Source organism: Arvicanthis niloticus, chromosome 12 (assembly GCF_011762505.2).
Source record: "Arvicanthis niloticus isolate mArvNil1 chromosome 12, mArvNil1.pat.X, whole genome shotgun sequence".
NCBI classification, from domain to species: Eukaryota; Metazoa; Chordata; class Mammalia; order Rodentia; family Muridae; genus Arvicanthis; species Arvicanthis niloticus.
In genome coordinates, this window is record NC_047669.1 from 43,164,299 (window position 1) to 43,308,477 (window position 144,179).

At 38.4% G+C, this 144,179-nt stretch overlaps 8 protein-coding genes, 1 non-coding gene and 2 pseudogenes across 14 annotated transcripts in view; 3 read left to right on the top strand and 8 right to left on the bottom strand.

Moving 5' to 3' along the window:
• LOC117718326 (small nucleolar RNA SNORA17) overlaps positions 1 to 111 on the bottom strand; it is a 129-nt gene extending 18 nt beyond the window's left edge. The window contains exon 1 of the small nucleolar RNA XR_004608023.1: positions 1 to 111. This exon is cut by the window's left edge and continues 18 nt beyond it. This is a non-coding gene — a small nucleolar RNA (small nucleolar RNA SNORA17).
• A 27,144-nt stretch (positions 112 to 27,255) lies between these two features.
• Positions 27,256 to 32,350, bottom strand: LOC117718063 (olfactory receptor 5K1). Its single transcript, XM_034515566.2, has 2 exons — positions 32,201 to 32,350; positions 27,256 to 28,881 (listed from the first exon to the last, which is right to left on the bottom strand). Exon 2 carries the CDS (start codon positions 28,869 to 28,871, stop codon positions 27,912 to 27,914), a length of 960 nt encoding a protein of 319 aa, XP_034371457.1. The 5' UTR covers positions 28,872 to 28,881; positions 32,201 to 32,350; the 3' UTR covers positions 27,256 to 27,911.
• Positions 32,351 to 49,172: 16,822 nt separating this feature from the next.
• Positions 49,173 to 52,726, bottom strand: LOC117718108 (olfactory receptor 5K16-like). The gene is made up of 2 exons (XM_034515620.2): positions 52,624 to 52,726; positions 49,173 to 50,235 (listed from the first exon to the last, which is right to left on the bottom strand). The coding sequence occupies exon 2, from the start codon at positions 50,222 to 50,224 to the stop codon at positions 49,310 to 49,312; it is 915 nt and encodes a 304-aa protein (XP_034371511.1). The 5' UTR covers positions 50,225 to 50,235; positions 52,624 to 52,726; the 3' UTR covers positions 49,173 to 49,309.
• A 25,018-nt stretch (positions 52,727 to 77,744) lies between these two features.
• Positions 77,745 to 82,434, bottom strand: LOC117718080 (olfactory receptor 5K1-like). The gene is given in 4 exon segments (XM_076943040.1): positions 77,745 to 79,677; positions 79,679 to 80,592; positions 81,598 to 81,679; positions 82,343 to 82,434. Coding segments are annotated over 2 exon segments (951 nt in total). The 5' UTR covers positions 80,582 to 80,592; positions 81,598 to 81,679; positions 82,343 to 82,434; the 3' UTR covers positions 77,745 to 79,629.
• A 3,652-nt stretch (positions 82,435 to 86,086) lies between these two features.
• LOC117717621 (rho GTPase-activating protein 28 pseudogene) lies at positions 86,087 to 88,383 on the top strand (annotated as a pseudogene).
• Positions 88,384 to 96,537: 8,154 nt separating this feature from the next.
• LOC117718095 (olfactory receptor 5K16-like) lies at positions 96,538 to 102,486 on the bottom strand. Of its 4 annotated transcripts, none has more exons than XM_076943042.1 (3): positions 102,360 to 102,486; positions 101,579 to 101,660; positions 96,538 to 99,150 (listed from the first exon to the last, which is right to left on the bottom strand). In XM_076943042.1, exons 2-3 carry the CDS (start codon positions 101,589 to 101,591, stop codon positions 98,210 to 98,212), a joined length of 954 nt encoding a protein of 317 aa, XP_076799157.1. In that variant the 5' UTR covers positions 101,592 to 101,660; positions 102,360 to 102,486; the 3' UTR covers positions 96,538 to 98,209. The 4 variants fall into 4 exon arrangements, with proteins under 4 accessions (XP_076799157.1, XP_076799160.1, XP_076799156.1 ...); XM_076943045.1 differs by having other exon boundaries at positions 96,538 to 99,378; XM_076943041.1 differs by having other exon boundaries at positions 102,351 to 102,484.
• On the top strand, positions 99,648 to 100,168 carry LOC117717834 (eukaryotic translation initiation factor 1). The gene has a single exon (XM_034515269.2). It carries the CDS (start codon positions 99,663 to 99,665, stop codon positions 99,993 to 99,995), a length of 333 nt encoding a protein of 110 aa, XP_034371160.1. The 5' UTR covers positions 99,648 to 99,662; the 3' UTR covers positions 99,996 to 100,168.
• An 8,637-nt stretch (positions 102,487 to 111,123) lies between the features above and the next one.
• On the bottom strand, positions 111,124 to 114,922 carry LOC117718087 (olfactory receptor 5K16-like). Its single transcript, XM_034515590.3, is given in 3 exon segments — positions 111,124 to 112,348; positions 112,351 to 113,096; positions 114,750 to 114,922. Coding segments are annotated over 2 exon segments (957 nt in total). The 5' UTR covers positions 113,093 to 113,096; positions 114,750 to 114,922; the 3' UTR covers positions 111,124 to 112,133.
• Positions 114,923 to 128,399: 13,477 nt separating this feature from the next.
• LOC117718071 (olfactory receptor 5K16) lies at positions 128,400 to 134,013 on the bottom strand. Of its 2 annotated transcripts, none has more exons than XM_076943047.1 (2): positions 133,850 to 134,013; positions 128,400 to 132,210 (listed from the first exon to the last, which is right to left on the bottom strand). In XM_076943047.1, exon 2 carries the CDS (start codon positions 132,198 to 132,200, stop codon positions 131,247 to 131,249), a length of 954 nt encoding a protein of 317 aa, XP_076799162.1. In that variant the 5' UTR covers positions 132,201 to 132,210; positions 133,850 to 134,013; the 3' UTR covers positions 128,400 to 131,246. The 2 variants fall into 2 exon arrangements, with proteins under 2 accessions (XP_076799162.1, XP_076799161.1); XM_076943046.1 differs by having other exon boundaries at positions 128,401 to 132,213.
• Positions 134,014 to 143,442: 9,429 nt separating this feature from the next.
• LOC117718072 (olfactory receptor 5K17) overlaps positions 143,443 to 144,179 on the bottom strand; it is a 5,322-nt gene continuing 4,585 nt past the window's right edge. For both annotated transcript variants that reach the window (XM_034515575.2, XM_076943048.1), the window contains exon 2: positions 143,443 to 144,179. This exon is cut by the window's right edge. The gene's annotated coding sequence lies outside the window, so the exon portion shown is untranslated.
• LOC117718209 (aminoacyl tRNA synthase complex-interacting multifunctional protein 2 pseudogene) overlaps positions 144,014 to 144,179 on the top strand; it is a 945-nt pseudogene continuing 779 nt past the window's right edge.

Sequence of the window (144,179 nt, forward strand, 5' to 3'; positions counted from 1 at the left end):
ATTCAGAGGTTCACAGGACAGAACACTAAGTGTAGACATTGCCTCTCTCCTCTCTGCCACCTACTGACGCACATGCGACACGGCAGCCACAACAAAGTCTGGGGGGGGGGGGGGCAGGTACAACACTGATTCCTATGCAGACTGTAAAAGTTTGCACTCCACCAGCAATGAAGGAGTGTGGAAGGAGTGTTCCACGTTTTCTACAGCATAGAGCAACGTTGTTAATTTGTTCTATTGATCTTAGCCATTCTGATGCATGTAAGATGATATCTCAAAGTAGTTTTGATTTGCCTTTCCCTACTGATTAAGGAGGTTGGCCATTTCTTTAAGTGCTTTTTAGCTCTTTGTGTTTCTTTTTTTGAGACTTTTCTGTGTATATCTGCACTCCATTTAAAAACTGGGTTGTTTTGTTGATATCTAGTTTTTTTTATTCTTTTCATATTTTAGACATTATCCTTCTATCAGATATATAGTTGGTAAAAATCTTTTCCTACCTGTGGGTTTCTGCCTTATTGGAATGAAGACCTTTGTCATAAAGAAACGCTTTTCAGTGTCATGAGATCCATTTGTTAATCTTCATTAATCTTTATCAATTCATTATTGATCCTAGTGCCTATGTTAACAGTATCCTGTTTAGCAAGTCTTTTCTTATGCCCAAGAGCTCAAGGCTATTCCCCACTTTCTCTTAGGTTCAGTATATCCAGTTTTATGTTAAGGTCTTTGATCTATTAGGAGTTGAGTCTTATGCAGGGTGATGACTATGGATCTATTTGAGTTGTCCTTCATGCACCTATCTTGTTTGACCAGCACCATTTGTTGAAGCTGCTGTCCTTTTTCACCCAATGTATATCTCTGGCTTCTTTACCAATATTCAGATAAATTGAATATTATCTGCCTATATGTGTGAATTTATGTCTGTCTGAGTTTTCAATTAGATTCCACTGATTGATGTGTCAGTTTTTGTGCCAAAACCATGCTGCTTTTATTACTACAGTTATACAATACAGTTTGAAACTGGGACTAGTGATATTTCCCAAAGGTCTTTATTGTTCAAAATTGTTTTAACTGTCCTGAGTATTTTGTGTTTCTACATGAAGCTGAAATTTTTTTTCAAGAATTGTGTTGGAATTTTGATGTGGATTGCATTGAATCTGTAATTGCTTTGGGTAGGATGGCCATTTTACAGTATTAATCCTGCTGACAAATTAGCACATGAGATCTTTTTAATTTTCTGACATCTTTAATTTTTTCCATCAGCGTCCTAAACTATTTTTTTAATCACACAAGAATTTCAATTGCTTGATTAGAGATATCCCAATATATTGTGCATTATATTGTGAAAGGTATGTTTCACTGACTTTTCCACTGTCCATTTGTCATTTGTACATAGAAGGACTACAGATTTTTGTGAGTTAATATTGTATCTAGATACTTTGTTAAATGTTTTTATCTGCTGTAGGAGTTTCCCGATGAATTCCTAAGGTCATTTATGTATAATATCTTATCATCTGCAATAAAGATACTCTGACTTCTTCCTTTTCAATAGGTATAGCCTTGATATCCTTCTGTTGTCTAGCTCCAGTTAAGTTTTAAGTACTATATATGTTGAATAGGTATGAAGAGAGTGAACAATTTTGTCTTGTTTCTGATTTTAGTGGACTTGCTTTGAGTTTCTCTCTATTTAAATTGATGTTGGTATAGGCTTGCTATAAATTGCATTTATTATGTTGAGGCATGTCACTTGTATCCCTAATCTCTCTAAGACTTTTATCATGAAGGGGCAATTGATTTTTCCAAACACCTTTTTTGAATCTAATGAGATGATGATGTCTTTTATGTCTTTTGGTTTGTTCATATGGTGAGTTACATTTATTCACTTACATATGTTGAACCATTTCTTCATCTCTGGATCATGATGGATAATCTTTTTGATGCATTCTTGTATTTATCTGCAAGTATATTATTGAGAATTTTTGTATCTCTATTCAAAAGGGAAATTGAGATGTAATTATCTTTCTTTGTTGGGTCTTTTTGTATCAGAGTAACAGTGGCCTCATAAAACAAACTGATCAGTGTTGCCTCTGTTTCTATTTTGTGGAATAATTTGAGATGTATTGGCATTAATTCTTCTTTGAAGGTCTGGTGAAATTCTGCACTGAAACCATCTAGCTCTTTTCTTCCTTCCTTTCTTTCTTTCTCTTTCTTTATTTGGAGGGTGGGGTGGGGGTAGGGCTATTTTCAGCTACTGCTCTTATTTCACTAGGGATTAATTATAAGTCTGTTTGAATTGCTTATCTGATCATGATTTAACTTTGGTAAGTGGTAGGCATTGAGAAAATTTAGACTTTCCAACTTGGTGGAGTACAAATTTTAAAAGTATGTTCTTATGATTCTCTAAATTTCTTTGATGTCTGTTGTTATGTTTCCCTTTTTCATCTCTATGCTTCCCCTTTTCATCTCTAATTCTCTTAATTTGGATATTCTATCTCTACCTTTTAGTTAATTTGGAAAGGGCTTTCAGTCTCATTAATTTTTTTCAAGGAATCTTTGTTTCATTGATTATTTTTCTTTTTGTTGTTGTTTCTGTGTTATTGATTTCAGTTCTGAGTCTGATTATTTCATTTCTTACTGTCTATTCCTCTTGAGTATGATTTATTCTTTTTTGCATTAGAGCTTTCAGTTGTGTTGTTAAATTGCTAGTATGAAATCTCTCAATTATTTTATTTTTTAATGTAGGCTCTTAGTGGTATGAACTTGCCTCTTAGATTAGCCATTATTATATCCCACAAGTTTGGGTATTTTGTGTATTCATTTTCATTCATTTCTAGAAAGTCTTTAACTTCTTTTTGAACTTCTGTCTTGATCCATTTTTTTATTCAATAGTAAGTTGTTCTTCCATGTGTTTGTAAGGTTTTTATTGTTTCTGTAAAAACTGTATTGTTTAATTTTATTATATTGTATTGATGCAGCTTCAGTCATGGTGATCAGGTGTTAGGTTCATTTGGTTGTTACTTCAGTTAGCTCCAGCATTTCTCTGTTCAGATTTTATCTGAATGGGATGTCCATTGCCAAGAATGTGGTATTAAAATCTCCCATAATCAGTGTGTGAGGGTCAAGGTGTGATTTAATGTGTTACTGTAGTGTTTCTTTCATAAACTTCGGTGCCCTTGTATTTGGTGTAGATGTTAAGAATCGCAATGTCCTCACTGTGGACTTTTCCTTTGATTATGTATGTCCTCTATCTCTTCTGACTATGTTTGTCTAAAGGCTACATTTTTCAGATATAAAAGTCGCTATACCAGCTTGCTTCTTAGGTCCATTTGTTTGAAATATCTTCATTTTCTATTCTTTTATTCCAAAGTGATGTCTATCTTTGATGCTAAAGTGTGTTACTTCCATACAGTGGAAGGATGGAGCCTGATTTTGCATCAATTCCATGAGCCCACATAGTTTTATTGTGGATTTAGATATTGATGAGCTGTGTTTGTTGATTCATGTTATTTTGTTGTTGTGTATGTTTTTCCTCCTTTGTATTTTTGGTCTGGGATTATTTATTTCTTGTGTTTTCTTAGGTGTTGTTAACCTCTTTAGATTAGGGTTTTCCTTCTAGTGCCTTTAGTAGGGATAGATGTTTTTTGTTAGATATTGCTTAAATTTGGTATTGTTATGGATTGACTATTTTGCTTGAAAGTTTTGTTGAGGACAATCATCCATACAATGGGTGGGCATCTGTGGTCTCTTAGTGTCTGTAAAACATCTGTCCAGAACCTTCTGGTTTTTAGTGCCTCCACTGAGAGGGAAGTTCAGTGTGCTTCTAGTCTCTGTATTCTTTTGTATGATTTTCATGTCCTTCTGTATAATATGTGATATATTATAAAGATATGTGCATTTATGTCAAAATAATAGATTGTTGTTTTACATTCCCACATCTTCATCCATTTGGAATGGTACCACCTAGCTCTTTTTTCCATTTATCTCTGTTCTAACTTCCATATGTGGAGGTGTATCTACAGGTCCCTGGACTAACTACCTTAGCCTTATTATGCCCAATGTTGAATTCTGAAGGACTTTGATAACAATCAAGTCTAGAGAGGGTGATGAAATGGCAACAATTGTTTATGCTAAGCCCACAGTGTTTGAGGGAGTCACAGAGCAAGAATGAACAGACAACATACTAACTTCAACACAGTAACTGAACTTGGCCTTTCAAGCTCAAGACTCAGGTATTGCCTGAAGTCACACTAACCTGGTCAAGGTATATCAGGAGTACCATAAAACAATAAATGAAGGTAGCCTAATTAGCAGAAAAAAAATGGCACCATTATCAGCCACTTGTTTACTTGTTCTCATTTTGGAAAAAAAGGAATATTTTTATACTAAAATTACAAACATATAATAAAGGACATATCAATTAGAAATGTATAAAAGAAAAAGTTAAAATATCTATGAGATAAATACCTTTATGGCTACCTAAGACTACTTTTAGCACCCTAAATGAATACGTACAAGATAATTAAAGAAGAGGCCCTCAAGTGGTCAACATTCTGAAAAAGTAATGTGGAATTTTTGGCTCTAATGGGATATTTTTATCATACCTCATCCATCAAGGTACAGAGACTTCTTGAAAGAAGGAGGAGAGAGATTGTGTTAGAGAGAGATGGAGGATGAACTCAAAGAAATGTTTTCTAGAAAAAATGAGCACAAGTGCACATAAAAACTCACAGTGATTTTGATGGAATGCACAAGACTTGCAGGAGTTCAAGGATGAAAAAAAATTTCAGCACAAAAAATAGGAGTTGGACATCAAACCCCACTAGTAGACTAGGGGCTATTGGTTTTGATAGCTACCAAGATGGGAAGACTCAGCTTTCTATAATAAAAGGTGGACACACTATCACTCTTCAGGTTAGTCTCCACTCACAGAAAAAGCTGGGCAACAAAAAACTGGACTCAACAAACAGAAAAACAAAAGAAGTAACTTAATGTTGGGTAGGAAATGTTAGTGTAGAGATGGTAGATATGAAAGAAGTTGGGAAAGTGAATATGATCAAAATTTATTGTATAGAATTCTCCATAAAAATTATGATTTATATCACTAAAATAAGCGTATCGATCATCTATCTATCTATCTATCTATCTATCTATCTGTTTATATATTATCTATCTATCTATGTACATCCCCAGAATGCTTTTTGGGCATCTAGTGAGATGACCATGTGTTTTTTCTTTCAGTTTGTTCATATGGTGAACTATGCTGGTGGATTTTTGTATATTGAATCATTCCTGCATCCCTGAGATGAAGCTTACTTTATTACAGTAGATGATGTCTTTGACGTGTTCTTGGATTCAGTTTGCAAGTATTTTATTGAGTAGTTTTGCATCAATGTTTATGAGGAAAATTGATCTGAAATTCTCTTTCTTTGTTGAGTTTTTGTATGGTTTACATGTCAGGATGATTGTGGCCTCAGAATGAGTTTGGCAGTATTTCTTCCATTTAAATTTTGTGGAGTAGTTTGAGGAGTACTGGAATTAGCTCTTCTTTGAAAGTCTAGTAGAATTCTACACTAAAATCATTGGGGCAAGGGCTGTTTTGATTGGGAAAATTTTAATTACTGCTTCTATTTCCTTAGAAGTTATAGGACTGTTCATATGGTTTACCTGGCTTTGATTTAGCTTTGGCAATTGGTATTTGTCTAGAAAACATCTGTTTCACTTAGATTTTCCAACTTTGTGGAGTATAGGCTTTTGAAGTAATACCTACTGATTCTTGGAATTATTTCAGTGTCCTTTGTTATGTCTCCCTTTTCATGTTTGATTTTATTAATTTGGGTACTATCTCTTTGCCTTTTAGTTAAGTTTGGCTAAGGATTTATCTATCTTGTAATTTTCTCAGATAACCAGCTCTTGGTTTCATTGATTCTTTGTATTGTTCTCTTTGTTTCTAATTGATTGAGCCCTGAGTTTGATTACTTCCTGCCATCTACTCCTCCTGGGTGTGTTTCTTTCTTTTTTTTTCCTAGAGCCTTTAGATATACTTATTTGTTAATATGAGAATTCTCCAGTTTCTTTAGGAGGGCACATAGCGCTATAAACTTTCCTCTTAGCAGTGCTTTCATAGTGTCCCATAAGTTTGGGTAGGTAGTACCCTCATTTTCATTGAATTCTAGAGTGTTTTTAATTTCTTTCTTTCTTCCTTTCTTTCCTGACCCAGTGACTATTGAGTAGAGAGTTGTTCAATTTCCATGAATATTTATGCTTTCTGTTGTTTCTGTTGTTGTTGAAGTGCGTCTTTAATCCATGGTGATCTGATAAGATGCATGGGATTATTTCACTCTTCTTGTATCTGTTGAGGTTTGCTTTATGACAGATTATATGGTCACTTTTGGAGAAGGTGCTGAGAAGGTATATTCTTTTGTGTTTGGGTAAAATGTTCTGTAGATATGTTAGGTCCATTTGAATCATAACCTCTGTTAGTTCTCATTATTTCTCTGTTTAGTTTATGTCTCAAAGACTATCCATTTGTGAGAAGGGGATTTTTAAGTTTCCCATTGTTAATGTGTGAGGTTCAATGTGTGACTTAAGATTTAGTATTTTTTTTTTTTAATGAATGTGGGTCCCCTTGCATTTAGGGCATGGATATTGCTGAAAACCAATGGCTATAGATTGGGTAAATTATAACACTAGATACTATAAAATGACACTAGATGCAGTGTCATTGCATTTAGTGGTTGCGTTACAAGTTTGAATCATTTTAGCAGAGTCCTGAGACAGCAAAAGACATCACCATATGATAGACCAGGAATAACTGTGTGTACATTCCTTACGTTCTTTTCTCTGTGCTTTTATGCAGCAATGTGTAGCTAGAGGTTCTCCATACTGACAACATTTTCTAATCCTAATCACAACCCAAGGACTCTTAACTCTATGCTTTTTTATGCTTTAAATAACCACAGGAACATTACATCCCCAGCAGAGTTTCAGAGTACACAAGCTAAGTGTAAATGATAAGCAGAAAAAGAATATTTGCTTCTAGTAGCCTGATTCTATAATAATGATTGAAAAATGAACGCATAGAAGGTAATTCATACCCATAGAATAAAACAAACCATCTGTGGAGGTAACGATGGAATTATCCAGAGCATTGAAATGCAGTTTCACTGTTTTCTCATAAGCTTTAAAGAAGTAATATAAGGTAGCATATGTATAGTGTAATCTTGGCTCAAAAATGCAGAAATGAAGTTCTTGTATAATAGAGTTGCCAGCAATAGCTCAAGGGAAGTGGGTGGAATGCAACTTGGGCTAAAGAAGCAACAGCACATTGCAAAAGGAAAAACTGTAACTACTCATATGTGTTTGCAATATGCATACATGTAAAATCTATCATAATATAATGCCAGAGAAAGAGGAAGTGTAAGTAGAGCATAATTGGAGGAAAATTGTTATCAAAGTAATTAGTAAAAACTGAAGCTAATCTTATTACTACATGGTAAACTGTAGTGATAAAAATTTAAAGTGAGTTATTAAGATAGTATTAGAAAACCTCTACCTAACACATATAGGAACAGTAAAGAAAGAAATGAAGAATAAGAATATATGTAATATAGAAAAGAAAAGATGAAGGGGCAAGTATAAATCTCTGTATATTAATTATATCAAATGTGAACATATTGAACAAGTTTCATCAAGTTACATTGTTGGATTGGACAACAAATGATTTAGATATATCCAGTGTGTAAGAAGCATAGTTATATAAAAGATACAAGTAGATTAAAGGAAGATCATAGAAAAAAAGATAAACAAACAGGAACAGGCATTGAAAGGAAAGGTGATATTGGTAGCAGACAACTTAATCTCTATAACAAAAATATTATTAGAAATCTATAAGTGTTGTTTTTAGTGTAAATGTAAGTAGTAAATTAATATGGCAGCTATTTTTTAAATCCTAGCTAGTTTCCAGTAACAACACAGAGAGACTGAGACATATTTTCAAGTTTTGCTTCAGTATCTGTGCAGTCTATCTTAACCCCTAAAGTAATCTGGCTACCTCCCTGCCAACATTCCAATCACACTTGCAATCAGGCTTTCTATGAACATAGAAACTCTCAAAACTCATTCTTATTCTTCCTTCTTCCCCTCTGGTTGGCAAGAGTCCCACTCTATTCTTTCTCTGCCCAGCCATTGGGTATTTAGCGTTGATTGACAAGACAAAGAATAAATGGTAAAAATTGTTTACACAAACCTGAGACAGGAGATTCTTGACATAAGCATTACAATGCCATGTCCAAATTGAATCAAGATACGAGGGCAGAGGAGTCAGCATTTGAATAATACAATAATAACCTGTAGAGACTGCACAAAACATGCCCACAGAGACCAAACAGAACTTCTCACAATGATATAAGGTCAGTTAATCAGGTATATATTTGCATCATAAACACATTCATTCAGTTACAAAGAAGCAAAGCATAAAACAGACTATTGGGAAGAGAAAATGGTAGGTGGAACAGAAAATGACTACACCCTTCATTCTATAATGAAATGACTAGGTTAACAAGAAATATTATTTGTAAAATATCAAAACCAAAGTATACAATCAGACATCTATGGAAAGCTTCTCCTAACAACGACAACATATATTGTTCTAACATTTGTAAGGCACATTCTCTGCTGTAGGCCATACCCTTAGCACTAAAAACAATTCTCAGAAAGGTTAAAAGGATAAATACAACTTACATTTTATGTTACATTGGAATTAGAAATAAAAAATTGGAAAACTCACAAATGTGTGAAATTCAAAGAATATGCATCTTAAGTAATCAATGGCTCAAATTGCAGATATGTCTCTGAGTGTTTTGCTTGGAACTCTTTTAATTTGTTTAGTTTCCCTGTTCAGTCTCAGTATTAGGGCCTTTTCCTTGTCTAATTGTATCTAGTTTCATTGTGCTTGGTTGTAGTCTATTTAAGACCTGCTCTGTTTTGAAGGGGAAACAAAGGGTGAATGGATCTGGGGAAGAGGGAAAGTAGGTGGGAGCTGTGAGGATCAGAGGGAGGGGAAACTGTGGTCAGGATGTATTGTATGAGAGAAGAATATTTTCAACAAGAAGAAACGTAATAAAGAAAATACTTCCACATAAGTGGACTTGAATATATATTATAGACAAATATCTGAGATGCAAGTAAAGCTATGCTTACTGGAGGAATTTATTACTGTAAACAATTAAGTTATGCAAAAGAAAAATGAGGTGAAAGAAGAAACATTCCCATTTTCAGAAAAATAAGAGCAAACTAAAATTAAGTCAAGAAGTAGAAAAACATAATAAATATTAAAACAAATTACTGGGACAACAGAAATCAACAGAAAAAAGTAATGAAGTCACAAGTCACTTCCTTGAAAAAAATCAATAAAATTGACAAGTTATTTAATTATTTAATTATTCTATCAAGAAAACTTTGAGAGAAATAGCATTGAATTCAGTCAAGGTGAAGATAAATGATGCCTTTTGGCTGGGGCAGACACCTAGCACGTCTGCTCCTGTGAAGATACCATATCCTGAAACATCTTAGAGCAGTGGTAGAACCACTGCACTCAGAGCAGCTGAGAAACCACTGCACTTGGAGCAGCAGGATTTTAGGATTCCAGAGGAAGTCTGAGTCCCAGGAGCTCTTCCACCCAGAAGCTCAGGATCACAGGATCACAGGATCACAGGATCACAGGATCACAGGATCACAGGATCACAGGATCACAGAGACATCTGAAGTCAGAGGAGCTCTGACACAAGCAAGATAACTGGAAAGACAGTCTCCAGTCAGACACAGTGAGTACACATAGCACTAGAATTAACCGGCGGGCGAAAGGCAAGCACAACAATATAAGCAACAGTAACCAAAGTTACCTGACATTATCAGAACCCAGTTCTCCTACCATATCAAGTCTTGGACACCCCATCACACCGGAAAAGCAGGATTCAGATTTAAAATCACTTCTCATGAGGATGATAGATGACTTTAAGAAGTATATAAATAACTTCCTTAAAGAAGTACAGGATAACACAGCTAAACAGGTAGAAGCCTTTAAAGAGGAAACACAAAAATCCCTTAAAGAATTACAAAAAAACACAACCAAACTGGTGAAGGAATTAAACGAAACCATCCAGGATCTAAAAATGGAAGTAGAAACAATAAAGAAATCTCAAAGGGAGACTACCCTGGAGATAAAAAACCTAGGAAAGAAATCGGGAGTCATTGATGCAAGCATCACCAACAGAATATAAGAGATAGAAGAGAGAATCTCATGTGCAGAAGGTACCATGGAAAACATTGACACAACAGTCAAAGAAAATGCAAAATGCAAAAAGCTCCTAACCCAAACATCCAGGAAATCCAGGACACAGTGAGAAGACCAAACCTAAGGATAATAAGTATAAATGAGAGTGAAGACTCCCAAGTTAAAGGGCCAGTAAATATCTTCAACAAAGTTATAGAGGAAAACTTTCCTAACATGAAGAAAGAGATGCCCATGAACATACAAGAAGCCTACAGAACTCCAAATAGACTAGACCAGAAAAGAAATTCCTCCCATCACGTAATAATCAAAACATCAAATGTACAAAACAAAACAAAACAAAAATACTAAAAGCAGTAAGGGAAAAAGGTGAAGTAACATATACAGGCAGACCTATCAGAATTACACCAGACTTCTCACCAGAGACTATAAAAGCCAGAAGATCCTGGACTGATATCATACAAACCCTAAGAGAACACAAATGCCAGCCCAGACTACTATACCCAACAAAATTCTCAATCACTATAGATGGAGAAACCAAGATATTCCATTACAAAACCAAATTTACACAATATCTTTCCATAAATTCAACCCTACAAAGGATAATAGATGGAAAACTCCAAGACAAGAAGAGAAACTACAACATAGAAAGAGCAAGAAAGTAATCTTCCAACAAATCCAAAAGAAAATAGCTACACAAACATAATTACACCTCTAACAACTAAAATAACAGGAAGAAACAATTGCTTTTCCTTAATATCTCTTAACATCAATGGACTCAATTCCCCAATAAAAAGACATAGACTAACAGGCTGGATACATAAACAGGACCCAGAATTTTGCTACATACAGGAAATGCACCTCAGAGGCAAAGACAGACACTATCTCAGAGTGAAGGGATGGAAAACAGTTTTCCAAGCAAATGGTCTCAAGAAACAAGCTGGAGTAGCCATTCGAGTAACAAATAAAATTGACTTTCAACAAAAGTTATCAAAAAAAAAATCAGTAAGGACACTTCATACTTATCAAAGGAAAAATGTACCAAGATGAACTCTCAATTCTGAACATCTGTGCTCCAAATGCAAATGGGCACCCACCCATTCATAAAAAAAAAAACTTTACTAAAACTAAAAGCACACATTGCACCTCACACAATAATAGTAGGGGATTTCAACACCCCACTCTCAGCAATGAACAGATCATGGAAACGGAAACTAAACAGAGACACAGTGGAATTAACAGAAGTTGTGAACCAAATGGATTTAACAGATATCTATAGAACAATTCATCCTAAAACAGAAGAATATACCTGTTTTTTAGCACCTTATGGTACCCTCTCTAAAATAGACCATATAATTGGTCACAAAACAGGCCTCAACAGATACAAAAATATTGAAATAATCCTTTGCATCCTATCAGATCACCATGGACTAAGGCTGGTCTTCAGTAATAACAAAAATAGTGGAAAGCCCACATACACATGGAAACTGTACAATGCTCTACTCAATGATGACTTGGTCAAGGAAGAAATAAAGAAAGAAATTAAAGACTTTTTTAGAATTTAATGAAAATGAAGGCTCACCATACCCAAACTTATGGGATACAATGAAAGGAGTGCTAAGGAGAAAACTCATAGCTCTAAGTGTCTACAAAAAAGAAACTGGAGAGAGCATACACTAGCAACTTGCCAACATACCTGAAAGCTCTAGAACAAAAAGAAGCAAATACACCCAAGAGGAGTAAAGGGCAGGAAATAATCAAACTCAGGGCTAAAATCAACCAAGTAGAAACAAAAAGAACTATGCAAAGTATCAACAAAACCATGAGCTAGTTCTTTGAGAAAATCAGCAATTAGATAAACCCTTAGCCAGACTAACCAGAGGGCACAGAGACAGTATTTAAATTAATAAAATTAGAACTGAAAAGGGAGACATAACAACAGAAATTGAAGAAATTCAAAAAATCATCAGATCCTACTACAAAAGTTTATACTCAACAAAACTGAAAAATCTGGATGAAATGGACAATTTTATAGACAGATACCAGGTACCAAAATTAAATCAGAAGCAGACAAACCATTCAAACAGTCCCATAACCCCTAAAGAAATAGAAGCAGTCATTAAAAGTATCCCAACCAAAAAAAGTCCGGGACCGGATGGTTTTAGTGCAGAATTCTATCAGACCTTCCAGGAAGACCTAATACCAACTCTCTTCAAACTATTCCACAAAATAGTAACAGTAGGAACACTACCCAATTTTTTTTTATGAAGTCACAATTATGCTCATATCTAAACCACAGAATGACCCAACCAAGAAAGAGAACTTCAGATCAATCTCCTTTATGAATGTCGATGCAAAAATACTCAATAAAATTCTCACAAACCGAATCCAAGAACACATCAAAACAATCATCCATCATGAGCAAGTAGGCTTTATCCCAGGAATATAGGGATGGTTCAACATTTGGAAATCCATCAATGTAATCCACTATATAAAGAAACACAAAGAAAAAAAAACCAGATAATCATCTCACTAGATGTTAAGAAAGTATTTGACAAAATTCAAAATCCCTTCATGTTAAAAGTCTTAGAAAGATCAGGAATTCAAGGCCCATACCTAAACATAGTAAAAGCAATATACAGCAAGCCAGTAGTCAACATCAAACTAAATGGAGAGAAACGAAGCAATCCCACTAAGATCAGGGACTAGACAAGGCTGCCCACTCTCACCCTACCTATTCAATATAGTACTGGAAGTCCTAGCCAGAGCAATTAGACAACAAAAGGAAGTCAAAGGGATACAAATAGGAAAGGAAGAATTCAAAATTTTACTATTTGCAGATGATATGATAATATATTTAAGTGACCCTAAAACTTCCACCAGAGAACTTCTAAACCTGATAAACAACTTCAGCAAGGTGGCTGGATATAAAATCAACTCAAACAAATCAGTAGCCTTCCTCTACTCAAAGGATAAACAGGCTGAGAAAGAAATTAGGGAAATGATACCCTTTACAATAGTCACAAATAATATAAAATATCTTGGAGTGAATCTAACCAAGCAAGTGAAAGATCTGTATGACAAGAACTTCAAGTCTCAGAAGAAAGAAATCGAAAATCTCCCATGCTCATGAATTAGCAGAATTAATATAGTAAAAATGGCCATCTTGCTGAAAGCAATCTATAGATTCAATGCAATCCCCATTAAAATCCCAACTCAATTCTTTACAGAGTTAGAAAGAGAAATTCTCAGATTCATTTGGAATAATACAAAATCCAGGATAGCAAAAATTATTCTCAACAATAAAAGAACTTCTGGAGGAATCACCATCCCTTAACTCAAGCTGTACTACAGAGCAATAGTGATAAAAACTGCATGTTATTGGTAAAAAGACAGGCAAGAAGATCAATGGAATAGAATCGAAGACCCAGAAATGAACCCACACACCTATGGTCACTTGATCTTTGACAAATGAGCTAAAACTGTCCAGTGGAAAAAGGACAGCATTTTCAACAAATGGTGCCAGTTCAACTGGAGGAAAACACGTAGAAGAATGCAAATCAATCCATCCTTATCCCCTGTACAAAGCTCAAGTCCAAGTGGATAAAGGACTTTCATATAAAACCAGATACACTGAAACTAATAGAAGAGAAGGTGGGGAAGACCCTCGAATATCTAGTCACAGGGGAAAAGTTCCTGAACAGAACACCAATGACTTATGCTCTAAGATCAAGAATTGACAAATGAGACCTCATAAAATTGTAAAGTTTCTGTAAGGCAAAGGGCACTGTCAATAGGACTGTAAAACTCAAAGGGGGATTTTCATTCAAGTCTCAGGACAGCGCTCACCCAAAAACTCACGAGATACCGGCTTGCTGCAAACACATGAGGCAGTTTAATATCAGAGCTCTGGCCCAGCCCATATCTCCATATCTCACATAGGAGATAGAGGGACTGACCCTTCGGATCAGGGGTCTAGGGTTTTTATGTGTACAGGGTGGGGAAAGGGGGAATTTTCGCGCAGGTGCACACGATTGGCTGCTTTACATCAGCAGGCTGTATCAGTCGATGGGGCAGAGGGCAGTTCCTGCAGGCAGAAGCTTATCTAATTAGCATAGTATCTAGTTAAACTTTAATTGCAGTTTCTTGGACCTTGAGAAGACCTCAAGGTGGGGGGGGGGAGGGTTTGGAGGAACACTAGATGGCCCATTATTCATTTAGACATACTCCGGGGCACATCCCTATTCTCTATTTAAAGGTATCCTTGCATACCTTTTTTATCTTTATGTCCAGCCATGTCCTTGGATGATTCAATAGGCCTTTGTCTTATAAACTCCACATCTTCTGTGGCTGACTAACTTGGCCCAAACCTGTTGACAGGCATTTTTAACTATTTAGGTTAGGGAAAAGGAATCACAGGGCCCTGCTATTTTTATTAGTTTGGGCCTATTTCAAAATTTTCTTGCAAGGACACAATGGCAACCAATAGATTGGGAAAAAGATCTTTACCAGTCCTGCATCAAATAGAGGACTAATATCCAATATATAAAAAGAACTCAAGAAATTAGACTCCAGACAACCAAATAACCCTATTAAAAATGGGGTACAGAGCTAAACAAAGAATTCTCAACTGAGGAAACTTGAATGGCTGAGAAGCACCTAAAGAAATGTTCAATATTCTTAGTCATCAGGGAAATGCAAATCAAAACAACCCTGAGATACCACCTCACACCAGTCAGAATGGCTAAGATTAAAAACTCAGGTGATAGTAGATGCTGGTGAGGATATGGAGAAAGAGGAACACTCCTCCATTGTTGGTGGGATTGCAAGATGATGCATCCACTCTGGAAATCAGTCTGGCGGTTCCTCAGAAAATTGGACATAGCATTATCTGAGGACCCAGATATACTACTCCTGGGCATATACCCAAGAGATGCTCCAACATGTAACAAGAACATATGCTCCACTATGTTCATAGTAGCCTTATTTATAATAGCTAGAAGCTGGAAAGAACCCAGATGTCCTTCAACAGAGAAATGAATACAGAAAATATGGTACATTTACACAATGGAGTATTACTCAGTTATTAAAAACAATGAATTCGAGAAATTTTAAGGTAAGTGGACAGACCTAGAAAATATCATCCTGAGTGAGGTAACCCAATCACAAAAGAACACACATGGTATTCACTCACTGATAATTGGATATTAGCCCAGAAGCTCGAAATACCCAAGATATCAACTCAGACCACATGAAGCTCATGAAGAAGGAAGACCAAGAGTGGGTGCTTTGGTCCTTCTTGGAAGGAGTAGCAAAATACTCAAGGGAGCAAATATGGAGACAAAGTGTGGGACAGAAACTGAAGGAGGGACTGTCTGCAGAACCATTCTACCTAGATATTAATCCCATGTGCAGTCACCAAAGCTAGACACTGATATGGATGTCAGGAAGTGCATGCTGGCAGGAGTCTTATATAGCTGTCTTTTTATAGGTTTGCCAGAGTCTGACATATTCAGAGGTGGATGCTCACAGCTAATCATTGAACTGATCAAGGGGTTCTCAGTGGAGGAGTTAGAGTGAAGGAGCTGAAGGAGCTGAAGGAGCTGAAGGAGCTGAAGGAGCTGAAGGAGCAGAAGGAGCTGAAGGAGCTGAAGGAGCTGAAGGAGCTGAAGGAGCTGAAAGGGTTTGTTGCCCCATGAGGAGAGCAACAATACCAACCAACCAGAGCTCCCAGAGTCTAAACTACCTGCCCGGGAGTACATAGGGAGAGACCCATGGCTCCAGCTCTATATGTAGGGGAGAATGATCTTTTCGGGCATAGGTGGGAGAGGAGATCCTTGGTCCCATGAAGGCTGGGGGAATTCGAGGTTGGTAAGGGTACATCCTCATAGAAGCAGGAGGAGGGGAGATGGGATAGAGTGTTCCTTTTGGGTGGGGCAATGAGGTAAGGTGATAACATCTGAAATTTAAATAAAATATCCAATAAGAAAGACAAATGCTACCATCAATAATTTAGAATGTAAATGGACAATAACAAATGTTGTGAACAATTGTGTTATAATAAATTAGAGGACATGTAAAGTAGATGAATTTCTACAGAGGTCATAAAGTACTGAAATAGATTCAAGAAGAGAGAAAATATCTGTACACCTTCATAACAAGTGCAATAGGTGAAATGTGTAATTTTAATAATTAAAAAATCTCCCAAACCAAAATAACTATTCCCAAAAGATGTTACCAGTAATCTGTACCAGAGTTTATTGCAAGCATCAATTATTTATAAACTGATTTTAAAGTTGTAGAGCGTAAAACATCTCAACCTATTTAAAGAGGCTAATATTCCACTGTTGTCAAAATTGGGGAATGTTAGAAGAAAAGGAAAACTGTAGATTTCTGTGTTTTAAATACAGATGTAAAAACCACTAGAAAAGTGCTACAACATGTAGAATGCAGTGTATCACACGGCTGTAGGAAAGTACTTCAGTAATGCAATGTGAGGTTGTCACCTCATGAACAGAAAATGATTTGAAAAAGTCACCACCCATTCAAGAAATAAAAAAAAACAAACAAACAAGCTAATAATATGATTGTGTTACATAAACCCTTTAGGTCAATGGAAGATGAAATGTTTTTCTGAATAGATATGTCTACTTTCTACCTCTAATTATAATTAATTATTAATTATTATTAACAATTTATTGTTATGTATGCTCCAAAACACATGGTGAAGTGTGGATGTGGAGGTTAGGGGACAGCTTTGAGGAGCCACTTCTTAGTTTTTTCTTTGGGGAGCCAGGGTCACTCTTGTTCATGCCTGAATATGATAGACAAGATAGCTGGCTAGTAAGCTTTTAGGGGGATTTTCCTCTTATTTCAGAGTGTATGACATTGCATATAGCTTTCTGTGTGTATGCTGGATCCCAACTCAGGTCATTAACCTTGCATAGCAAATGTTTTTAATATCAACCTATCTCCTTAGCTCAACTATGTCCATTTTTGCAACTGTCCTCAACATTGTACTGAGTTAAAAACATCAAGACTGGAAAGAAGTAGGAAAATCCCTTTTAAAATAAGAGTTTTGAATAAGGAAAATTATTAACGAAAGTACCAGTAGAGCAATAAGTAAGTTTGACTGGATTCTGGAATACCACACCACATACAAAAATCAACTTGTGTTTTAAACCTTTCTGTAAGCAATATGAAAATGAACTTAAGAAATGTATTTTAATTTTATATAGCATCAAAAGAACAAAATACTCATGAAACACATACCTAAGTATAAATCAGGAGCTTGTGAGGTGGGTAAGTCAGTAAAGTGGGTGTTATATAAACATGAGGATCTGAGTTTAGACCTTTAGCATGCAAGTAAAAAAAACCAGACACAGTTGCACACCTCTGAATGTCATATACTGTGGGGCAGAAATTTCGAGGGCGGGGGGGAAGGGAGGGAGTCCGGCGACAGAGTCTCAGGGCGGTCAGGCACCAGAGCTTCCCGCGCCGCCAGCGGATGATCCCACATTCACGCAGCTGTCAGTGGGCTGGCCAGCGGCTGCATCGGCAAGGTTCCAGGGTTCCAAAAGCTGGGAATCAGGCGAGAGACCATGGACACGTGGAGTCCGGTTTTCCAAAGCTTTTATTGTTCATGGCATGGTGAATGGATGCAGGTGTTGTGTGCTTCCCCCGCCAAAGGCCAGGGGAGACCAGTCTTATAGGGAAGGGAGAAAGGGGAGGGAATAACTTAATTAGCTACGCCCCTGGCCTTTTGATAATTCATTAATATTTAAATCTCTGGAGGTAGAGACTTGTTAATCATGCCCTCTACCTGTCCTACGTGACTGAAATTAACAGGTTAAATGGAGTTACCTCGTCCAAGGCCCAACAATATACTGGGGTGAGGGTGGGGCAGAGAGGGTGGATCCTGGGAACTGATTAGTCAGCTGGCATACTAAAATCTGTGAATACTATAATCAGTGTGAACGTTTTCTGAAAATATTATGTGGAGAGTACTCGAGGAAGATAGCCAACCAAAGTGTGTTTACACATGCACATACCCATATTCATATACAACATTCAGTATACACACACACACACACACACACACACACACACACACAAACACAGAGAGACAGATACACACACAGGGAGAGAAAGCTAGAGAGAATCACAATTTTGCCAAAATGTGAAATAAATTGCTGAAAGAAATTAAAGGAAATAAAAACAAATAGAAAAGCTTTGTATGTTTATGAGTCAAAATTATTGTTAAAATGACAATATATTCTACACTGATCTGTAGATTCAGGGTAATTCTTATAAAATGTTAAGTTTTCTTCTTTTCAATAATTGGCTTACTGATCATAAATTCCCTAGGGGCTCAGAATAGCTCAAACTACCTTAAATAAGAAAAAAGTTATTATAATCTCTTATTACTATAATATACATAAACAAAATATAGGCCAATGCCCCTAGTAATTAAAGATGCAAAATTTCTCAATAAATTACTTGTAAACTAAACTCAAGAACAAAACAAGACATCACTCACCATGACCAAGCTGACTTTGTTGTAGATCGGCAAGGATGGTTTTACATACGCAAACCAATGTACATACTACATCATCTAAATAAACTCGAGGGAAATAAAGGGATAATATCAATAAATGCAGAAAAGGTTTTAGAAAAGCACAGCATCCCTTTATGCTGAAAGACCTGAAGGAATTAGAAGTAGAGGATATGTAGTGGGCTATTTTTCCCACAAGCTGGGAGGAGCTAAGGTGGGAGGAGTAAGGAGAGGAAGAGGAGGAGAAAAGGAAGGAAGAGGAGAAAGAGAGGAAGAGATGTAGCGCCATGGATGACCACGCATGTACCGAGAGCAGCTTTGGGTAACAACTTATCTAGGTTAGTTAACTGGGAAACATCTATAATTATGTGGGCATATTGTTATTGAGCATTACAATGTATAAAGCCTTTGATTAACATTTAAGCTTTAAAGTCTCATTTCCTACCTGGGCCTGCATGGATGGTGGGATGGTCTGGGTATAGCCCAGCTTTGTGCAGACAGCATGGAAGACTAGCAGAGCCATCTCTCATGCTGGGGTCTCATGGGTGGCAGGGCCAGTGTCTCTGGCTGCCTGAGCAGAGGGCCTGAGCTGAACGGTGGTGATACATCGCCTCCTCTCATGGCTGCAGGCCTAGTCTAGTCAGGAACATGGTGGCTGATTAAGAAAAGCCAGATTGGATGCAGCCGATTTAAATATCTCCCACAACAAGGATATATGTTTAAATATAATAAATGACAAACAAGAACTCTATAACCAGCATTATAAAAAAATGGGGAATAAACAAATTATTTCTCCTAAAATTAGCAACAAGACAAAAGTCCATAGTCTCCACCATTATTCAGTATAATTCTTGGGATCTTAGTCACAAGGCAACGAAATCAAGGGTTATAAGGAGAAAACAAAGCAGAATATCTCTATTTGAAGATTCTATACATAAAAGACTTTAAAGACTCCACCAGAAAACTCTTAGAACTGATGAATGCTTTAAGCAAAGTGGCAGAATATAAAATTAACAACTGATGTTCTCTCTCTTATGTGGATACTAGCTTCTACTTTTTAATATATGTGTATTTGTGGAAGTCAGTGTGAGTACAGGTTGTGAAACTAGTAATATGTCCATGAGAGAGAAAAGCAGGGCAAGGTAACATAACACATGAGATATGGAAGTAGAAAGAGGAGTAATGGAAGCTGGAGGACACGTGGGAATAAGGACCAGGGAGACAGACAACAAAGTGCATGTGGGTAGTGGGAGTCTCCAGCCAGCATGATATGAAATGCCAAGAGGAAGCCTATTACATTTTACGCTAATCAAGAACATAATTTTCAAGGTCATAACTGTGCCTCTGTCCTTTAGTCAATTGTCATGACAAAGTGGAAACAGGCAGTGGTAGATTCTCACTCATTCCCCATGACATGCAGAGAAAATAAGATTCCTTCTGTAAAACTTTTAATATTTTTGTATGTCCGTCTATGTGTGTGCAGAAGGGACATCAGATCTCTTGGAGCTGGAGTTACAGGCATTGGTGAGCCACTTGATGTCAGTGCTGGAATCTGAACTGATAGCTCAGTAAGTGATCTTAGCCACAGACCCGTTTTCTGTGCATCTCCTTTAACATGAAATTAGCAAATTTCAGAGACAAGTGGAAGGAGGAATGGGATGAGGGCATACCAGGAGGAGGATAATGACTGGATTATAAAAAAAAATTAAAGATAAATATTTTTAAAATTCTTTTTAATTTATTTAATTTTTAAAATGTTCCTGAAATACCACCTGCTAAAGACTTAGTTATTGTTTTTACTTCATTTGTTTGTTTCTTCTTTGTACTTATTTATTACTTATTTATTTTTTCTCTCATCTCCAACACAGATTTTCCTCCCTCCTCTCCTCTCCTCTCAGTCTTTCCTCCCACACCCACATCTTTTTTTTCCTCTCAGTCTCTTCCCCTCACCCTTATTTGTTTTCCCCCAGATCCACTCCTCCTCCATTTTCCTTTAAAAAGAGCAGGTCTTCCTGGGATATCAACCAAACACAACATAACAATAAGACTAGACACATACCCTTATATAAAGGATGGATGAGGCAACCCAGAAGGAGGAAAAGGGTCCCTAGCATATAGTTTTGCTCTACCTACCTTTGCTTTGAGAAATGACCATGCTACCAGCCCCCCTTCCTGTCTTCCGTTGAATCCTTGAATAAAAGACACACAGTTGTTTCTTTTCAACTTGTCTTCTTGGCACAATTGCTGGGCTCTACTATCTCCCACCTAGAAAATCATGGGCTTATCATTTTTTATCTTTGTTTCTCCCACCTGCCCTAAACTTCAGTTGCTAAAGTCCTCTGACCACCTTTCTACAGGAGCAGCCCTTGCCCACCACTCTTCCTGAGACCTCACATGATTGCCTGGTTCTCTTCTCTCAAAAGCATGGTGAACTCTGTTCTATTTCCTTGCATCTTATTGCCTGCCTCCAGGGACCCTGAAGTCCCGCCTGGACTCTTGCCCAGCAATTGGCCCATGGCTTTCTTTACTGACAGATCAAGAACCAATTGGGGAACAGGACCTTAGCATAAGAACCACCCCCTACAGGTCCCAAGAGCAAGCAAAAAAGAGACATCCCAATTCCCACTGTTAGGAGTCCCACAAGAACATCTAGATACACCACTATAACATATATGTTGGTTTCATGATTGCTGCTTTAGTCTCTGTGAGCTTTTATTAGCCCTGCTTAGTGTATTTTGTGGGCCCTGTGAAGATTTGGTCTTTAATTGCTGGTGATGTGACAAGACTCCTCAACATTTGGGAGGCTGAATGAGAGGAAGTGAGGTCACTGTGTATAGCCTTGAAAAGGCTATGGGGAATTTTGTCCTCATGTCTTTTTCTGTTACTTTCCTACCATACAAGAAGCTTTTAAAAATATTATATAAGGTATCTATGATGTATTATATCATGGTTAGACTGCAGCAAACTGATTTAAGTGGGAAACAAAATAACTTTTTTTTGATTTTTATTTGTAAGATTTGTTTCTTAATTCTGTACATGTGTGTGTCTATATGTGGTTAGGTACACATGGGTGCAGACACCTATGGAGAACAGAAACTTAGAGGAACCCTGAAACTAGATTTATAGATGGTTGTCAGTCTTCTGACATGAGTGCTGGACATTGAAAGAGCTATAGGTGTTCTTAACCAGTGAGAAACCTCTTAAGTTCTTTTGTGATAGAAACGTGATTATCTTGATCAGAGATGTCTGATTGTAGGACCGTGATAGGATGGCTGGTTTTGGTCGAAGCACTGGCTGGAAAGTCCGGAGACACAACAGGTGTCTATTGCCTGTAAGGGAAGGGCATCTATTCTGAGGTGCTCCCAGAATCCAGGCTCCTAACACTTAGGACATAGGTAGAGGGAGTGACTAACAGGCTTCAGCCTTGAGAGATTTACATATTCATGAGTTATCTAAAGGCCAGGGGGTGTAGCTAATTAAGTTATTCCCTTCCCTTCTCCCCCTCCCTATTTAAGCCAGCTATCCCCTGGCTTTTACAGGGAGAGTGCACCATCCAGACCCAACTACCACACCATGACAATAAAACTTCTGAAATCCCCTTTGGAACTGGACTTCCTCGTATCTATTGGAACCATCGTGTGACCAGCGTGGAGGACTTCCCCACGCTCCCGCCCTTGGCCCGGGGACCCTCCTCATGTACGTGGGACCCGCCTGCCTGCGTGGAACGCCCTGCCTGGGAACTCCCCCGCTGTGCGACTTTGTCCCACATCTGATAACTTATTGTTATCAAGAGAAGCCTAAAAGATGTGCTGACTTAGTATCAAGTCGTTTTAAAGATGAGAACTACATAGGTGGAGACAGCTGGTTGCCAAATACAGAGAAACCATGCTACAAGTTTCCCCCCAACTTTCTAATCTTTCATAGTACCAGACTTGCTATACAGATGGCTGGTGTCTAAAAATCTGCAAATATAGGCCATCTGAGCTTGGGATCGTACATAATATAATACCAACTTGCCCAGCAGGGTATGTTTATGAGTGCAACAGTGGAAGAACTGTTATTAGGGTAGATGACTGCTTTCTGATGGAGTCTGAGGCTCACCATGTTGAAGTGAGTGCATGCTCAGTACTGTGGATCTGGTCAAAGGCCCATGGGTGATTGTAGATAATATGGGTGAATCCATTACTTTTGTTTTTTTTTAATGATTATATGTTCACACTGCATCCTAAATATTTAAATTTATACACATTAGTTTATGTCCTCAACATTGATCGAGAAGTTTTCTTTGCAATAGTTGACAGTAGGTCAAGACTCATTGTACACATAACCTGTTCAGGAAGATCAGGGAAGAGAAAGAGAGAAAGAGCACACAGAGAGAATGAGAAGGAGGAGGAGGAGGAAGAAGAGAAGGAGGGATGAGGGGAGGTTAAAGGAAATGCTGAAAATATGAGTGAGTAGCTGACCAGGGGGACTTCTAGCATTTGAACTCAAGAATAGTACAAATAAACCACTTCTTAGTTTCATTACAAAAGTAAGTGTTTATCTGGGGTTGCCATTTCAAAATGGTTGACCCTTGTTTGGTAGTTGTTTCTGCAGAATAAATGCTCCTTGTCTTTGCATACTATTTGAGTCTGGGGTCTTCCTTTAGACATATTTGAACCTTTACAATACACGGTCATGTACTTATGGTTGGTAATAAATTATTTCTGGCTGTTAAAATGAGCCAATCTAAGCCAGAGTATATTAATTAAAGATTTATTGGAAAACTGCTCTCTAGTGAGTTCACTAGCTCAAGGGAAAGAGGCCAGGGGGATTGCTGTGGGAAGGGAGAGAGAGGGGAGTAGGAAGGGATAGAGAGAAAGAGCACATAGAGAGAATAAGGAGGAAGGAGGAGGAAGAGGAGAAGGAGAAGAAGGAGAAGAAGGAGGAGGAAGAGGAGAAGGAGAAGAAGGAGAAGAAGGAGAAGAGGAGAAGAGAAAGAAGAGGATAATGATGATGAGGAGAGGTGAGGGGAGACTAAAATTTCTGGATTATATACATCTTATTACATATTATTTTCTTCCCATTTGGGACTATGAAGGAAGAGAAGAGGTGGCCATGAGGCAGAATGTGTAGGAGGAGGTCACCAAGGGATTTGCCATGAGGACACATATGGACCAGAACAAGCCTGGGTGAGATTCAAAGTGCAAGTAACACAGGCCCTTTGGCTGGGAAGTTATCTTAGAGGGTTAGAAGAAATGAATATATATCCAGTCATTATGCTTAAAGCTTACTAATAAACTTAATAGATTTTTGTGCCATTTTTGGGGGGAGCTAGAACTGGAACAGATAAGACTTTCATCCTTAAATTAGAGCCTACACTCTTTCATCTCTTGTATTCTACTAGTGAGGCTTCCTTCTGAGGTTCCTTTTGAGTTCCTAAACTTTTCATTTGCAGATTTCCCTTAGATTGGGTTTTCTTCTGAGATCCTGCTAGGTGTGGTCACTGGGAGTTCAGGGTAAAATGTATTTCTAGGTATTAGGAGCTTAGGAATGGAGATGTGTTAGATTGGGATGGGGGCAAGATTGAGAGAGTCACCAGGAAGGAGGAAAGCAGCATAAGTCCATAGAGATCAATTTAGGCCACTGGGAGGGGCCAGAGAGTACGTAAAGAACTCAACAGGTAGTCTTCAGAGCTGGTGTTTTTTTTTTTTTTGTTTGTTTGTTTTTTTGTTTTTTATTTTCTTTTATTGGATATTTTATTTACACTTCAGATGCCATCCCCTTTCCCCATCCCTAACCCTTAGAAAACCCCTATCCCCTATCCCATGCCCCCTTTTCCTTTTTGCACTTATACATTCTTTTTAAAAAAAAATGTTAATCAAAGGCTTTATAAGTTTGGTAATGCTCAATCAGAGGTGTAACCCACTACCCAACCTAGATATATCAACTATCTTTGACTGGAAGAGAAGGAGTAAGGAGAGGAGGAGAAGAAGGAGAGGAGAAGCTAGGTGATGAGAGAGAGAAAGAGGGGAGAGACAGGGAGGCAGATGTTCAGAGCTGGTGTTGTGACTGGGGGATTACATATAGGGAGAGGAGAGAGAGTGAAGAACTGGTGCTTGATTACCAGCTTTCCTAACCTACTTGCTTCTCTGCTTGGATGGCAGGATCCCAGGGAATGTCTGCTGGAGTTGGGGACTGGGAAAGCAGGATATGTAGGAGGAAGGTTGGAGAAGATCTGGATATAGGGGACAAGAGAGGGGTGTTACAGCAAGTGGTCTGCTACAGATAGGAGAGTGAGACTGAGGGATTGAATTTGGAGGGACAGTAGGAGAGGTAAAGAGCTGCAGTTCTGTTACTTGTTTCCCTGGCCCAAGTAGCCTGTGGATGCCTAGGAAATGTCAGCTGGACTTGGATTCTGGGATAAATCAATGACTGAAAGGAGAGAAGTTAGGAAGGGAAGATTGTGTGAATTCTTAAACTTTTTCACTGGAGATGGGAGCACAGTGGGAAGGTGACTGTGTAAGGGTTTGAAAATTGCTGAAGGTGCCAGATTCAGTATGCAAACACAAAGAGCATTTATTTTGCACAAACACCCAGCATTGTGGGAGTTAACCACTCTTTGAAATGGTGACCTCAGACAAAGGCACACAGTATATCCTATAGGGAACTGGGAGGAACTCTCTAGAACAATTAGGTGATCTAAAATTTTATTGGTGGGTACTAGGGAGTCACAGGTGATCAGTGGTCTGCATTCCTATGTCGTGAACATTTAACCATGTGATGAAATAGGGCTGCCTAGCGTAGATGACCCACTCTGAGATAAGATTTCCCTATTTTTGTGGTTATCCCCAGGCTATTCTTCAGGAGAAGGTTTTATGATCCTGTTCTGGATTTTATGGCCTGTTCCTAGAGTTGGTATTTTATGACCTAGTTTCTGGGACTTATTCCTGAAGCTGGTGACTTACAGCCCTTTTTGAAATCAGGCCCGGTCCTCAAAATGGAGACAAATAAGGTTTATATTACTGTAGCAGGAGTTTTTGCTACACTGTTTTGTGCTCCAAGCAGATCTCATGTGTGCACCAACCCAGGAGTTATCTTTGGTTCCATGAATGAAAGCCACATACATATTAGCTTATTTTTAAAATTCTTTGGCTAGCTCAAAGGTTGGGCACTCCTAAACCTTCCCTGCTACCCCAGGTTCAATTGGGGAAGTAGACAGTGGCCGTATATCTTAAATCTCACATGCTGGTTGGCTTTATCTCATTTTTCTTACTATTGAGTTACCTGTGTTCCTTTTGACACTCAACTAGATTTTTATTTCCATATGCCTTTTAATTTAATGCAATTTTACTAATCTTTATCATCTATGCTTTTGACATCATAAGAAAATCATTGCCTGAAGTAATGCCATTGTGCTTTCTCTCTTTTTCTCTGCCAGGTTTCAGGATTTACATCTAATGGGTAACATACTTGTGTTTCTATTTTATACATGGTATGAAATGATGATCTAATTTAAACTGATTTCATTTGGATATTAAGTGGTTCCTACGTCATTTGCTGAAAGACTAGTGTATGCTTATTGTATGTTCTTGGCACCAAAATAAGTTGGTCACTAGTGCGTGGGTTTATTTGTGGATACAGTTCTATGCTTTTGGTATTTTGTGTCTATTTTTATGCAAGCATATTCTATTTTGATCACTGTAGTTTTGTTAGAGATTATGGAAATAAGTAGGACATGCATTGCTCAGATAGACAGGGGATAAGTCCTAAATTGATGTGTTTAATTTCAAATGACCAAGGAAATCCTGAAATATATGAGTATAATTGTAATATACTACATTAGCTTTCCTAGAGCTTTAGAGACAAAGATGATTTTTTCTATTCATGAGTTTAGGGTATTAGAAATGTTTTTATTTGTTTTCCCACTATATGTCTTCCTTGTTGTCTGGGTGTGTTGACTGTTATGCTGTAACAACTGTTTCTGGGCATTTAGCTGTGACCTCAGAGCATCAAAAGAGCAGGTGGAAGGAAAAACTTTGTGTTACTTCATATGTGTTATCTGTGATACAGTGTTAGTAACAAAATTAGTGGCAGTTGTTGTGTTAACAAGATTGAGTGATGTGTTTAATTACACATTCCACATGGCAGGATCTCAACAAATGTGTGTTTGATAATTGGAAAGTGGTTGGTTATTTTACAATGTCACATTAGTATCATAAGATTCTACTTCTACTCTACAATTTTCCATTTTTAACAAAAAGGATTTTAAAAAGATAATCCTTATTCACATTTCATTACCCCAATACTTTCTTTGTGTGTGCATAAAATAGCCATAAAGTACTATTTCCACTGTTAGACCCCCTCTTCATCTCTCATGAAGTGGTAAGAAAATGTTGGCTTAATTACTTGACAAAGCTTCTCAAATTTTGTATAAGGTTTGTCTAGAATTTTGTTTTATTGAAACTATGCCTATATACATGAGAATAAAGAACATTTTAAGGCCAGCCTCTCTTAAAGTTAACATTCTAAATTATTTATTCTGAAAACAACTTTGATATGCACATATAATATTCACTTCTGTGGTGTGCATCCATTTCTATCCTTATTCCATCTTCAACAGAGTAGTACTTACCAAATGCTCTTAGAAGACTTCCTCATTCTTCACCTGCCACAATTTTGTTTCTCTTTCTTTTAAGTACCTTAAGCTGGTGACATTTCACAGGTTCTAATGTACCTTAGCTTACCCTAATGTTCATGCTCTAAGCTATTGAAAAGAGTTGATTGTAAATGCGTATATAATGGTAGTTTATATTTTAGCTGCAAGTGTTTTTGTTGTCTTTTGGATGCTTACCATTCTTAACATTGACAAAGGCCATCAGCCTGGCAGAAAGCTATTTGGATATTTGAATCTCACTTTTCAGTTTTTTCCTATTTTCTGTGACGATCCATTCCAATTTACTATGTTATCCAGACTTCCACCTGGCACACTGCAGTCGAAGAAAGCATTATGTTCTTTAACATTTTTGCACAATGTTTACAAGTATTTCCCCTGTGTAATCTCACGTGATGTTTCTGCTGAATTGAGTTTTTACACTATACAGATGGTTGTTTAAAATTTCTTGAGATTATATTTTTCTGCAGAATTTTCTGTAAGACATTCTTTACTTCTTTATTTCTCAAGCTATAAATAAATGGGTTTAGTAAGGGAACCACTATTGTAAACAAAATAGCAGCTGGTATATCCTTATCACCTTCTTCTAGCAAATTCGGTCTAATGTACATGAAGAAAAGAGATCCATAGAATAGTGAAACAGAGAGAAAGTGGGATGCACAGGTGGAGAAGGCTTTGACCCTTCCCTCTTTGGATTTCATTTGGAAAATTGTAAAAACAATGTAAAGGTAAGATATGAGGACACAACCTATTGTGAAGACTTGAATTGAGCCTGAAAATACAAACAATACAAGCTCGTTGACATAGGGGTCAACACAGGAGAGTCTGTACAAAGGAAGAATATCACAATAAAAGTGGTTGATCTGATTAGATCCACAGAATGCTAGTCTAAATAATAGCCCCACATGTACCATAGAATGCAGGTTTCCAGCTATGTAGGCTCCCATGGTCATCTGAAGGCAGAGCTTCTTGGACATCATGGTGTGGTACTGCAGTGGGTTACATATGGCCACATAGCGATCATAGGCCATAGCTGACAGAAGAAAGCAGTCTGCAGTTTCAACAGTGCATAGAAAATAAAACTGTGCCATGCATTTATACAGAGAGATTATCCTGTCCTTGGAGAAAAAGTTCTCCAACATTTTAGGGGTAATAGCACAGGCACAACAAGAATCTATGAAAGCAAGGTTGCCCAGAAAGATGTACATTGGAGTGTGAAGAGAATGTTCTTTGGAAATCAGAATCACCAGGCACAAATTCCCTACCATGGTAATCAGATAGACGACAAAAAATACAGCAAACAGAAGGGCCTTCATTTCAGGATGATCTGTAAATCCCGTGAGGATAAACTCATGCTTCATGGTATGATTTTCTTCAAGCATTCCTGAGTCTCTGAAAAGAAATTTGGGAAATAAAGTACTATTTTATTGTGTGCTTCAAACATTTTTGAGCTTTCTTTGGTTCAAAGGAGGAGATGCATCTTGAGTAACAACATAGCAAGTCAGCTGGACTTGAGTTGCATTCTCAAGTCAGCATAATTATTACTTCTTTGCAGGGCTAGAGATTGAACCCATTGTGTTTTATGTGTTAGGCAAGTGGAATCATCACCAAAGTACATTCCTTCCCTAAGTTATTCTTTCCACCCCTGTTTATTATACACCATTCTATCAAATTTACAAGAAAAACTTTATATTGGATTCACATAGATTATATTCATTTACTTATAAATAGGACAAAGTATATCTCAGGAAATTACTTTGTAATTTTATAACATAACTTTTAATTTTAACAATATAATTTTATAATATTGCTTCAAACAAATTCAGCGACTGTATTTGTAATAGCTAAGTATGCTGTTTAGAAGATTATCATTGTTACACATTGTTATTGGTAGCAGCCCTATGCATAGTATCCAAAAGGTGGCAAGAATTCTGAAGTACATGGACAAATGAATGAGTAGAATGTGTATATACATAAAATGGAACATTAGTCATTCTTATAAAGAAATAGAAATATCAACATAAGAACACTGGTAAAATTTAATGCTAAATGAAGGAAGGTAGACACAGTGGACACATTCCATAATTTTATTTAAGTGACGTACTTACAGTAGATAAATTCAAAGGTAGAGTAGTAAATTTTGAGGGAACTGGGGACAGAGATACGTGGTTTAGTGAGCATTCATTTTTTGTGTGCGAGAAGAGAGAATACTGCAGATGAGTAGTTGTCACAGCTGTACAAAATAAATGCACTGAACACTGTGAACTACATGGTTACATAGGCTGCAATGGTAAATTATGTTTTGTGTAATGTACTTCAAAACTATTTTTATTTATATGTGCTTAGGAATTTTCTCTCTTTCATAGCTTTTTTCTATTTATACTTTTTTCAAAGAATATACAAAAAATAAAATTCTTCAGACAACAGGGGATATCTGCAAAGTATTTTATTCTGAGCATTGGTATGCACAGTCATACAGGTGACACAGAGAGAAAAGCAAGAGAGAGACTAGACACGGAGTAGCAGCAGACAGAAAGACAATACACAGACACAGACACACACATACACAGAGGTTAGAGGAAGCAGTGAGACACAAAGAGTAGCAAGGGATAGAAAGACACAGACAGACAGAGAGAGGTGAAAGGGAGGGGCGTGGAATAAAGACTGTTTTAGGTCTTTCAGCTTATTTGTAATATCACTTATGCTTGCAATGTTAAAAAATTCAACCTTTATGTGTATAAATAAGTCTGAATGTGATCAGAACAAATTTGAAAAATCCTAAGGTTTAGAATTGATAAATTCCCATGTAGGTGTAAAAATTCATGAAATCTCATGTCTAAATAAATGAATGTTTTCAATAGTTCCTTTTTATATAAAGCTTACAAATTAGCAGGACTGTTGGAAAGTAAATAAATGGCACCAACACTAATGTTTTAATAATTCAGAAACCATTGAGTTCCTTACTAGAAACACATTGCTAGGTACAGTTTTATGTTTAATCATTTTGCCTATTGAAAGGGCAAGATTTTTTGAAAAAGAAGAAATGATAATATTTGAGTTCTGTACAAAATGTAACAGAAATTCAGTTGCATTTCTGCAAATTGGTGGAATACCTGGAAAATTATTGTGTAGTAGAAGGTTGAAATGCTTAAATGTTTACACATTTTGACTATTAGTGATGAACCTATCTAAAACAAACAAAAAATAGAAGTAAAGAATTACATGTAATGACTCTCACTGTGATTTTATTAGTAGTAAGAATAGCATTTTAACTAAGTGATATACAAGATTAGGAAATTCCAGTCACTCATATGATGGTCTATTATACAATCACTGCCAAGAATATTTATTTCAGTAACCATTACTCCAAAAATCAGAAAAAAATGTTAACAAATAAATGTCATACTTCAAGTTCTGCAGTATTCTCCAACCTTAACAAGTCTACAGAAAATCTTTGAGGGACCACTTTCTGCACATCACAGTTCTATGGAGGATGGCCTCACAGCAGAGCCAGAGGCAGCTTGACAGTGGTATTGTCAGTTAGAAGTAATACCTTACAGACACCCTGGTGTGCATCCTAAGCACTGAGGAATACACTGACATAGGGTAGTCATGAAGTCTTCAGACCACTTTCCTCTGTGGGAACAGTTTCTCTTTGAGGTCACCTTACAATTTTTCAAGGGCTTAGAGTTACCACAGCATTTCTTGATTGTATGGTTCTTACACTTATTAAAAATTTACAGCATTAAAAAAAAGACAAAAAAGGGGTTTTGGAATAAAAATTCACAGCATTTTGTATCTTTTTAACATTACAGTCGTTTAAGAATTTTTGGGTATTTACTATGTGATATATGTGTGTGTATATATATATATATATATATATATATATATATATATATATACATATATATTGGTAGTTGTTCCTAAGTGGCATTTCCACAGGAGTAGAGATTTATATAGTTACTGACCTTAGCTGTCCTCTAATCTCTGGGACAGAGGAGAATTTCTGCAGCAGCAGAGAAAGATCTCTTAGTTTTTGGTTTACTGGAAATATTTATTATCAGCTTTAAATCTTAGATTTCTTCAAGAGGAAACCCTCGTAAACAGTACTGAAAAGGAATGTATCACACACCACACACACACACACTATATATATATATATATATATATATATATATATATATAATTTCTCTACTAAACAATTTTTTGTGTGTCAGCTTAAGAGCTTTCTCCAACTTCCAAATTGATACAAATAAAATTTACATTGGCACTTGTCTGAGAATCATAAGCTAGGAAGCTCTCTCAGCTTTCATGGAGAATTTAAAAAGTCTGGTATAAAATTAGTTATTTTCCATGCAACTTTCCTAATAGACACAGAGAGTGTTCCCAACAGAAAAATTAAATGCAATATAGAAAGTCGGAAGTATCATGATGTTATTCTTTTAAAGTAATCTCAAAACATTACAAGTTTGTTCTCATAGTAGTATTAAGTACATCTTTATTTTATTAAATGTGGGGTTCTCTTGAATTGAGAAATGACTCAAATGAACGATGATCACTTACCTAGTATTTAGACAAGATATATATGGGAAAGGTAGTTTCAGTATCTTAAAATTGAGCAGTTCTAGTTGCAGGAAAAGATAACTTTAAATTAGAGAATGTTTCAAGAAGGTAATAGTTCTAGAAAAGTACATTTAAAATGTTTTCTCACCTGGTTTTGTCTGATGAGAATTGTATAGATGTGGCTATTTTCCTGAGGTGGCTTAAGGAGGGTTCAGCAATACGTTTCTGTTCACTTGGCCATTTAGGAGACTATGTGCATGCTGTTGGTAGAGAATTATTCAAATATTCAAAGTAATTCTAAGGAGATTTACTTGGCATTGACATCAGAGCATAGCCTGGGAGACCCAATCTACTAAACTTTGTATGCAGACTAAATTGGAGTAATTACTTATATCCTTTGAGACATAGCAGATAAGACACACTTATTTTAACGCCAATTTAAAAGACTTAGAAAGGAAATAAGCTTATGCTACACCATTTCAACTTAAAAATAGCAAGGGAGAATGAAAAATTCCTGGGTCAGCAGAAATTTCCCAGTGAAAGTTGGAACTGAGTTATGATTGTTATTTCTGTGGGTAGAAAGTCTGATGTGAACAGAGTTTGGACCTTTCTTATAGCTTTTAAATGTCAAAATTCAATTTCAGAATGCTCTCTGAAGTTACAATATCCTTATTACTTTTACTTACTGAGTAAAATAATTGCTAATTTGGAAATTGTTGCAAATTAGATTTGTAATAATTTGGAATATTTTGTAGTAATTTGTGCTATAATTTGCAATAATTTGGAATAATTGCAAATCAGAAGCGGCATCTTGAAAACGTTCTTTCCTCCAAACCTGGCTTCTTCTCCCCAACATTTAGTATGGATTTCTTAGCGATCTCTAATCTCAATTTTTCACCTTTTTGTTGTTGTTGTTAATTACCATAGCAGTGATCTGATAGCCACTATTAGAAATTCCCTGAATAGTCACATTTAATTGTAAAAGTATATTTTGGCTCATAGTTGGGAGGTTTCAGTTCATGACTAGTAAACAGTTTTGATTCGGGCCTATAGTGAGGCAGCACATCACAGCAGTGGTTTATAGTAGAACAAATTACTCATCTTGTGGCCATGGTACAAAAGAGTAATGGAAGCTTGGAGTTTTTGTGCCACTACCATGTGGTTTTATTATTATGGCTTCATAAATATAACTTGAAATCTAGTACATTAATACCTCCAGAATTGTTACATTTGCTTAGGATTGTTTGGTTATCTGTCTTTTGTGTTTCCATATGAAGTGTAGAATTGGTTTCTACAAAGAATGCCATGGGGATTTTGATTGTTATTGTAAATATGTGAATCACCTTTGGGAGAATGACCATTTTCACAATATTAGTTCTACCCATCCATACACACAGGAGGTCTTTCCATCTTCTAGTGCCTTCTTCAATATCTTCATATATTTAAGGTCTTTATTTTAGAAGTCTTTCTCTTCCTTTGTTCAGTTTATTCTTAGATATTTTAATTTTGGGGGGCTATTTTTGACAATAAGAGTTTTTTCATTGTCTCGTTCTTTGTATGTTTATTATCGGTACATAGGAAGTCTACTGATTTCTGTAAGCTGACTTTGTATCCTTCCTCTTTGATTAAAATGTTGATGACTTCTGAAGCTTTTTGGTGGAACTTTTACATCTTTGATGTATAATATGATACTATCTACAAATAGGGATTACTTGACATCTTTTCTTCCCATTTGTGTACCTTATTTTATTTCTCTATCTTGACTTATTGCTGTAGCTAGTTCTTCAAGCACTATGGTGAAAAGTAGTGGGAATAATGGACAGCCCTGTCTCACTTGTGGTATTAATGGAACTGTGTTGAATTTTTCCCATTTATAATGATGTTACATGTGATTTCATCTAGCTCTAACACTAAGTGAAGGCTTGTTAGAATTTTGAGGTGAAGCCTCCTCTATGGAGTGGACCACAGAAACAGACAGTTGTTGTTTGCCCCCTATTCTCCTCTTATTGTTAAAAGATGTGAGCCAATCAATAAAAGGTGTCTCAGAAAACAGCACAATCCTAACTCTCCTATAAATTTAGGCACTTGTTTTTGCTAATTAAAAAAAAAAAAACGTGAGTAGTAATCACATTCAGAACTTCAAATCAAGCACCATGTATTCTACTGTTTAGTCATGCAATTACATAATAATTTCTTTATACTGCTTATTATGTACTATCATGATTATATATTCTATTCTCATAGAGCTCACTTTCTGTTAGAGGAGATCAGAGGTATATAGAGATAACTATGAAAAATAAAAAATAAAATCAGTAAGTGATATGCTGAAGGTCATGTGATAAGAGTAACTAGGACCTATTTTAGAAGAGATGAGAAATTTCTTATGGGAAAAGTTGAGTAGTCAAGCTGAGATGTGAGTTTCAGGAAACCTGATGTGGAGATTTCTGGTTTCTTTGGAGACTCAGTTGTGTCATGTGATGTTTTTCTGCCAACTGTCTTACCAGAGAATGTTTTTTGCTGAAACAGATACACTGGAGGATGTTTTGCTGAGAACAGACACATGGTATTTGTATATAAGTTGCTTAGAAAATGGGCACATGATGTTTTGGTGGCAACACCAGGGAACACATGATGTTTGGAAAGGGTATACATATAACCCAACAGACAATGGATGACGCTGTGTAGCATTGGCTTACCGTGCCACTATTTGCTGGTCTTCACTAATGACATTGTGGTACTGATTTGCTTTGCTGATCATTGTTTGCTGTGACTTTGTAGAAAGAAATACACCAAAGAACTTGTGATGGTATTCTGGAGGCATCTTGCTGCTTCCTTAGACTGGTGTTGACTGGCAGAGCCTTGCAGCTTTTTCTGAATTGAACTGCAGTTGCTGATTCATCATGAATGGTATATGCTAGTGTATCTAGTTACTGCTGTTATTTTGCATGAGGTGAACTTCTAATATCCAGGTTGGATTCACTCCAAAGAACTATTTCTAAACAGGCCTCCATCTTCCTTTGCCCTATTAATCTTTCCTTTCCACTACCTCTGGTTGTTGGTGGGCTAGAAGGTAGGTTAAAGCATTTAAGTACCCCTGTTAAAATAGATTAAAAAAATATAAGCATACAAACTAGTCATGGATGGTTGGGGAAGACCACATTAGGTATAGGGGAAATGTAATGACAATTCTTTAATGTAGAATAAGCTGCCAGTGTTTATGAAACTCAGCAAGACTGGAGAAAATTCTTGGAGTTAAAAACCTGACTTCAGAGGATTTGCAACATAAAACACATAAGCATTTTCTTTTCAACTAATGACAAATCTTCAGAGGATGTATTAACTGCTGTCCAATAAGGGTCCAGGATTCCAAGCTCATGCTCATGCTCGACCAAGCACCCAGTTGCTTCTCACAGCCCATTGCCCCACAAAAATCTAGATGACATGGATGATTTTCTAGACAGATACCAGGTACCAAAGTTGAATCAAGAATAGATAAACTATCTCAACAGTCCCACAACTCCTAAGGAAATAGAAGCAGCCATTAAATGTCTACCACCACCACCACCAACAAAAAGCCCAGGGCCAGATGGTTTTAGTGCAGAATTCTGTTATACCTTCAAGGGAGCCCTAGTACCATTACTTTTCAAACTATTCCATAAAATAGAAACAAAGAGAACACTACCCAATTTGTTCTATAAAGCCATAGTTATGCTGATACCTAAACCACACAAAGACCCAAGAAAGAAAGAGAAATTCAGACCAGTTTTGCTTATGGGTATCAATGAAAACATATTCAATAAAATTCTTAAAAACTGAATCCAAGAATACATTAAAAAGATCATTTATCATGATCAAGTAGGGTTTATTACAGGGATGCAGGGATGGTTCAATATAAGGAAATCCATCACCGTAATCCACTATATCAACAAACTCAAGGAAAAAAAATCACACGATTATCTCATTAGATGCTGAAAACCCCTTCATATTAAAAGTCTGGGAAAGAGCAGGAATTCAAAGTCCATACCTAGGCTTTGAAGCAATAAACATCAAGCCAGCAGCCAACATCAAATTAAATGGGGAGAAACTTGAAACAATCCCAGTAAAATCAGAGACAAGGCTGCCCACTTTCTCCCTACTTATTCAATAGAGTATTCCAAATTCTAACTAGTGCAACTAGACAAAAAAGGAGGTTAAAGGGAAACTAATTGGCAAAGAAGAAGTGAAGGTTTCACTGTTTGCAGATAATATGGAAGCATATATGTGACCCCCAAATTTCTACCAGAGAATACCTATAGTTGATAAACAACTTCAGGAAAGTGGCTGGATATAAAATTAACTCAAACAAATCTGTAGCTTTCTTCTACACAAAAGAGGAATGGGCTGAGAAAAAAATTAGGGAAATGACAGCCTTCACAATAGTCACAAATAATATCAAATATCTTGGTGTGACTCTAACCAAGCAAGTGAAAGATCTGTATGACAAGAACTTCAAGTCTCTAAAGAAAGAAATTGAAGAAGACCTCAAAAGATGGAAAGATCTCCCATGCTTATGGATCAGTAGCACTAACAGTAAAAATGGCCATCTTACCAAAAGCAATCTATAGATTCAATGAAATCCCCATCAAAATACCAACTCAGTTCTTCACAGAGACAGAAAGAGCAATTCTCAACATCACCTGGAATAATGAAAACTCGAGAGTAGCAAAACCAAATCTTAAGAATAAAAGAACTTCCCTAACCCCCCAGCTGTACTACAGAATACTAGTGATAAAAATCCTGAATGGTATTGGTATATAGACAGACAGGTAGATCAATGGAATAGAACTGAAGATCCAGAAATAAACCCACACACATGATCTTTGACAAAGAAGCCAAAAATTATAGAAGCCAAAAGAATCTATTTTCAACAAATGGTCATGGTCTAACTGGCAGTCTGCACATAGAAGAATGCATGTTGATCCATTTTTATCTCCTTGTACAAAGCTGAAGACCCAATGGATCACGGACCTTGACATAAAACCAGGTATGCTGAGTTTAATAGAAGAGAAACTGGAAAGGTTCTTGACCACATAGGCACAGGGGAAACTTTTCTGAGCAGAACACCAATGGCTCAGGTTCTAAGATCAACAACTGACAAATGGAATGGAACCTCATGAAACTGAAAAGCTTCTGTAAAGAAAATGACACTCTCAATAAGATAAAAAGGCAACCAACAGATTGGGAAAAGATCTTTACCAACCCTACATTCCATAGAGGGCTAATATCCAATATATACAAAGAACTCAAGAAGTTAGACTCAAGAAAAACGAATAACCCTATTAAAAATGGGGTATGGAACTTAGCAAAGAATTCTCAATTGAGTAATTTTGAATGGCCAAGAAAGCTAAAGAAATACTTAACATTCTTAGTCATCAGAAAAATGCAAATCAACATGACCCTGTGATTCTACCTTATATCAATTAGAATGGCTAAGTTAAAAAACTCAAGGGACAGCAGACAGAAGGGCTGTGAGAAGCAACTGGGTGCTTGGTCAAGCATGAGCATGAGCTTGGAATCCCAGACAGTTATTGGACAGCAGCAATTTGGCTCTGCTCCAGGCCTGGTTCTTTTCATTTAGCTTCAGCCCTCCACAAGCACTCACACAGAGAGGTCAATCCAGGAACAGGCCTCAGGCCCTAGAGAGATTTACATACTAATGAGGTGCCTGAAGGCCAGAGGGTGGAGCCAATTAAACATTCCTCCCCAGCCTCTCCCCCCTCTCCCTCCCTATTTAACTCAGGTCTGCTCTGGGTTTCAGGGGTGGGGGGTGCATCCATATCCATCCACCATCTGCTATGACATTAAAGCCTGTAAAAACCCATGGACTTTCTCATGTCATTGGGACCGTGGAGGAGGCATTTAATGAGCAACAGCCTTGGCGCCTAACTTCCCTGTGGAGGAACCTTCAGCATTCCCAGCCACCCTACCCACAGAATAATATTTTATTTTATTTATGAGGATGTGGAGAACAAGGAACACTCCTCCACTGCTAGTGGGATTGCAAGCTGGTGCAACTATTTTATAAATTAATCTGGTGGTTCCTCAGAACATTGAAAATAGTTCTACCTGAAGACCCAGCTATACCACTACTAGGCATATATGCCAAAGACATTCTAACATAACAAGGACACATGCTATACTATGTTCATAGTAGCTTAATTATAATAGCCAGAAGCTGAAAACAACACAGATATCCCACAATGGAATAATGGATACAGAAAATGTGGAATATTTACACAATGGAATACTACTGAGCTATTTAAAAACAGCGACTTCACAAATTTTACGGGCAAATGGATGGAACTAAAAAATATCCTGAATGAGGTGACCCAGACCCAAAAGGACATACATGGTATGTACTCACTGATAAGTGGATATTAGCCCCAAAGCTCAGAATATCCATGATACAACTTACAGACTATATGAAGTTTAACAAGAAGGAAAGCCAAAGTGTGGATTCTTTAATCCCACTTAGAAGGGGGAATAAAATAATCACAGAAGGCAGAGGGAGGGAGGGATCTGGGTGAAAGATGAGAGAGGGAGGGGAAAGGGAGGGACAAAATCAGGTATGGGAAGAGACAGAAGTCCAGGGGGGCAGGAGAATGAATAGAAATATATAGCAGTGGGGGTGGGTTGGGGGAACCACCAAAAAGTTCTAGATGCCAGGGATGTGCGAGGCTCCCAGGACCCAGTGGGGATGACATTAGCTGAAATAACCAACAGTGGGGAGATAGAACCTGAACAGAAAAACTCCAGTAGATAGACATGGCTCCCAGTTGAGGGATGGAGCACCCTCTTAGAGGCAAAGTGGAGTGGGGATGATATGGGGATTTACAGAGGGGAGACCTGGAAGGGGGACAGCATTTGATATGTAAATAAATAAAATAAGTAACACAAAAAGAAAAATATAATAGCCCAAAGTGTATAGAACAACACTGAGATGGCATAAAGTAAAACAATAACAAAACCAAATTGAAACGAAGAACTAGAAAAATGCGGTAGCATGTATTAAGGCCATTGAGCTTAGGTTATATAGCCACAGACCATCTAAAAGTAAGAGAAAAAAATGAAGGAAGGAAGGAAGGGAGGGAGGAAGGAAGGGAGGAAGGAAAGAAGAATCAAAGGATGGAAGGAAAGAAAAAAGAAAATCAACTCATCTTAGAGTTCATAGGTTTTAGGATTTATTCTATTTTTATTTATGTGTACATGTGACTCTGTGTATATGTGTACATTTTGTGTAAATGCCTATGAAGGTCAGAAGGGGATGTTGGATACCCTGGTACTGGCATAACCAGTAGTTGTGAGCAGCAAGAACTCTTTACCAATGGACTATCTTCCAGCCCCTATAGTTTGTATTTAAAACCATACTAGTTACTACACAGTTAATCTATACCAACAAACCTTGAAACACATATTAAAGTAAAATGTGTAATGGGAATATGTAACTTTAAAATGTTACTACTATTAACTAATATTTAGTAATGCCTTACTGTATAGAGGTCATTAGGCTAAGAGAACCCATACCTGGGTGACTTTTGTCACATTTGGTCACATACTTATCCACTTAATGATCAGGCCAGTCACTTTAAGTCATAGTAACTATCCTGAGAGAATAACTATGACTGGTTGTCTTTACATGCAACACTTTTGGGGGGAAATATTGCCATGCTTGCTTTTTAAAGATGTATATGAATAAATTATTTAAACTGGAAAAAATGTGTTGTAAGGCTAGAGAAAATAGATGAGAATTAAAAAGATTATAAATGCTTCCAGTATACATATTCAACTGGTAGCAAGCTGTACCAGTGTCGTTGATATGAAATCAAGCAGTCTTCTGAGGGGGGAATGAGGATGATTATAGGAAAGACCAAAAAGAAGTCTCAGAGACAAAGGTTAGAAATTGGGAAGGCTGTCCAGTCAGTACTGGTGCAGTCTTGAGTTTAATTCTTTTAGGCTTTATATACTTTACACTATCATGAAAATAAAGTCACAAGCCAGCAAACACAAAATGGTTGACATACATTTGATGTCTGTACCCATTTGGAGACCTCCCTATTCCTCCCTGTTCATTCCTCCAAGATTTACAGTTCAGCCACTCTCCTTGAGCTTCAAGTGTATCCCCTCTTACAGTTACATATATCAGCTGGCCAGGAAATTTGCCAGTAGACCCTTGCCTGAGTTGACTCTGCTTTCAAAGAAGCAAGCAAAATGGCTTCTGACAGCAAGCCAAAATTCAACTTCCCAGTTGCATGCTATGAGTCAACCATACAAAACATATAAAAATTTTAGGACGTAGATAGTCATTATTTAAATTTCATGATCACACATCATGATTCTAGAAAACACCAAAACATAAAAAGAAATGGGATCTAGAATATCATCCTTAAGAAAACATTTGCTGTTGTGCGCACCTCCCGTGTCCCCTCCGCCCACGAACAAGGACACGAGAGGCAATATTCGGGTATCACCACAGCAAGGCTTTACTCTGTATCAGCAGAAGCAGAAAGGACACGGAAGGGGCAAGGACAGGAAGAGGCCCAGCTTAAATACACCCTAGAGTGACGTATTCACTTCTGATTGGCTGTTCACTCATCACCCAATATTACGCCTCGGGATTGGCCAGTGACTTTGGCGGGCTTTCTGCCTTTGCAGCTGTACAGTTAATTGTTTACTAGTGGGAGGACACGATGCCCGCGCCATCTTGGAATGGCGGATATGGACATGCTCACTACGGCTCCCAACATCTCTCCCTGTTTAAATTATTAATATGAAACAGCATTTTGCCTATTAAGCATAGCACCAATCAAGATTAGAACTTAAGCCCGATCAAGCAAACTCCATCTTGGGGGAATAAGTGATCAAGAGCATACAGCCCGAAGATTCTCCCTTACCCTACCAGGTGCAATGGAAACAAGTCCTCTGGGTGCAAGGGCTAAGGGGATGTAAAGAGGAATTGACACCCGTCCCTGTGCAATGGAGTATAGCTCCTAGGAGTGCAAGGGCTGTCAACCTACTATTCAGGTACCACAGCTATTTAGGCAAGGGCTGTCTGGACTTAGACTTCTCATCGACCCAGTGCAATGGGCTGAACCCTTGGGGTGCATCGACTGAGGGTCTCAGTCATCGGCTACTTTCTTAGCCTAGATAGCCAAATTTCAGGGGGAGATCCTTGCTCCAAGACTGCGAGTGCTTGGGTGCTAGTGGCCTTGTCACGTTTTTGTTGGGCTCTGAGCTTACAGACCAACCATCATGAACACCAGTCCACAACATAGGGCTACACCAAACAGGCCTATCCCCACCCTTTAAGAAAGAAGGAAAAGGCAGAAGAAATTCAAGAAGTAAAATCGCCAAGGGAAACAGGGTCCATCTGTGCTCCATCAAGGCTCGAAATCCGGATCTGCAATTGTTGTTGCACCTGGTCCAACTTCCCAGTCCACTTCCCTTTTAAATAAGCAGAAAGATTATGGCTTTGAACAAATGTACCATTCACAAATCTCAGAGGTGTAATACCTGGATGTGGGGTTGCTGACATGCAGCTTATTTGAACCACATCCGTGAGCTGCTCCACATGGGCTTGGAGCAAATCAACTCTTCTGATTGACCAACAGGATGCCTGATATGCATCCACTTTCTGTAAAATGGTCAAAGCCTCAGAAGTCTTTTTTGAAATTTGATTAACAACAGTAGCTGCTGTAACTTGATTAACCATGGCTAGGTCTAGTGATCCATTCCAGCATTGTGCTAAAAATCACGTAACATTCTTACAATCCAAGATATCAGAATTATTCTGAAAGTTGGATTACATAAAGAAAAATGGAGGGTCTACACACAACGACACCGGTTGTGTAGATGCATTCTTAAACACCTTATTAATTTTAATGTTATTCAAATGGCCAGAGACATCAGATCATGTAGCTGAAACACTTTGCACTTCATGAAATATACCATTCAACAAGACAAAGGCAGATATACCCTTTTTAACATTCTAAACAGTGGCTACAACACATAATTTAATTGTGTTGAAGCAGGATAAACTCAAGAAAATACACATATGATTTAATTTAGGACTTGCATCCCTTTGAAAATATCAAACAGAGGTTTAAATCCTCCTATGGTAAGCTTAAGATGAGGTTTTAGCCAAATAATATCTCTTAACAACTTTTAAAAATCACTAAAAGCAAATCAAGATTAAAAGTAAACCATTTTCTTTTCGAATGTACACTCACAAGCCAGAAGATGGCGTTAGATCCCCACCACAAATGGTTGTGAGCCACCATGTGGTTGCTGGGAGTTCAGCCTTTATATTTTAAATTAAGTCCAGCCTTTAATGGCTGAGCCATCTCTCTAGCCCCATCTGATTAGGATATAACTGAGGTCTCAAATATTGAAAGACATTGTCTTTGAATCCTTTTTTGGAGTAACAAGTACTCTAAAAATTTTTTAAAGCTCGTTATATTGGAGCAATGGCTTGCAGAAAAAACTTCTTTAGAGAAATCCACTAATAAAGTATCACACAATGAATAAGACACACCAAAAGATTTAACCTCTTAATTTTTTGTATTAAAGCAACAACAATATTTATATATATAAAATGTAAAACAACCATTTTCTGAAGCAATTATTTTTAACAAATATCGCTTCATGGGCTCTTAAAAATTATGAATAAATTTACTAACTGTAAATCTCTCACTTTTACCAGAAACGTAAAGGAAACGTATAAAACATCTTTTACATAAGCATTTACTGAAATGGCAGCTGGAGTAGGCAAGTTAGGCTGTATAAATCTTAAATTTGAACTTTATTTTGGATTAATTTAATAACCAATCTTTTTTAGTCCAATGAGAATATCGGATAAAAGCCAACCTTATTCTCTAATAATTGTTACATACATTAGAGGAATCCAAAGCATCTCATTTTTAACAACTTTAAATATAAAGGAATTAGAACAATTTGAACCATATTTTATCAGCAGGTACAGTTATACTCATGGAGGGAAGTAGGCATAATTTTAATTTCTCCAGCATAATCATAACCTTTAGCCCACAGACTGTTGTGAAGTCTTGGGTTGTAGGTTTATCCCTCCTCTCACAAGAAACAATGAGGACAAAAGACAAATCCCCATAAGCACCTTTCTAGGACCCGGTTGTAAAGACCCAGAACAAAAGGGAATGCTTAGCACCTGGGCTTCTGTAGCTAAGTCTGCATTGTCTTAATTCAAATGTAAATGCACTTAACCTCCCTCTGCCTGCTCTCTGAGGCTTGGCTACACTGAATTGTGTGATTTTGATTTTAACTTAAAACCTTAAATTTAAACTGTGAACCTTAAAAGACATGCGTTGTATCTTTTCTCTATCTAAAATTAACACCAAGTAGATTACCTTTATGCTATAAAGTTTTGCTGCCACAAAACCAAGTGTAAAATTTAATGGAAAACTTGAAGCATTGTATAACTCAGGCTGTTGGCCTGTGTGCCCTGAGGACAGGCAACCAAGTAACACTCAATAGCTGTAAACAATGGAGGTGCTTCAGCATTTGAATGTACTGGCAAGGGAATAGGCCAAGATCTGACTATGGCCCACAGTGGTATACTTATCGCCAAATCGAACATCAGTGTCAGGAGAATAGGAGAATCAGGGTCGTAATCTTGCAATCTGGCTTCCTTCTTCACAATCTGTACCAGTCTCGTAGAGACCCAAATTGAATTGTTTTCACCTGTGGAATAAGCACAAACAGCTTCCCACCCCGGGCCACAGCAGGCCCTCAGCCAATCTTGTAGCCTCTTGTTTTTACGAGGGACAATGGCTGTACGACATTCAGCTGTGGCATTTTCAAAGATCATCTGTTCTATCACTGGCACTGCTTGCTCTAAGTTCGTGGGGCACTCCCCACGTGCCCGCCGCTGGAAGGCAGCTTCCCAGGGCAGACTGCCTCCCTCCTCTGCCTGCCTTTCGCGCCATGCTCTCTTGTTCTTGCTCTGCCAGGCTGCAAGCCGCTGCAGGTAGCAGAGCACAGACGCCCCTGCAACCGGTCTGACCCGGGCCCAGTCGCAGCTTCTCTGTTCCCACAGCCCGAGCCGGGAAGCACGGCAGGGGACCCTCGAGCCCGACTGAGCCGCCTGCACCGGCCGAGGGCGATGGGGCTGGGCTGAGTGGCTTAAGATCTTTCTTAGTCTTATCTCAGCACGGTTGTTTTTTGTATAGGCAGCTGCCTCCTGCTCTATGCTTTCTTCCTCGGAGCTGCTAAGATTTGTGGGCGTAAGCTCCTTAATGGGGTGCAGGGGGTCCCCCCGAATTCCACTCTCTCTCCACCAACCGGTGGAGGTTCCATAAGCTTAAAGAGCTCTGCAGTAGCCCTTGTTCCTTTTGAGTATTCTTTCCTATGGCCAGGCTCCTTGGTCTGCTTCTGTTGCCCAGGCTTTCTTGCCTGCTTCTCTTTTCCAGGCCCTTTGGCCTGATGCCGGCTAACACGCTCTGGTTCTGATAGCCTGGAGCAGACCAGTCTTGAAACCTCTTGACTTGCCCTAATAGCTGAAAGCAACACAAACAAGAGGCTAGCTATTGCTGCAGTGGCAATGGGTGAATATCCACCCACAACGAAGGTTTCTACCCCAAGCATACCTTCCAGAGACGTACCTCGAATCCTGTAGTCTTTTAACCCGCCCCAAAACTTGGGGGCCTCCGCATCGCCTTGAAACTCTCGGGTTTCCGCTCCAGTTGTTGCGCGCACCTCCCGTGTCCCCTACGCCCGCGAACAAGGACACGAGAGGCAATATTCGGGTATCACCACAGCGAGGCTTTACTCTGTATCAGCAGAAGCAGAAAGGACACGGAAGGGGCAAGGACAGGAAGAGGCCCAGCTTAAATACACCCTAGAGTGATGTATTCACTTCTGATTGGCTGTTCACTCATCACCCAATATTACGCCTTGGGATTGGCCAGTGACTTTGACGGGCTTTCTGCCTTTGCAGCTGCGCAGTTAATTGTTTACTAGTGGGAGGACACGATGTCCGCGCCATCTTGGAATGGCGGATATGGACATGCTCACTACGGCTCCCAACAATTTGCTACTAGTAGGCTTCTCAAAATGTAGAAACAATTTTGACAGCAATTTGGAAATGCTAAAGAAAACAATAAGCTCCATATAATGAAGATACTGTGAGCTTCAGAAACAGGACCCAGAGACCCCAGAGATGGAACTGATCTGAATGCCCCGTCCTAGAGGACTAGCTTTTATTGTACCACAAAACCCCCTCTAAGATTCAAAAGGAGGAGGCAGATAAAGGTCCTATGATATCTATGAACCTTATTAATGACTGAATATAGAAAAAAAAATACAGCCCTAACAAGTATGTTGAAAGAAATCATGAAACCAGGGTTACATAAAGAAACAAAGGCCTGGAGGCAGTTTTGCATAAACTGTGGGTTATCAGTAAAACAAAAGCACAAAACATCAAATATTTGAATTAAAAATTACAAGTCAAATAGCAATTCACCACTATATCTTGACACCCTTTTAAATTCACAAAAGGGGAACAAGTAAATTTGGAAATTTATTAGCAAAGAATATAAGTTAATAGAACATTAGACTAAAGAGCATAGAAATGATAAATAATAAATAGCATAGGCATAGCCAGAAGCTGAAGGAGAAAAAAGCAGACAGGTTTTGTTCTAATCATGGCTAAAAGTTCCAGTCTTATATCTGCCCACCCAGGATGTCAAAGTAGTTAAAAGTAAAGGTAAGTTCACACCCACCCACAAATAGACACACTGCAGAAAAATGTTGAAATTTGAGGCAGTAAGAAAACATTGAGTATAGAAAAATGAATAGGATATTTGACAAATAACTATGCTGTAGAAACAACGGCCAAATAAAGGAAGTACTGGGTGATACATTCTAAGGCTAAATTTGGCTTAGATGATAGTATCTTCCAATGGCTAATGTGAATGAAAGACATTTCCAGGTATGTGTTTTGTTTTCTGATGCTGAAAACCAATGGCTGTAGATCTGGTAAACTCTAAAGAAAACAGTTGTCATTTTATCTAGTGGTTCTAGTACAAGTGTGAGGTGTGCTCTTGGAATGACATTCATCCTAGCAGAGTCCTGAGATAGCAGAAGACATGACCATATGATACACTAGGAATAAGTATGTGTACATCCTTTACATTCTTTTCTTTGTGCTTTTATGCAGAAATGTGTAGCTAGAGGTTCTCCATACTGACAACATTTTCTAATCCTAATCACAACCCAATGTGGTAGAGTCTCACTCATTTCCCCATGACATGTAGAGAGAATAAGATTCCTTCTCCAAAATTTTGAACCTTTATGTATGTCTGTCTCTATGTGTGCAGATGCACACAGAAGGGGCATCAGATCTCTTGGAGCTGGAGTTACAGGCATTGGTGAGCCACTTGATGTCAGTGCTGGAATCTGAACTGATCTCTCAATAAGTGATCTTAGCCACAGACCCATTTTTCTGTGAATCTCCTTTAACATGAAATTAGCAAATTTCAGAGAAACTTCTGAAATCACCTCAAGAATCTCTGGCCCCAAGTAAGTGACATATTGGGAGGAGAAGGCTGTTAAGAGAAAAGAACAAGACTTGCTCTTATTAGGAAATTCCCCCAAACAAAATTTCTTCCACTTTCCAGAAAAGCTTCTGACATAAAGGCTACTCTCACCCAAACACAGATCAGTCAGAACTGTCCTTACTTGCATGGGAGAGATTGTAGAAACAGAAATTATATGCACAGCGATTATGTCATCCTCCTGGAACTGAATTCTAACTGGTTTGAACTGACATCATTTCCAGGAGAGAATTCCATGAGGAAAACACCAGGCAATGTGGCCCACATTAGCCATACAAATGCTTCAATTGGGAATACCATCCAGTCTCAAGCCTTCTTTTATGCTGTTAGTATTCTTCTGCTATCTCCCAGCCAGTTGCCTCCTATGGCATACCAAGTAAACTATTCCTACTGTCCCATGGTGAGAAGGGTGAATTTTTTCATGGGCTGTCATTTCCCTTCCTCATCGCAATACTCTTCTATCATCAACAGGTGTCTGGGATTTGTTTGCATTGCAACAACTTAGGGGTGTGTGACACAGAAACAATCTGGAAATATTAAGAAATAGAGGGAAAACAAGAAGATATGATTTTGAATAAGAAGAGTGCACCAATGTCATCCAACACCAATAGTCAGCCCTGAAAGCACACATACAAGTAACATTGTACAGATCAAGTGGGTTATATTTGGGAATAACAAAAATTAATGAAATAAAGGTGTTGCAAATTCAAAAGAGTGCAAAGAGGAATATATGGGAGGATTTGGAGAGAGAAAGGGGAGGGGAAAATGATGTGATTGTATTATAACCTGAAAAATAAAAGAATTGTGCAAACTATGGGTCCAATTCAAAGCTCCTCAATCTTCTTGGTGATACACATCCATATAAGCTTTTGTATATGTGGTTAGCTCTGTCAGTAGTGCTCATAAGAGTTTAAAGCTAAAAAAATAAAAAAGAGTTAAAAAGCAAAAACTGTATACTTGTTCTATATTAGTTAAAAAACTGAAAGCATTCTGGACTATTGAATGCATAAATATATATAACACTGTTCTGGAAGTGTTGTGATTATCCTACAACGGCAATGTTTGATTCACTTTTTAAAATAACATTGTTTATGTGTGAGTACTTATCTCCTTTCATTGACTGTTCTCAAGTTCTACTTACATTTCCCAGTATATGAATACTTGAAGTTTTTCTCGTTCCAATTCTTTTCTGTAAGATCAAATGTCAGATCAATCTTCTGAGAGCTACAACCATCTTGCCCTGTTTCTAGGAAGATGCCATATTTGATGCTTTTCATTCAGCTTAGATCCAGAGGGTCCACTACCACCTTGTGTCCCAAATCTCTCTTCCATGGTTGGATAGTTGATCACCTTTATTTCACTGTTTGCTCAAATACTGCTACCACTAGCACACTCATTTCTATAGACTCTATTTTAACTTCCATTTCATTGCCAGCCTGATATTTTTTCATCTTTAAGGTACAGTATAATTATGATATTATTTAATAACTAATTAGTAGAGGCAATGTACTTCCATATGCTGAAATACACATGTGGAAAAGGACAGTATTGATTAAGATTCTAGAATCATTGGATTGTTGGGATTAGCTTGGACAATCTATTCAATATTTCCAAATATGAAGTTTTTTATTTAAGAAAAAGCACTAGAAAGTAACCAACTACTTGGCATGTGGTATGTATTAAAAGTGTCACATAGTGCCTAGCAGATAACATGTTTACAATAAGTTATCTTTGATTTATACTTGCAAAATTGCTTGAAGACTTAATATGGTTCAAATACACTATTTTTCTTCCTCATGAATTACTTGAACATAGTATCTCTGTCTTGTATTTATGCTATGAACTTACCAGTAGTTAGTAACAGTTTTTGTTACCTTAATCACATAAACTAAAGAATCACTATTCATAACAGAAAATTTTTGTTAATGAATATATTTAGTAGGTGGAACAATGTATTGTTGAACAAATAATTACCTGAAAAAATAATTTTCTTAGAAATTTTACAGGAAAGAGCACCATTTTAAATGGCATGTAAAGAAGCTTTTAAAATGCAAATAGTCACCTTCATAGGATGAGATTAAAATTACACATACCAAATGTGAAATCCTCTTAATGAGAGACCATACACTCCATGTGAATGAATGTTCACACACATAGTATCTTAAATAGCTAAAGTATGATGAAATGAACATCACTTACAAACTCAAAGTTTATTGTCCAACAATGGTATGATTGAAATAAAAGACTTATATTTGGGAACTTGAAATCTTCTTGAGATTTGTACTAGCTTTATTTTGGAATCAAGAAATTTGACAGCATTGAGGTAAAGGTTACCTTATATATACACTAAATTTTATCCTTTAATTTTGTTGGATATGTCAAAACTGTCATATTCATGAATAGTCTTAAGCAGTTCAAATTGGTTCCAGGTCCTCAAATGTAAAAAGTGTATTATAGCAGGATATTTCTATTCAAAATAATTTGATTCAAACAGCCTAACACATTAACAGTTTTCTTTTATTATTTTCAACTTTCTTCTTACAAGTAGTTTCAGAGAATTATAGTATTTGGTGAAAATAAATTGTCCAAGGGAGAAGATACTTGTTTCACAACATTATAAAATCATCCCTTGTTCATGTTTTTTTAATTACATTAATCACTCCCTTATTTCTCAGACTATAAATAAATGGGTTTAATAAAGGAATTACCAGAGTATAAAAAATAGCAACAGGTATGTCTTCATCTCCTTCATTGATTGAACTCAGTCGAATATATGTGTAGAGAAGAGACCCATAGAATATTGAAACAGACAGAAAGTGGGATGCACAAGTGGATAAGGCTTTGCTTCTTCCCTCTGTGGACTTCATTGTGAATATAGTAAAGAGAATGCAGAAATAGGATATCAGGACTATAATAATGGAAAAGGTTTGAACTGAACCCGAAAAGATGAGTATCATCAGTTCATTGATATAAGGGTCCACACATGAGAGTCTGTATAGTGGAAGGACATCACAAAAGAAGTGCTTGATTACATGAGACCTGCAGAAAGTTAACCTGAACAAGAACCCTATGTGAATCATGGAATGTAGGTTTCCTGCTATGTAGGCTCCTGTGGTCATCTGAAGGCACAGCTTCTTGGACATCATGGTGTGGTACTGCAGAGGGTTGCATATGGCCACATAGCGGTCATAGGCCATTGCTGCCAGAAGAAAGCAGTCTGAAGTTTCAGCAAGACAGAGAAAATAGAACTGTGCCATGCACTCATAGAGAGAAATCCTTCTGTCCACAGAAAAGAAGTTCTCCAGCATCTTGGGAGTGATGGCACAGGAGCAGCAGGAGTCTATCAGAGCCAGGTTACCCAGAAAGATGTACATGGGTGTGTGGAGACGAGGTTCCATGTAGATCAAGGCCACCAGTCCAAGATTCCCCACCATGGTGATCAGATAGATGGTAGAGAACACCAGGAACAGAAGTGTCTTTAAGTCTGGGTGATCTGAGAATCCTATGAGGATGAACTCTGTTGTCAAGGAGTAGTTGTCCTCAGTCATCTTCAGCTTCTCTGTTGACAAGTGATAAGGATGTCAGATTGCAACTGTAACCTGACCATTCCTACATTTAATAATAATGATAATGATAATAATAATTTTGTGTAACAGAATAATTTCTTCTACAATCATCACCCATCTGTCTCTGTAATGTAGTCCTTGTGCTTTTGGGATTCCTTTTATTCTTATAAAGTCAACCTCTGTGAAATTCACAGGAATATTTTAATAATCCTGTGGTGTACTTAAAGTGTAAAAGGATTATATTTCTGCATGTTTATAATGATATCACACAGATTCATTGTACCTAAGTTTGTTTTATTGTCCTAAATTATTCTAGTGTTAATTTTTTTGGGGGGGGGGGTTGATTCTTTTTTTATTGGATATTTTATTCACATTTCAGATGCCATCCCCTTCCCCATTTCCCCTCCCTAGAAAACCCCTATCCCATGCCCCCTTTTTCTTTTTGCTTTTATACATTTTTTAAAATGTTAATCAAAGGCTTTATAAGTTTGGTAATTCTCAATCAGAAGTGTAACCCAATACCCAACCTAGATATATAAACTATCTTTGACTGATGGAGACACATGAACATCTGCCTCCATGCCCCCCCCCCTTTCTCTCTATCATCACCTAGCTTCTCCTCTCCTTCACCTTCTCCTCTCCTTACTCCATCTCTTCCTCTCGGTACTCCTTCCCCCTTAGCTCCTCCTACATATTACCCTTCCTGTTAAAATAAAACTTTTCTCTCAAAATACAATTACAGCATAATTATGCCTATTTGTACCAGTGAGGCACAAGATAGTCCTAATTGGGGGGGGGGGGGATTCTTAATATACACTTAAATCAATTATCATGCAACATGAGGAATACATATTTATTTGTTGTTTTAGAGGAGAGAAATGTTAGAAAAGGATCATAGAATGATGAGATATAGCTCAATTGGTAGAATGAGTGCTTATCCTACATGAAGCTGTAGATTCCACCATCAGAGCCTCAGAAACAAGGCATGATGGTGTATACATGACATTACAGCTCTCATGAGGTAGAGTCAGAGAGATCAGAAGTTCAAAACCACCCTCAGCCTCGGAGTGACTGGAGTCTATCCTGGAATGCATGAGACTTTGTCTCAGAAGAAGTAAATAATTAAGTATACAAGCAGTAGTAATAAATTCATGTTAAATTAATGTATAGTAGAGACGGCAAAAGATCACAAAATTCTAAGGGCTGTGTGACAATTCATTTTCAATTAAATCACCTTAGAATGAAGAATTAAACATTCCTAGATTATGATTCTTGTTTCCTTTTAACAATAACTGTACTTCTGTCATTATTCCCATTGAGTTTTTTTTTTCAGATATCTAATTCTTCTTCTTTCTCTTCTTTTTGGTAAGGAGTATTTCAGAAGCAACACTACTCAGTAAAAGTTTAATTCAGATTTTCAGACCATACTGATCTAATTTGCTATATTATGATTTACCAACACTGTGTAGCCAAATCTACCCAAATTTGGTGCACAATCTTTAATGCTTTGTTTTGTAAATGTGTCTGAAAAATTTTCTAACAAAATCACAAACATCATTGGGAAGCTGTTACATGCTTCTATGAATGGAACTATATAAGGCAGTGAGAAAATAAGAGTAAATTCTGATCCTAGATCCATTGCCTGGGATCAGTGCCCTTGTTCCTGCATCCTAGTTACAATCTTGAGAGAACTCTGTTTTGTATGTATGATCACTGCATTAAGAAGAGTCTATAAGGAAAGATGCAAAGTCAACATCTTAAGCAATGGGTATTTTTATCTCTATATCTTCCCCGTTCCTCAAAATATATGATTTTTCTAGCACATAAGCTGATAAAACCAACTTACCAGTAAACTTATCAGTATTTTAAATACTTGGATAGAGAAATATAAATTCTAGGAAAATTTAGGAAAGTAAATTTTGTTTTGCTTTAAAAGTCTGTTTCATGTGATTAATGTTGCAGTAGGATATATTGATTAATCATACTAATTTTATGTTCAAAATGGGTTTTTCAAATAATAATCAAAAAATCAAACAATCAAAGCAAGGAAATATAGTCAGCAGAAATTTTATTGTTGCAATAACTAAATGCAATTCCTATAGTTAAGTAAAGCAAAAATAAGGTTTAATGTGTGGGCCTGTGTTATTATAGAATACTTGTAATCTTTCCTGTACATAGGTATCCTGCCAGAAATCACAAAAAAAATTTATGCCTCATTCTACTTTCAAATGCAATTCACTTATGAGAAGAGCTATGAATATTATAGAGGAATTAAAATCTAAGAAGATAAAAATCATAAAATTTCAGAGAAATAAATCTGGTTTTAGTATAAAAAATAAAACCTCAGTAAAAATGTTGGCACCTCTTTTCCTTGAGCTTACCAAGTTTTTAGTGAAGAATTTGCTTCATGGTGGAGATCTCAGAGTTTATGAATATATAAGTATCTTAATGGAGTTCAGAGAGTAAAAATTAAAGATGATCTATGATCAGTCTTAATTATGGCTACCACATAGCACAGTTATAATGTCTCAAGAAATCCTAAAGGTATTTTCTTGTGCTGCAGACCATTCTCTTGAGATATTAACCCTTACACCATACAATCCACTTGAACGTACTTTATAGTGTCTTGTGAGTCAATAGTGCCAAAGCAAATTTGGTCAAGTTTGCTTGAAGAAATCTTGCAGACTTGTAACTAACTGACTTGATTTTTTTATAATACATTTCATAATTGTGTGTATAAAATTTTAAACAGTGTATGTAGTAATATAAATGTGTGCTTCATTGGGAAAAACTGGTTATTTTTTCCTTCCCAGAATGTATCCATTACAAATGGCTTCTTGTTTAGGAGTGGGACTTTCTGTCCACTTCCCCTTCTCAGTCAAGGGATTTTATCTGATTTGATCCTGTGTATGTCATGTGTGTGCAGCAATACTTGCTGGGAGTTCCTTTGTGCATCAATCGTATTATAATCTCAACGATATCAAGAATCACATGGAAGATGATCCTCAAGCAATGTGTAAGGAAGATTAACTTTATTAGGTCAATCAAGGTGGGAGTGGCACCAATCTCTGAGCTATTTATTTATTTATTTATTTATTATTTAGAAGTTTACTGTTTTGCACACTAATTTTATGAATGAGGTCTACCCTCAAAAACATCAGTTGCCAGTTAAAAGAAAATAATTATAGTGGGTTGGAGAAGTAAGAAGCAAATCAATGCTCTGAGACTAGAGGGTGTATTCAAGTCCTCCAAAGGATCTCAGGACTTTAACTATAGGAAAAATTATCCTGTAAGTGGTGTCCTAATAAAGAGATGCAGGAGGTGCTGCAGACATTATCTACAGTAAAGGAGGAGAATTAGTGTGGCCCACTTAGAGCTGTGTGTTCCAAGCTCTGTAACTTCTCTGTGCAATGTCTGGCTGTGGGTCTCTGAATTTGTTCCCATTTGTTGGAAGGAGAAGCTTCTCTGATGATGGCTGAGCAAGTCACTGATTTATGATCAGTGGATAATATCATCAGGAGTCATGTTATTGCCTCTCATTTTTAGACATATTTGGTCTCTGGGCTATCTGGTCTCTGGTTCTCGGTCACTTAAGAAGTACCAGGTATGGGTTCCAACTTTTGGATGGTCATTAAGTCAAATCAGACATTGGTTGGTTACTCCCACAAGCTTAGTGCCAATTTGTGGAGCAGTGGATTGTGGCAGGAAACTTGGCAAGGTTGAGCAGGTTGGAAGCCTGGGAACCCAGAGAAGATTGTAGGAGTTTCCAACCAGGCCCCTGTCAGGTGCTCACACTCCTTACAGAGTTCTTCATGCTAATCTAGAAGCCCTGAGGGTTTAGCCAATAAGCTTCTCTTCCTGGACATTCCTTTATTTAAAAGGTATTTAATCTCTGGTCCACCCTGAGGAGGTGATACGCACCCATTTTCCTTGATGAATGATCAATAAACTGTTTGCAACCAAAGAGAGTCTTTCTCCTTAAGAACTGCCATGGGAAACATGGAGAAAATCTTTTTGTCAACAATGTTGTGCCATTATCTATGTCCTCCACAGAAGGCCCTTCTGCACTTCCAGACAATCGCTGCTAAGCTTAGGACAATCTGTTGAGTGTAGTTTTATGCTACCTGGCTTTGCTCCCGGATTGGTGCCAAACTACCAGCCCTCACCCAGCTTCCCTTGGCTCCTCAGATAAAAGACACACTCACAGCTGTTCCTTTACAACTCACCTTCTTGGCACAATTGCTGGCGGCTACTATCTCTGGAGTGAAAAAGGGCTTCCTTATCAGTTTCTTATCTGTTTCTCCTACTTGCCCTCAACTTCAGTTGCTAAACTCTCCTGACCAACCACCTGTAAGAGTGGCCTATGAGGCCACTCAGCTTTGAGATCTCACATGATTCCCTGTTTCTCTTCTCTCCAAAGTATGGTGAACCCCATTCTCCTTCTTTCCATCTTCTCCTCCTCCTCCTCCTCCTCCTCCTCCTCCTCCTCCTCCTCCTCCTCCTCCTCCTCCTCTTCTTCCTCCTCCTCCTCCTCCTCTTCTTCCTCCTCCTCCTCCTCCTCCTCCTCCTCTTCCTCCTCCTGCTCTTCCTCCTCCTTCTCCTCCTCTTCCTCCTCCTCCTCCTCTTCCTCCTCTTCCTCCTCCTCCTTCTCCTCCTCCTCTTCCTCCTCTTCCTCTTCCTCCTCCTCCTTCTCCAGTGATCCTGGTGTGTGGTCCATACTGTAATCCTGAGAGCTGTTCATCATTTCAGTGAACCTCTTCATATTTTACGTCTATACATTGTGATATACACATCTAAAAACAATGTGAAATTCCCGCTTGTCCCTTTTGCTCAGCAATTGGCCTATGGATGGCTTTCTTTACTGACAGATCATGAACCAATTGGGGAACAGGACCTTTGCATCACTGAGGATCTAAGCTGGAGTTCCCCACCCCCTTGGCCCAGGTTTTTCAGTCAGTGGACCCAATTCCATTTTCAACTCCTGGCAACCCAGCAGTGACTGGATGTCCAGGAGTTTGGGAGCCCACTCCATCCTAGGCTCTTCATTGCTGGCCCATGGACCCCTATCCCTCTGTTCCCAACTCCTCTGAGCAGTTTCTAGTGGCGAGTAGATGCCTAGCAATTAGGGAACCCCAGGTTAGCTTCACACATCTTAGGTTTCATTTTCCAACAGCATAGGGTAAATGCAGTCTAGCATCAATGAGTTTTAACTGCCTAACTAGTGTTCCCACACCCCAGGTGTGAGGTGGAATTTGGAACCACATTAATGAATAAGTGTTAAATGTAAAAAGTTGAGTTTTTTTGAAAATATCCACCCACCCAGAAAAAAAAAACCCAGAAGCTATAAAATGGAAATGTGTGGCTTTGAATTGAAGTAGTTAGAATATTCTGCAAAGCTTAACTACATGTATGCTTTAAAATTAGAGTCCCATTTGTGTTGATAGGTTCATAAAAAAAGGTAATGTGCTTATAAATATCTGGACCTTTAGAAAAATATGGAACAAAGCAATGAGGCAGAAATAGTTTTTTTCCTCATTAGAGAATCATAAAGTCTCCTCTTGGAAAGTAATATCCTTGACACTGGTAAACATTCAAAAGCTGAAATTGAAAATCCAACTACACAACACATGCTTAAAAAAAACCCTAAAACCATAATCCCTCAGCAACAGAAAGGAGGAACCTTCAGAAACAGGAAAGCAGAGGTTCCTTCCTAAGAGGAGGCCCAGAAATCAGGAAGAATAACATACCTCACAAACAAGGAGACATCAGCAGGGCTGGTGTGTGGTCCATACTGTAATCCTGAGAGTTGTTCATCATTTCAGTGAACCTCTTCAGATTTTACATCTATACATTGTGATGTACACATCTAAAAACAATGTGAAATGAACCTCCAAAAAAGGAACTGTTGAGAGGGAAATGAACAAATTATACAGTTACAATTAGGTCTCTCCTCTGTCCAGGGAGAATAGGAAAGACTTACCATTTCACCATGAAATGAAAATGGCATGAGGTGTTTAGGAGGAAAATTCAATGGCATTTGTGACACTTCCTGAGAACTGGTGAACTAATGCAAGTGACTTTGGTTTCCTGCTAAACCTAATCTTGAAATCCTGTGATTAGAAATCTGGTGTGCAAGACAATATGCCATTCCTTAACTGTGGCCTGGTTTATGATATCACTGGTAAGTATAGAGTACAGTGTCAGTATGGAATGGAACAGAGGAAGAAGTACAACATGATGCAGAAAATGTGGACATTATCGTAGCCAGGTGACTTCTGTCACTATTAAGAGTTATAAGCCATGTTAATAATATTTATTGTTGACATATAGTGAATAAAATAGCAATTTACTCCATGCTGTTCCAACCCCAAACTTGTAATGCTATTACAATCAGAGAAAGATATTTGATTAATGTATGTCAATTTATTAAAAAAAATTATGAGACCACAAACAGTTTTTAAAACTTTTTATTGATTCTTTGTGAATTTCACATCATACACCAAAACCACTCATCTCCCTGTCCCTTTATATCTGCCCTTTGCCTTGCAACCTCCCTCCCCCAAAAGGAAAAGAAAGAACAAACCCAAACCAAAACCCAAACAAACCTATTGCTATGGGAGCTTCTGTGTGTCACACATACCCCTTTTACCCAAACAGCTTGACGTGCATTGCTTATTGTAATGAGTGATTGCTCTGTTTTGAGACTTCTGGCTTCTTTATACTATCAATGCTGTATCCTCACAGGACATCTGCTTTGACCTATGTCATGGAGATCTGGCAGCTTTGGACCTTCAGGACTGGTCCATTCACACAGTTCATAGATAGCATGGATGTTGCGAATCTGTCAACTAAGAGTACTGGATCTGGGCCTGGATAAAAGCTGAGTTGGTCAGCTCTCCTGCTCTGGTGCCACCAGGGTCAGATCTATTGGGTTGAGCAGGTGAGGGGTGGGGCCAGCTCAACACAGTGCTCTGACATCAACATGGCCTTAGGCAACAGCCCAGCCAAGAACAGGAGCCTTGGGCAACAAATTAGCGCCTGGCTTTGATAGGATCACAGAGACTTGACCCCCAGCAAAAGTACAGCACCAACATGGCCCCAGGCAGTTGGGCAGGCTCCTGCTATCCACTAGTTCCTCACTGCTATCTTGTTTCCAGTTTCACTTCCCTCTACAGCACACAAATGTCTCAGTTTCATTTTCTCTTCCATCTATCCAGGGGCTATTTTTTAACTTTCTGTGTTTCATATTCTATCACTGTAGTAATAAGCATGGGTGTTGCTCTTCTCTAGTTGGCTCAGGGCAGAGGGGCTGGCTCTTGGGTGTCTCTCCCTTATAAAAATATTTTTAGTTAATTTAAAAAAATTATTTAATATTTAAAAATGTCCCTCAAAAGCCATCTGCTGGAGCTTAGTCTGTTGTTATTTTGTTTGCTTGTTTTTATTTTGTACTTATTTATTATTTATCTATTCTTATCTCATACATCTCCACCACAGATTTTCCTCTTTCTTCTCCTCCCAGACTCTCTCCCCCAATACCCACATCTTTTCTACTCTTAGTTCCTCTCCTAACCCCTATCTCTTTTCCCCCAGACCCACTCCTCCTCCATTTTTCTTTAGAAAGAGCAGGTCTTCCTGGGATATCAACCAAACACAGCATAAGAAGTTGCGTGAGACTAGACATATAACCTCATATCAAGGATGGATGAGGCAACCCAGAAGAAGAAAAAGGGTCTCAAGAGCAAGCAAAAAAAGTAAGAGACATCCCCATTCCCACTGTTAGGAGTTCCACAACAACATCAAGATACATCACTATAACATATATGCAGGTTCCATAATTGCTGCTTTAGTCTCTGTGAGCCTCTATGAGCCCTGAGTAGTGGATTCTGTGGGCCTTGTGAAGACTTGGTCTTTAATTGCTGGTGATGTGACAAGACTGCTGAACATTTGGGAGGCTGAGGAAGTGAGGTCACCGAGTATAGCCTTGAAAAGCATATTGGGACTTTTGGCCTCATCTTTTTTTTCTGTTACTTGGCTACCTTACAAGAAGTTTTCCTATATTATATAATGTATTCATCATGTACTATATCATGGTTAGACTGCAGCAAACTGGTTTAAATGGGAAACAAAATAACTTTGTGTTTCTTTGATGTGTTTTTTTATTTGTAAGATTTGTTTTCCAATTTTGTTCATGTGTGTGTCTATATGTGGTTACATACACATGGGTGCAGGCATCTATGGAGAACAGAAGCTTGGAGGAACTATGGAACTCAATTTATAGATGGTTGTCAGCTTTCTGACATGGGTGCTGGAAATTTACGCCCTTTGAAAAAGCTATAGGTGTTCTTAACTAGTGAGCAACCCCTTAGGTTCCTTTGTGAAAATTTTCAACTCTCTTTCTTTTTAGGTATTTTCCTGAGTGATAGAAATGTGATTATCTTGATAAGGGATGTCTGAACTTGTCAAGATATCAAGAAGAGCCAAAAAGATGTGCTGAAGTATCAAGTGGTTTCAAAGCTGAGAACTACATAGGTGGAGACAGCTGGTTGCCGAATACAGGGAAACCATGCTAGAGGTGTTCCCCACAACTGTCTAATCTTTCACACTGGGAGGCTTGCTATACAGGTAGGTAGTGTCTAACAATTTGCAAAAAATAGGCTATCTGAGCTTTAGATCCTACATACTATAATACCAACTTGCCAAGCAAGATATGTTTACTGGTACAACAATGGAAGAACTCTTTTTTAAAAAAATTAAACTAATAAAACTTATTTTAAAATATACAACTCAGTATTGACATTTTTAAGTCATCAAAAATAATTTATAATTAAATGACTCTTAAATATGCATGATATCTTCTGAAGCTGAAAGTAATATGCATTCAGCCAGTTTTTAACTGATAGAAGTTAAACATGATAGAAGTAGAAAAAATTCTCTTATGAAATCCTCTATGAAAGGAAATTGTGACAAGTTCCTGATTAGACAGAAACTGTTCCATCTTTAAGGGAGAATACACAACATAAGTGTGGCTTCATAGAATGACTTGAGTTGTGTCCCTTCTGTTTCTATTTTGTGAAATAGTTTGAAGAGTATTGATATTAGGTCTGCTTTGAAGGTCTGTTAGAATTCTACACTAAACCCATTCTTGGGCTCTTTTTTGGTTGGTAGACTTTTAATGACTGCTTCTATTTCTTTTTATTTGTCTTTTTTCCCCCAAACACTTTATTTATCAGTATTTGTATATACATACATACATACTTATACATGTATACATATATACATACATATATGAACAATAATTAAATAAGATACATTTGAAAAGTATTGGGGTTGGGAAGAGTGGGAGGAAGGAGAGAAAGAAAAAAATTATGTGAATACAGTGCTCATATATGAAATTCTCAAAAAAGAATCCATTTTTAAAAAAATGTTCAACAGATTAACTTGCATTGTACAATATAAAAATAAATATGACCTATAATTACATTGAAGGACATTTTAACTCACTACAAATTTTGAAATTTAAATTGAAATCAATAAAAATTATTTTACCCAGCATACTAACAAAAACCACAATAACATTTTATAATTCAAAGTATTTCTGAGAACAAGAAAATGGATTGTCAGAAGCTAAGTCAGCAGAGCCAGGGGGACACTGTGTGTTGTTTCTTTTCTTTCATTTCTTTTTTTCTTTTTTTATTATTATCAAATCATAATTTTTACCTTTTAACACAAGGGCTATAAACACAAAAATGCAGGATGTGGGGAAGGGGATGACACAGGAGCATAGGTGTTCAGGGGGAGTACAGATATCTTTCAGAACAGGGTATCAGCTGGGTGAAGGTTCAGGGGTCAGGTCACTATGAGTCTGCCTATGCTTCACTTGTCCTTATCTAAGTTGATACTATCCACCAAGGCTGCCTATTTACAAGGTCTATAACTACTCAAGCTGGTAGATTTCCACAAAAGCTGCCTGTTTACAATAGTTTATAGACATCTGTTTCAGTGTTTTTCCATAGAGACCCAAGACTTTGTGTTAGCAGGCATGTATGTCAGGCCTATTGCTGATTTTAGGCTTATGGCTGATTTTAGGCCTTCAGTGTATAAGCAGGGCTGCCCCTGACATCTCCTCCCTTCTCCTAGAAGGGTTGTGGCGATTCTAATCTTGCCAAGGCGGGGATAGAGGCCTGACCTCCAGTAATTAAAGGGGACCTTGTAATGGCTCCAGTCTTCCTGCCATTGTCCAGTGAGGCATGAGGGCCATAACCGTCCTGATGTCTTTTTCCTGGAGAGGGGATACTTTTGACATCAACCCCTATACAGTCAGGCTTGTCCCTCAGGGAACCCAGAAACATATTTTTAACTTTTATTTATATTCCCTTGCAGTGCTTAGCCTGGCAGCCTAAGCAAGAATTCAGATCAACAGACAGAGGGGGTTCTGGGTGGCCCCTCACTGCTTGGTCTAGGGGCAGAAGTCCCCTCTTTTAGGTTGGGTGGAGATGGGACTTGGAAGCACCCTGGGCAGAGTAACGTCTTGAGTCTTGTGGTCCTCCATAGCTAACTTATGATAATGTATCCGAATAGATTTTGCTATCAGATTATCTATCTGTTGTTTCACAAAGTTAGTCAGCCTATTTAAGGCTCAGGGACCAAAGGAAATAAGCAAAAATAACCTAATTAATGGTCCCAAGATGGAAGGAAGTAGGGTTAACAATCATGGAGAGGTTGAAAACCAATTTATGTTCAAGCTCTCAGTTTTCTCTTTCTCTCTCTGTCTTTTCTCAAGACCTTCTCTGGCCTTTTTCATGCTCTCTTTAATCATCCCTGTTTTGTCTATGAAAAAGCAGCATTCTTCTTTAAGGGCTATACACAGTCTAGAGCTGTACACAATCTTTTCTATTGTAAAAGAGAAAATCAAGTCCAATAAAATCCTTTGCAATTTGGGGGGATTGCATCAGACAGCGAAACGAGGGATTTCTTCAGATTAGTGATATCAGTCTATAGCTGTTTGACGTCCTTGTCAAAGGCCTGTTGGAGGTCTGAGTAGTATAAATCCAGAAGCCAGCATCAGGATTAAAACTCCTAACAGCAACCATCACCAGTGATTAATTTTTTAACTGGAAAGGAAAAAAGAAGGGAATTCTCAGGGAAATTTCTCTTCCCTGGATGTCAATTGTTATTCATCTTATTTATAATTGGGCCTGGTTTTGTGGGGGTATCTATTTAGTTCATTAATCTTTTTGGTGGCCATTTAGTTGTGCCTTCTGTGGTGTCAAACATGAATATCAATACTCAGCCCCATGTAGGAACTGGGTCCTGGCCATTCCATTTAAGAGTAAAAGGGTCCTTCCACATAGTTGTGGCTTAGTTTTTATTGGTCTCAGCAATGCCAGAGGCAATCAGCAGCAGATTTGCCATGAGCTTTCAGTTTTAGAAAGTTAAGAGTAAACAAGGCATGCCCCTTCCACCCTCAGAGAGTCATGAAGATACTATTTAAAGAAATATAATTCTTTATTAATAATTTCTTTTATCAAAAACTATTATAAAACAGCCAACAATCAATCTATATGAATCTATATAATATATAAATTAATAAGAGCTTCTTCTACTTTTTGTAAAATTACTCCTCTTTTGTCAATTAATTGTTGAGAGAAATTAGGATTTGTATCTCTCTTGAGAATATTAAACAGAGACATAAATTCTTTTGAGAAGAGCTTAAAATAAGATCTTAGCCAATAAGCATCTCCTGGAAACCTTTGAAAATTGTTTGAAATAAGTAAACTATCTTTTTTTTCCAGACCTATTATCTGTTTTTTTTTTGGGGGGGGGATATTTTACATATTTACCTTTCACTGTTATTTCCACTTCCTTTCTCCCCCAAAACTCCTTATCCCATACCACCTCTTCCAATTTTTATGAGGGTGTGCTCCCACCATTCTCCTAGTCCTGCCTCCCTGCTCTCAAATTCCCCAATACTATGGATCCAATCTTTCGGGGAACATGGCCCTCCACTTCCACTGTTGCCTAACGAGGCCACCCTCAGTTACCTATACAAGTGGAGACATGAGTCCCTCCCTTTCTGTTCTCAGGCTGGAGGTTTAGACCCTGGGAGCTCTGGTTGAGTATTTTGCTACTCCTTCTAGAAAAAAAAAGCACCCACATTTTGGTCTTCCTTCCTCCTCTTGAGTTTCATGTGGTCTAAGCATTGTGTCTTAGGTATTGTGAGCTTTTGGGCTAATATCCACTTGTCAGTGATTGTATGCCATGTATGTTCTTTTATGATTGGGTTACCTCACTCAGGATGATATTCTCAAGCTCCATCCATTTGCCTAAGAATTTCATGAACTCATTGTTTTTAATAGCTGAGTAGTACTCCATTGTGTAAATATACCATATTTTCTGTATCCATTCCTCTGTTGAAGGACATCAGGGTTCTTTCCAACTTCTGGCTATTAATAATAATAATAATAATAATAATAATAATAATGCCAATATAATAACAAATAAATATAATATAATTATTATAATAATTATAAATAAATCTGCTATGAACATAGTGGAGCATGTGTCCCTGTTGTATTTTGAAACATCTTTTGGGTATATGCCAAGGAGTGGTATAGCTGGGTCCTCAGATAATACTATGTTCAATTTTCTAAGGTACCACAAGACTGATTTCCATAGTGATTGTACCAGCTAACAATCCCACCAACAATGGAGGAGTGTTCCTCTTTGCCCACATCCTCGCCAGCATCTGCTGTCACCTGTGTTTTCGATCTTAGCCATTCTGACTGGTGTGAGGTGGAATCTCAATGTTGTTTTCATTTGCATTTCTCTGATGACTAGGAATGTTGAACACTTCTTTTGGTGCTTCTCAACCATTCGAGATTCCTCAATTGAAAGTTTGTTTATATAGTGAATTACATTGATGGACTTCCGTATATTGAACCATCCCTGCATTCCTGGGATAAAGCCTACTTGATCATGATGGATGATTGTTTTGATGTGTTCTTAGATTCGGTTTTTGAGAATTTTATTGAGTATTTTTGCATTGATATTTATTAGGGAAATTGGTCTGAAGTTCTCTTTCTTTGTTGGGTCTTTGTGTGGTTTAGGTATGAGCATGATTGTGGCTTCATAGAATGAATTGGGCAGTGTTCCTTCTATTTCTACTTTGTGGAACAGTTTGAAAAGAATTGGTATTAGATCTTCCTTGAAGGTCTGATAGAATTCTGCACTGCAACCATCTGGTCCCAGATATTTTTTTTTTTTTTTTGGTGACTAGATTTTTAATGACTGTTTCTATTTATTTCAGGATTATGGGACTGTTTAGATGGTTTATCTGCTCCTAGTTTAACATTGCTAACTGGTATTTGTCTAGAAAATTGTCCATTTCATCCAGATTTTCCAATTTTGTTGAGTATAGGCTTTTGTAGAAGGATCTGATGATTTTTTGGATTTCCTCAGTTTCTGTTCTGATTTTATTAATTTGAATACTGTCTCTCTGCCCTCTGATTAGTCTGGCTAAGGCTTTATCTATCTTGTTGATTTTCTCAAAGAACCAACTCCTAGTTTTATTGATTCTTTGTATAGGTTTTTTTTTTTGTTACTATTTAGTTGATTTCAGTCCTGAGTTTAATTATTTCCTCCTGTCTACTTCTCTTGGGTATATTTGCTTCATTTTGTTCTAGAGCTTTCAGGTGTGTTGTCAAACTGCTAGTGTATACCCTCTCCAGTTTCTTTTTGTAAGCACTTAGAGCTATGAGTTTTCCTCTTAGCGCCACTTTCATTGTGTCTCATAGGTTTTGGTATGATGTGTCTTCTAAATTCTAAAAAGTATCTAATTTCTTTCCTTATTTCTTCCCTGACCACATTATCATTGAGTAGAGTATTGTTCAATTTCTGTGTGAGTGTGGGCTTTCCCTTGTCTTCCTGTTTGTGTATCCAGCCTGTTAGCCTATGTCTTTTTATTGGGGAATTGAGTCTATTAATGTTAAGAGATATTAAGGAGAGGAGATTATTGCTTCCTGTTATTTTTGTTAACAGCGGAGGCATTGTTTGTGTGTTTATCTTCTTTTGAGTTTGTTGGAAGAGGCTTACTTTCGTGCTCTTTCTGGGGTATAATTGCCCTCCTTATATTGGTGCTTTCCTGCTATTATTCTTTGTAGTGCTGGGTTTGTGGAAAGATATTGTGTAAATTTGGTTTTGTCATGGAATATCTTGGTTTCTCCACCTATGGTAATTGAGAGTTTTGCTGGGTATAATATCCTGGGCTGGCATTTATGTTCTCTTAGGGTTTGTATGACATCCGTCCAGGATCTTCTAGCTTTTATAGTCTCTGGTGAGAAGTCTGGTGTAATTCTGATAGGTCTGCCTTTATATGTTACTTGGCCTTTTTCCTTTACTGCCTTTTAAAATTCTTTCTTTGTTTTATGCATTTTGTGTTTTGATTATTATGTGATGGGAGGTATTTCTTTTCTGGTCTAGTCTATTTGGCATTCTGTAGGCTTCTTGGATGATTATGGGCATCTCATTCTTTAGGTTAGGGAAGTTTTCTTCTATAATTTTGTTGAAGATATTTATTGGCCCTTTAAGATGGGAATCCTCACTTTCTTCTATACCTATTATCCTTAAGTTCTGTCTTCTCATTGTGTCCTGAATTTCCTGGATGTTTTGTGTTAAGAATTTTTTGCATTTTGTGTTTTCTTTGACAATTGTGTTAATATTTTCTATGGTATCTTCTGCATCTGAGATTCTCCCTTCTATCTCTTGTATTCTGTTGGTGATGCTTGCATCTATGACTCCTGATTTCTTTCCCAGGTTTTCTATATCCCTGGTAGTCTCCCTTTGTGATTTCTTAATTGTCTCTACTTCCATTTTTATGTCCTAAATGTTTTTGTTCAATTCCTTCATCTGTTTAGTTGTGTTCTCTTGTAATTCTTTAAGGGATTTTTGTGTTTCCTCTTTATTCCATGCCGCCCTGAGTCCCCTTTGCCCGAGAAAGAGACACGAGAGGCAGTGTTCGGGTAGTTACCACAGAGAGGCTTTATTCTCATACCAGTTGAAGTGGAAGACCCCAAGCCCAGAAGAGGCACTGTTATATGTACCCTAGAGTGGCGTGTTCACTTCTGATTGGCCGTTCACTCATCACCCCTTGTTACACCTCGGGATTGGCAGTGACTTTGGCGCGCTTTCGCCTCTTGCACTTGCGCAGTTAGTTGTTTACTTGTGAGAGCACAGGATGCCAGTGTCATCTTGTAATGGCGGATGCTATCACTGCTAACCGTGGCTCCCTACATCTCCCCCTACATCTATATTATTAAGATGGAACAGCCTTTTGCCTATCAAGCGCGGCACCAACTCAGTGAGGGAAAGCAGAGGCCTGATCCCCTGTGCAAAATGAGATATTGTAATGGGTTTCTTCTCTTGTCGTCGTGCAATGAGTAATACTTCCCATACCCATCTCGATGCCTTTTGACGGGGAAAGGGAGCCTCCACTCTGGAGCGTCCAGCGGCCGTCCGTGCGTGGAGAGGAGGTTTTGGCATCAAACCTTTGTGCAATCAGGCATACTTTCGGGAAATCTATCCACACTTGTGGAACATTCCCTATCGAGTACCCACTTGCAAACACCTCTAAATATTCAGGTACCACAGTTATTCAGGCAAGGGCTGGCTAGACGTAGACCTCTCATTGACCCAGTGCAATGGGCTGAACCCTTGGGGTGCATCGATTGAGGGTCTTAGTCATCAGTTACTTTCTTAGCATAAATAGCCAAATTTCAGGGGGATATCCTTGCTCCAAGGCTGTGAGTGCTTGGGCGATAGAGGCCTTGTCACGTTTTTGTTGGGCTCTGAGCTTACAGACCAACCATAACATGAACACTAATCCACAACATAGGGCTGCACCAAACAGGCCTATCCCCACCCATTCCTTAAAGAAAGAAAAAGGCAGAAGAAATTTAAGAAGTAAAATCGCCCAGGGTAACAGGGTCCACCCACGCTCCATCAAGGCTCAAGATCCGGATCTGCAATTGCTGCTGCATCTGGTCCAGCTCCCCAGTCCAACTCCCTTGTGAATAAGCAGAAAGATTATGGCTTTGAACAAGTGCATCATTCACAAATCTCAGACGTGTAATACATAGATGTGGGGTTGCTGACACGCAGCTCATTTGAACCACATCCATGAGCTGCTCCACATGGGCTTGGAGCAAATCAACTCTCTGATTGACCAACAGGATGCCTGATGCCAAGTATGTATCCACTTTCTGTAGACTGGTCAAAGCCTCAGAGGTCTTTTCTGAAATTTGATTAACAACAGTAGCTGCTGTAACCTGATCAGCCAAGGCCATGCCGGCTGTCACAGCTGTAGTTGTAGAGATGGCAACAGCAGTGATAATGGCTGTAGTTATACCAAAATCTCTCTTCTGTCGAAATAAGGTCAAGGTCTCAGACGTCTGAACGGGAATAGGGATCCAAGTGGTATATTGGCTATTAGGGCCTGCTTATAGACAAGAGCAGACCGGTACTGGGACATAAAGCAAGTTACATAGGTAGAAGTATTAAAGGAGTTGTTGGATAGGATGAAAAGAAATGGAGGATACACACAAACTGGAGTGAGGCATTACAGTTAAGGGTATAGGAGAAATTCTGTTTAGTAGAAGCGGCACCTTTTAAGAAGGCAAGGGCATAGGTTTTGGAAAAGCAGATAGGATAGCCATCTAAATTTACTATATATATTAGGAACCCAATTTAGGAGAGTCCAAGTGAGAACTGAGAGCGTCTGCAGATGAATCCTTCGGGGGGTCATTTTCAGGAACCGTGAGCAGCCGCGTCAGTCGCTCTGGCAGCCAAAATGGGTTGTCTTCTTCCTGTGGAAAAACACAAACCGCTCCCCTGGATCTTATTAAAATAGGATCCGGGCCTTTCCATTGACCAGTCAAAACATCTTTCTATTTTATCATTTCTTTTGGCCTAGTTGGTTCCAGGCAATGGTAATCAGCCGCTGTATTGCCCTGACTGTCTAAATTCAAAAAGTTGAGAGTAAAAAGTGCCAGAGAAACAGTAACCCGTGGCACCGTGGGTAGAGCTTCATCAACTTCTCCTTTTTGTTTTATCAAATAAGTTTTAAGGGTACAATGAGCACGCTCAATGATGCCCTGTCCCTGAGGGTTGTAAGGAAGACCCGTCAGGTGTGTCACCTCCATTTGACGACAAAATTGTTGAAATTTTTGAGAAGTGTAGGCTGGTTCATTGTCAGTTTTAAGGATTTTAGGCTTTCCCCAGGCACTCCAAGCCTCAAGACAATGTTGAATAACATGGGCCGCCTTTTCTCCGGTCAATGGAGAGGCGAACATAACTCCAGAACAGGTATCAATGGAGACATGCAAATATTGTAATTTGCCAAAGGATGGGATGTGAGTAACATCCATTTGCCAGATCTGTAATGGCCTAATTCCCCGAGGGTTAATTCCGGTATGGGGAACAAGTAGGAATTGACAGCAGTTTTGGCATTGAGTCACGATATCTCTAGCCTCCTTTCTAGTAATGTTAAATCAACCTCGTAGCGTCTCAGCTGTCACATGAGTCTCAGCTGTCACATGAAACCTTTTATGAAAGGCTTTAGCCAAATCCAATTTTGGAGAAAGGGCAATTGCAATCAACTTTGTGGCTCGATCTGCCAGGTCATTTCCACGGGACATAGGTCCCGGTAAGCCTGAGTGAGCCCTAATATGAGTTATAAAGACAGGGAATCTTCGCTTAGCCAGGGTAAGCTGAATCTTTTGAAAAACTTCTACAAGTCTGCTAGATGTCTTAATTAACCCAGCAACTTCTAATGCTTTCACTGCATTAACCACATAGAAGGAATCTGAAACAATATTTAAGGGACCTGGAAAGATTTCCAGAACCTCTGACACCACTAAGCATTCCACAATTTGAGGTGAGGTTTCATGGTATTGTTTGGATGTAACCTTATCATTAACCACATATGCACCCACTCCTGTTTTAGACCCATCCGCATAAACTACCATTCCATCTGGGAGTGGCTCCTGAGACACAATATGTGGAAATATGATAGCTTGAGTTAAGGCAAATTGTAAGATGGGATGCTTAGGATAATGATTATCTATTTGACCATTGAAGGAAGTAACCAGCACTGCCCAAACATTAGAGGTTGCCATTAATATTTGGACTTGATGGGTAGTATAAGGCACTATCAAAACCTTAGGCTCCCTTCCAAAATGGGTAATGGCTGCTTTTAGTCCACGCAGGGCAAGCTGAGCGACTGAATCTGGATACCTTTCAATAATCTTTGCGGGAGAAGCATTGGGATGAATCCATAACAAAGGCCCCTCTTGCCATAATACAGTGGTGGGTAAGCATCTAGTTTTGAAAACACATAAATCAAAGGTTTTGGTTTCATCTATGCGTTTCAACTGGGCATCTTGTAAAGTATTTTCTACTGCTTGTAGAGCATGGCTCGCAGCCGGTGTGAAGGCCCTCGGTAAGGAAATATGAGCATCCCCTTCCAAAATATCAAATAAAGGTTTCAGCTCGGCTGAGGGAATTTTTAAAAATGGTCTTAACCAATTTATATCACCTAATAATTTCTGAAAATCATTCAAGGTATGTAAATGGTCTCTGTGAATCTCCAATTTCTGAGGAATTATCTTTTCTGAATAGATAACTGTCCTTAAAAATGAGCCAATTTCTGAAATTTGAACTTTCTCAGTAGCAACATGCAGACCCCACTGTTCCAAGGTGTTTAATAATAAGGGGTATGAGGTCTGTAAAGTAATTAAATCCTTATGACACATAATAATGTCATCTGTGTAATGGGCCAGCAGCAGAGAGGGGAATTGTTTCTTAATTGGCTCGAGGGCCATTTGTACATACAGCTGACATATAGTGGGGCTGTTGGCCATGCCCTGAGGCAGAACTTTCTACTGATATCTTTTATCAGGTTCAAAATGATTATTAGCAGGTAGTGTAAATGCAAATCTTGGTCTATCTTGTGAACACAAAGGAATTGAGAAAAAACAATCTTTAATATCTATAATTATGATTTTCCACTGCTTAGGCAAGGCAGAGAGTAAAGGCAAGCCTCGTTGCACAGAGCCAAATAGTTGCATCTGTGCATTGACAGCTCTTAAATCATGTAAAAGTCTCCACTTTCTGGACAAATTAAAATTTTTTAATGACAAATATGGGTGTATTCCAGGGAGAGGTAGAAGGTTCTAAATGACCGAGCTGCACTTGTTCTTTAATTAGTCTTGTAGCAGCTTCCAATTTTTCAGAGGATAGGGACCACTGAGGAACCCACACGGCCTCCTCTGTGAGCCAGGGTATGGGCATAGAACCCTCAGTGGCAACTAGGGAAAACCCAGGCCTTGTCTTCCTGTGTTTGATTCTTGTGAGACAGGATCTAACCTTCCTTGTTCGTTCCTGCCAAGACCCTTCCCTTCTTTAAATCCCATTCTCTTTATAATGTTTATAGCTTGTGGGGAGTATTCACTAGTCAGAACCAGCCCTAGGTCTTGTAAGATGTCTCTTCCCCAGAGATTGACAGGGAGAGGAAGCACATAAGGTATAAAACTTCCTGTTTGACCTTCTGGTGCCTGCCAAGTCAACGAGCGAGAACTGACTGCAGGACTGGCCTCATATCCCAATCCTTGTAGGGAGTGGGACGATTGTTTTACAGGCCATGCCTTAGGCCACCAATTAGAAGAAATAATACTTTTATCCCCTCCCAAGTCCAGAATTCCAGTAAAGTTCTTCCCCTCTATTGCTAACTGTAAGGTGGGTCTAGTTTTAAGGTCAACCACCAGATGAGCGAAGTCAGTTCCTGAGGAACCAAGCCCGTGAGCACCTCTAAGCTTCTCGGTGGATGGAAAACAATCATGTAAGCTTGGAAGGACAACCAATTGAGCAATCCTGTCCCCAGGGGAGATGGAGAATACGCCTTGTGGGCTAGAACAGAGAACTTGAAGTTCTCCGGTATAATCCTGATCTATTACACCGGGGTGTACCACGAGTCCTTTTAAAGTAAGAGAGGAGTGGCCTAAAATAAGGCCGACACTTCCCCCTGGCAGGGGGCCTCTATAATCAACTGGGATCGGCTGCACGCCCATGTGTGGCATTAGTAGGACTCGGGAGGTGGAACAGAGGTCCACTCCTTCGGAACCCCTTGTGGCTCTGCAACGAAAAGAGTCCCATGAGTGTTCAGCAGTGTCCCATATCTTTTGGGGCCCTGGGATCTTGGGCTCATATATCCGTTTTTTGAAAAATTTCCTTCCTTAATGGCTGAGGGATTTGGAGGGAGGATCTGACCTCTTATATCTCTAACAGAGCGGCAATCCCAAGCCAGATGATAGCCCTTTCCACACCTAGTGCACAGCTTTGATGGTATTTGATTATTTGGGCACTCTTTCTTCATATGTCCTGCCTTCCCACAGGCAAAGCATCAGGCCATATGTTTTGAAGGGAATTTTCCACGATTCTGACCCTTAAGGAGGACTGCAGCCATTTCTAAGTTAGCTGCTGCAAGTCCGGCATTAGTAAGGGGACCTCCCAAGCCGCGGCAGACTCTTAACCAGTCTTGTAGCCCTTTGGCTCTCCGAGGAGCAATGGCTGCATGGCATTCAGCTGTGGCATTTTCAAAGATCATCTGTTCAATTAATGGCATTGCTTGCTCTGGTTCACCAAAAATCCTACCCGCTGCCTTGTTCATTCAGGCCACAAAATCAGAAAAAGACTCATTAGATGTCTGAACTACCTTGGACAAATAAAGGTTACTGCCTTCCTTCCTAGGGAGAGACTTCCATGCCTTTATTGCAGCTGATGCTATCTGTGCGTAGACCTGCCAAGGGTGAGCGGTCTGGTCGTTCTCATGTACGCCAACTCCAGGCAGCATGTCAAAAGTCCATAATTGCTGTCCCTCAGTGTTTGCATTAATCCTAGCTTGTGCTTGCAGTGCCTTGTGCCACAAGGCCTTCCACTCTAGGTATTGGCCCATATTGTTAAGGACTGTCTTCACTGAATCCTGCCAGTCTCCTGGTGTCATAGTAGCTGTACTTAACCTCTCCACTTGGGATATGGTAAAATTAGCCCCAATTCCATATGTGTGTACTGCCTCAGCTGATTCTTTGACCTGCCTATACTCTACTGGGGCATGAACACGTGCTCCTTCTGCCGCTTCAAAGACCAGAAATGCAAGCTGTAGCTGTCTCCGATCTCCTGGGCTGAGAAATGAATTAGAGGCACTGCCTGGGGCATAAGCCGGAGGCAAGGGCGGGGCCGAGGGGCTCAAGGTCTTTCTTAGTCTTGTCTCAGAACGGCTATCCTTTGCACAGGCGGCTGCCTCCTCCTCTAGGCTCTCCTCCTCGGAGCTGCCAAGGTCTATGGAGGCAAGCTCCTTAATGGGATATAGGGGGGTCCTTTTGACCTCCACTCTCTCTTCACCAGCTGGTGAAGGGTCCTTAACCTTAACAGGCCCTGCAGTGGCCCCTGTTCCTTTTGAGTACTCTTTTCTGTGACCATGCTCCTTGGCCTGTCTCTGCTGCCCAGGCTTTTTTGCCTGCTTCTCCTTTCCAGGCTCCTTGGCCTGATATTTTTCCCCAGGCTCCTTGGCCTGATGCTGGCTAACACGCTCTGTTTCTGATACCCTGGAGTGGACCTCTCCTGAAACCTCTTGACTTGCCCTAATAGCTGTGCTGTGAGCTGGATCCCCACAACACAAATAAGCTAAAAGCAAAAGCAACACAAGCAAGAGGCCAACTACTGCAGCGGCGGCAATGGGTGAAAATCTGGTTGCAATGAAGGCTTCCACCCCAAACATATCTCTCAGAGACGTATCTCGATCCTGTGGTCTTTTAACCCACCCCGAGTCTGGGGGGGGGGATTCTCCACGGCACCAGATGGTTCGTTCCTTCCTGGGTTTCAGCACCAGATATTCCATGCCTCCCCGAGTCCCCTTCGCCCGCGAAAGAGACACGTGAGGCAGTGTTCGGGTAGTTACCACAGAGAGGCTTTATTCTCGTACCAGTTGAAGTGGAAGACCCCAAACCCAGAAGAGGCACTGTTATATGTACCCTAGAGTGGTGTGTTCACTTCTGATTGGCTGTTCACTCATCACCCCTTGTTACACCTCGGGATTGGCAGTGGCTTGGCACTCTTTCGCCTCTTGCACCTGCATAGTTAGTTGTTTACTTGTGAGAGCACAGGATGCCAGTGCCATCTTGTAATGGCGGATGTTATCACTGCTAACCGCGGATCCCTACACCTCTTTAAGATTTTCTAGACAAATACCAAATATTAAAGTCAAATCAGAAGTAGATAAACCATCTAAATAGTCCCATAACCCCTAAAGAAATAGAAGCAGTCGAGACAAGCTCAGGGCCCGAGCACTGAGCAGACCACCAGCAGCAGCTCTGCACCCAACCTCACAAAACCCAGATGAAGCGGGGCTACCAGGAGCTCTAACCAGGGCAGTATCTCAGGTAAGGAAACAGCAACACTCACCCCAAACAGGGAGTAACCAGGGCACACAGGGACCCAGGAATTCACTCCTGGCCAGGAGCACTAGTACCTTCCGGTCTGGGCCTGAGTGCTCAGTGGATCCCGGGAGATAGCTCTGCACCTAATCGCACAGAACCCAGAGGAAGCGGGCTCTCAAGAGCTCTAAGCTGGGCAGTACAGCAACACTCACACCAGATAGAAAGTAACTGGGACCCACTGGGACCCAGGAATTTACTCCTGGATGGGCAAGACTAAAAGCTAGCAGATAATCTTTGAGAGATGTTTCACTCTGGAACTACAATGAAAGAGCCTTTGAGAGGCAAGGCCCAAAGAACAAATCTCAGGAAATGAGATTTAGAGTTAGGGTTAGGAGTAGGGTTATGGTTATGGTTAGGGTTAGGGTTTTTTATTGGATATTTTATTTATTTACATTTCAAATGTTATCCCCCTTTCTGGTTTCCCCTTCAGAGCCCCCCCTCCTTATTCCATCCCCATTCCCCTGCTTCTATGAGGGTGCTCCCATACCCACCCACCCACTCCCACCTCCCTGCCCTGGCATTCCCCTACACTGGAGCATCAAGCCTTCCCAGGGCCAAGGGCCTCTCCTCCCACTGATGCCCTATAAGGCCAGGCTTTTGCTACATATGTAGCTGGAGCCATGGGTCCATCCATGTGTACTCTTTGGTTGGTGGTTTAGTCCCTGGGAGCTCTGTAGGGCTTGGTTGGTTGATATTGTTGTTTTTCCTGTGGGTTGCAGCCCCCTTTAGCTTCTTTAGCCCTTCCCCTAACTCCTCCATTGGGGACCTCGTACTCAGTCCAATGGTTGGCTGGGGGCATTAACTTCTGTATTTGTCAGGCTCTAGCAGAATCTCTCAGAAGACAGCTATATTGAAGACCCCCAAACTCGGGAGACCCTTACTCAAGTCTCCGGAAATCACTGCCACCCACAAACTCACAAGACACTGTACCTGGATGCAATCAGCAGAGGTTTATTAGGGAGAGAGTTGGCTAGCCAAGGTCAATTCAGTTCACTCATGCAGGAGTTGAATTGACAAAGCCAGTCAGTCTGAGAAGGGTTTTTAAAGGAGAAAAACCACAAAGCAGGGGAGTGAGAAGGGGGATGAGGGGCTGTCAAGGATACATAACATAAAAATACTAGAACATTTCAGAGGAACCCATCCTAAATTATTTAGAGTCATGTGAAAATCACTCTGCACACTCATTCTTCTCAAGAATGTAGTTTTACCATGTCACTGTGCCCTACCCTGTCATTTACCAACTATTTCAGATTAACTATTTCTCATTTGCTCCAGCCACAACCCCACCTAGATGACTTGCATCTTTTTGTGGTCTGGAATGTGTCTTCTTGCTTTGGGCCTTCCTCACCCACAGGTGGGTTTTCCTCCCTGAGGCCTGAGGAATGTTAATCCAGCAAGTGTCCTCTGATTCAGGGATAATGTCCTCCACCTGGAATGTATCCGGGGCAATGAAGGCCTGAAATCTTACATCCAGTTCCACTTTCTGGAACTTGCATTCTTTTGCTCAGGTCTAGGGTAAAGAAAAAGCTTGTATATATTTCATAAAATGGTCTTTATAATTTTTTACTCTACAATATCAGGCTCCTGTCAGCAAGCACTTCTTGGAAACTGCAATAGTGTCTGGGTTTGGTGTCTGTATATGGGATGGATTCCTAGGTGGGATAGTTTTTGTGTGGCCTTTTCTTCAGTCTCTGTTCCACAGTTTGTCTCCATATTTTATCCCTTGAGTATCTTGTTATCCCTTCTAAGAAGGACTGAAGCATCCACACTTTGGTCTTTCTTCTTCTTGAGCTTCATGGGGGTCCATGAATTGTATCTTGGGTATTCCAAGCTTTCGGGCTAATATCCACTTATCAGAAAGTGCATACTATGAGTGTTCTTTTTATGACTGGGTTACCTCACTCAGGATGATATTTTCTAATTCCACTCATTTGTCTAAGTATTTAATAAATTTATTGTTTTAAATAGCTGAATAGTACTCCATTGTGTAAATGTACCACATTTTCTGTATCCACTCCTTCAACAGGAATCTCAAATGGCCTAGAAACACTTAAAGAAATGTTCAAAGTCCTTAGTCATCAGGTAAATGCAAATCAAAAGAACACCAATGTTTCACTTTACACTGTCAGAATAGCTAATATCAAAAACTCAAGAGATAACACATGCTGTTGAGGATTCGGAGCAAGAAGAATGCTCCTTCATTGCTGTTGTGAGTGCAAATTTGAGCAACCACTGTGGAAAACAATTTGGTGGCTTCTCAGAAAACTGGGAATACTTCTATATCAAGACTCAGCTTTACTACTCAAGGCATATACACAAAAGATGCTCCAGCATCTTACAAAGATACTTGCTCAACTACATTCATGGCAGCTTTATTCATAATAGCCAGGAACTAGAAACAAGCCAGATGTCCCTCAACCAAAGAACAGGTACAGAAAATGTGGTAAATCTGCACAATGGACTACTATTTGGTTATTAAAAATCAAGATGTCATGAATTTTGCAAGCAAATGGATGGAACTTGAAAATATTATCCTAAGTGAGTTAACCTAGTCCCAAAAGGACATGCATGGTATATACTTACTTATAAGTAGATATTAGCCATAAAATACAGGATTGAAGATGCTTGAATCTCACTTAGAAGGGGAAATAAAATAGTGATAGGAGGCAGATGGAGGGAGCAGCTGGTTGGGAGAGGGAATGGGGAAGGAAATGGGAGGGCTCAGGATCAGGTTGGGGTTGAACAGGAGTGATGGCCAAATGGCCATGAGAATTAATGGAAATCTCCAATTGACAGAGGTGAGGAGGTAGGTGTCATCTCCAGGATGAGACAGAGACACAGAATAATGAAGACTCTAAAGAATCAATGGAAGGTGAGTCTAACTGTGACTCATAGCAGTAGGGATTTGGAACCTGAAGAGGCCACCTTTTATATAGAGACAGGAGCCCCAGTGATGGGGACACCAACCCATTCCCACAACTTTTGTCCCAAAATTTATCCTGTCTACAGAGATATAGGGATGGAGGTTGGAGCAGAGACTGGGGTAATAGTCCAGCAATAACTGGCCCAACTTGAGACCCATCCCATGGGCAAGCACCAATCTCTGACACTATTAATGATACTGTGTTATGCTTGTAGACAGTGAAAGACCCCCCAAGAGGGGAAACCCTCACTCAAGTCTTGGGATGTCACGACCACCCAATAATTCACAAGACACTGATCTAGATGCAATCAGCAAGAGGTATATTTCGGGATCAACCGGCTGATGGTCAATTTATAACTCTTGCGGGAGCAGAGGAATTTACAAGACAGCCTGGCTAGGGGAGGTCTTATATAGGGGAGCCCACAAACCGGGGGTGGGGTGGAGTGGGTGAAGGGGTAGCTAAGGAAACATAAAAACAGTAGAAAGTCCCAACCCATAATTCAGTCAGGGTCATGCAGAAACATCTTGTACACTCATCTTTCCCAAGAATGTAACCTTGCCCAACCATCCGTGCTTTCAGCCTTTCCCACCCACAGGTAGGTTCTCTTCCCCGAGGTCTGAGGAATGTTAATCAGCCTCTCCCTTCCTCTCCTGAATGTTAATCCAGCAAGTGTTCTCTGACTCAGGAATAATGTGCTCCTCCTGGCCTGTAGAATGTATCCCAGGACAGTGAAGACCTAAAATCTCACATTTAGTTCTGCTTTCTTTGTGGAACTAGTGAACCGGCTGGCCTGCAATTTTTTGGCTCAGGTATAGGGGTCATAAAAACTTTCTATACTTTTCATAAGTTTTCTATATCTTTCAACAGGAATCTAGCATTAGTGTTCTTTGAGAGGCTCCACCCAGCAGCTGACTCAGACATGTACAGACAACCATAGCCAAACAGTGGATGGAGCTTGAAGACTCTTTTGAAAAAATAGGAGGAAGGATTGCAGCTCAAAGGGATAGGGACTCCACAGGAAGACCAACAGAGTCAACTAACCTGGACCTTTGGGGTTTTCAGAGACTGAACCACCAACCAAATAACATATACGGGCAGGACCTAGTCCTTCCTCCTTATATGTAGCAGATATGCAGCTTGGTCTTCATGTGGGTTCTGAAAAACTGGAGTAAGGGCTATCCCAAAAGCTGTTGCATGTCTTTGGGATGTGTTCTAGCTGGCCTGCTTTGTTTGGCCTCAGTGGGAGAGAATACACCTAGGCTCAAAGACTTGATGTGGCAGGATGGGGAGAAACCCAGGGAGGTCCCAGCCACTCAGAGGAGAAGGGAAGGGACAGATGGGGGGGAAGGTATGTAGAAGGGGGTGCCCTGGAGTTGGTCATTGTGCAGAATGTAAGGTGTGTAAGTTAAAAAAATACAGGAAAGTAAAGGAAATGAATAAAATTGTAGAACTGAAATGGAAATAGAAGCAATAAAGAAAACACAAACTGAGGGAATCTTGGAGATGGAAAACCTAGGAAAGAGACCAGAATAACAGACACAAGTATCATCAACAGAATACAGAAGATGGAAGAGAGAATTTTAGGTGTAGAAGATACAATAGAAGAAATTGGTATATCAGTTAAACAATTGTTAAATTCAAAAGAATCCATGACACAAAACAATTAGGGAATTTGAATACTATGAAAAGACCTAACTTAAGAATAATAGAAATAGAAGAAGGTGAAGAGTCCCAGCTCTAAGGACCAGAAAATATTTTCAACAAAATCATAGAAGAAAATTTCCCCAACCTAAAACAAAAAAATCCTACAAACATACAAGAATTATACTTGACTTTTCAACAGATATTCTAATAGAGGCCAACCCAGACATCTACACTCAGCAGAACTCTCAATTACCATAGACAGAGAAAAAAAGATATTCCATGCCAAAGTCAAATTTAAACAATATCTACCTACAAATGCAACTCTACATAAAATATTTAAAAAAAACCTCTAACTCAAGTAGGTTAATAACACACAAGAAAACACAAGAATTATTTTTACACCAATGAAAGCCAAATAAGGGACACACAGACACACAGACACACACACACATGCACACACACACACACAAACACACACCACACTCCCATTAACATAACAATAACAGGAATTAAGAATCTTTGGTCATTAATATTTTTCAACATCAATGGACTCAAACCCCCAGTAAAAGACACAGGCTAACAGAATGGATGCAAAAACAGGATCTATTATTCTGCAGCTACAGGAAACACATCTCAGCAACAAAGATAGACATGAACTCAGAGTAAAGGGCTGGAAAAAAATTTTCCAACAGACAAACACTAGAAGCAAGCTTGAATAAACATTGTGATTTCTAATAAAATATACTTTCATCAAAATTTGTCAAAAGAGACAGGAAAGGATATTTCATACTTATGAAAATAAATCCACCAAGGTGACATCTCAATTATAAACATATATACCCCAAACACAATGGCACCCACATTTGTAAAAGAAACATTATTGAAACTTAAATCACACATTGAACCCCACACATTAATAGTGGGAGATTTCAACACCCCACTCTCACTAGTGGATAGGTCATTGAGACAGAAACTAAACAGGAAAATAGTGAAACTAACAATTATAAATCAAAGGGATCTAAGAGATATCTCCAGCAACTTTTTACCAAAAAACAAAAGAATATACCTTCTTCTCAGTACATCATGGAACCTTTTCCAAAATTGATCACATAATCTGCAAAAATAAAGTTAAAACTATACACAAGCAAATAGTTAACTTCAAAATAACGGAAATTTAAAGAAAAAATTTATTAGAGAAGAACTTGGTGAGAAGGACCTTAAATGAAATGCTCAACAGTGGGGAGAGGGAACTTGTATAGTCCATGTCCAGTAGAAAGACAGGGCATCAAGTGGAGGAATGGGTTTGCATTCCCACAGTCACAAACTCGAACTCAGAATTGACCCTGTCTAAAAGAACTGCAAGGACAAAAATGGAGACAAGACTGAGAGAAAGGAGGTTTAATGGCTGGCCAAAATTGGGATCCATCTCAAGGGGAGGTTTCAAGGCCTGACACTATCACTGATGCTACCATGTGCTTACAGACAGGAGCCTAGCATGGCTGCCTTCTGAGAGGCCCAACAAGCAGCTGAAAGAGTCAGATGCAGATACTTACACCCAATCAATGGGCAGAAGCTGGGAACCCCTGTGGTTGACTTTAGGAAAAAGCTGGAAGAAGTTGAGGAGAACAATGACTAAGAGCCTTACCTAACCAGAATCCCTGAGATTTCTCAGACACTGAGCCACCAATCAGGTAGCATATACTAGCTGGTACAAGGCCCCTGACACGTACAGCAGAGGACTGCCTGGTCTCGCTTCAGTGAAAGAAGATGCACCTAACCCTTAAGAGATTTGAGGCCTTAAGGAGTGAGAGGGCTGGAGGGGTTGGGACTGGGGGTTGGGAACATAATCTTGTAGACAGGAAAGAAGGAATGGAATGAGGAACAGTCAGAGGGATAGACCCGGAATAAGATAACAGATGGACTATAAAAACAAATAATAATGATAATAATACTGACAAGAATTTGCAATCTCTTTGATATTTTACTTTGTGATTTTTGGATCAAAAGTCCTATCAATAATTAATAAAGAAGCTACCATTACACATGCCATTTCTAAAATTTGTAGGACTTGTCAAGAGCTGATTAATTACTCTTATGACATCTAACATATTTAGTCGCTAAGATTGTGAAGTAAATGTTAGTAATCTCATTCCTACTGAACTAATTTGAATAAATTGCATTCTATTTCTATTATATAATGTAAAATATTACAAAGATGTACTTTTCTGCCTTCTTTTAATGTATCCATAAATTTATTTGAAGGACAAATTAATTTTCAAAGAGCTGTATTCAGAATGTTACAATTGTCTCTCCATTGTTCTTTTCATCACATTAATTACTTCCTTATTTCTCAGACTATAAATAAATGGGTTTAATAAAGGAATTACTAAAGTATAACAAATTGCAACAGGTATGTCTTTATACTCTTCATTACTTGAACTCGGTCGAATATACATGTAGAGAAGAGACCCATAGAATATTGAAACAGACAGGAAGTGGGATGCACAAGTGGATAAGGCTTTGCTTCTTCCCTCTGTGGACTTCATTGTGAATATAGTAAAGAGAATGCAGAAATAGGATATCAAGACTATAGTAATGGTAGAAGTTTGAACTGAACCAGCAAAGATGAGTATCATCAGTTCATTGATATAAGGATCAACACACGAGAGTCTGTATAGTGGAAGGACATCACAAAAGAAGTGCTTGATTACATGAGACCTGCAGAAAGTTAACCTGAATAAGAACCCTATGTGAATCATGGAATGTAGGTTTCCTGCTATGTAGGCTCCTGTGGTCATCTGAAGGCACAGCTTCTTGGACATCATGGTGTGGTACTGCAGAGGGTTGCATATGGCCACATAGCGGTCATAGGCCATTGCTGCCAGAAGAAAGCAGTCTGCAGTTTCAGCAAGACAGAGAAAATAGAACTGTGCCATGCACTCATAAAGAGAAATCCTTTTGTCCACAGAAAAGAAGTTCTCCAGCATCTTGGGAGTGATGGCACAGGAGCAGCAGGAGTCCATCAGAGCCAGGTTACCCAGAAAGATGTACATGGGTGTGTGGAGACGAGGTTCCATGTAGATCAAGGCCACCAGGCCAAGATTCCCCACCATGGTGACCAGATAGATGGTAGAGAACACCAGGAACAGAAGTGTCTTTAAGTCTGGGTGATCTGAGAATCCTATGAGGATGAATTCTGTTGTCAAGGAGTAGTTGTCCTCAGTCATCTTCAGCTTCTCTGTTGACAAGTGATAAGGATGTCAGATTGCAACTGTGGTCTGACCATTTCCCACTTTGCTTTGTATAGCAGACAGGGGATTCCCTTTCCAAACATCACCCACTGTCTTTGCAATGAAGCTCTTGTATTTTTCAGAATTATTTTTTCCTTAAGGCATTGCTATCTTTGACTCTCAGAATTCACTGGAATACTTGATACCTCCAGGGGAGATAGGTAAATTAAAAAAGGGCTACTTTTCTGCAACCACGTAAAGACACAAAAAAAATTTAAGTTACTCATATTTGGTTCAGTGGCCTCAAATAATTTGTTCTATTTTTCACTGTTCCTCTCACTCTCTCCCCAAAATACTAAAACCAGGTGTGTACAAATATGACAAAATTACTTTCACATCTTTCCCAGATGAGAGGTATTTTAAATGTATATATTAGATATTGCAGAAAAATCACTAATAATAATGGGGAGAGATTCATGTTTAATGAAATAACCTTGAGATGTTGAAGAAATACATTCTCATAGATTATTATATCTCAGTTCTCTTTTTTTTTTCTGTCACAAAAACTTTCATAAATGTTGACTTTCCCCCATGACATTTTTGTATTTCCTTTTCCCAAATGTCTAAATTCTTTTTTCCTGTAAAAGACATTTTACATGTGAAACTGTTTAACCAAATTTTAACTCAATTTGCTAGACAACACCAGTGTCATATTCTGAAGCGTGGGGCCATATCATCCTTAATCAACATAGTGTATATTTTTCTGCTTAATCACATAATTCATGTTGTTTTATTTTTCCTCATATGTGTCTCAATAATTTTTTAACTATACTAAATACATTTTGAGGCTTATTGTTACAGAATTCTGAAGTAGAATATGTGTTGATGTAAGAAAAAAATAAGAGTTAATTCCAACCCCTGTGCCTGTCAGTGTCCTTGACCAGGTGATCTTATTTTCTATATCCTAATAATAAATTCAAGTGACAGCTTATCGTTGCCCATTGCATTGTTACCCTTTAGAAGAGTCTTGATGATGCTCTTTTCTTGAAGTCCTCTATGACATCTGGTTCTTACAATCAAGGAACTGGGGAAGACCTGGGGGATAGAAAAGGATATGACCAAAACATATTATATGGGAAAACGTAAAGAAAAAATAAGTTAATTTAATAAAAATGAATCTAAAAGGAAAATGTTCAAATCTTGCCTTATGAAATATGAGTCTTTATCTATTCTAATGATTCTTTAGAATATTGTGATTGTCTACATTATATTATAGTAGATAAATCTAATAAATAATTTTGCTTTTTAAGCTTGTTTCTAATGCTTAGTCAGAAAACCTTTTAAACTCTAAAAGAATATTGAAATTCTAGTTTCCTATTATCAGTGGTATATTAGGAAATATTACCAAAGATAATTGTGCTAATTTGATGGTCTTAATGTGTTTACATTTCCTTAATTAGAACAATCAAAGAAGACAGTTGAAATTTCATTGTTCTAATAACTAAGTGCAATGTGTAAAGTTATGTAACACAGAAATAATTTGCATTACTAGCTGAATATTTGTGATCTTGTATATATTCTAAAATCTCATCCTTTTGGAAAATCATATTAATTATTGTGTTACACTTCCCCATATTTTCATACACCTTTCATCCAGAAGACCAGAAATAAGTTGAAAGTTCAGAACAATATAAATAGTAACTAATATATCTGATGGCAAAAGTTAAGAGAAGAAATAAATTAGAATAACCATTTTACCTGGTTTTACTGAGAGGATTTTTTCTCAGCATATTCTTTGCTTTATGGTACTAGTGTCAGAACTCATGATAAATATGTATAATGGTCTGAAGTGTTTGCATTTAAGAGAATGAAAATCCCAGAGGTGACCTAAAAGTCCACATTAATAATTATGCCCATTACACTGCAAAGTTTCAAACTTTTCAATCAAGTCCCAAAGGTTTCTTTGCACTGACACTAGAGTTATTTGGTGAATGATATTTATTTATTTATTTTAAAAAACATCATATTTTCTTGCTAAAGAATTTGTAATAGTACCAATTACTCTTCAGACCATATCCATTTTCCTTATTGTAGAATTACAGATAGTTCACAGCCTGTTTTGTCACTCTTAATGCTCCTGTGTAACTCAGGGCACATGGCCTTGTATATCATATGATAAATTAGGATTCCCATGATCTGTTATCTTTTCATTTTTTGTCAGTTGTGGTTTTATGTGATTGTCTACATTTGCCATAAAGAAGTTTCTTTAATGAAGGATGGTAGCTACATTTATCTCTGGGTACAAGGAAAAGATTTAGGTTGTATTAAGGAATCATGTTGATCTAGCAAAGTGGCAGTAGTAGATTTGTTTTGCATAGTTCGTGAGTTCACTGGATCTGGTAGATGACTAGGCATAACTTTCATCCTGTTGAGTAAACCTTAAGTTCAATTAGACAAACATTGGCTACCACCAACATGTGAGTGCTACTTATTGCACTTTTAGAGATATCTGGCCATGCTGGTCACTATTGTGGTTCATAAGTGTTGCAGCTGAGAAGGACTATCAAGTTCTTCTCTCACATCACAGTTTGGGTGGGATTTTTAAAACTGTGGAAGCTAATCACCAGGAAGGAGAGTTTCAGGTTAGATATAGTTTGTGTAATCTAAGACTCATGTCTTGATTATACAGTGTCTCCAGAAGTAGGGCTATAACTTCTGTCTCTAGGAAGCAATCTATGTTATATTATACCTAATAGCTTACATTAATTTGGGAGTTACTTGGGTTATGCTGACCATATGAATGATTTGAATGGAGATTGGTCATACATGCTACTGTGATGATTTTTTTTTTTAGTCTTTGGGTCTTGTGGGTAGCATTGTAAGCCTGAGCAATATATAATCTTAAATATATGTATACATATTGAAGATATTTATTATTATAATAATTATTATAATCCACATGTCTATAATTTTGTGTAAATAGAATGAAATATGATTCCTTGAGGCTTTGTCAAACAATATTTGTGTTATTTGTCCCTCACCTTACCTTCTACTTCAGTGCTGACCTCCCTCTTTAGCCCACTGTTGGAGCTCCTCCCCTTATTTTATTGTTTTCTACAGTTCATATAACCTGTATCTTGACATCTTCCTCTCAAGAAGCTTCTGCTTATATTTCCTTTAGCGTTTCTTGCTTGTTTCACTGAAACTGAGGATTTGAAGCTAGGTACTGCCAATGAGAAAGAATATATAACTTTTTTCTCTCTGGGTCTAGGTTACGTCATTCAATACATACACACATTTTACATTCGTCCATTTATCTGAACATTTCATGATTTCACTTTCATTTATTTCTAAATGTTATTTCATTGATCAAGAAGTGTATGACACATTTTCTTATCCACTCATTTGCTGAAGCACATTTAAGTCAATTCCATTTGATGGCTACTGTGAATTGGACAGTAATGAACACACCTGAACAATTAACTTTGGTGTAGGATGATATATGTCCTCTTGAGCATATGTCAAGGAATGTTGTAGCTGGGTCATATGATAGATTTATTTCACTTTTTAAAAGGATTTTCTTTATTGATTTTGAGTAACTACCAAAATCAGGGATAAGACCAGAAGGCCCACTCTCCCTTTATCTCTTCAATATAGTACTCAAAGTTCTAGCCAGAGCAATTACACAACAAAAAAAGATCAAAGGGATACAAATTGGGAAGGAGAAAATCAAGATATCACTATTTGTGGATTATATGATAGTATATGTAAGCAATCCCAAAAATTCTACTAGAGAACGTTTTCAGCTGATAAACAACTTCAGCAAAGTGGCTGGATATGAAATAAACTCAAACAAACCAGTAGCCTTCCTCTACTCAAAGAATAAATGGTCTGAGAAAGAAATTAGAGTAATGACACCCTTCACACTTGTCACAAATATATAAAATATCTTGGGTGTGACTCTAACCAAGCAACTGAAAGATCTTTATGACAAGAGCTTCAAGTCTCTGAAGAAAGAAATCAAAGAAGATTTCAGAAGATGAAAAGATCTCCCATGTTCATGAATTGGCAGGTCTAACATAGTAAAAATGGCCATCTTACCAAAAGCAATCTACAGATTCAATGCAATCCCCATCAAAATTCCAAGTCAATTTTTCTTAGCCATTTTTTAAAGAATGAGAAACTTTTAAATTCATTGTTTATTCAATTGTTTCTTTCAAAAGAAATAATTGAACCTAGAAGGAATAGGAGTTAAGATACTTGAGAAAAAATCCCTTCTTATACAATTTATATCTATAAAATTTCATTCAAAGGTGACATAGAGACACACACATATAGGAAATAATAAAATATGATAGTATTTAACAGTGGCATTTTTCAAAATTATGTACCAAAAATGTCCTGGAAAATATTTAATTTAAATGATAGAATTTGACATGAATTGTACCTACACGAGAATATTAAAAATTGAAGAATGACTACATGAACAAATTCTTAGGAAACTCATTGCTTGTAAGCCTTTGAAAAACAGTTTCACAGCAGATGCTCAGGCAGAGGAAAAGTGATGTAGAGAAGAAATATGGTGCCACCTATAGAAAACAAGATATGAAAGAGTGGACAAATACACATTTTTCAAAATAATTTATGTAAAAACATACTTGCATTATTCATCAGTGATAACAGCAAACTCCCTGATCCTCTGGTTTGTACAATCTTTGCATCATTTTTATGCTATATTACCTGAGCCTTAAATGTGGATGTATTTTGTAAATGATCATTAGGACAGATCTCCAGAACTCTGAAGTTTGATTGATTGTGGTTTCCAGTAGTGGTCTTGTCTGTTGCAAAGAGATGTTTACTTAACAAAACCACACTTATTTGTGGGCATAAATACAAATGTTTAGATTGCTGCTGGGAATTATACTAATTTAGAAAATTCGTGGTTGTAGAGCCTTGGGTAGTTCCAATATATGCATTCCACTACTGCATTTTATGGTGATTGTGCCATGTTAGTTGTTGTGGTTCATAAATGCCACACCTCGCTTCCTTCCTTTGGAAGCTTACATGGTATCTTCTGTTACCATGAAATCTAGTCCTCAAAGAAGGGACATTCAGGTCAATTCCAGCTCAGGGACCTTTGTTGTCTATGTCTGAAGTTTATGGTTTCTTCAGTAATAGGGGCTTATCTCCCACCTCTGGGGGCAATAGCAATAGGCTGTATGTTTTGGGTGTCTTATTGTACAACTCTGACCAAGAACTCATATATAATGTCTGGTACAGCAGTCTTATCAGCAAAGGACAACTCTTGAGGAAAGCAAGATTGAAGAACATCTGTCAGAAGCTAAGCCTGTGGGAGTTGACATTGTTATAGGCAGGGTGAAAATGCAAGAGATGGAAGAGATATATAGGAAAGCACAGGTGCCACTATGCCTCAAGATCTCCATACCAAGATCCAGGTCAGAAACTTGTGTCTTCCAGCCTCAAGATCTGAATCACAGAAAATCTGTTCTTCACTGCCGAAGAATCAACAGGATGCTCTCCAATGAATCCCTGCATCCTCCTGCCTTTAGCCACTCCAACTCACTCCTCTGTAGACAGCAGCACATCTGTGGAAGAGTTCTGGTGGGAAATCGAGAGTATCAAAGAAAGCAACATGGGGGTGCAGGAGGAGCAGCCGCCCACAGCCACTGCTGAGGTCAAGCCTGTGGATGAAGGAGAACTTGAAGCAGAGTGGTTACTAGATGTAGGATTGTCAACTCTGATCTCTGGTAATGAAGAGGAAGACGGCAAAGCGCTCCTGTCTACATTGACTTGGACACAAGCAGCTGCAGTGAAAAAGAGATACAACACATATACCCAGACTCTGAGGAAGAAGAATAAACAACCCGTCAGGGATGTCAGAGATGTCTCCGGAGTCAGTGAATCTCCTCCTAGTGATTCTTGTGAGCATGCTACTCAGTTGGAAGGTACCAAGGAAGAAAAAGATCTGCCAGGAGTTACCAAGACAAACAGACCTCTGCCAGATGATGCGTCTCTCAACAGTACCACCCTATCCAATGGTGCACAGGATGAAGAAGGCAGGTTTGTGGCCCTTCAGAGTGGATCTGTGTCAGTACTTGAGGCTATCCCAGATATTTCTGTTCACACCAATGGATCTGCAGGTGCTGAGCAGCCAGTTCAGAGCACGTTGAAAGATGATGATTATCTAGAGAAGAACATTCCACCAGAAGCTTTCCTTTGAGGTATCTTACTCAGAAATGGTGACAGAGACCCCAGACAGAAATAAGTGGAAGAAGTCGGACATTAAGAAAGAAGCCTATGTCTTAACTAAATTTATTGTTCAGAAAACAAGATTTGGGTTGACTGAGAAGGGAGACCTGTCTGCCGAATACATGAAGAAAATGCACCATCTCTCTCTCATTGAGCTAATGGCCTTCTTCGATGCTTTTGGGATACAACTGAAGAGAAAGAAAACAGAGTGAGTGAGAGGCCGAGACAACGGGATTTTCGGAGTGCCACTGACAGTCCTTCTGGACAACGACCGGAAGAAGGACCCTGCAGTGAAAGTTCCCCTTATGTTACAAAAATTTTTTCAGAAAGTCGAGGAGTCAGGTCTGGAATCCGAAGGAATCTTTCGACTCTCGGGATGTACTCCCAAAGTCAAGCAGTACCGTGAAGAACTGAATGCTAGATTCAACGCTGACAAGTTCAAGTGGGACAAGATGTGTCACAGAGAAGCTGAGGTCATGTTGAAAGCATTCTTCAGAGAACTGCCCACCTCTCTCTTCCCTGTTGAATATATACCCGCCTTCATCTCTCTGATGGAAAGAGGGCCTGGCATCAAAATACAGTTTCAAGCCTTGCACCTCATGGTCATGGCCCTGCCTGACACCAACAGGGACACAGCCCAGGCTCTGATGACATTCTTCAATAAAGTGATCGCCAATGAATCCAAGAATCTCATGAGCCTGTGGAACATTTCCACTGTGATGGCACCCAACCTGTTTTTCAGCAGAAGCAAGCACTCTGACTATGAGGAACTGGTGCTGGCCAATACTGCAGCCCACATCATCCGCCTGATGCTGAAGTACCAGAAAATTCTGTGAAAGGTCCCATCTTTCTTGATCACCCAAGTAAGAAGGATGAATGAAGCCACCATGCTGTTGAAGAAGCAGCTCCCGAGTGTGAAGAAGCTGCTCAGGAGGAAGAACCTGGAGTGGGAGGTTTCAAACCCCAAGACCTCAAAGGTACCACAAAAATCACCTTCCTCAAGAAGAATGTCTGATGTGCTAGAAGGTGTCATAAGGGTCCACGCTCCGCTTCTGTCCAAAGTCTTGATGGCCATTCAGCTCAACAGTCAGACCAAAGCCAAAGATATTCTTGTGAAATTTCAGTATGAGAACAGTCATGGTTCATCTGAACGTATTAAGATGCAGAACCAGAGGTTATACGAAGTTGGAGAAAACATAGGACAACGCTGTTTAGATCCTGATGCATATATATTGGATGTGTGCAGAATGGGTCATCAAGCCCTAGACAAGTCTTTAAAATATGCCCAGGATGGTTCCTGCTCTATATTACATACCAAGAAGGTCCTGCATTTGTGGGAAAAACACTACCCTGAAGTATTTGCTTCTGTACTCCTGGTTCTCCTAGAGGGGCGGTGTTGCCAGCTCTGCCAATATGAACTACAGAGGAGGAGTGGGTTCACTCCGAGCTCAACTTTCTCATTGCAGTTCCCCAGTAAAAAGGTAGGACCCAAAGGAAAGGCCAGTGTTACTCACCACGAAGCTATGTAGCAGAAATAGACTTGGCCCTGTGGCTGGGAAGAGGCTGCACTTCTGATGTGAAACATACAATATTTATGCTCTGACTTGCTCGTAGATTAGAGGAGGGCCTTCAGTCTAAAGACCACTGTGGACCATGTCGTTCTGTGCAGCATACTCTGGGGACTTGCTTGCACCGTGGTGCAAAGAAACTTTCCCTAAGCCCTGAGTGTTCAGATGCGACCTTATGACTCCATGGAACATGGGCACAGATCCTCATGGCCAAGCCCCATTTGGCAAAGGGCATCTTGTGCATCCAGAACTTCCCTGTGGTCCACAGCCATGGCATCTTTTCTTTCTCTTCTCAGTTTTTTGGTGCTCAGTGAATAAATTGCCTTTCACACATCAGCATGGATTTTCTTTATGGATCAAACAATTTTTTTTTTTTTTTTTTTTTTTTTTAACATTTCACAATGATAGCCATGTCTGCAGCCCCAAACCAAAAAATACAGAAATGTATTAACCCTTCTTGTGGAAAATGCCATTAGGCCTAGAATTTATAAGTTGCAAAAGTTCATTGTGCTCTTAGATCATTAACCAGAGACGTGGCCAAGCACTGTGGACTGGCATTGTGCTGTGGAAGCTGGAGACCACCTTACTGTCAGCATCTTGTACAACCATTGTCTAGATGTGCAGTGGGAGACATTCAGTCCTCCTGGTTCTAACGGGAACACATCTACAATGGGAGAGACAGGACAGCTCCTCCTTTCATCTCAGAGATTGTAGCTAGAGTCCTCATCCAGAACCGTGTGCTTCCTCTTAGACTCCACAGTCTGATTGTTTGATGGACTTAACAGCAGTGACAACATTTAAGACTCGTGTGACTCTCTGTCAGTTCAATCAAAGTTGAATTACAGATGCAGAAGAACTCTTCCCTTACCTTTGTACCCCGTTTCCAGATGTAATACAAGGACACTAACTGCATGTGCAGAGGAGATCTCCTATGCTGTGCTGTGCCTGATACTGAAACAGAACATTCTTCACTCCCACAGTCAGGCCATCTTACTGTGGAAGCAAGGTTCTCTTAACAGCCAACGGACTGTTTCTCACCTTCAGGAGTTTGCTGCACTTTTCCAGAAACCCAAAAAACAGTTTGTTTGACCTATTTATGAATTTCTATTTTCTTCCTCTTAAGAACCCACTAGCAACCAAATGTGTCCCGCAGAGGTTTCTGTGTGTCCAGTGTTTGACCAGTTTCTAGGCTGCCCAGTGGGTCAATGGGTGTGTTCAACAAGCACATCATCATCTTGCAGTGCAAGCAGTGAGTGAACACATCACTTTGTACAGCTGTCTGGTTCAAGGGCTTCACTGGCAGGAATCCCTGCCCGAGCCTGGAAACCGTCCTTCTAGAGTGTTGCTGTGCTTCCTATAAATACTTGGAGCTTTTCCCAAGTTTCTTTGCATTAGGATCGCTCAGTTCTGTAGTATTTATATAGAAGATGCAGTCTTTTCAAGAGTTTCCATTTCATTTGGCTGGAAACACATTAGAACCTATGCACTAGCTTTGGTCACAAGGCTTGAAAAGCGGCCGGGAGATGGCGGGTAGTAGTACCACAGGAAGCTCAGCACTTCATACCCACTTGTTGTGTAGCTTCAGATGCAAAGTCTTAGCAGTAAGTTAAAATTAATCATTTAGGCTTATTCAGGAATGGGACAACTGTCAAATAACTGTGTCATATGAAGGATAATGTCCATATCAAGGTCAACGTTGGCTGTGACTTTTCCTTCCCAGTCACACAGTTAATTGACTAGAGAAGTTACAGTAAACACACAAACTAATGTTTGTGTGGTTAAAGGGTTTCTTTTATTAATCTTATTCTGGAAGAATAAAAATTTCAATTAAAATCTAAAATGCCTGCCACGTCAGTACTGAAAGAACTTTGGCCTTTTTTAGGGTTAGTTTTCGAAAGCTGAGTAGCCAGACTCTTACAATGGACTTTTGCCCACAAAACAGACGGATGGTGAAAGACATTCTTCCTAAGTGTCTCACCTTTACCATAACATGCTCTTGATACACAAATAAAGAATGTCATCCAGGAAAATGTTAAAGGAAATGACCTGTAGGAAACACATTCAGGAAGACTCCACCATCTGCCCTGGTTGCACAGCATTCCTCCTGAGAGGCCCTTCCTGAGATAGCTCAGCTGGGACATGGTTCTTCTAGCCAATGCTTGAAGGAACTGGAATACCAATTCCTTACGGTGTTTGTGTGCAGTATAAACTACCTCACCAGCCTTTCTTGGGGAAAAGAATCAAGTAGATTTTAATTTTTTTTTTAATCTGTTCAGCTGTCCCTGGGTCTGACTTTAGTCACTGCAGTTAGAATTCAGTGTGTGTTTTCATCACATGTCATTCACACTGTAAATGAATTCTAATGAAAGCATCAAAACAAACATTCCCTGGAAGTGTGCGCTGTGGTGTGCTCTGAGGGAGTCCCTTTGTGTCCCTGACAGGCTGCTTGTGTTTCTAACCAAGTGGGGACACGGGTTGTTGGGAACTGGTATTCATCTTTTCTGGCAGTGTTTCTTACTGCTGTCAGTGGATTTCATTTGACTGAAAACTGAGGAGACGAAACTTTCTCTCTCTCTAGCAAGTGTGTTTTAAGTCTTTTTCATGTGTACATCTGACTTGCCTGGAAAGACTGTACATTAGGGGATTAATACTCCTCTTGACAGGCATTTTCAACTATTTTCCATAAATATGCCACTTAATAAAAAGTAATATGACATGGGAAAAAAAGAAAGCACAGGTGTCTCAGGAACAAAGAGAATTCTTAGGAAGATATTGGTAGTTTCGGGAAAGGGCAAGGGAAGGGAAGACATTTACTATGTCCTGTTACTTCTCTATAAACCTTATGACATTAATCAGAAAAAAAACCAATGCAAATGAAATAGAATAGAGTACAGAGTTAAAGGAGAATTACTTCCTGTTTTGCAAGTACTCATACTTGCAAAATAATGTTACTCAATACAAACAAACAAAAGTATCATTGTGAACGCAGGTAGGATGGATTCAGCATGTAGTCAAGGTCTTTTTATAACAGGCATAATGAAGACAGAGTATATAACATCTAAAACACTAGAAGAACTTTTATGAAGAGGAAGTAAAAGACCATACTCAACTTTGTGATGGTGGCACACACCTTTAATCCCAGTGCTCAGAGGCTGGCAGATACCTGTGAGGTTTCCAAATAATTACTCAAATCATCCTGGCAGTGGCACTGTCACTACTCATCCCAACATTCTGTATTCTCAAATGAAAGACACACACATGCGACCTTATATTTTAATATGCCTTAAACAGGCCAATGGCTGAGCCACTTCCAAATCTCCATGAGGCTAACACTCTCCCCTCTGATATTTTTGAGCTATTACTTACTAAAACCTATATCCCATCTTGGCTACACCAACACAGACCTGAAGCCTCTCATGCTGAGTTCCCCAGCACCTACATGACAGCTATTGAAGAGACAAAAGGCAGTAGGACAGATTCCATCTTGTCCTCTAAGCTCTATTTTAAGCTGCTGTCCTTGGTAAAACCTTGGGAAAGGCTGCTGTACTTATAGGAAGCAGATAGCTGCTGTCTTCTGTTCTTGGAGTGATAAGGCCCCCACCTTTGAACTCTGGGAAAGAGACCACCATGCATTCTCAGCAGTCAAAAATAGACATAACAGCTGTGGCCAGCTTGCAACAACAGGTAAAACTGGTCCTGATAACAGTATGGGTTAATCACTTCCAGGTCAAAGATGTCCCCCTGTTTAGATGTGTGGGCTCTCCTTGTTATTTGAACAAAAGCTATCAGTTTGAAGGTTAACATTCCTTTACTCATTTATCCAAACACATAACATCAAGGCTTGACAGCCCCAGCTTGCAAAATTTCTTATATAAACCCTAAGACCCTAGACCAGAGCATCACTTTCCTAACCTGTTATGCAGGGAGGGTCATGACCTGAGTTTGAACCAAAGACTCTCTTGTGCATGGATCAGTGTTGTGGCCCCTGGTGGTTTCTTAGGGTCTTGTGAACTGGACATAACACTGTGTTCTCTGTCCAGCATCTCTCAGGCAAGACATTTACTCCTTTTCCAGCATGGTGGCTCTCTCCTCCTTCCCCTTCCTCAGTTCCTTGCCTGGAAATACTAAAGTCCTGTCTCTGTTTCACTGTCCAACCGTTGGCTGCTGGCAACTTTATTTACCAATCAAAACCAACTGAGGGTACCTTAGCATTTTATACGTGGATATGCAGATTCTTGTGCAATTTTGGAGACCAAATCCATAACATACAGAGCTAGTTCTAGGACAGCTAGGGCTACACAAAGAATCATTGTTTCAAGAAAGCAAAACAAAACAAACAAACACACACACACACACACACACACACACACACACACACACACACACAAAGACTATTTACAACAAGGGAATAGTAACTATTACATTATACATTTGATAAATCTTACATAAAATAATACTTGATGTCAAACCAAAGTTACCAATCACAAAATTAAAATAAATGTTAACTTCTTAGAAGATTGTTTGCAAAGAAAAATCTGACACTACATCACTGATACAAATTATGTAACTACTACAATGATAGTTTAAATTTGTGATAATAAAAGGATCTATAGAGATATAGCTACTAAAGTGCATGGGCAAATGCTCCAATGCCCAGACATGAAAAACTAATTAAGCACACAACAAAGTCATATATGAAAATGTAATAAAGTAACAATAAAAGTCAAATATTCTTACACACAAATATGGAAAGAGGTCAAGGTGATGCTGTAAATTTTAACAAAATTGGAATGACACCACTGGGATAACATAGAACAGGATAAAAGAATGTGAGCGTCATGTGTGTTATCACTTATTTACCTGGGGTGTGTGTATGTGAGTGCATGTGCATGCCATGGTTAATGCCATTGTATATGATAGGAGACTTGTCGTAGTCCATTCTCTCCTTCTACCATGTGGGCCTCCAGTACCACATTTAAGTTACTTGGCTTAGAGGCAGGCACCTGTACCAGACGAATGATTTCCCTGCCCCAAATGTAAGTGTTTTAATGCAATTTATTTCAAGTAAGCATATAAAATAGAGACTAGAAACGAGTAAAAATTGTCACTTGAATAAGATCCTTGGTAAAGGTCCAGTTTTTGTTCTTGGACAGGAATTATAAAAACTAAGGAGCATGTTCTCATGACTGACACCTAGAAGTGTATGAGAAACTACTAAGACAATAGCACCATGATTCAATAACAACCCTGAGGTTCTGTAGTTGAGATTCCACTAGCTGAAGAATAATATTTTAAACTTTTTTTTCCCCATGAGACTCAGCGAGAGAGTCACACGGGAGATAGAGACAGCCGGATTCGAACTCGCAAAGGAGGGCACAGAGGCCCTCTGGTGGACAGATGCTTAAGGCGTACGCCAAGAATATTATTTTAAATTGAGAAAATATGTTACATTCCAAGAACTCCAAAGATCATTTTCAAAATGTTAATGATGCTCAGATATATCAATAGAACTAATTTATTACAAGAATTGGAAATAATGTTGATAGTCTGTGTTTTAGGTCTGCTTTATGTATTTTTATACTTCCAAGTTATTTCTCATTGAGTAAAGAAAGGTTTTTAAGTCTTTAAAGATCAAAGGGAAGAAGGATGAGAAAGAGGGAGGGGGGAGGGAGAGAGAGAGCGAGAGCGAGAGAGAGAGAGAGAGAGAGAGAGAGAGAGAGAGAGAGAGAGAAACAACAGGATAGAAGAGAATGAAAAGTAGAAAGGTGAAGAGGAGGGGAGAGTGGAGTTAAAGCAAGAGAGGGGAGAAGGGAGTAAAAGCTGAACAGGTTAGGAAAAAGAAGGCTAGAGGAGGAAAGTGAGAAAAAGAGAGGAAAGGAAAGAGAAGGGAACAGAGGGAAAGAATAGGAAGAAGAGGAAGGGTAGGAAAAGAAGAGAGAAGAGGGAGTGGGGAGACAGGAAAAGGACAGGGAGGGAATGCAGGGTAGAGAAGAGACTGAAGAAGAGGGGAGTGAGGAGAGAGCAGAGAGAGAAAGAAATAGAAAGTACCAGTGGGGAGGGAGAAGGAACAACCCATCATAGTCTAGAAAAATGGGTGAAAATGCACTAAAAGAATTTCATCTGTGATGCAATTAGGGAGAGCATAAAGAAAATTGCTAAGTGTCTTAACAGAAACAATGAAATGAGAACTAGAATAAAAAGCAATTTCTAAAAGGAAACATGGCTTGCCACTTTGCAAGAAAGGTTGTCTTCTAGAGAGTCCCATCCCACCTTTCAGATAAAGGCTTCATTCCAACTATAGAACTAACTTCCTCAAAGACTGGCTCAAACATGCATTTTATATCTGAAGTTTTTCTCACACCAATTTCCTTCCAATCAAGTCAATTGTTTTACCATTTTTCTAAGACAAACAATACGCTGTCACTAGAAAAACTCCAATGTCTGATGCTTCCTTACAAATTCATATCCCTAAGGTGACATTATAGCTTCTCACAAACTTGATTCATTTCCATCCTGCATTCCACATTCCCTCTCTCCAACAGTTCACATCTTGTGGGCTCAGTCCTACTGTTCACTGCACTTCCCACTCTCCTTGACAATCTCATTTACATAATATAGACTCTGGTAATACTCATTGAAAGGACCAGTAGTGGTACAAGACACACCAAGGCTGAGTTTAAAGTACAAAGGAGATTTATTTGTCCCCGAGGGACAAAGGGCAGGGAATAATAGACAAAGACAGGAGACAAAGGACAAGAGAAAAGGGAAAAGAAACAAGGGAGAGGGGGGTGGAATATTTGCCCAGAAGAACAAAGGACTGTCTCTGGATATAGAGAAGACCAATATGGCCTACAGGCAAATGGCAGCTTATAAAGAGCAAATGGGAAACCCCATGTTAGGATGAGTTGATTGGCTTTGATTGGGCATGTTAATTAGGGTAGCTGAAAGGGAGTTTTGATTGCTGGACTTCAATGGTTTGATAGTTGGACCTTTGGTCAGCCTCAGGAGGAGGAAGTGGTCAAATAAGAGAATAGGCCTTGGTGGCTGACTAAAGGAATTGAATCTATGATTTTATCAAGGAGGAAGGAAATGGAAAAAGCAAGGTCTACCAGTGCCATGTTTGTGATAACAAGGTCCATTAGAGCCCTTCACTTTGTTGTTGTTTGTTTGCTTGTTTTTCTGTATGTAACAAGACTAGATGTCCTGGAGTTTGTTTTGTAGACCAGGCTGGCCTTGAACTCACAAAGATCTTCTTGTCTCTATCTTCTGAGTGCTGTGATTAAAGGTATATGCCACCATGCTAAGCAATGAAACAATTAATTTAGTTTATTTCCTCCTCTTTTTTTCTTTCTTATTTTTTTTCTTCTTTTCACACTATAGACAATGCTGGACTTAAACTCAGAAAGCTACCTGAATCTTTGTTGCTGCTTTGTTGCCAACATCATGGTTTTTCATCTTAAGGTTGCCGTTTAATAAGCAATAAAAATGTTATTTTCAGAAACAAAAGCAGGTGGGGGGAAAGGCAATGTTGATGTAACCTCTTTATGTATTGGGTTCTCTGGACTGAGCCTTGGCAAATTGCTCAATATTTTAGTATAGAGGTTTTTGTTTTAGTAAATAGTAGACTATACCTAAGTAGTTGATATAAATATGAGAAGTCTCTTTCACATAGATCCTTGAGTCTTAAGAGAAGCTATTTGTAATTAAAAGCTTCTAGGAGAGGGAAAATCAGCTTTTCTAAGCAGGATGATTTTGGGCATATTAATTATATTTCAGGTTAAGTCTCATGCTCAGAGTCAAAACAAACTGGATTACATATTCTATCTATCTATCTATCTATCTATCTATCTATCTATCTATCTTTTTCCTTCTTTCTATCTTCTAGAGAGAAAGACATGAAGTTGAGTGGTTAGGTTAGGTAGGTGAGAGAGGAAAATGATATTATTAAAATATATGAATTCCTTAAAGGATAAATAAAACATCATTAAAATATATTTAAAACAATTCAAGCTTCCATTAGTAAGCCTGGCAGATCATGTATTTCTAGGAAGATATTTTTATTTTATATTTGCAAATTTATTTTATGAAAACATAGTTTAGATATTTAGGATTTTTACAAAATTTCTGTCTCATTTACACTTGAATGAAATCTCCATTTTTACTAAGTCTTTGGGCATATCAATAGTTTTCAATGGAGTTAGTGAAGGTTTTAGTATTTCTAATGACATGCAAACAGGAGAAGTACTTCACAAAACAAATAGATTTAATAAATACAATGTTATATGTGGAGGAAAAATTAGCACATGAAAATGTTAAATTCTTAAAAGATCATTTATAATTAAAAATTGACTACCAAAACACAGATTTAGTGAAGAGAATTTAATACTAAAATGACTAACACTAATAAAAATTATTTCTTATTAGAAAGTAGAATTTCTGTGTGAACAATATCCCAGAATAGTATCTTGAAAGTGATAAATTCAAGATAAAATTACATACAAACATATACTGTCCATCGATTGTGCTACTGAATAAAAGATAGACTAAGATTTTTCTATGGGACCAAGAAATCTGATATTGTAAATGAAGGTTATCTTATAAGAACTTTTACTCTTAGAATTCATTGGATGTGTCCAACATCATGTCTAATTAGATTGTCATGCTCAAAACTGTTCCTAAAGTTTATTTGAATTGATCCCAATAGCTTAACTGCTAGAAGTACATATCAGCATATGTCCTTTATGAATTATGTTGATTCAGGACATTTACTGCTTTCTTATTTTTAGACTACAAATTAATTAGCAATTGAAAACGTTAAAATCTGTTGGGATTTCATCATGAAAAACATCATTTATAACCAGATTGTCAAACCAAAATAGTGGTTCTTTAGTGAAGAATTATTTGATTTTAAAATGACAAATGAAGTGATTAAATAAACTAAAGAATTTAAGTAAATATTTTATTTATAGATATTTAGGATTTTCAGCAATTTTGACCTTATTTATATGTGAATATCATCTCCTTCTTTTATTAATACTATGGAGGTACTGATACTAATCCCAAAAAAAGCAAAAAATGATAATACAGAGTAAATATTAATTTTATAGGCATTTTAATAACAGTAAAATATATGAAACAAATTTAAAAGATCTAGGATAAAGTTAAAACTCTTGGAAATTACTTAATGAATCTCTTAAAGTTCAAATTGCTAAATAAATCATTTTAAAGCTACTTTTATTCAGCTAGCTTATGACTAAATGACCAAAAGTAAGTGCTAAAATTTTGTTGACTAAAATGTAATCTGTATGAGTATAGAGGCAAAACTAAGGTTAACTTAAAACTATATACAAGCATACAGTTTGCTTCAAAGGAGTGGAAATTGTAAGCAAAGATTTATTAGAAAAGAAGTTGCAATGATTTTGAGATTTTATTCTGTGATTTGGGATCAAAAGTTTTACCAAAAATTAATAAAAACAACCGTTACACATGCCATATGTATTTCTAGCATTTGTAGAAACTGTCAAGAACTAATTACTCATGACTACTAATACATCTAGTATCTAAGATTTTAAAGTAAATTTCATTCCTTCTGACCTAATTTGAATGAATATTATTGTATTCTATTTTTTAATGTAAAACATTACAAAGTTGTACTTTTCTGACTTTTAAAAAGTATCCATAAATTTATAGAAAGTTCAAGCTAATTTTCTTTTTCTTTTTTAATTTTTTTTTATTTTTTTGAAAACACATTTTTCAAGCTAATTTTCAAAGAGCTGTTTTTATAATGCTACAATTGTCTCTTCATTGTTCTTTTCATCACATTAATTACTTCCTTATTTCTCAGACTATAAATAAAGGGGTTTAGGAAAGGAATTACTAGTGTATAGAAAATAGCAACAGGGATGTCTTTGTACTCTTCATTAACTGAACTTGGTTGAATATACATGTAGAGGAGAGACCCATAGAATATTGAGACAGACAACAAGTGTGATGCACAAGTGGACAAGGCTTTGCTTCTTCCCTCTGTGGACTTCATTGTGAATATAGTAAAGAGAATGCAGAAATATGATATCAGGACTATAGTAATGGTAGAAGTTTGAATTGAACCAGAAAAGATGAGTATCATCAGTTCATTGACATAAGGGTCAACACACGAGAGTCTGTATAGTGGAAGGACATCACAAAAGAAGTGCTTGATTACATGAGACCTGCAGAAAGTTAACCTGAACAAGAACCCTATGTGAATCATGGAATGTAGGTTTCCTGCTATGTAGGCTCCCGTGGTCATCTGAAGGCACAGCTTCTTGGACATCATGGTGTGGTACTGCAGTGGGTTGCATATGGCCACATATCTGTCATAGGCCATTGCTGCCAGAAGAAAGCAGTCTGCAGTTTCAGCAAGACAGAGAAAATAAAACTGTGCCATGCACTCATAGAGAGAAATCTTTCTGTCCACAGAAAAGAAGTTCTCTAGCATCTTGGGAGTGATGGCACAGGAGCAGCAGGAGTCCATCAGAGCCAGGTTGCCCAGAAAGATGTACATAGGTGTGTGGAGACGAGGCTCCATGTAGATCAAGGCCACCAGGCCAAGATTCCCCACCATGGTGACCAGATAGATGGTAGAGAACACCAGGAACAGAAGTGTCTTTAGGTCTGGGTGATCTGAGAATCCTATGAGGATGAACTCTGTTGTCAAGGAGTAGTTGTCCTCAGTCATCTTCAGCTTCTCTGTTGACAAGTGATAAGGATGTTAGATTGCAACTGTGGTCTGGCCATTTCCCACTTTGCTTTGTATAGCAGACAGGGGATTTCCTTTCCAAACATCACCCACTGTCTTTGCAATGAAGCTCTTGTATTTTGCAGAGTTATTTTCTTAAAGCATCTTTGATTCTCAAAATTCATTGGACTACTTGCAATCTCCAGGGTAGATAAGCAGATTGTAATAAGATTACTTTTCTGCAAACATGTAAAGTCATAAAAAGTTTAAGTTAATCAGATCTGGTTCAGTGTTTTGTTTTATGTTTTTCCCCATTACTCTCACTTCTTCCCCAAATTTAAAATTGTTGCCTTACAAATATGACAAAATCGGCCCTAGTCACTGAGCCGCCGCCGAGGACTCAGCTGCCTCCCCCTTGAGCCCCCTCGCTTCCCGACGCTCCGTACCCCCCCCCCCCCCGCCCGCCTTCTCTCGCAGCTGCCTTCTGCAGGCCGTTTCCACCGAGGAAAAGGAATCGTATCGTATGTCCGCTATCCAGAACCTCCACCCCTTTGCTGATGCAAGTAAGGGTGATGACCTGCTTCCTGCTGGCACTGAGGATTATATCCATATAAGAATTCAACAGAGAAACGGCAGGAAGACCCTTACAACTGTCCAAGGGATCGCTGATGATTACGATAAAAAGAAACTAGTGAAGGCGTTTAAGAAGAAATTTGCCTGCAATGGTACTGTAATTGAGCATCCAGAATATGGAGAAGTAATTCAGCTACAGGGTGACCAGCGCAAGAACATATGCCAGTTCCTGATAGAGATTGGACTGGCTAAGGACGATCAGCTGAAGGTTCATGGGTTTTAAGTGCTTGTGGCTCTCGGAAGCTTAAGTGAGGATTTCCTTGCAATGAGTAGAATTTCCCTTCTGTCCCTTGTCACAAGTTTAAAAACCTCACAGCTTGTATAATGTAATCATTTGGGGTCTGCTTTTAACTTGGACTAGTGTAACTCCTTCATGCAATAAACTGAAAAGAGCCATGCTGTGTAGTCTTGAAGTCCCTCATTTAAACAGGTTAAGCAGTAAGCCCTGGCAGTGTCCACCCTGAAACAAAGCAATAACAAAGTTTCAGCCAAGAACCCCAAGATCACAGGAGGCTATGTCTGACCAGAGGTTCCTTGGGGCTCCCTCTACAGAGTCCCCTGCCCTAGGAGAGTGTCATCACTTGAACAGCCCAGGTGACCGAGAGTATGGGTAACGCTGCCCCAGCTATGTCACTAGAGGGAGTTTCTGGCCATAAAAAGAACTCCTGGTGTCTGACCAGGTAGGCAAAATTCAGAAAGGGCCACCTTTCCAAGAGAAGTTATGGACGTCTAGCTCACCACCGGCGTGGTCTTTTTAAAGCAGATCTATCCTACCTAGCCAAGGGATGTTGAAATATGAAGGGTAAGACCAGCCTGGTATCAGTTAAACTTAGGACAAGGGAACAAATGCCAAGCTGGTGCCATTGGTCGTGTGGCTAGCTGTAGAAGCTTCAACTCAATATGAGCCGCTGCCCAGTGCCATGTGAAGGAACAAACTGGTCTTTTGGTTTTCTTTTCCCTTCCAGTTTTAATGTAATGTTATGTATTTAAAACCTTATTTAAATAAAGCTTGTTTTCAGAAATTTAAAAAAAAACAAATATGACAAAATCATTTTCATATTCCTCCCAGATAAAAGATATTTAAAATGTTTGAGAGATAAGTTTTATATATATATATATATATATATATATATATATATATATACATATATATATGTGTGTGTATGTGTATATGTGTGTATATATATATATACATATATACATATATATGTATATACAGATATAGATATATTAGAGTTTTCAGAAATATCACTAATCACAAATGGGAAGAGATTCACATTTCACAAAATACATTGTGATGTTGAAGAAATAAATTTTCATAGATTATTATTTTTTTCCTTTTCATTTCTCACACTTTTATAAATATTGACTTTTCCTGTTGTATATTTTATATTTATTTTCCTCAAATATCTAAATCCTTCCTCTTTTTTTGCAAGGGACAGTTTACATGTGAAACTGTTTAACCAAATTTTACCTCAAATTCCTAGACCATACCAGTGTCACATTCCGAGTAATGGGGCATATCATCATCAATCAACAAAATACACAATTTCTTCTGCATAATTTCATACCTTATCCTTTTTTATTTTTCTCATATGTGTCTCAATAATTTTTAATGGTACTTTCAGCATTTTAAGGTTTGGTGGTACAGAATTCTTAACAGAATCCAATAGAATATGTGATGATGTAAAAGAAGAAATTTTTCCAACCCCAGGTCCTGTCAGTGATCTTGACCAGGTGATCTTATTTTCTATATCCTAATAATGAATCCAAACCACAGTTTTTCTTTGCTAATAGCCTTATTACCTTTAAGAAGCATCTTGATGATACTCTTTTCTTGAAGTCACCTATCACACCTGGCTATTACAATCAAGGAACTGGGGAAATCCTGGGGGAGAAAAAAGAATATGACCAAAATATATTGTATGGGAAAAAATAAAGAAATAAGTTAATTTATTAAAACAGAATCTAAAAGGAAAATGTTCAAAAGCTTCCCTCACAAAACAAAGATTCTTGTTATTATCTATTCTAATGCTTTTTTTAGAACATTGTGATTGTCTACATTATATGATAGTTAGATAAAATCTAGTAAATATTTTGCTTCTTAAACTTGTTTCCAATGCTTAGTCAGAAACCATTTAAACTTTAAAAAAATATTGAAATTTTAGTTTGTTTCCACTTATCAGTGGTATATTAGGATACACTATCAAAGCCAATCAGGCTAATTTGATGGTCTTAATGTGTTTACATTTCCATAATCAGAACATCTATAGAAGATAGTGAAAATTTCTTTGTTCTAATAACTAAGTGCAATGTATAAAGTTAGATAAAATAGAAATAACTTTCAATGTAGATGTCTGCTTTACTTAGTAGATTATTTTGTGATCTTATGTATATTCTAAAATGTCATCCTTTCAGAAAGTAGTATTAGTTGTTGTGTTACACCTCCCTCTATTTTCATACACCTTTTATTTTTCCAGAAGACCAAAAATGAGGTGAAATTTAGAAAGAATATAAATAGTAAGTAATATATTTAACAGCATATGTTAAAAGTAGAGATAAGATAGATACTCCTTACCCCTTTTACCTGATTTCATTGATAGGATTATTTTTCTCAGTATATTCCTTGCTTTATGGTACAAGTGTCAGAATGTATGAATTTATGTGTATCATTCTCTAATATGTTTGCATTTAAGAGAGTGAAAATCCCAGGGTGACCTCCAAGTTCATGTTAGTAATTATGTCCATTACAGTGCACAGTTAAAAAGTCTTCCAACAAGTCCAAAAGGAATTTCCCTGCACTGACGCCAGAGTGCTTGAGATATAAACCCCTAAGCTGTATAAACCACTTGAGCATACCTGGCAATGTTCTGTAGAACCATGAGCTTGGAACAAATAGCTCTCAGAATCTGTGCTCAGAGACCATTTCAATCATTTGTGCTTGTTAGACTTCTTACAGGTGTCTTTGCAACTGTTCATATTAAAATGGCATGTATAATGTAAAAATGTATCCTGGAACTCTTCATTTACATATCTCCATCTTCTTTTACTTAGAACATTTTTTGTGCTTTGCTTTTTCAATTAGTTTCACCTCCTCTTATGTAGGCATTTCTAAAAGTCTCTGTGCCCATGATAACAAATTCCTCAACCTATATAGGATTTTATTCAAGAAAGCATAAGAAAACCAAATTAATTCCCCTCAGTTGTCTTTCAAAACAAAATTTATTATTTTGTGTGTATGGGTGTTTTGCCTGTGTGTATGTATGAACCATGTGAATCCTAGTACACACAGAAGCCAGGACATCAGATCCCCTAGTATTGGAATTACAGGCTGTTGTGAACCACAATGTATATGCTGGGTATCTAATTCAGGTCCTCTGGAAGAACAACAAGTACTCTTAATTATTGAACCATTTCTCCAGTCTCCATTAGCATTCTTATTTAGAGAGGAAAATAAAAGGTGTAATAGGTTCACCTATTTTTATGAATTTTACTCTGAGTTGATGGTATCTTCCTGTCCTATAACAGCGAGAATTTGATGTTATCATATACTATATAAAATAATTTAATTCTGTGTATGTATCTGTGTGTGGGCATGTGCCTGTGAGGGTCAGTGCCTGCAAAGACCAGATATGGCACATTCCTTGGAATTATAGGCAGTGTGAGCTGCCCAGTGTGGAAGCTGGGATTGAAGCCAGGATCCTCTGCCAGAGTAGTACATGCTCTTAACAACTGAGCCATGTATCTACTACTACATGTGCATTTTATATAACTCACTAACAATATTCTGTCTTTTCTGCTCATACTATCTATGCTTTTTCTCTGTCACTCTGTTGTTTTATCTTCCTCATTACATTTATTAATTACTTATCACTAAAATGTATTCATTTTATGCAACTGGATTTGGTCACTTCCCTTTCTTCACTTTCATTCTTCCCTTCCCTTCATTGATATGCTTGTTAGAAAGAAGGCATTTCTTTGATATTTACAGTGCTGTATTTTTAACACTCTGAGGAATGCTAAACAATCTGTAATATTAAATATTTGCTGGCTGAAAATGGATTCCCAGAAAGAGTTACTAAATTAACAGGCTGGTAAGCCAAGGATGAGTAAGATTCTGCACAGAGCCTTACCAACTTAAGACAGAAGTGCCTTGTGTTGGATAATGCATATTCCATGATGGGTGAGGAAGGCATTCTTGTCAGAATGACCTACAACAGGCTCAGTCTTGTTAATGAAATAAAAAGGGAAGAGAGCAGCCCTTTGGGGCTGCTTGGCAAGAATCTGGCATGGGTCAAGGACAAGGAAATGGGCTGCTTGGCAAAAATATGATGTTGGCTAAGGACAAGAAAGTAAGCTTCAGGCAGGAATCTGACATTAGGCCAAAACAAAGAAGTAATTTCAGGCAAGAATCTAAATTTTAGGCTACAACAAGGCTTCAGACGTGACAATGACTTTGGGCTAAGACAGGGAAGTTGGCTCAGATATTTTGCTCATCCTGATAAGCCCTTAGAAACAGTGATCATGAGCATGTTCATGAAAATTTGTTTATTGCTTTGCTTGTTCCTTGACCATTTGCATCTATTGTATTGCTAGTCCCTCAACTTAGAACTGACTTGAATACTTGCATGTAATTCAAATGGTATAAAAGCACAAAGGAGTTTGTGTTTCTGTGGTTATTCTTATGAAACAGGATTTGGAGCCAGGTTCTGTCAATGAAAAGAAATATTCAACTTTTATCTCTCTGGGACTAGGATACCTCACTTGATAAAATTTTTCTTTTTACAACTGTCCTTTTGCCTGCACACTTCATAATTTCATTTTTATTTGTTTCTAAATGGTATTTCATTGAGTAAATGTATGACATTTTTATTATCCACTCATCTGTTGAAGCACATTTAGGTCAATCTCATTTGATGGCTACTGTGAATAGAAAAGTAATGAACACAGCTGTGCAATTATATTTGGTATCTAGGATGATATATGTATGTTTGAACATATGTTGTGTTAAGGAATGTTATAGCTGGGTCATATAGTAAATTTATTTTTACTTTTTTGAAGATTCTTTGTATTGATTTCTGAGTGACTAAACCAATTTGTATTTCTATCAGCAGTGAATGGGAGTACCCCTTCCCCCAACACCAGATGCAGATTATGTTGTGAATTGTTTAGTTTGTCTTAGCTGTTCTGATTGGGGTGGTCTGAAATTTCAGTTGCTTTAGTTTTCATATCCCTAATTACTAAGGATAATCAATACTTTTGGAAGTATTTCTTAGCTGTTTTTTTTAAAGAATGGAAAAATTTTAAAAGCTCATATTTTATTCAATCGTTTTTCAAAAAGAAATAATTGAACCAAGAAGGAATAAGAGTTAAGATAATTGTAGAAAAAGCCTCATTATATAAATTCATTTATAAAAATTCTTTCAAAGGTGACATAGAGGCACATACATATAGCAGATGTAATGAAATATGATATAATTTAACATTGGTAATTGTAGAAAATTGTACCAAACATGTCTTGGGAATTATGCAATTTAAAAGGCTGAATTTTACATGAATTATACCTCCCTAATAATGTTAAAAATGAAAGAACAAATATGTGAAAAAATTCTTAAGAAATTTATTGCCTATAAGCCTTCTGTGAGAAACCTTTAGAGAACATATGTTTTGGCAGAAGAAAAGTGATGTACACAAGAAATGTGTTGCCATCTGCAGAATGATAAATTTGATGAACAAAATTGCAAAATTTCTCTATAAAACAACTTGCATATATTCTACAAGCACACATCAGGAAGATCATCTACCATGATCAATTTAGTTTTATTAAAGAAGTGCAGGGTTGGCTCAACATATGTAAGTCAATAAGTATAATAAATCATATAAAAGAACCTAAAGACAAAAATCACATGATCATCAACACATGCAGGAAAAGCCTTTGATAAAATCCAACATGTAATCATGATGAAAAACATAAAAGGAGCATGACTGGACAGAACTTAACAGTTCTCAACATACTAAAGGCTATAGATGACAAACCTACAGCCAATAATATACTAAATGGGGAAACGTTTGAGACAAACCTGGAACAAGATAGGTCTGCCCATTTTCTCCAGTCCTTTTCAGTATTTTCTGGAAGCACTACCTAAAGCAAAATGCAAGAGAAAAAAAATGTACAATTAGAAAATAAACCAAATTAACTATGTGAAATATGCATAAGAGATGTCAAAAATTCCACCAGAAAATCTGTAAAAACAATTCCAGTCTAGTGGTAATATACAAAAACAACTTAGCAATATCAGCAGCCACCAGCAAAAAGAGTGAGAATAAATTATGGGCACACATCTACTTACAATAGCATCAAGAACAATAAACTATCTTGGAATAAAGTTAATCAAGGAGGTGAAAGACCTCTCCAATTAGTAACTTCAAATCTCTGAAGATGTATAAGAAAGAATAGAAAAGGAAAGAGATGCCATGTTCATGAATGGATAGAACACAAAGTGAAAATGAACATACTTCCAAAAAAATTTCAAGATTAAATTAGTTGTCCAAAGGTCCTTGTTTCAGAATGTTGCAGAATCATCTTTTTTTCATGGTTCTTTTAATAACATTAATTAGTTTCTTATTTCTCATACTGTCAATGAAAGGGTTTAATAAAGGCATTATGAGGGTATGAAAACTGTTCCAGGTATATCTTTATCTCATTCATTAAATGAGGTTGACCATACATGAAGAGAAGAGACCCACAGAATATTAATACAGGCAGAAAGTTGAATGCACAAATTGATAAGGCTTTACCTCTACCTCTATAGATTTCATTGTGAATATACTAAAAAAGGATACATAAATAAGATACCAGGATTATAGTATTTGTAAAGGTTTGAATTGAACCCAAAAAGATGAGTATCATCAATTCATTGATATAAGGGTCAACACATGAGAGTCTATGTAATGAAAGAACATCACTAAAAAATTGATTTATTACATGGGACCTGCAGAAAGTTAACCTGAGCAAGAACCCTATATATCTAAATGCAGATTCTTCACATGGAGATGGGAGGTGCACATGGATTCCCATTCCTAGATGTGGAACTATGGTAATTGGTAGATTCTGGGAAAGGGAGAGGAAGTTAGTTTTCTCTAGGAATATTTGCCACTTGTTGGCCAATCATCTCGTACTGAAGGGGTACAAACTCAAGTACAAATAAATTGTAAGTGAAGCATGCAAGTAAAGAGGACACATGAGCAAGGCACTGGTGGCACATGGCTTTAATCCCAGCACTTGGGAGGCAAAGGCAGGTGGATTTCTGAGTTTGAGGCCAGCCTGGTCTACAAAGTTCCAGGACAGCCAGGGCTACACAGAGAAACCCTGTCTTGAAAAACCAAAATTAATTAATTAACATTAATTAACTAATAATGAATAAAAATAAAGAGGACACATACTGAACACATACTGAACCACACTCCAGTGACAATGAGATTTTTGGTTCTGTCATATGATACAGCCTCATATAATATTTTGCTGAGGCAAGACCTGTGAGAAGACACAGGCTATTTGGAAAGAGTATAAGTAGGACTCAAAAGACAGTGATGGGGCACTTGAATAACTAGCTGTGCAATTCTTCATTGGTCTTGCATTCTGGTTACCTAGGATATTCTGAAGTATTTTTCTTCTTAAAATTAAACCTTTTAAATATGGCAGATAGTATTGAGCACACTGAAATGTTGAAATTATGCAGATTAATAGTACTATTTGTTATTTTTTTTTGAGACAAGGTATTGCAAAATAGCTCTGGCTAGCCTGGAACTTGCCAGGCTGATCTCAAACTTAGAGAGATCCACCAGTCTCTGCTCCCCAAATGATGGAATTAAAGGTGTAAGCCACTATGTAATATTTATTTTTTTATTGTTGTGCTAATATTGCCAAATTCAGCAAAGCATGAAATGAACATTAAAAATAGGCAAAATTTTGTGTGGGTGGGGAATGGAGGAGCTAACCTAGGAAGAGTTGGAGAATGAATGTGATCAAAATTTATTATATAAAATTCTAAAAGAACTGACTTTAAAAAAAAGAAAAGACTGAAGTTTTTCTATATCACAATGCAGTAATGTCAATTGTTACATATTTTGACATAGTCATATAGTGTTCTGATATGTGCTAATTTCACTGGATTCTTATGAATGGATGTGTATCCTTTCCCTTACTGTGTCATCTACTTGTAAATAGTTTGGGTTACTGTTTCAGCTACACACATTGGGCCAACTATTCAGCTAGCTTTCCTTTTGGTCAAATCAGAACGTCTCATAGTAAATGACTTACCCACATTAACAATAATTTCTTTGACTAACTTGTTTGAATTCTATCATATTTCAAGGTTATTGGCTTTAAAAATATAATTAGAGATTATATCATTCTTTTACTTACTGAAAAATATTCCATTATTTTGGATGATTTATAATGTTGCCTAATTTGTTTATACTGATTTTTTATTATGCATTAATTATTCTTATTTATATTTCTCCTTCTAACCCTACATTGGTGATGCTACTTCGGCTTCTCTGTTTTAAATGATGTTGACTGTCACTAGTAGTTATGTGAAAATGAAGGAGCTTATTCTACTTTATGTTTTTTCTTTCTGTTCTATTTGATTTGTTTCTATATTTTATTAAATTTATTATTATTCATCACTTTGGATTTAAGTAGGAGATATACAGATAACCCAGAATTCAATACATACTTCATCCAAGATCCCATAATGTGAATATTTTGTATGATTAGGGAATGCTTATTAAAATTAAGATATTAAGGGCCGGGCAGTGGTGGCGCATGCCTTTAATCCCAGCACTTGGGAGGCAGAGGCAGGCAAATTTCTGAGTTCAAGGCCAGCCTGGTCTACAGAGTGAGGTCCAGGGCTACACAGAGAAACCCTGTCTCGAACCCCCCCCCCCCAAATTAATATATTAAACTAACATCAATTTGTACTATTTTTTAAATAATATTTTTCCAATGTATACTATTAAGTATAAGTTTCATTCTGAAATCCAATTTTATATTTTGTCCACGACCCAAATCAGGATGCTAATTTTTATTTATTTGTTAACTCTGACTACTTCTACAAAACTACAAGGTTTTGGATTCTTCTTGTCATTCAAGAACCTTAATAATTAAAAAAAAAACCCTCATAATGTCTTCTAATTCTGGCTTGTTGGCTTTGACTATGATGTTTGTTGGTTTTTAACTATGATAAATTTTTTCTCAGGAAATTTGGAGAAACCACAGAATTTAAGTACCTTTCTTATTCTATCACATTAGAGGGTACTTAGAGCAATATGACTTACTTGCATTGATAACAACCTGGGAGTTTATATGTGCAGTTTCTCTGTTGCATAGTGTTTCCTTGTATTCATTCATTGCATCTTTTCTTTTTAAATTAATTAATTATTGTAATTATTTACATCCTAAATGCTGTTGTTTCTCCTGGTCACCACTCATAGGACTCTCTTCCTGTTCTCTCTTCTCTTTACCTCTGAGAGGATGGCTGCTCTGTATCCCCTAACCCTAGGGCATCAAGTCTCTATAGAATTAGGTGCATCCTCTCCCACTGAGGCCAGACAAAGCAACCCTCTGTTACATACATGGCAAGAGTCTCAGACCAGCCTATGTATGCTTTGGTTGGGGGCTCAGTCTCTCCAAGCTCCCAGAGTTCCAGGTTAATTGACATTGTTGTTAATTGACATTAACTGACAACCTCACAGAAAAAGGTTGCTATCCCCTTCAGTTCCTTCAGTATATTCCCTTACTCTTCTATAGGGGTCCCTGACCCCCATCCAATGGTTGGCTACAGGTGTCTGCCTCTAAGTCAGCTGCTAGCTAGAGCCTCTCAGAGGACAGTCAAGCTAGGCTACTGTCTGCAGGAACAGCATAGCATCAGGAATAGTGTCAGAGATTGGTGCTTGTCCATGGGATGGACCCCAAGTTGGGCCTGTCAGTGGTTGGTCATTCCTTCAGATTGTGCTCCATTTTTGTCTCTGCATTTATTTTAGACAAGAGCAACGTTGTGTCAGACATTTTGTAGGTAGGCTGGTGTTCCATCCCTTCATTGGATGTCCTGTCTGGTTACTGGAGGTGGCCTATTCAGGTTCCATATCCTTACTGTTGGGTGTTTTGGCTAAGGAAACCTGAATTGAGTTCTGGGACCCTCTCCTATCTCAGGCCCCTGGGACTTCCTAGATGTTCCCCTTCACCCCTACCCTACCCACAGTAGCTGCATGTTTTCATTCATTCTCCTTGCCCTCTGGGCCTCTCCAAGTCTCTCCCCATACATTATACTGACCCCCTATTCTCCTCCTCCTCCCCTTTCCTACTCCCTTCCCTTCTTCCCCCTCGACTATTTTGTTCCCTTTCCTAAGTGAGACTGCAGCCTCATTTGAGCCTTCCTTCTTGTTTAATTTCTTTGGGTCTGTGTGCTATATCATGGGCATTCTGTACTTTTTGGGTAATATCCACTTATCCATAAGGACATACCATGCATACCTCTTTTGGTCTGAGTTACCACACTCAGAATGATATTTTCTAGTTTCATTAATTGGCCTACAAAATTCAAAATGATGCCCTTGTTTTTAATAGTTGAACCACTTTTTCTGTATCCATTCTTTAGTTGAGGGACATCTGGGTTGCTTCCAGTTTCTGGCTTTATTACAAATAAGGCTGTTTTGAACATAATGGAACACATGTCCTTGGGTATGGTGGGGTATCTTTTGGGTACATGCCCAAGAATGGTATATCTTGGGGTGTTTAGATAAAACTATTTTAAACTTTTTCAAAAACTGCTAAATTGAATTCTAGAGTGGTTGTACAATCCCATCAGCAATGCAAGAGTGTTCTTTTCTCTCTATATCCTCCCCAGCATGTGCTGTCACTAGAGCTTTTGATCTTAGCCATTCTGATTGGTGTAAGATGGAATCTCAGGGTTGTTTTGATCTGAATTTCCCTGATGACTAAGGATGTCTTTCTACTACCTCTTTTATAACAATAATTGAGCCTTGAAAGGAGAGGGTGCAGTATAGATATATATATTTTTTTAGGGCTGGGCATTCTACAGTTTCTTATTCTTTGTACTTTGGCTTTGTATGTCTCTGTGTTAACCACCATCTACTGCTAATAGAAGCTTTTCTATTAGAATTGAGAGGTGCATTAATCTATGATACAACAATAAGTCATTAGGGCTTAGTTTAATACTACATTTATTATTTAATAGAATAATAGTTGTCAGTTCTCCCTTAGGTCCCATGATCTGTGAATCCACTGCTTCTAAGCCCAACAGTGGTATCAAACAGGTATGGGTTTCTTCTTTTGAAGCAGGACTCAAATACAATCAGAGAGTGGTTGGATGCTCCCATGTTTAAAACAATATTGAGACACAAGGTATGCAGTTACATGATCATTTAATAAGAAAGGAGATAACAATGTGTAGACTTCTGTTCATGGTTTGTTTTATTTTTTGATATAAAGAGAAAAAATGCAGACAAGAACTTTATAAGACCCCTTTGGAAAAAATCTCAAGTTCTGTTTTGAGGAGTTATATATTAGACATAATTCCCCCCATCTAGGGCAAGAAATGTGCCAGAAAGTACTGAGTAATCTCACCCAGTAATCACACACTCTCAGAATCAAAGTCTCCAGACTGAGTTTATCCTACTTAAATACTAATCATTAAAACTTACTTAATCTGAAAAGGTATGCTACTCTATGACTGCATAGTATTGATTTTTAAAGTATTAATAATTTGATTATTAAATTAATATTTAAATTTATATATATCAGATTTTTCTAAAGACTAGCAGTTATAACTATATAATACAGTTTTTCTGTATTAGATGTATTTGTTTTGTAGCCTCAGAGTAGAAGTAAAGCTTTAAATTGTTTAAAGAGAACAAAAATAATGACAGAAAGAAGGGAAGAAGAAAAGGAAGAATTTTGGAATGATAATTACCTAGTATTTGCCTGTAAATTTTAAAAGTTTTGAATACTAAAAAAATAAAAAAAATGTTCAATTAACTAGACAACCTTAATCAAAGCTTATACTTAAACATTTAGACATCTAATTGTAATGTGATATTTATTTACTGAAGCTATACTATTGGGAAGTCCAATGAGGGTAATAAAAGTAGACATGACAGTTACTAAATTTAAATAAACTTGAGTTATAAATTTCTGATGAATAATTAACAAATTATTTTGGAATTACATTAGCATACTGTTCAATAAACACAGTATAAGGATTCAAAACTAATACTTTATATAATCCTCATCTTCACTTTCTTTATTTAATATTAATAAAATCACACTAATGAGCTGAAATTAGTGATCTGTAGAAGCTGCAGACTTTTTAAAAATGCTATACATCTTCATAACTTTCTTAACAGCATTGACTACCTCCCCATTTCTCAGGCTGTAAATAAAAGGGTTTAACAAAGGAATTATTATTGTATAAAATATTGCCACTGGTATGTCTTTATTACCTTCTTCAAATGGTCTAATATACATGAGAAGGCAGATATAGAATATTGACACAGAAAAAAATGGGATGCACAAGTAGAAAGTGCTTTTCCTCTCCCATCCTTGGATTTCATCTTGAAAATAGTGAAAAGAATGCAGAAGTAAGAGACCAAGACAGTGGTAATGGTAAAGACTTGAATTGGCATTGAAAAAATATATATCATTAGTTCATTGATAAATGGGTCTGTACAGGACAGTCTATATAAGGGAAGAATATCACAGAAGAAATGATCAATGCGATTTGATTTACAGAAAGTTAATCTTAAGAGACACCCTACATGAAGAATGGAAATCAGGTTACTGGCTATGAAAGTGCTGATACTCATCTGAATGGAGAGCTTCTTGGACATCATGGTGTGATACTGCAGAGGGTTGCATATGGCCACATAACGGTCATAGGCCATTGCTGCCAGAAGAAAGCAGTCTGCAGTTTCAGCAAGACAGAGAAAATAGAACTGTGCCATGCACTCATAGAGAGAAATCCTTTTGTCCACAGAAAAGAAGTTCTCTAGCATCTTGGGAGTGATAGCACAGGAGCAGCAGGAGTCCATCAAAGCCAGGTTACCCAGAAAGATGTACATGGGTGTGTGGAGACGAGGTTCCATGTAGATCAAGGCCACTAGCCCAAGATTCCCCACCATGGTGACCACATAGATGGTAGAGAACAGCAAGAACAGAAGTATCTTCAGGTCTGGATGATCTGAGAATCCCACCAGGATGAATTGTGTGGTCAAAGAGTGATTTGTTTTCTCTATTCTCATTTCTCTGCTTAACAAAAATTTGTTAAGAAATGTAATATTGCAGACAGAACATGTCCTATTCTCTATCTCAAGTTGCAGTGAACAGGTATGGCTCTGTTTAATTTACCTTAGCTGTTCCCTGAAATATGTCGTAGTGCATTTTGTAATATGAGAGGAAACCACACATAAATTGTGAACATGGGTATTGTCTTGATATGCCTGTTAAGCTAACTCTTAGATGCTTCACATGGATTATTGTATAGCTCTATATAAATATATGGTCAACATATAAGATTTTTTATTTTTCAATATTGAAACAGTTTTGATGGTACCTTACCTTCTAAAAATACTATATTTTGAGGTCAATAAAATTCTTAAAATAAATTTTCCTATAAATATTTAATGGCTAATCTATAAAACTTAATAGAATTAAAATGCTTTTGAAAATTTTTTTGTCTTAATTACATTTTCCAGCTAATATTACTGTGGGCTATTTTAAATGAAGGTTAAATTAATTTTTAAGGTTGGATAAAATTGTAGCTGGCATGGTGGATCATGTCTTTAATGCCAGGACTTGAGAAGCAAAGGTGGTGGATCTCGCAGTTTGAGGCCATCCTGGTCTACTGAGTGTGTTCTGGGACATCCAGGGCTACCTGACTCTCCAAAAGATTGGATGTGATTTTATAACATGACCATTTTCTTTTAAAATGATTTATTTATTGATTTTAACATATTTTGGACCTTACTTACTGTACCTTGTCTGACAAATTTCCATAGAATTACTTTTAGTTTTAATCATCCCTGCTTCCTAATATTTTCTGTCTGGTTGTCAGTGCTCTTGATGTGTAGTTCATTATGTGTCTTAGTAACAAAGCATCTGCACAAAGTGAACACATCAAAATGTTCACATCTGCTGTGAACTTTCCAATATCGTCATGGTGGAACGATGTTTTCCTTTTATTGAGTTAAATAAAGGTTTTACATTTATATGATTATTTAAGCTTTAAATTCTTTCTTCTCATGTTGTATATTAGAAATCAATAGCCACCCAAAGTTATTACGTTTTAGTTTGGTCTATATAACACTGAAATATTTAAATCCAGAAACAGCATGTATTTTTACAGTTATAATCATTTTTTCTTCCAGGAATTGCTAGAACTCTCTGGCTTTAATAGAGTTTAAATGCATAATTTTTAAAGACCAGCCTAAAATAGTTTAAAACAGTCTTGCTTTAAAATCACACTGTAATTACTGTTTTGTTGATTTTTTTTGTCTAGACTGAACTTAACAAACTGTTTTTTTATTCTCTCCCATAACATAGAATGGGTTTTTGCATTGTGTCACGAATGTCTTATAATTAAATTACTAAAATAAATTGCTGTTTATAATAATTTAAATATTTACAATATCTTTCAAATTATGCTATTTTGAAAAAAAACCTCTTTAGCACTATAAAATATTGCTTTTACCAACATATACAGGCAAATCAAATAAGCATGTTCATATGTAATCTAAGCCAATGCCATTTATATTTAAAAATATTGTTAGAACATACTATGTGAAACTCATTTTTCTATGTGAAAACTCCTCTCTAGTGGCAAGCATAATTATTAAACAAATCTGAAAAATAATTTTACTATCTACCCTAGAATTATTTTAATATTTGCTGATAGCTTACCTGTGTATTTGCTCACAAAACTATGGTACTTTTGTACAGTGAATGGACAGACTAATCCATTTACTGATTCATTTTCTCTTTCAGTATATCTTAAATTCAGAGACAAACCAAACATAAGTAGATAAAATGTAAAAATATACACTTATTTTAGATTTGCTTCTTCATATATAGGAATAAATTTGAAATCCATCTACATACTATGAGTTTACTAACCACCATATTATATGACTGCATAGAATCATGTGATCTTTACAGAGGGCTTAAGCCATTGGGGAATAATTTATGAAAATCTAGGACACATAGTTTATAGGCAGTGACAATTATTATGTTATCTTCAGGGCAAAAGTTAAACAAAACAAAACATTGACTCTAAAGGGAGTTTCTTGGCATTGACAGTAGGTATTTCTGCAGAGACTTTAATCTGGGAAGCTGGCTCCCAAGCCACGATTAAAATAAACAAACACCTTAATTGGAGGTAAGAGAAGTGAGATTTTTGAGGTTAAATCAATGTCCATCAAGAAAGTTGGCTTTGACATCATCTGTATGGCTACTGTATTTGATTAATTGTGCTTCATTGTGCTTGCTTACATGGATATAATAATGGGTAGAGAAACAATATGGATCACCTGGTAACAAACATTGAAAAGAAATTTGAATTCCTGGATAAGAGAACAAAACCTGAGATAATCAACTGGAATCACATGCTTTTCACTACATACAGTGCACCTGACCATATCTTCTAGATTCATTTTTGGAAATTACTCTGACATTATTTCCTTTGGTGTCATTTATGTGTTGAGAAATAAACAGAATTTTAAGTTGCCATTTTCAAGGCTGTGTTACTGTGTTCAACTCCATGAGATTCAGATAAATGGAATCTATGAAAGTATCACCATGATTAATGTGAGTAATGCCATGATAATAATTTTATTGTACATTCCTCTTTCCTCCTTTCTCTACTATAGATATTATTTTTGTGTACAAGAAATGGTTTTGGATTCTATTTATTTTCTGACATGATTTTTAGTCTTCAGACTCATTATATGGTTTTATAAATTATTTTATTTATTTACATTCCAAATATTGTCCTTTCCTTGTCCCTCCTCCCAGAATTCTTAACCCATCCTCTCCCCCCTTTGCCTCTGAGAGGGTGCTCCCTCCACTGGGCATCCATCTCCCTTTCCTGGTGCATGAAGTCTCTACAGGATTAGGTGCATCTTCTCCCACTGAGGCCAGACAAGGCAGTCCGCTGCTGCATATGAGCCAAGGGCCACAGACCAGCCCATGTATACTCCTTGGCTGGTGGCTTAGTCTCTGGGTACTTCTGGGTTAGTTGACATTGTTGATCTTCCTATAGGGTTTGCATCCCTTTCAGCTCTTTCAATACTTTCCCTAACTGTTCCATGGGGGCCCTCACCTCAGACCAATGGTTGTCTGTAAGTATCTACATCTGTTTCAGTCGGCTACTGATAGAGCTTCTCAGAGGATAGCCATGCTAGGCTCCTGTTTGCAAGCATAGCATAGCATCTGTAATAGTGTCAGGGTTTGTTACTGGCTCAAATCCCAAAGGTGAAATAAAATAATCATGAGAGTAGAAGGAGAGAGGATCCTGGATGAGAAAGGAGAGGGTGAGTGTGGAACTGTGAAAGGAAAGTTTCGGGGCTGTTAGCTAGCGCCGTGTGAGTGTGGGTCCTGTTGGGCTGTGTTTTCGTTCGTGTGGCTCCGGGTAACAGAAGCGTGGGAATTTGACTGGGTTCACTCCACAAGGCGCCTGGCAGACACTGGGCTTTGGGAAGCCTCCAGATCTCTGGCTGGGTGTGGAGAGGTCTCAGCCTGAAGTCCCGTGGAGGTAGAGCTCCTGAGTGGGGGTCTTCAGGCTGACACGGCTGACCAGGAGACCAGTGGTCTCTGTTCTTGGGCTCCCAGGCACCGATGGGAGCCTAAGAAGAACTGAGATGCAGGGTGTACGGGATGGACCTGCCGGCAACCAAGAGGGATGAGAGAGAAGCTCTGGAAGTACCCTGAGGGTAGAGACTCTTGCTTGGCACTCCCTTGGCTGGGTCAGCTAGCTTGATTGAGTTGGGAGCCTTCATGGTGGGAAAGTAGAGAAGTCCTCAGCAGGAGATTAAATCTCCACTGCAGACCCCAAAGACACGAGGAAGTCCATGGTTTTAAAAGGTTTATTGTTATGGTGAAAAGTGGATAAAAGTGTACACCCCCCCCCACCTCAGGGCAGACTTGAGATAAATAAGGAGGGAGGGTCTGGGAAGGAATGCTTAATTGGCTACGCCCTCTAGTCTTTAGGTATCATGAATATGGAGACCTCTTGAGGCAGAGGCCTGTAGTCATGCCCCCTACCTGTGCTGGGTAACACAAACCTCTCTTTGGGAGGGGCTGGGAGGGGCATTGCCCTAAGTGACTGAAATGCACGGATCAATGGAGGTCTTGGCGGCATGTCAGGAGCCTGGAGTCTGAGAGTGTGACGAAATGTATGCTGTCCCTTGTAGGTATGGATACCTGTTGGCTCTCCAGCCATCTCTAGCCAGTGCTCTACCAGAAACCAAGCTATCCTTTCATGGTCCCACAGGTGAGGGGTAAAGGGGATAGAAACAGGTATTGTGGGAGCGGGTACAGAAGAGAAGCCCCAGGGGGTCTGGAAAATGAATGGAATTATGAAGCTGCAGGGCATTGGGGTGGAAAGAGGAAACCTCTAGAAATTCCCGGGGACCTGTGATATGACAGACTCCCTGGACTCAATGAGGATGACCTTAGCTAAAATAACCAACAGTGGGGAGATGGAACCTGAAGAGACCACCTCCAGTAGATAGACAGTGCCCCAGTGGAGGGATGGAATAACCAACCCAGCTTCAAAATGTTTGACATGGAATTATTCCTGTCTAAAAGAAATGCGGGGACAAAAATGGAGAGAGACTGAAGGAAATGGTTGACCTGTGACTGGCCAACTTGGAATCCATTCCGTGGACAGGCACCAAACCATGATTCTGTCTTTTATCATTCATTCTTAAGTATCCATCAACAGAGATATATACACCATTTCTCTTTCTTCTATTACATTTCAAATGAGAATATTTAATCTTAAATGCCATCTAAATACTTTTAATCTTTATATGAAGTCTTTGCATATATTACTAATTTTCTAATTCAAAGGGATTTAAGTCTTTGTGATATAAAGATTGTTTTTTCTTTTCTTTTTATTGGATATTTTATTTGTTTACATTCAATTGTTATCCCCTTTTCTGGTTTCCCCTCTGGAGCCTCCCTATACCATCCCCCTCCCCCTGCTTCTATGAGGGTGCTTCCCCCTCCCACCCACCCACTCCTACCTCACCGCCCTGGCATTCCCCTATACTGGGGTATGGAGCCTTCACAGAACCAAGGGCATCTCCTCCTTTTGATGCCAGACAATGCCATCCTCTGCTACATATGCGGATGGAGCCATGGGTTCCTCCATGTGTACTCTTTGGTTGGTGGTTTAGTTCTTGGGAGCTCTGAAGTTTCTGGTTGGTTGTTATTGTTGTTCTTCCTATGTGGTTGCAACCCCTTCAGCTCTTTCAGTTCTTTCTCTAACTCCTTCATCGGGGTCCCTGTGCTTAATCTAATAGTTGGATGTGAGCATCTGCCTCTGTATTTGTCAGGCTCCTGTCAGCAAGCACTTCTTGGCATCCACAATAGTGTCTGGGTTCAGTGTCTGTATATAGACTGGATCCCCAGGAGAGATAGTTTTTGGGTGGCCTTTCCTTCAGTCTCTGCTCCACACTTTGTCCCATAGTTTTTTTTTAGACAAGAGCCATTCTTAGTTAAAAATTTGGAGATGAGTGAGTGGCCCCATCCCCCAACCAGGGGCCTTGCCTAACCTCTGGATATGGTTTCTATAGGTTCTTCTTCCCTTTTCTAGGCGTTTCAGCTAATCTCATTCCTGTTGGGTTCTGGGAGTCTCTTGTTTTCCTGGCATTTGGGACTTACTGGTGGCTACCCCTATTCCCATCCCCCCCACTGCTACACATCTCTGTTCAAATTTCTGACCCTCTGTATGACATCCCCACCTCCTCTCATATCTGATTATGCCACTTTCCCCTCTCCCTCTTCTCTTCCTCCCAAGTCCCTTCCACCCTCTACCTCCTGTGAGTATTTTGTTCCCCCTTCTAAGAAGGACTGAAGCATCCACATTTTGGTCTTCCTTCTTTATGAGCTTCATATGGTCTGAGACTTTATTTGTATATTCATTTAGTTATTTGTTTTTCGGACAAGTCATATTTCATCTTATATTAATTTCTTTTTTTACTTTACATGTGACAATCCTCTCACAGTTTCAGATAGTCTGGGTACTTCATGCCTATTATTTAACTTTTTATTAAATATGTTTATTCACTTTATACACCAATTTCAGCCTCAAGCATAGAAGCCCCTCACATAAATACTCCCTGCACTCCTCCCTTCCCTTCTCCTTTGAGGGAAGTATCATTCCTTTAATATCTCCCTACCCTTGCACATCAAGTCTGCAGGACTAGGTACATTCTCTCCCACTGAGGCCAGACAAGCAAGGCCATTTAGGGGAAAGAGATTCACAGGAAGGCAGGCAACAGATTGAGGACAATCCTGTTCTTGTTGGAGCACCGGCGTGAATGTTATTTAAATTTATTGAAAAATAGAAACAACCATTATGCAGAGTGAAGTAAGACAGGCACAGACACATGAGTTCTGCATGATCTCAAGTTTGGAATCTAAAGAAGCAGATGGCATTAGAGAGTAGAATGGTTGTTACCCAAGCTTCGGAGAGTATCTGTGAGAGTATCTGTGAATGAGTAGTGAGCTACAGAGCAGCAAGGAGCTCGGTTCAGGAAGGTGAATACAGGTCACAGTCATGATTTGTAGAGTTCCAAAGCTGAAATAAAGGATTTTGAAGGTTTTCACAACATAGAAGTGATTAAAATTTTAGAAAGATAATCTGACAAACTTTGAATGATGCACACCTGTATTGAACTATAAAATGTCATCTAATATGTACAATTTGCTGAATGGGTACTATGTGTGCGAATGTGTGCACATGTAGAAGTTGTGGAGACAGCTGCCTTACTCTTCTCCAAGGAGTCTCTTCCTAAATCTTGCCAGCAATCTCTAGCAATCCTAATGTCTTCCTCACTTTCACAGTGCTAGGACTACAGGTGTGGCTACACCCAGGATCTTACTTGGTTACTAAAGTGCAAACTCAGGTCCTGCATGTAGCCTGGCAATTTCCACTAAACTTTTTATTTCATTGAGGTTTTTTTGGTTCATCTTTTTAATCCTAAAAATTTGCAACTTTTCATATGGTGAATTGTCCCCTTGAGGTCTTGATGTTGCCTTTTCATATTTCCTGTGACTGGCACATCGTGTGAAGTGCATCACTTCCATTTTTTTGCATGATGTTTTTTAACTATACAGATTTGTTTTATTTTGGCCAAATATATGCCCAAATAATCTCAGATGTGCCACTGTAACCATCTCGAATATAGAGCTCAATGGTAGTCAGTACATTCACAGTTAATGTTTTGTGACGCCACCACAACCACCATTTCCAGAAGCTTTTAAAAATCTTTCCCAACAGAGATTGTATGTCCATTAAATACTAATTCTCCATTCCGTAATGCTCTCATGCAAGTACCATTCTACAGTCTATCGATGAATCTGACTACTCCAGGGCTCATTATAAATGAAACTATACAGTTTTTGTTTTTTAAAAACCCAACATAACTCATTTGCTATATTTCAGGACTCAATTCATGTTAAGAGTCAAACTATGGCCTTCCGGTCTGGGCCAGAGCACTGAGCAGATCTTGGGTTGCAGCTCTGCCCCCAACATCCAAGAACCCAGAGGAAGCAGGGATCCCAGGTGCTCGAACTCAGGCAGTATCTTAGGTAAGCAGACAGCAGGGCCCGCCCTAAACAGGGAGTAACTGGGAACCAAAAGGACCCAAGAAGTCACTCCCGGCCCGGAACACTGGTTCCTTCCAGTCTGGGCCAGAGCACTGAGCAGATCTTGGGTGGCAGCTCTGTCCCCAACCTCCAAGAACCCAGAGAAAGCAGGGATCCCAGGTGCTCTAACTTGGACAGTGTCTTAGAAACTAGTTCTCAGATCTGAGGCCTGGATCAGACCTCTGCCAGGTCTGCTGTTGTGTGGACCCCGGATTCCACCTGAGACATACTGGAAGGTCCACTCAATCCAGAGCCACAGAGGAACAAATGAACTCAGAGCTTCAGACAACATATCCTGAGATATTCTAGAGGAGACACTGCACCCAGAACAGCAGTCACCTAGCTGGACTACTACCTTGGAAGCACCATATCCTGAGGCATCCTAGAGGTACCACTGTAATCAGTGCAGCCAGAAAAGATCACAGAGACATCTGGACCCCTAGGAGATCAGACACAAGCTAGATAACTAGAAAGACAGGCTTCAGTCAGAGACAGCAAGTACAGGCAGCACTAGAGTTAACCAGATGGCAAAAGGCAAGAGCAAGAACATAAGCAACAGAAACCAAAGTTACATGGCATCATCAGGACCCAGCTCCCCCATCAGAGCAAGCCCTGAACACCGCATCACACCAGAAAAGCAGGAATCAGAATTAAAATCACTTCTCATGATGATGATAGAGGGCTTTAAGAAAGACATAAATAACACTCTCAAAGAACTTAAGGAGAGCACTGGTAGACAGATAGGAACCCTTAAAGAAGAAACACAAAAATCCCTTAAGGAATTGCAAGAAAATGCAACCAAATGGGAAAAGGAATTAAACAGAACTCTGCAGGATCTAAAAATGGAAGTAGAAACAATAAATAAATCACAAAGGGACAATACCCTGGAGATAAAAAACCTAAAAAAAAGATCAGGAGTCATAGGCACAAGTATCACCAACAGAATACAAGAGATGGAAGAGAGAATCTCATGTGCAGAAGATACCATGGAAAACATTGACACAACTGTCAAAGAAAATGCAAAATACAAAAAGCTACTAACCCAAAATATACAAGAAATCCAAGACACAATGAGAAGGCCAAACCTAAGGATAATAGGTATAGATGAGGGGGAAGACTCCCAACTTAAAGGACCAGTAAATATCCTCAACAAAATTATAGAGGAAAACTTCCCTAACCTAAAGAAAGAGCTGTCCATAAATATACAAGAAGCTTACAGAACTCCAAATAGTTTAGACCAGAAAAGAAATACTTCCCGCCACATAATAGTCAAAACATCAAATGTACAAAACAAAGAAAAAATACTAAAAGCAGTAAGGGAAAAAGGCAAAGTAACATATAAAGGCAGACCTATAAGAATTACACCAGACTTCTCACCAGAGACCATAAAAGCCAGAAGATCCTGGACCGATATCACACAGACCCTAAGAGAACACAAATGCCAGCCCAGACTACTATACCCAGCAAAACTGTCAATCATTATTGATGGAGAAACCAAAATATTCCATGAGAAATCCAAATTTACACAGTATCTCAACACAAATCCAGCACTTCAAAGAATAATTGGTGGAAAACTCCAACACAAGGAGGGAAACTACAACCTAGAAAAAGCAAGAAAGTAATCTTCCAAAAACCCCAAAAGAAGATAGTTACATAAACATATCTCCATGGATGTTAGCCCAAAAGCTTGGATTAGCAAAGACTCAACCCACAGACCACATGAAGCTCATGAAGAAGGAAAACCAAGAGGGGATGCCTCAGTTCTACTTAAAACGAGAAACAAAAATGCTCAAGGGAGCAAATAGGGAAACAAAACATGGAACAGAAACTGAAGGAGGGGCCATCAGGAGACCATTCCACCTGGGTATTCACCCCATGTACAGCCACCTAAGCTAAACACTGTTGTGGATGCCTGGAAGTGCATAATGTGAGGAACATGATATAGCTGTCTCCTTAGAGGTCAGCCAAAGGCTAACACACTCAGAGGACAATGTTCACAATTAACCACTGATATGATCAGGGGTTTCCCAATGGAGAACTTAGTGAGAGGACTGAAGGAGCAGAAAGGGTTTTTGACCTCAGGTGGAAAGCAATAATACCAAACAACCAGAGCCCCTCAGGGTCTAAACCACCAGCCTGGGAACACATAGGGAGGGACCCAAGACTCCAGAGGTATATGTAGGGGAGGATGGCCTTGTTGGACATAGGTGGGAGAGGAGTTTCTTGGTCCCATAAAAAAAAAAAATGAACACACAGTGGGGGGGGGAATGTGAGGGCATGGAGGGGATAGTGAGGGGGGTAGGTGTGGTCACTGCCTCATAGAAGCATGAGGAGGGGGATGGGATAGGAGGTTTCTGGGTGGTGGGAGAAAGTAGGCTAAGGGGATAAAATCTGAAATGTAAATACTATAACCAATTTTAACAGGCGGGAAAAAAAAGTCTTCAGAACCAACATCTTTTAAAAAAAATGTCAGCCCTCTGGGGGTGGGAAATTTTTTTTTCTTGATACTAAAACTTGTTCTGAGAATTGTATATTGCAGAATACACAGCCTTGGTTTATCTACTCATCAAGCATACTGAGCAGACCTGCCCAAACCTCCGATGTCCTGGAATTCCATCTGGATTCAGTGAAGACACAGCATCAGAGGCTTATCAACTTACTCTTCCCCCCACCCCTCTTCTAAAATCTCAACGCCCTTAATCAGCTTGAAGAAGTTAAAGAAGAGTCAGCGCCCCTATTCCCTGAGCTTGGGGACTAATGTGGTTAATAATGGTCTGTCTTTCTAGGGACAAGTAGTGGTTTTGTTGGAACAGGGGGGATTAGCTAGGACTTATTGCATAGCCATAACCTATTGGTAGAAATCTGTATAATTATTATCAAGATGAAGTTATAATTTGTTAAATGGTACAAAATTTACTTTGATCTCAAATTTAAGGTTTTCATTGGTACGAGCCTCTTATTAATATGAAAATGAGATGAATATTGATACACTCATGGGCATTGTGCCTGTATAACACATTTAGGAATACAATGCCTAGACCCAGCCCTTTTTTAACCTTTTAAACTGATTTGGGACGGTTAACCTATGAGTTAAGGGACTATAGCAAATTCATATTTTTGAGTTTATTGTTAGGGTGTTTTCCATATTTTATTTAGAAATAGCTGAGAGGAGTGAACAGACAACAGTCCAGGTTACCTTACATGGATAGTTGGTTTTCGAAACATCAGAAGTCCATGGAACTGACACTACAAATATTTATATATTAATGTTCATATTGATTAGAGCCCTGTCTGCTCCTGACAGCTTCCTGTCGTGGATTCTAAGAAGAAATTGAGCATCCTTGCAGTTACTCCAGTTGTGTGGTAACAGCCACTAGGCAAGAATTGCCTCTCTCCATCTATAGACAAATTACTGTCCAGAAAAGGACACACATGCAGAATAGTCGACTGATTATATCTGCCTAGACAGAGTAATCAGTCCTCAATAATCCTGCATTACCAAGGTCTGTCAGATGATTCTGGCCCAGAAGGCTGAAGATTTGATGCTCCAACATTCGGTAGTATAGGGGCTTTTCAGGTTTTCAGAGGTCTCTATAAATTGGCTAAGTTTTAGAAGCTATGCTTTGTGCTTCCCACAATTATAGTTAACTCAGTCATTCTGGATTTCTGACGGGGTTGAAAACTTATAGCTATTTACCATAAGAGAAAAGATTTGAGTGGATGGTCGTCAGCTGACATTCATCCTAAAGCCAGGTTCAGAACTAAATGTTCTAGTTAGAATAGATGACAGAGGTACTGGTTAGTCAACAAAAGGATGGACTGTGTATTAGGACTATCTTGTACCTCACCAGTACAAATTGGCATAATTATGCTCTAATTGTATTTTGAGAGAAAAGTTTCATTTTAACAGGAAGGGTGATGTGTAGGAGGAGCTAAGGTAGGAGGAGTACTGAGAGGAAGAAAAGGAGTAAGAAGAGGAGAAGAAGAAGGAGAGGACAAGCTAGGTGATGAAAGAGAGAAAGAGGGGGGAGACAGGGAGACAGATATTCATGTATCTCCACCAGTCAAAGATAGTTGTTATATCTAGGTTGGTCAGTGGGTTACACCTCTGATTGAACAATTCCAAACTTATAACGCTTATGATTAACATTATTTTTAAAAAATGTATAAATGCAAAAAGGAAAAGGGGGCATGGGATAGGGGTTTTCTAAGGGGGGGAATGGGGAAAGGGGATGGCATCTGAAGTGTAAATAAAATATCTAATAAAAAAAAAAGAGTCAAACTATGTATCTCCTTGGCTAGTCTGGAAGTCTTTACAGACAAGACGTGCCTCAAACTCACAGAGATCCTCCTGCCTCTGCCTTTGAGTGCTGGGAATAAAAGTCTGTCCTACCACATTAACTTTTATTCTTTTTAAAATGCAGAATAATATTCTATTTTGTGTACAGACTACATCCTGTTATACATTCATTTAATAATAGCCTAAATTGACTACTTTGAACAATACTATTATGAATAGGGGTACACAAACACCTTGTCCTGATTAGTATTACTATTGGTGAGATGAAACCATGGCCAAAAGCATGTTGGGTAGGAAAGGGTCTATTTGGTTTACACTTCAACATAATATTTCATCACTAGAGTACATCAGGGCAGAAACCTGGATGTAGAAGCTGATGCAGAGGCTGTGGAGGGGTACTGCTTGCTGGATTGCTTCCTCTGCTTTTCTCAGCCTGTTTTCTTATAGAATCCAGGACTACCAGTCTAGACATGGCACTACCATGGACTTGGCTCTCCTCCATTAGTCATGTATTTAAAAACTGCCCTATATATTTGCCTACAGCCTGATCTTAGGGAGGTATTTTCTTTCTGTCTGTCTTTTTAACTTTTTATTCTTTTTTTTTTTTTTCGAGACAAGGTTTCTCTGTGTAGTCCTGGCTATCCTGGAACTCACTCTGTAGACCAGGCTGGCCTCGAACTCTTAACTTTTTATTTAGTCATTGTGAATTTCACACTATGCACCCCAATCCCATGTATCTCCCCATCCTCTTATATCCGTCTTTTCCTCTTGCAAACTCACCCTACAAAGGAAAAATAAATCTTTCTGTAGAACACATGGTATTTCATACAGTATACCCTTTTGCCCAAACAGCTTTACTTGCAAATGTTCATTGCCATGAGTCATTGCTCTGGTTTGAGGCCTCTGGCTCCTTCTACACTATCAAAACTGGATCCTCACCAGGACTCTTGTCAGACTTCCAGCTGTTGCCCTGTGTCATGGAGATCCTCCATTTTTAGAACTGCAAGACTTCATGAACTCCAACAGTTCATAGAAGAGGTACATATTGGTGTGGGCCATCTCAGGCCTGAGGGAAAGCTGAGTTGGTCATCACAGAAGATCTCCTGTGTCCACACCTCTACAGCTAGTTCTTTTGCTTTGGGGTTGGGAAAGCTCTCCCTTGTCTCCTCCATGACAGCTATACTGGTCTGACTAGGTGTAGTGTGGGAACATTGCTCTCCTTGACCAGCTCTCCTGAGTGCCACAGATGGTGAGGGGTGAAACCTGTTCTCCTCCATTCACCCATTTGGGGCCAGCAAATGAGGGGCTAGGCTAGCTCAGCACAATGCTTGGACATCAACATGGTCTCAGGTGGCAGCCCAGACCAGGAACATGGACATTGGTGGTAACATGGAACTCAGATGTCAACACAGACACTGGATGTGATAGCACCACAGACACAAACATGGCCTCTGACAGCAGCATAGGCCTGGATGTCCCCATGGCTTCAGATGGCTGCTCAGGCTACTCCAGTCAGGTTGACCCTCAGCATCAGTGCAGCCTCTGGACAGCAACTTGGTCTCAGGCAGCAGTTCAAACCACTGACACCTAGATAACTTTTGGCAGCAACATGGGCCATAGGGATCAGTGCAGACCCTGACTGCTGTAGGGAGATGGACCCAGACATGGTGCTTGGTAGCAGACCTGGCCTGGACATCACCATGGCCTCAGGTGGTTGCTCAGACTTCTTATATCCATCTGTTCCCTCTCAAGGCTTCACTTTCTCTTCCATCTCTCCATCACATATTCAATCATCTTAATGGTACCTGCCACAGGGCCAGGGAAGGAGGTTGGATATCTTTATTTCAGCCACCCCAGGGCTTCTCTCTAAAATGGTAGTATTTTAACAAGCAGACTTCTCTCTCCAGAAGTCCTTCTTTCCATTCAGTAAGGAGAAAATGGATACCAGTAACAGCATACAACAGAGACAGGTGTGCAAATATTCCAAAGAAACATTTGAAAATAGGAACTGCACACTCAGAAAGGATGAAAAGGTAAAGAACATAGATAAGAGAGGCTAAGCAATAAAGTTAAAAATGAATAATGTGACACAAAAATTAAACAGGAGATAAAGAAAGGTAAGGACAGGAAAGATTATGGGAAGCAGATATCAAAGTAACAGTGAAGGAAAGCTAAAATCAAATACACAATAAAATTAAAAAAATTAAAAACAGTGACTAATACTTCCTTCTTTATAAAGATATAGAGTATGAGGTACTTTGATATGTCACCTCAAGATTCTAGTTTTAAAGTTCACTAGGAGGAGGAGAATGGAGGTGGCATAAGTCCCTGCTTCTTTGATCCAGAAGTGCTAATGAAAAATGGCTGATAGAAGCCTAGCTCACTTTACCTTACCTTCCTTGCCCTTGACCCAAGACAACCACTACAATGAGGATGAACCTGTATTTTCAATATGAGCCTGGTATTGTAGTGATGATAGAATCAACCTGAAATCTATTCCTTCCAGGGAAGACAGGAAGAACCCTGTTTCATAACCCCTCACACCAGTGATGTTTGCCTGCATACACGTGTCAGGATGTATTAAAGAGCACATGCCTTGTTACCCAACATCTCTGGGGCTCTGTGTGCTGAGTGATAAAGTCAAAGCAAACTTTACTGATGCTGCAGGCCACAGGGACTGAGTGATCCTGGTTGTCTAGTCATGGTGGTCTTTGTCCCAGGCTCCTCTACTTACTGCATATAGTTGAGTTTATTCTTCTCAGAATTTGAGCCATCCCTCCCAAATAGAAACATCCTCTGCTTTCTTCTATAACAGAGTCATATTTTCTACTGGATAGACCTGTGATCTTGATTATGAATCCAAATTTCCATTGGATTCCTGACTTAACACTGATACTGTGTATGGTCCCATGCCTTTATACTAAGGTGATACTAAGGAGCAGTAGAATACTGACATTTGTCAGTAAAAATCCACCATAGCACCAGTGAGCAAGCTAGCAAGTCAGAGAATCCCCATCTTCAGTGGCTTCTTGCTACAGAAAGAAATTGTAAGTCTCCCATATATTATTTTTTAGGCTGCAGTTTCTGTTTCTGACAGAGACTATTTCCCCTTTGCTTAAGACCCAACTGAGGTTAAATGGTTGAGTGATGGTGTGTAATGTTCTCTGGTACCTGATGGTAAGATCTTCATTTCTGTTATAAATCTGTCTAACATTTGTCCTTACTCTTACATGACTTTCTGCACAAATCCATTTATCTCTGTCTGTGCAGTACCACATCTGCTTTTCCTGCCCCAGCAGATGTGCCAGAATGTGCCGAATGTGTCTCACATGACATTTTCATTCTCTCAAGCAGTTTTATTTATTACTGATTTGATATTAAAATAATTCCAGAAATTATTATTTTTCTCCCTCTGTGGAATAAATCATGTAAATCCTTTCTCTTTAAACTTCATTTAGATCTGTTTGGTTTACTTTCTAATAAATTGTATGGGAAGGAAATAGATAACTTTCCAGTTTTGAAACCAAGCATACCTTATTTTAATCAAACAAGGTAAGCAATTAACAACAGCAATAAGTGATGTTGATGCAAATCCCCCCAAGAGTATAAGCAGATGTAAATTCTGTGATATTCTTCTCCAAAATATAAACCCAATGATAGAAAAATATGAGACAGGCCAAAATTAGAATCATATCAAATATGAGGGAAGAATTCTCAAGTGTGGTCATGGCTAACATGGATAGTCTATGACTATCACATTTTCTAAAAAAGTAAACAGTTGACAACCAAAGGCATGTTGGCATCCTCAGCTGGATTATGGAAAGAAACATGACTTTAATGGAATAAGTATTAAAATCCAAAGTGACATCTACAGCTATATACAATGCTATTGCATTGTATTAATGTAAAAGATCTTACTAATAAGGATGCAATGATAGTATGAGATACTCACTTTAGGGAGCTTTTGTGAAGTGTACACCAAACTATGTTCTATTAATTTGTTTCCTTGAAAGCCTGATGCCATTAATAATAATAAAGATAAAATGAACAAGGGGGAATCTAGAAGGCCTCAACCTACACAAAGGATGACAAGCAACTAAAGAATGATGAGACTGTGAGAAATAGATTTACAGAAAAGAGCACAATAATTAGTTATCTAGTACAAGATGGTCATCCCTGAAAACATACATGCAGGTAACATTACACAGACTAAGCGAGTTGTACTTATATGATTAATGAAGAAAGAGGACACAAATATAAAAAGAGTAAGGAGTTGGCTTTAGAAGAGAACTTGGAAGGGAGAAAGGGAAGGGGTGTATGAAACTATATTAATAGCTCAACAACAGAAAAGAAATGATTAAAAATAAAATTGTTAAAAAGAAAACACAGATGAAATACAGCAGAAGGAGGGAGCTGAAGATGAATGAGGCCTTTGGTTTCGTAGATGTATTAAGAATAGTTTGACTAGCAAAATGGGCAGCACAAATCTGGAGTTGGAAAGAGAACTCTAGACAAGTGCTGCAAGTGCACTACACAGTCTAACACAGAGAAATCAGTGCAATCATACCCCCCCAAACAGGAATTTTTTTTTTTTTGTTTTTTTGAGACAAGGTTTCTCTGTGTAGCCCTTGCTGTCCTGGAACTCACTCTGTAGACCAGGCTGGCCTTGAACTCAAAAATCCACCTGCCTCTGCCTCCCAAGTGCATGGTGCCACCACTGCCCGGCAGGAATATTAAAGTGAGTAAATTGTGTTATAAATAATATGCAATGATAATCTTGGTTAATTTAAGTTTGAGTTGTTACGACAAAAATCAGGGAAAACCTGGTTCAATAATAGAAGCCATTGTTAATGTTGATGCTAGCTCATATATTTACAAGGCTTTTTGACTTGATCAAAGAAGAAAGCTAATTGTATACTCAATACAGCATACATAATTACAATATAATAGCAATTTATACTTCTTATAAATAAAAGCTTCTGTAGAGATTACTCAGATATATTCCTGGGGAGACTATAAAGATGAAACCAGGTAAGGGCTTGGGCAGATGGCTTTGTGGCTAAAAGTCCATGTGGGTCTTCACTTGGGTTCCGGAATCCCTGCCAGATGGCTCACAGCTGCTTCTGATTCCATCTCCAGATGATTGTTGCCCTCTTCTTGGGCATCTGCACAAGTGAGCATCTCAAACATGAGACATATATGCATGAGACATACATACCTATGAATGCATAATTAAAAATAAAACAAAACATTTGCAAAACCAAGTTTAAACCATAGTAGTTTGGTTTATGACTATATAAGGACAAATGACTGAATGATAAATATTACTACAAAGCGATATGAAAAAATTTCAGTGTTATTTTGCAAATTTAAAAAGTCAATATAAAAGGTCTGTACACACAGACCATTTGAGTAAAAATTAGGGCTGAAATGTGTTTGTTTTTGTATATGGTTTATTGGTTTTTCATTTTTAACCAATACATAAAGAAATACAGTCTAGAAACGTATATAACTTTCTTTAAAAATGGCCCAATTTTATCCTGAAGCCAGTAATTGTATATAGCCTAGATTCTCCATACAGAAGAACATAAAATGTGTCAGAATATACTGGAAGTGTATCAGAAAAACTGTGAACCAAATTAAAAATTTCCAGCTTGAGTGTCTACTCCTCAAATATAAGTTGAAGAAATGAACATAAAACGTATACATTTATATAATGGTTTGTGAAACACTAATACTTTTTATATTAAAAATATATTATGAATACAAGGAAGTAGACTTATATATCAAATTTTCTCTTTTAGCAAATTTGCTTTATAAAAGGGAGGAAGGAGAAGAAGGAAGAATTTCTGCAACAAAGAAAGTCAGTTAATGCCTGACAATTATAGGTTTTGTACATTCTGGAAAAATAACACAAAATTTCTCCCAGGAGCTAAATAATGTTAATCAAAGAAGAATAATACCCATTAAGTTGTTTCATTGTCAGATTATAATAGTTTAATTGAATTTGAAATTACAGTATTAAAAGAATCTCATGAGAACAAAGAAAGTAGATATAGCAGTTAAATATTATCTATTTAGTGCAGACATAGTTAACAAATTATTTTCAAATTGTATATGTATGCATATGTAACAAACATAATTATTTAAAGACTACTACTTTATGTACATTATATTTTTATTTTTATATTTAATATTAATAACATCATTTTAATAAGCTGAAATTAATGTGCTATAGAAGTTGAAGCATTTTTAAAAATACTATGAGTTTTCATAACTTTCTTAACAGCATTTAATACCTCCTTATTTCTCAAACTGTAAATAAAAGGATTTAACAAAGGGATTATTATTGTATAAAACACAGCCACTGGTATGTCTTTATTACCTTCTTCAAATGGTCTAATATACATGAGAAGGCAGATGTAGAATATTGACACAGAAAAAAAGTGAGATGCACAAGTCGAAAATGCTTTTCCTCTCCCATCCTTGGATTTCATCTTGAAAATAGTGAAAAGAATGCAGAAGTAAGAGACCAAGACAGTGGTAATGGTAAAGACTTGAATTGGCATTGAAAAAATATATATCATTAGTTCATTGATAAATGGGTCTGTACAGGACAGTCTATATAAGGGAAGAATATCACAGAAGAAATGATCAATGCGATTTGATTTACAGAAAGTTAATCTTAAGAGACACCCTACATGAATCAAGGAATGCAGGTTACTGGCTATGAAAGTGCTGATACTCATCTGAATGGAGAGCTTCTTGGACATCATGGTGTGGTACTGCAGTGGATTGCAAATGGCCACATAGCGGTCATAGGCCATTGCTGCCAGAAGAAAGCAGTCTGCAGTTTCAGCAAGACAGAGAAAATAGAACTGTGCCATGCATTCATAGAGAGAAATCCTTCTGTCCACAGAAAAGAAGTTCTCTAGCATCTTGGGAGTGATGGCACAGGAGCAGCAGGAGTCCATCAGAGCCAGGTTGCCCAGAAAGATGTACATGGGTGTGTGGAGACGAGGTTCCATGTAGATCAAGGCCACCAGGCCAAGATTCCCCACCATGGTGACCACATAGATGATAGAGAACACCAGGAACAGAAGTGTCTTTAGGTCTGGGTGATCTGAGAACCCCACCAGGATGAATTGTGTGGTCAAAGAGTGATTTGTCTTCTCCATTCTTATTTCTCTGCTGAGACAAAATTTTGTTAAGAAATGTGATATTGCAGTCAGTAGTATATGTCTTATTCTCCTTCTCTAGTTACAGTGCACAGGTGAGGTCCTATTTAATTTACTTTAGCTGTCCCCTAAAATATGTCATGATACATTGTGTAATATGAGAAGAAACCACACTCAGGTTCTGCCCTGCATATTGTCTTAAGATGTCTGTTGAGCTAATTCTTAGATGCTTCACACGGATTATTGTATAGTTCTATATAAATTTATGGCCAACATATATGATTTTATACTTTCCCACATTGAATCTTTGTTATGGTAGTAACTTACTTTACAAAAATTATTTTCTGTGGTTAATAAAAATCGTTGTAAAATAAATTGCCCTAAAATATTTTAATGGCTCATATATTTAGAATGAGTTAGAAAATTTTTTGTTACATTTTCTAGCTAATGTTACTGTGGGCTATTTTAAATGAAGTTTAATTTAATGTTTTAAGATTGGCTAAAATTTTAGCTGGCATTGTGGCACAGGCCTTTAATACCAGGACTTGAGAAGCTGAGGTGGCAGATCTCACACTTTGAGACCATCCTTGCCTACCGAGCATATTCTAGGACAGCCAGGGCTACCCCACCACCAAAAGATTGAATACAATTATATAATATGATCATTTTCTCTTAAAATTATTATTTTTATTGATTTTAACATATTTTGGAGCTTCCTTTATCTTGTCTGACAAATTTCTACCGAAATATTTCTACTCTTAGTCATCCCTGTTTTCTAATATTTTTGTCTGGTTGTCAGTGTTCTTGATGTCTTCTTTATTTTGTGTCTTAGTAACAAAGTATCTGCACACAGTGTACACACTGAAATGTATATGGTAAATACCTGCTGTAATCTTTCCAATATTGTCACAATATTGGAATCAATGTTTTCCTCTTACTGAGTTCACTACAGGTTTTATAATTATGCAAGTATTTAAAATTTCTTTTCTCTTAACTTATATGTTAGAATTCAATAACTACTCAAAGTTATTAGATTGTTGTTTAGCCTGTATAATACTGAAATATTTAAATCCAGAAACAGCATGTATTTTTACAGTTTTGATTATTTTTTTTCTTCCAGGAATTGCTAGAACTCTCTGGCTTTAATAGAGTTGAAATGGATAAATTTCTAAGAGCAGCCTACAATAATTTTTAAACTGTTTTGCCTTAAAATCACACTGTAATTAATGTCTTCTTGGGTTTTAATGTTTAAACTGAACTAAACACACTGTTTTGTTATTCACTCTCATAACATAGAAAGGTTTCTTGCATTGTGTCATTGATGCCTTATAATTAAACTAATAAAATAACTCACTGTTTATAATTTAAATATCTACATTAACTTTCAAATTATGTTATTTTGAAAAAAACTTTTTAGCACTACAAAATATTGCTTTTATCAATAGACACTGGCAAATCAAATAGGCCTGTTGATATTTAATTTGAGCTAATGCCATTTTGTTTTTAAAAATATTGTGTTAGATCATACTATGTGGAACTCACTTTTCTATGTGAAAACTTCTCTCTAGTGGCAAACATAATTATTAAACAAAATCTGAAAAATAATTTTACTATCTACCCTAGAGTTATTTTAAGAGTTGATAGCTTACCTGTGTATTTTCTCACAAAACTATGGTGCTTTGCTCTTAGAATGAACATTTACTGCTTCATTTTATCTTTCAGTATATCTTCAATTCAAATATAAGTAGATAAAATGTAAAAATAAACACTTAAAAATTTTATATTTTCTTTTTCATATGTATAAATGAATTGAAAATCCATCCACATACTGTGAGTTTATTAACCATCACATTATATAACCAAATAGAGTCACATGATCCTCACAGATGCCTTAAACCATTGGGGAATAATTTATGAAAATCTAGGACACATGGTTCAGTGGCCAATGATAATAATTGTGTTTTTTACAGGGCAAAAGTTAAACAAAATAAAATAAAATAAAACATTGATTCTAAAGGGAGTTCCTTGGCATCGACAGTAGATATTTCTACAGAGACTTTAATCTGAGAATCTGGTTCCCAAACCATGATTGCAATAAACAAACACCTTAATTAGAGGGAAGAGAAATGAGACTTTGAGGTTAAATCAATGTCCATCAAGAAAGTTGGCTTTGACATCATCTGTATGGCTACTGTATTTGATTAATTGTGCTTCAATGATCTTGCTTACATGGAAATGATAATGGGTAGAGAGACAATAAGTATCACCTGGTAACAAACAACTTTGAAAAAAATTTGAATTTCTGGATAAGATAACAAAACCTGGTGCCATCAACTGGAACCACATGGTTTTCTTTCACTACATACAGTGCACCTGACTACATCTTCTAGCTTCATTTTTGGAAATAACTCTGACATTATTTCCTTTGGTGTCATTTATGTGTTCAGAAATAAACAGAATTTCAAGTTCAAGGCTGTGCTTCTGTGTTCATCTCCATGAGATTGGAGATAAATGGAATGTATGAAAGTATTACCATGATTAATGTAAGCAATGCCATGATTGCAATTTTATTGTACATCCCAATTTCATCCTTTCTCTACTATAGATATTATTTTTGTGTACAAGAAATGATTTTAGATTCTACTTATTCTTCTTGATACTATTTTTAGTCTTCAGACTCATTATCTTGGTTTTATAAATTACTTTATATTTATTTGCATTCCAAATGTTGTCTCCCCCCCTCCTCCAAGAGTTCTTAGCCCATTCCCCTCCCTTTAGCCTCCCCTCACTGGGCATCTATCTCCTTTTCCTGGGGCATCAAGTTTCTATAGGATTAGGTGCATCTTCTCACACTGAGGCCAGACAAGGCAGTCCTCTGCTGCATATGAGCCAAGGGCTACAGACCAGCCCATGTATGCTCTTTGATTGGTTGCTTAGTCTCTGGGAGCTCCCAGGGCCAGGTTAGCTGACACTATTGGTGTTCCCATAAGGTTGGCATCCCCTTCAACTCCTTCAATCCTTTCCCAATCTGTTCCATATGGGTCCAATGGTTGCCTGTAAGTATCTGTCTTAGTTAGCTTTTGATGGATCCTCTCAGAGGACAGCCATGCCAGGCTCTTCTTTGCAAGCATAGCATAGCATCAATAATAATGTCAGGGTTTGGTGCCAGCTCAAATCCCACTTAGAATGGGGAATACAATAATCATGTGAGGTAGAGGGAGAGAGGAACCTGGGTGGAAGAGGGGAGGGGTAGGGGAAAAGAGGGCAGGGTAAGGTATGGGGGAGGGACAGAAGAGAAGCCCAGAGGGCCTTGAAAGTGAATGAGTTTTGGAGATGTGGAGGATTGGGGCACGGAGGGAACCTCTAAAAATTCCCAGAGACCCGAGGTATAAGAAGCTCCAGGACTCAATAGGAATGTCCTTAGCCAAAATGCCCAACAGTGTGGAGATGGAACCTGAAGAGACCACCTCCAGTAAGTAGATAGAAATCATCCCAAGTTGAGGCATGCAGCCACCCACCAATCTCAAAATTTGTGACTCAGAATTTTTCCTGTCTAAAGGAAATGCAGAGCCAATGAATGGAACAAAAACTGAAGGAAAGGCCATCCAGAGACGGTTTCAACTTGGGATACCTGCCATGAACAGCCACCAAATCATTACTTTGTCTTTTATTGTTCATTCTTAATTATCTATCATCAGAGATATAGTCACAATTTCTCTTTCTTCTATAAGATTTATAATGAGAACATTTAATCTTAAATGCCATCTAAAACTTAATTTTCTGCAATCTGAGTCCTACTTGGTGTATATTACTAACATTCTAATCTTAAAATGACTGAAGTTTTTATGATATAAAGGCACTTAATCAGATTTAATTTGTATCTTTGTCCAATTATTCTCACTGAAAAAGACCTTGTTCATATTACAGTAATTTCCTTTTTTACTTTACACATGACAATCCTGTCATAATTTTACATAGTCTAGGTATATCATGACTATTATTTAATTTTTTATTAAATATATTTATTCACTTTATACTCCAATTTCAGCCCCAAGCATAGATCCTCCCCATATTCCACCCTTCTCTTCTCCTGAAAGAAGGGGACCCCCTCTAGATATCACCCCTTTAATATACCCCTACCCATGCACAACAAGTCTCTGCAGGACTAGCACATCCTCTCTCACTGAGGCCAGTCAAATCAGGCCATTTAGGAGAACAGGATCCACAGGCAGACAGGCAGGCACCAGATTCAGAGACAGCCCCTGCTCTTGTTGGGGCACCAGCGTGAATGTTATTTAAATTTATTGAAAAATAGAAATAACCATTATGCAGAGTGAAGTAAGACAAGCACAGACACATGAGTTCTGCATGATCTCAAGTTTGGAATCTAAAGAAGCAGATGGCATTAGAGAGTAGAATGGTTGTTACCCAAGCCTGGGAGAGTATCTGGGAGAGAGTGGAAGGTGAATAGTGCGCTACAGAGCAGCAAGGAGCTCGGTTCAGGAAGGTGAATACAGGTCACAGTCACGTTTTGTGGGGTACAAAGCTGAAATAAAGAATTTTGAAGGTTTTCACAACATAGAAGTCGTAAAATTTTTATGAGGTAAATGTGTCTAACCTGACAAAACTTTGGATAATGCACACCTGTATTGAACTATAAAGGGCATCTAATATGTACTGTTTGGTGAATGGGTATAATGTGTGAGACTGATGCACATTGTAGGTGTTATGGAGACAGCTGCCTTATTCCTCTCAAAGGAGTCTCTTTCTAAATCTGGCCAGCAATTTCAAGGGATCCTAATGTCTCCACTACATCACCTTCACAGTGCTAGGACTACAGGCATGGCAACACTCAGATTGTTACTTGGTTACTAAGCTACAAACTCAGGTCCTGGATGTTGGCATCTGATGGTAATTTCCACTGAACTTTTTGTTTGTTTGTTTGGTTTTTTGCTTGCTTGTTTTCGTTGTTTTTTATTGTATATTTTATTTATTTACATTTCAGATGTCATTTCATTTCCCAAACACCCCCTCCCCACCCCAGGAATCTCCTATCCCATCCCCTGTCCTCTTTTTTGCTTTTATACTATTTTAATTACATGCAAGTATTAAGGCTAGTTCATAGTTGAAGAACTAGCAATACAATAGATGCAAACAGTCAAGGAACAAGCAAGACAATAAACAAATTTCTGTGATCATACTATTTCTTTTTTTTCAAAACACTTTATCAATATTTGTATAAACATATATACTTATACATGTATACATATATAAACAATAATTAAATAATAAGATGTATTTAAAAAGTATGGGGTGGTTGAGAAAAGTGGGAGGAAGGAGAGAAAGGGGAAAATTATGTAAATACAGTGTTCATATATGAAATTCTCAAAAGGGAATCCAGTTTTTTAAAATGTTCAACAGATTAACTAGCATTTTACAATATGAAAATAAATATGACTTATAATTATGTTAAAGGACATTTTAACTCACTACAAACTTTGAAGTTTAAAATGAGATCAATAAAAATTATTTTACCCAGCATATTAACAAAAACCACAATAATGTTTTATAATTCAAAGTATTTCTGAGAACAAGAAAATAGATTGTCAGGAACTAAGTCAGGAGAACCAGGGGTACATTGTGTGGCTTTTTTTTTTTTAATCAAATCATAATTTTTACTTTTTATTATGGGGGTTATAAACACAAAAATGCAAGATGTGGGGAAGGGGATGACACAGGAGGATAGGTGTTCAGGAGAAGTACAGATATCTTTCAGAACAGGGTATCAGCTGGGTGAAGGTTCAGGGGTCAGGTCACTATGACTCTGCCTATGATTCACTGGTCTTTATCTAATTTGGTACTATCTACCCAAGGCTGCCTATTTGCAAGGTCTATGACTACTCAGACTGGTAGATCTCAACAAAAGCTGCCTGTTTACAATAGTTACAATAGTTTATAGCCCTCTGTTTCAGTGTTTTACCATAGATACCCAAGACTTTGTGTTAGCAGGCATGTAAGTCAGGCCTATTGCTGATTTTAGGCTTATGGCTGATTTTAGGTCTTCAGTGTATAAGCAGGGCTGCCCCTGACATCTCCTCCCTTCTCCAAGTATAGAAGGGCTATGGCGATTCTAATCTTGCCAAGGCAGGGATAGAGGCCTGACCTCCAGTAATTAAAGGGGACCTTGTAATGGCTCCAGTCCTCCTATCGTTGTTCAGTGAGGCATGAGGGCCATACCCATCCTGATGTCTTTTTCCTGGAGAGGGGATACTTTTGATATCAACCCCTATGCAGTCAGGCTTGTCCCTCAGGGAACCCAGAAACATATTTTTAACTTTTATTTATATTCCCTTGCAGTGCTTAGCCTCGCAGCCTAAGCAAGAATTCAGATCGCCAGACAGAGGGGGTTCTGGGTGGCCCCTCTCTGCTTGGTCTAGGGGCAGGAGTACCCTCTTTTAGGTTGGGTAGAGATGGGACTTGGGAGCACCCTGGATAGAGTAACAACCTCGTCTTGAGTCTCGTGGTTCTCCATAGCTAACTTATTACAATGTATCTGAATAGATTTTGCTATCAGATTATCTGTTGTTTCACAAAGTTAGCCTATTTAAGGCTCAGGGACCAAAGGAAATAAGCAAAAATAACCCAATTAATGGTCCCAAGATGGAAGGAAGTAGGGTTGATAATCATGGAGAGGTTGAAAACCAATTCTTGTACCAGTACTCATCTTTCTCTTTCTCTCTCTGTCTTTTCTTAAGACCTCCTCTGGCATTTTTCATGCTCTCTTTAACCACCCCTGTTTTCTCTATGTAAAAGCAACATTCTTCTTTAAGGGCTGTACACAGTCTAGAGATGTACACAGTCTTTTCTATTATAAAAGAGAAAATCAAGTCCAGTAAAGTCCTTTGCAATTTTTGGAGATTGCATCCGACAGCGAAATGAGGGATTTCTTCAGATTAGTGATGTCAGTCTATAGTTATTTGACGTCCTTGTCAAAGGCCCATTGGAGGTCTGAGTAGTATAAGTCCAGAAGCCAGCATCAGGATTAGAACTCCTAACAGCAGATATCACCAGTGATTAATTTTTTATCTGGAAAGGAAAAAAGAAGGGAATTCTCAGGGAAATTTCTCTTCCCTGGATGTCAATTGTTATGCATCTTATTTATAATTGGGCCTGGTTTTGTGGAGGTATCTATTTAATTCATTAATCTTTTTGGCGGCCATTTAGTTGTGCCTTCTGTGGTATCAAACAGTCATATCAATCCTCAGCCCCATATATTTTAGCCATTTCCTTTAAGGGTAAGAGGGTCCTTCCACATAGTTGTGGCATAGTTTTTATTGGTCTCAGCAATGCCAAAGGCAATCAGCGGCAGGTTTGCCAGATCACAGTATTTCTAAAGGCTTATCAGGATGACGAAAATATCTGAGCCAACTTCCCTGTCCTAGCCCAAAGTCATTTTCATGTCTAAAGCCCACTGAACTTTTATTTCATCAATATTTTTTGTTTTGTAGTTTTTGTTTTAAACTTAAAGATTTCCAACTTTTCATATGGTGAATTGTCCCCTTTAAGCCTTGATGTTGCCCTGTCTTTCCATACTGCCTGTGACTGGTAAATCTTCTGAAGTGCATCACTACCAATTTTTGCATGGTGATTTTTAACTATCCAGATTTATTTTATTTTGGCAAAGCATACACGCAAATAATACCAGACCTGTCAACGTAACCATCTCAAATATAGAGTTCAAAAGTACTAAGTACATTCACTGTTAATGTCCTTGTGCAGCCACCACAACCACCATTTCCAGAAGATTTTAAAAATCTTTCCCAATAGAGATTGTATGTCCATTATATACTAATTCTTCATTCCAGCAGGCTCTCAAGCAACTACCATTCTATATTCTGTTGATGAATTTGACTACTCAATGGAGCAATGTAAATGAAACTATATAGTACTTTATTTTAAAAGCCAACATAACTCAATTGCTATGGTTCAGGACTCATCCATGTTAGAGTCAAACTATGTATCCTTGACTAGTCTGGAAGTCTTTGCAGACAAGATGTGCCTCAAACTCCCAGAAGTCCTCTTGCCTCTGCCTTTAAGTGCTGGGATTAAAAGTGTGTCCCACCACATTCACCTTTTCTTCTTTTGAAAATGCAGAATAACATTTTATTTCATGGACATCCTGTTACACATTAATTTAATAATGTACATTTAGGCCTAAATTGACTACTTTGAATATAATATCATTATAATAGGAGCACACAATATCTTGTTCAAATTAGGATCATTATTTTGAGGAGACTCTGACCAGAAGCATGTTGGGTAGGAAAGGACCTACTTAGCTTATACTTCCCCATACTATTTCATCACTGAAGGAAGTCAGGGCAGAAACCTATATAAACCTATAGAAGCTGGTGCAGAGCCTGTGGAGGGGTGCTGCTTGCTGGCTTGCTTCCTCCGCTTTGCTCAGCCTGTTTTCTTATAGCATCCAGGACTACCAGTCGAAGCATGGACCACCAATGGAATGGTCTCTCATTCATTAATCATGAATTATGAAAATGCCCTATATGTTTGCCTACAGCACAGTCTTAGGGAAGTATTTTCTTTCTCTTTGTCTTACACTTTTTAGTCTTTGTGAATTTTACGATATGCAACACAATCCCACTCATCTCCCCATCTCCTCATATCAGTCCTTGCCCCTTGCTACCTCCCCAGGAATAGAAAAATAAATCTTTCTGTGGAAGCTGTAGTGAGTCTCACAGTATATCCTTTGGTCCAAACAGCTTTACTTGCAAATGTTTACTACAATCACTGATTGCTGTGGGTTGAGGCCTCTGGCTTTTTGTACACTATCAATACTGGATCCTCACCAGGACTCCTGTCAGATACCCAGTTGTTGTCCTGTGTCATGGAGATTCTCCATTTTTGGATCTGTAATGCTGACCCCTTCATGCAACAGTTCATAAAAGAGGTACATGTTTGTGTGGGCCAGCTCAGGCCTGAGTGTAAGCTGAGTTGGTCATCCCAGAAGATCTCCTGTGTCCACACCACTACGCCTAGCTCTTCTGCTTTGGACAGGCATGGGGTTGGAGCAGCTCTCCCTTGTCTCCTTCACCACAGCTATACTGGGCTGACGAGGTGTAGTGTGGGAACATTGCTTTCCTTGACCAGCTCTCCTGAGTGCCACAGATGGTGAGGGGTGGGACCTGTTTTCCTCCATTCACCCATTTGGGGCCAGCAAATGAGGGGCTAGGCTAGCTCAGCACAGTGTTTAGATATCAACATGGCTTCAGGTGGCAATCCAGATAGGGAACATCTGTATGGCCTTTGGTAGCAACATAGAACTCAGATGTCAACACAAACACTGAGTGTGATAGCACCACAGACCCAATACATGGCCTCTGACAGCAGCATAGGCCTGGATGTCACCGTGGCCTCAGATGGCTGCTCAGGCTACTACAGTCAGGTTGGCCCTCAGCATCAGTGCAGCCTCTGGTCATCAACTTGCTCTTAGGCAGCAGCTCAGACCTGACATCTAGATAGCCTTTGGTGGCAACATGGGACACAGGGAACAGTGCAGACCCTGGCTACAGTAGGGTGATTAACTCAGACATGATCTTTGGTAGCAGACCATGCCTGTACATCACTGTGACCTCACAGGGTTGCTCAGGCTCCTTATATCCACATGTGGCTTCTCCTTCCTCCTCTCTCCACAATACACAAACCACCCAGGCTTCACTTTCTCCCCCATTTCTTCAGCATGTTCTCCATCCTCCGCATCTCTCCATCACATATTCAGTCTTCAGAATAGTGCCTGCCACAGGGCTAGGGGAGGAGGCTGGATATTTTTATTCCAGCCACCCAAGGGCCTCATGGTGGTCTTTTTAATGAGCAGACTTCTCTCTCCAGAAGCCCTCACTTTCATTCAGAAAGGATGAAAGTGGATACCAGTAACAACATACAACAAAGACAGGTGTGCAAATATTCCAAAGAAACATTTGAATATAGGAACCGTACACTCAGAAAGGATGTAAAGGAAAAGAGAGATAAGAGAGGCTAAGCAATAAAGTTAAAAATGAATAATAAGACACAAAAATTAAACGGGAGATAAAGAAAGGTAAGGACAGGAAAGATTATGGGAAGAAGATATCAAAGTAACAGTGAAGGAAAAGGTAAAAGCAAATACACAATAAAATTTAAAAAACTAAAAACAGTGACGAACACTTCCTTCTTTATAAGGTTATAGAGTATGAGGTACTTTGATTTTTCACCTCATGATTCTAATTGTAAAGTTCACTAGAGGAATGGAGGTGGCATAAGTCCCTGCTTCTTTGATCCAGAAGTGCTAATGAAAGATGACTGATAGAGGCCAAACTCAGTTTACCTTACCTTCTTTGCCCTTGACCCAAGACAACCACTACAATGAAGATGAACTTTTATTTTCTGTATGAGCCTGCTATTGCAGTGATGATAGAATCAACCTGAAATCCATTCCTGCCAGGGAAGACAGGAAGACCTGCTTCATAATCCCTGACATCAGTGATGTTTGCCTGCACACACATGTCAGCATGCTTAAAGAGCACATGCCTTGTTAGCCAACATCTCTGGGGCTCTGTGTGCTGGGTGATAAACTCAAAGCAAACTTCACTGATTCTGCAGACCACAGGGACTGAGTGATCCTGGTTGTCTAGTCATGGTGGTCTTTGTCCCAGGCTCCTCTATTTACTGCATATAGTTGAGTTTATTCTTCTCAGAATTTGAGCCATCCCTCCCAAATAGAAACATCCTCTGCTTTCTTCTGTAACAGAGTCATAGTTTCTACTGGGTAGACATGTGATCTTGATTATGAATCCAAATTTCCATTGGATTCCTGACTTAACACTGATACTGTGTATGGTCCCATGACTTTATACTAAGGTGATACTAAGGAGTGTCAGAACACTGATATGTTCAGTAAAAACCCACCATAACACCAATGAGCAAACTAGCAAGTCAGAGAATCCCTTCGTCAGTGCCTTCTTGCTGCAGAAAGTAATTGCAGGTTTCCATGTGGCTTTTCCAGAGGACCTCACTTTGGTTCCAGGAATCCCTGCCAGATGGTGCACAGCTGCTTCTGTTTCCATCTCCAGATGAGTGTTGCCTTCTTCTTGGGCATCTGCACAAGTGAGCATCCCAAACATGGGACATACATACATGATACATTCATACCTATGTATGCATAGTTAAAAATAAAACATTTGAAAACTCATGTTTAAACCATAATAGTTTAATATATGACTATATAAAGACAGAGGAAAAAATGAAAAACAGCACTACACAGTGACTTGGGAATTTTTCAGAGTATCTTGAAAATTTTAAAAGTCAGTATATAAAGTTGCTACACACAAGACCATTTGAGTTTTAAAAAAAAGTCTGGAATGTGTATGCTTTTGTGTATCATTTATTATTTTTTTCATTTTTAACCACTAAATAAGGAAATATAGTCCAGAAACTTACATGACTTTCTTTAAAACTTTTCCTAATTTTATTCTGAGGGTAGTAACTATATATAGCCTAGAATCTCCATATATAAGAACATGAAATGTGTCAGAATATACTGGAAGTGTATCAGACAGAGACTGTGGACCAAATTAAAAATTTCCAGCTTGAGTGTCTACTACTCTAATATAAACTGAAAAAACTAAATTAAAATCCTATACATTTGTCTGGAACGCCAGCAGCAAGAGTTGGAAAGAAAGCGGCTACCCTCTGACATGGCCTTGGGTGGCCTCTGAGCATTCCAGTCCCTCGCCCGCTACCTTCCTTTGGTTCGCACCATGCTGATGTACCAGCTAAAGCCCTATCACGAAGGCAGCACACCTATGCGTGTAGAGCTTCCAACCTGCATTTACTGGTTCCTCAGCGTGCACAGCAAGACCACTAGCCCAGTGACCAACGCGGGCCACGTATAGGAAACATCTGAGCCATCTTTGCAAGCCCTTG

Coding starts and splice junctions, on each gene's coding strand:
- LOC117718063 (XM_034515566.2), bottom strand. CDS start 28,871: ATGCTTGAAGAAAATCATACCATGAAGCATGAGTTTATCCTCACGGGA.
- LOC117718108 (XM_034515620.2), bottom strand. CDS start 50,224: ATGACTGAGGACAACTACTCCTTGACAACAGAGTTCATCCTCATAGGA.
- LOC117717834 (XM_034515269.2), top strand. CDS start 99,663: ATGTCCGCTATCCAGAACCTCCACCCCTTTGCTGATGCAAGTAAGGGT.
- LOC117718071 (XM_076943047.1), bottom strand. CDS start 132,200: ATGGAGAAGACAAATCACTCTTTGACCACACAATTCATCCTGGTGGGG.